The sequence below is a fragment of the Siphateles boraxobius genome, unplaced genomic scaffold, assembly GCF_051911475.1.
Source record: "Siphateles boraxobius isolate OS27281-9 unplaced genomic scaffold, OSU_SipBor_1 1, whole genome shotgun sequence".
Classification (NCBI taxonomy): domain Eukaryota; kingdom Metazoa; phylum Chordata; class Actinopteri; order Cypriniformes; family Leuciscidae; genus Siphateles; species Siphateles boraxobius.
Genome location: NW_027508699.1, coordinates 3,650,261 through 3,769,604, shown reverse-complemented (window position 1 = coordinate 3,769,604; position 119,344 = coordinate 3,650,261). Strand labels below are relative to the sequence as shown.

The 119,344-nt window shown below is 43.0% G+C and overlaps 5 protein-coding genes and 52 non-coding genes across 57 annotated transcripts; 4 read left to right on the top strand and 53 right to left on the bottom strand.

The window, feature by feature from the left end:
* Positions 1-10,152: 10,152 nt before the first annotated feature.
* On the bottom strand, positions 10,153-10,224 carry trnap-cgg (transfer RNA proline (anticodon CGG)). Its single transcript has one exon. It is a non-coding gene; the product is annotated as a tRNA-Pro (tRNA).
* Positions 10,225-10,805: 581 nt separating this feature from the next.
* trnas-uga (transfer RNA serine (anticodon UGA)) lies at positions 10,806-10,881 on the bottom strand. Its single transcript is given in 2 exon segments — positions 10,806-10,841; positions 10,846-10,881. It is a non-coding gene; the product is annotated as a tRNA-Ser (tRNA).
* Positions 10,882-12,630: 1,749 nt separating this feature from the next.
* Positions 12,631-12,702, bottom strand: trnap-cgg (transfer RNA proline (anticodon CGG)). The gene has a single exon. It is a non-coding gene; the product is annotated as a tRNA-Pro (tRNA).
* Positions 12,703-12,902: 200 nt separating this feature from the next.
* trnap-ugg (transfer RNA proline (anticodon UGG)) lies at positions 12,903-12,974 on the bottom strand. Its single transcript has one exon. It is a non-coding gene; the product is annotated as a tRNA-Pro (tRNA).
* Positions 12,975-13,474: 500 nt separating this feature from the next.
* Positions 13,475-13,547, top strand: trnar-ccg (transfer RNA arginine (anticodon CCG)). The gene has a single exon. It is a non-coding gene; the product is annotated as a tRNA-Arg (tRNA).
* Positions 13,548-19,779: 6,232 nt separating this feature from the next.
* LOC143745696 (uncharacterized) lies at positions 19,780-22,373 on the bottom strand. Its single transcript, XM_077237760.1, has 3 exons — positions 22,341-22,373; positions 21,076-21,412; positions 19,780-20,057 (listed from the first exon to the last, which is right to left on the bottom strand). Exons 1-3 carry the CDS (start codon positions 22,371-22,373, stop codon positions 19,780-19,782), a joined length of 648 nt encoding a protein of 215 aa, XP_077093875.1.
* A 2,363-nt stretch (positions 22,374-24,736) lies between these two features.
* On the bottom strand, positions 24,737-24,808 carry trnap-cgg (transfer RNA proline (anticodon CGG)). The gene has a single exon. It is a non-coding gene; the product is annotated as a tRNA-Pro (tRNA).
* A 200-nt stretch (positions 24,809-25,008) lies between these two features.
* On the bottom strand, positions 25,009-25,080 carry trnap-ugg (transfer RNA proline (anticodon UGG)). The gene has a single exon. It is a non-coding gene; the product is annotated as a tRNA-Pro (tRNA).
* Positions 25,081-25,389: 309 nt separating this feature from the next.
* Positions 25,390-25,461, bottom strand: trnap-ugg (transfer RNA proline (anticodon UGG)). Its single transcript has one exon. It is a non-coding gene; the product is annotated as a tRNA-Pro (tRNA).
* Positions 25,462-29,411: 3,950 nt separating this feature from the next.
* On the bottom strand, positions 29,412-29,483 carry trnap-ugg (transfer RNA proline (anticodon UGG)). The gene has a single exon. It is a non-coding gene; the product is annotated as a tRNA-Pro (tRNA).
* A 1,781-nt stretch (positions 29,484-31,264) lies between these two features.
* On the bottom strand, positions 31,265-31,336 carry trnap-cgg (transfer RNA proline (anticodon CGG)). The gene has a single exon. It is a non-coding gene; the product is annotated as a tRNA-Pro (tRNA).
* A 2,120-nt stretch (positions 31,337-33,456) lies between these two features.
* Positions 33,457-33,528, bottom strand: trnap-cgg (transfer RNA proline (anticodon CGG)). The gene has a single exon. It is a non-coding gene; the product is annotated as a tRNA-Pro (tRNA).
* A 200-nt stretch (positions 33,529-33,728) lies between these two features.
* On the bottom strand, positions 33,729-33,800 carry trnap-ugg (transfer RNA proline (anticodon UGG)). The gene has a single exon. It is a non-coding gene; the product is annotated as a tRNA-Pro (tRNA).
* A 5,481-nt stretch (positions 33,801-39,281) lies between these two features.
* LOC143745580 (uncharacterized) lies at positions 39,282-39,887 on the bottom strand. The gene has a single exon (XM_077237732.1). It carries the CDS (start codon positions 39,885-39,887, stop codon positions 39,285-39,287), a length of 603 nt encoding a protein of 200 aa, XP_077093847.1. The 3' UTR covers positions 39,282-39,284.
* A 1,282-nt stretch (positions 39,888-41,169) lies between these two features.
* Positions 41,170-41,241, bottom strand: trnap-cgg (transfer RNA proline (anticodon CGG)). Its single transcript has one exon. It is a non-coding gene; the product is annotated as a tRNA-Pro (tRNA).
* A 200-nt stretch (positions 41,242-41,441) lies between these two features.
* Positions 41,442-41,513, bottom strand: trnap-ugg (transfer RNA proline (anticodon UGG)). Its single transcript has one exon. It is a non-coding gene; the product is annotated as a tRNA-Pro (tRNA).
* Positions 41,514-42,014: 501 nt separating this feature from the next.
* On the top strand, positions 42,015-42,087 carry trnar-ccg (transfer RNA arginine (anticodon CCG)). The gene has a single exon. It is a non-coding gene; the product is annotated as a tRNA-Arg (tRNA).
* Positions 42,088-48,205: 6,118 nt separating this feature from the next.
* LOC143745489 (uncharacterized) lies at positions 48,206-52,006 on the bottom strand. Its single transcript, XM_077237645.1, has 3 exons — positions 51,995-52,006; positions 49,641-49,977; positions 48,206-48,621 (listed from the first exon to the last, which is right to left on the bottom strand). The coding sequence occupies exons 1-3, from the start codon at positions 52,004-52,006 to the stop codon at positions 48,344-48,346; spliced, it is 627 nt and encodes a 208-aa protein (XP_077093760.1). The 3' UTR covers positions 48,206-48,343.
* trnap-ugg (transfer RNA proline (anticodon UGG)) lies at positions 51,147-51,218 on the bottom strand. The gene has a single exon. It is a non-coding gene; the product is annotated as a tRNA-Pro (tRNA).
* A 1,433-nt stretch (positions 52,007-53,439) lies between the features above and the next one.
* On the bottom strand, positions 53,440-53,511 carry trnap-ugg (transfer RNA proline (anticodon UGG)). Its single transcript has one exon. It is a non-coding gene; the product is annotated as a tRNA-Pro (tRNA).
* A 1,778-nt stretch (positions 53,512-55,289) lies between these two features.
* trnap-cgg (transfer RNA proline (anticodon CGG)) lies at positions 55,290-55,361 on the bottom strand. The gene has a single exon. It is a non-coding gene; the product is annotated as a tRNA-Pro (tRNA).
* A 200-nt stretch (positions 55,362-55,561) lies between these two features.
* Positions 55,562-55,633, bottom strand: trnap-ugg (transfer RNA proline (anticodon UGG)). Its single transcript has one exon. It is a non-coding gene; the product is annotated as a tRNA-Pro (tRNA).
* A 309-nt stretch (positions 55,634-55,942) lies between these two features.
* Positions 55,943-56,014, bottom strand: trnap-ugg (transfer RNA proline (anticodon UGG)). The gene has a single exon. It is a non-coding gene; the product is annotated as a tRNA-Pro (tRNA).
* A 1,384-nt stretch (positions 56,015-57,398) lies between these two features.
* On the bottom strand, positions 57,399-57,470 carry trnap-cgg (transfer RNA proline (anticodon CGG)). Its single transcript has one exon. It is a non-coding gene; the product is annotated as a tRNA-Pro (tRNA).
* A 2,392-nt stretch (positions 57,471-59,862) lies between these two features.
* trnap-ugg (transfer RNA proline (anticodon UGG)) lies at positions 59,863-59,934 on the bottom strand. The gene has a single exon. It is a non-coding gene; the product is annotated as a tRNA-Pro (tRNA).
* Positions 59,935-62,139: 2,205 nt separating this feature from the next.
* Positions 62,140-62,211, bottom strand: trnap-cgg (transfer RNA proline (anticodon CGG)). Its single transcript has one exon. It is a non-coding gene; the product is annotated as a tRNA-Pro (tRNA).
* Positions 62,212-62,411: 200 nt separating this feature from the next.
* On the bottom strand, positions 62,412-62,483 carry trnap-ugg (transfer RNA proline (anticodon UGG)). Its single transcript has one exon. It is a non-coding gene; the product is annotated as a tRNA-Pro (tRNA).
* A 1,009-nt stretch (positions 62,484-63,492) lies between these two features.
* Positions 63,493-63,564, bottom strand: trnap-cgg (transfer RNA proline (anticodon CGG)). Its single transcript has one exon. It is a non-coding gene; the product is annotated as a tRNA-Pro (tRNA).
* Positions 63,565-63,764: 200 nt separating this feature from the next.
* trnap-ugg (transfer RNA proline (anticodon UGG)) lies at positions 63,765-63,836 on the bottom strand. The gene has a single exon. It is a non-coding gene; the product is annotated as a tRNA-Pro (tRNA).
* Positions 63,837-66,056: 2,220 nt separating this feature from the next.
* On the bottom strand, positions 66,057-66,128 carry trnap-cgg (transfer RNA proline (anticodon CGG)). The gene has a single exon. It is a non-coding gene; the product is annotated as a tRNA-Pro (tRNA).
* Positions 66,129-66,328: 200 nt separating this feature from the next.
* On the bottom strand, positions 66,329-66,400 carry trnap-ugg (transfer RNA proline (anticodon UGG)). Its single transcript has one exon. It is a non-coding gene; the product is annotated as a tRNA-Pro (tRNA).
* A 3,625-nt stretch (positions 66,401-70,025) lies between these two features.
* Positions 70,026-70,658, bottom strand: LOC143745407 (uncharacterized). Its single transcript, XM_077237534.1, has one exon. The coding sequence runs from the start codon at positions 70,656-70,658 to the stop codon at positions 70,056-70,058; it is 603 nt and encodes a 200-aa protein (XP_077093649.1). The 3' UTR covers positions 70,026-70,055.
* Positions 70,659-71,940: 1,282 nt separating this feature from the next.
* trnap-cgg (transfer RNA proline (anticodon CGG)) lies at positions 71,941-72,012 on the bottom strand. Its single transcript has one exon. It is a non-coding gene; the product is annotated as a tRNA-Pro (tRNA).
* Positions 72,013-72,212: 200 nt separating this feature from the next.
* Positions 72,213-72,284, bottom strand: trnap-ugg (transfer RNA proline (anticodon UGG)). Its single transcript has one exon. It is a non-coding gene; the product is annotated as a tRNA-Pro (tRNA).
* A 500-nt stretch (positions 72,285-72,784) lies between these two features.
* On the top strand, positions 72,785-72,857 carry trnar-ccg (transfer RNA arginine (anticodon CCG)). Its single transcript has one exon. It is a non-coding gene; the product is annotated as a tRNA-Arg (tRNA).
* A 6,124-nt stretch (positions 72,858-78,981) lies between these two features.
* On the bottom strand, positions 78,982-85,194 carry LOC143745335 (uncharacterized). The gene is made up of 3 exons (XM_077237455.1): positions 85,186-85,194; positions 80,417-80,753; positions 78,982-79,397 (listed from the first exon to the last, which is right to left on the bottom strand). Exons 1-3 carry the CDS (start codon positions 85,192-85,194, stop codon positions 79,120-79,122), a joined length of 624 nt encoding a protein of 207 aa, XP_077093570.1. The 3' UTR covers positions 78,982-79,119.
* Positions 81,924-81,995, bottom strand: trnap-ugg (transfer RNA proline (anticodon UGG)). Its single transcript has one exon. It is a non-coding gene; the product is annotated as a tRNA-Pro (tRNA).
* On the bottom strand, positions 84,217-84,288 carry trnap-cgg (transfer RNA proline (anticodon CGG)). The gene has a single exon. It is a non-coding gene; the product is annotated as a tRNA-Pro (tRNA).
* Positions 84,509-84,580, bottom strand: trnap-ugg (transfer RNA proline (anticodon UGG)). The gene has a single exon. It is a non-coding gene; the product is annotated as a tRNA-Pro (tRNA).
* A 3,654-nt stretch (positions 85,195-88,848) lies between the features above and the next one.
* trnap-cgg (transfer RNA proline (anticodon CGG)) lies at positions 88,849-88,920 on the bottom strand. The gene has a single exon. It is a non-coding gene; the product is annotated as a tRNA-Pro (tRNA).
* A 3,028-nt stretch (positions 88,921-91,948) lies between these two features.
* On the bottom strand, positions 91,949-92,020 carry trnap-ugg (transfer RNA proline (anticodon UGG)). The gene has a single exon. It is a non-coding gene; the product is annotated as a tRNA-Pro (tRNA).
* A 309-nt stretch (positions 92,021-92,329) lies between these two features.
* On the bottom strand, positions 92,330-92,401 carry trnap-ugg (transfer RNA proline (anticodon UGG)). Its single transcript has one exon. It is a non-coding gene; the product is annotated as a tRNA-Pro (tRNA).
* Positions 92,402-94,183: 1,782 nt separating this feature from the next.
* Positions 94,184-94,255, bottom strand: trnap-cgg (transfer RNA proline (anticodon CGG)). Its single transcript has one exon. It is a non-coding gene; the product is annotated as a tRNA-Pro (tRNA).
* A 200-nt stretch (positions 94,256-94,455) lies between these two features.
* trnap-ugg (transfer RNA proline (anticodon UGG)) lies at positions 94,456-94,527 on the bottom strand. The gene has a single exon. It is a non-coding gene; the product is annotated as a tRNA-Pro (tRNA).
* Positions 94,528-94,836: 309 nt separating this feature from the next.
* On the bottom strand, positions 94,837-94,908 carry trnap-ugg (transfer RNA proline (anticodon UGG)). Its single transcript has one exon. It is a non-coding gene; the product is annotated as a tRNA-Pro (tRNA).
* Positions 94,909-98,857: 3,949 nt separating this feature from the next.
* trnap-ugg (transfer RNA proline (anticodon UGG)) lies at positions 98,858-98,929 on the bottom strand. Its single transcript has one exon. It is a non-coding gene; the product is annotated as a tRNA-Pro (tRNA).
* A 1,781-nt stretch (positions 98,930-100,710) lies between these two features.
* trnap-cgg (transfer RNA proline (anticodon CGG)) lies at positions 100,711-100,782 on the bottom strand. Its single transcript has one exon. It is a non-coding gene; the product is annotated as a tRNA-Pro (tRNA).
* Positions 100,783-100,982: 200 nt separating this feature from the next.
* On the bottom strand, positions 100,983-101,054 carry trnap-ugg (transfer RNA proline (anticodon UGG)). The gene has a single exon. It is a non-coding gene; the product is annotated as a tRNA-Pro (tRNA).
* A 309-nt stretch (positions 101,055-101,363) lies between these two features.
* On the bottom strand, positions 101,364-101,435 carry trnap-ggg (transfer RNA proline (anticodon GGG)). Its single transcript has one exon. It is a non-coding gene; the product is annotated as a tRNA-Pro (tRNA).
* Positions 101,436-105,383: 3,948 nt separating this feature from the next.
* Positions 105,384-105,455, bottom strand: trnap-ugg (transfer RNA proline (anticodon UGG)). The gene has a single exon. It is a non-coding gene; the product is annotated as a tRNA-Pro (tRNA).
* Positions 105,456-107,236: 1,781 nt separating this feature from the next.
* Positions 107,237-107,308, bottom strand: trnap-cgg (transfer RNA proline (anticodon CGG)). The gene has a single exon. It is a non-coding gene; the product is annotated as a tRNA-Pro (tRNA).
* A 200-nt stretch (positions 107,309-107,508) lies between these two features.
* Positions 107,509-107,580, bottom strand: trnap-ugg (transfer RNA proline (anticodon UGG)). The gene has a single exon. It is a non-coding gene; the product is annotated as a tRNA-Pro (tRNA).
* Positions 107,581-109,722: 2,142 nt separating this feature from the next.
* trnap-cgg (transfer RNA proline (anticodon CGG)) lies at positions 109,723-109,794 on the bottom strand. The gene has a single exon. It is a non-coding gene; the product is annotated as a tRNA-Pro (tRNA).
* Positions 109,795-109,979: 185 nt separating this feature from the next.
* trnap-ugg (transfer RNA proline (anticodon UGG)) lies at positions 109,980-110,051 on the bottom strand. The gene has a single exon. It is a non-coding gene; the product is annotated as a tRNA-Pro (tRNA).
* A 309-nt stretch (positions 110,052-110,360) lies between these two features.
* trnap-ugg (transfer RNA proline (anticodon UGG)) lies at positions 110,361-110,432 on the bottom strand. Its single transcript has one exon. It is a non-coding gene; the product is annotated as a tRNA-Pro (tRNA).
* Positions 110,433-113,542: 3,110 nt separating this feature from the next.
* On the bottom strand, positions 113,543-113,614 carry trnap-ugg (transfer RNA proline (anticodon UGG)). Its single transcript has one exon. It is a non-coding gene; the product is annotated as a tRNA-Pro (tRNA).
* A 499-nt stretch (positions 113,615-114,113) lies between these two features.
* On the top strand, positions 114,114-114,186 carry trnar-ccg (transfer RNA arginine (anticodon CCG)). Its single transcript has one exon. It is a non-coding gene; the product is annotated as a tRNA-Arg (tRNA).
* Positions 114,187-119,344: the final 5,158 nt, after the last annotated feature.

The following is a 119,344-nucleotide window of genomic DNA, read 5'->3' as shown; positions in this document are numbered from 1 at the left end:
GATTTTGCTGTGTAGTCATAGACTTAAATGGCCCTTTAAACCAGATTAACAGAAATCCGCTTTCTCTGTCATGGCTTTAAATAGTCCTAGATTTAGTTTAGTCCAGAGTTTAATAAACTGATTTCCTGGAGGAAGATTGGAGTTACCCCAGGACTAAATTGAGGCTTAAATTAAACCTACCAGGAGGCAGGTTTAACTTCAGATTAACAGTGTGTTTCAAAGAAGACACATATATTACTAGTATATATATTAATGGCACACCTGGTAAATATGATCAAAAATGTTTGTAAAAAATGTATTTACATTTCTTGTCTTTTATTCCATAGCTGATGTGTGCAGTTTATGTAGCTTGCTTGAAAATAATTTTCTCTTGTTTAGTAAAGTTTTTTTGATTGCAGTATTTTTCTGATGCCATTGTTTTCCTTGTATTTGATTCTCTCAGTTCCATGCAATTTTGAGCTTTTCTTGGTTCATTCCATGTTTTATAGGCAACCTCTGTCATGCTAATTCAGATTAGTACAGTTGGTTTTAAATTAATCTGGTTTATTTTAGTTCAGGACTCCATAGTCCAGGTGTAACTAATCTGTACTTAATCTGTGCTACAGAAAGCCATTTTTTAAGTCACGGTTAACTGTTCTAGATTAAGGCCTACTCCTGTCTTAATTTAAACCCTGTCCGGGAAACCGCCCCTGAATGTCACAAAACAAGCTAATAGTCACAAAAAAGCTTTCTTGATTGTCACCATTGTTGGGATTCATATGTTGATTCTTGAGATCTCTGCATGCCTAACATTATAAAAGAACCAAGGATGGTTAGAGCACTGCAGTTCCATTTTTCACCACAGATTTACGAGGATAGTGGAGCGACACAAAGAGAGGACAATGAAAGCAAAGGAAAAGACAACGAGATCGAAAAGACTGAGCTAACACAGGACAGTGAGGAAATGGAGAAACAGATGGAGATAAATGAGACTAGACAAATGGAAATGGAAATGGAAGAACCAGAGGAGAAAGAACAGACTGGTGAGGAGAACGGAAAGGACAAAGACAATAAAAACATTGACAAAGGCGACACTACGGAAACAACCAACAAAAGAAGAAGAAAAGAAAAGGTAATACCAAATTTAGATAAAGCTAGAAGTAAAGTGTGGAAAAAAATTTCTGAGGAGGAACAGGACTGTGGAGGAATTGTAAAGGAAGGAGAGGGCATGGACTGATAAAATGGGGATTTTAAGGTTTTTTATCCTTTATTTCATGGTGCTGAAAATTGTGACTTTTAATGCTAGAGGGTTAATGAATGGTGTGAAATTTGAAAAAGTTAAGGAACTGTGCAGAGATGAAGATGTGATTTTATTGCAAGAGACAAACTGGAAAGAAAGTGCAATGGAGGATTTTAAAGGAAGATGGGAAGGGGAATTCTTTTTTAATAATGGAGAGGGAAAAATGGGAGGAGGAGTGGCGGTGCTAATAGGAAAAGACAGAGGTATCAAAGCAAAACTAATGTATAATGATACAAAAGGGAAATGCATGGCTGTAGAAATTAAGATGGAAGAAGATGATTGTATTTTAGTTAACGTACATGCTCCAAATGAACAAATAGAAAAGAAAATATATTTTAATGTTATAGCTGGAATAATGGAAAAATGGAAGAGGGTAATAATTGCAGGGGATTTCAACACCGTTTTTAGTAAAATGGATATGGAAATGGAATGATTTTTAAATCGGATGTAGGTAGAAAGGAGTTAAGGTTGCTGATGGAGGAGAAAAACATGATTGATGTGTGGAGGGAGAGAAATGGGAAAAAGAAGGAATATACAAGAAGACAGTTGGTGGGGAATTTTATGTGTCAAACTAGAATAGACTACTTTTTAAGTACCAGGAATTTGGAATGTTTTATTGATGGAGTGTTTTATAAAGAAACGACTTTAAGTGATCACAAAATGGTGTTATTGAGAATGGATTTTAAAAAAGAAATGAAAGGACCTGGGGTATGGATTTTAAACACTGAAGTTTTAAAGGAACAGCATTTTAAAAAAGAGACAGAAAACGTATTAGATGAAAGGAAAAAAGACCTGTATGTACATAGAAGATAAAAGACAATGGTGGGAAAACATGAAATATGACATTAAGAAATATACAATGAACTACTGTAAATCATTACAAAAGGTGAAAAAAACAAAGGAGGAAGAAATAAGAAGAACGTTAAGATTGGAGCTAAATAAAAATGAAGTAAACGTGCAAAGAGTAATCGAAGTAGAGGAAAAGTTAAAGAAAATAGAAGAAGAGAAATACAAAGGGGCGATGTTAAGAAGTAAAGCAAAATATATAGTGGAAGGTGAAAAATGTAACATATTCTTTTTTAACCTTGAGAAAAGCAGGGGGAGGGCGGAAATAATTAAAGAACTTAGAAATAAAGAAGGACAAGCGGTTTTAAGCACGGAGGGGATTTTAAAGGAAATAAGCACGTTTTATGAAGAACTTTTTAAATCAGAAGGAGGAGATGAGGAAAAAAGAAATATTTTATTAGAACAGATAACAATAAAAGTCAGTGACAGGGATAAAAAGGATTGTGAAAGGGAAATAACAACAGAAGAAATTATACAGGCCATAAATCAGTTAGGAGTGAAGAAAAGCCCAGGGGCCGTATTCACAAAGAATTTTAAGGCTAAAAGTAGCTCCTAACTGGCGAATTTAGTAGCAACTCCTAAAAATAATGGGCGTGTCACTCCTAACTTTAGGACTCCTAATTTTTTTCACTAAGAGTAATTCACGAAGCATTTTAGCCCTAAAAGTAGCACCTAAGTCTGGGACAGCTTAAAAGAAGTCGAGAGGACTCCTAACTCACTAAGACCTATTCACAAAGGATTGTAGCGCATACACCGCCTCTCGCAGTCGTCCGGGGTCTGCGACACAAGCGGGAATGCTGCATTGATCTGCAAACAAATCTTCTCCTATGTCTCACGCTTAGTTTTACTTGAATCCCAGTGTCGAATTTCCATTTTATTTTTATTTTTTTATTTTTTCAGCACCAACTGGGCCAGCAGCAGTAACTGATCCTGCGTCCAGTTGGGCTTTCTTTTTCGTTTTGGCGAGTTCATAATCCACCGTCATTCAACTATTACATTACTTCAATAGGAGCAACATTTACTTGCTTTAAGTAGTCTATTTAGGCTATGGAAGCTTGTTTCCGCCACAGAATGAAAAATAAAAAAGCTAATTGCGACTTTTTATCTCACAACTGCGACTTTATTTCTCACAATTCTGACTTAGTATCTCGCAATTGTGAGATAAAAAGTCGCAATTATTTTAATTTATTTTTATTCAGTGGCGGAAATAAGCTTCTATATTAATAGGATGTCAATTAACCAAGCAAGTGTTAATGCAAGAGTCGTTTTTCATTATTAGGAAAGTGGCGGTTTCATTAGGGTATTAGGCTACCTTAATTTAATTTAATTGAATTCACCACTTTTCTCTCTCTTTCTGCCTTTTTAGAATTACACTTCACTGGGGCCTGCACAAACATGTCATTATATATGCATTTCGATGACATTACTATTATTATTTTGTGTAGGACACAGACATATTTAGATGTCGTAATTCCATGATTTGTTGTGTCTGTGTTATGTTCCGCATGATGGCCCTGTCATCGAACAACCAATCACCGTGATCATTGCGAGGAAGCTCGTGCATGAGAATTGACGTCATCCATAGCAACGAAGACTCACTCTTAGTTTAGGAGTTGTCATTTTTCCTTACTAAGAGTAGGTCTGAAAGGCGTTGTGAATAACTTTTAAGAGAAAACTCCTAGCTAAAATATTTTAATGGGATTTAGGAGTACTCCTAGTGGTAAAATAAAATTCTTTGTGAATACGGCCCCAGGAATAGATGGTATTGGAAGTGAGTTTTACAAGGTTATTAAAGAAAAAGTAAGCACAATTTTAAAAGAAATCTATGAAGAGGTTTTCAAAAAAGAAAGAGTACACCCAAGAATGGGCCAAGGCTTAATGAAAATAATATATAAGAAAAAAGGAGACAAAACTGAACTGAAGAATTTTAGGCCCATTACAATGTTAAACACAGATTTTAAAATTTTAGCCAAAGTTTTAGCAAACAGATTAAAAAATATAATGCCAAACATAATAGAAACTAACCAGGCTTACGGAGTTAAGGGGAGGGACATAGCAGACAGTACAAGCAGCATAAGAGATATAGTGGGATACATAAAAGAAAAAGGAAAGAGCGCATACGTAATAAGCATGGATTTTGAGAAGGCTTTTGACAGAGTGGAACAGGGGTTTTTATTGGGAGTTTTAAAACAATTTGGTTTCGGAGGGAATTTTATAAAATGGATCTCAGTTTTATACAGCGATATTTTAACAAAAGTAAAATGTAATGTTTTTTTTAACTCAACCTTTTAAAGTTTTAAGATCCATAAGACAAGGGTGTCCACTGTCAGCGCAGTTATATTCTTTGGTGGCGGAACCCCTAGGGCTTTTAACAAACAGAGAAAAAGGAATAAAGGGGATACAATTTGAAGGAAAAGAAGAATTAACTAAAATATTCCAATACGCCGACGATACGACAATTGTGGTAGAAAATAGAGAAAGTGTTAAAGAAGTGATGGAAAAAATTAAATGCTATTGCGAGAGCTCAGGTGCAAAAATAAACGAAGAAAAAACAGTATATATGAAGTTTGGAAGGACGGAGGTTTTAACGGGGGTTGTTAAGTTCATAGAGGTACAAGAGATGACAATTTTAGGAACAATTTTAGCAAAGAATGAGAAAGAAGCTGCTGATAAAATGTGGGAAGAGATGCTGGGAGGGATGGAAAGAAGACAGATTTTTTGGCGAAATAGGTTTTTAAGTCTGAAAGGGAAAATTTTAACTGTTGTTGTGGAAATTTTAATAGTCATTGATCCCAAACAGGTATCATAAGAGAAAGAACCTATTCAATGTATAAAAGTATATGTGTGTACGTGCTTGTGCGTGACTTTTCAGGAACATATGGGACAGGACCTCTGACCTTAGGGACGGTCAGTTTTGGCCAGTTTATTTCAGTGCCAGTTTGTGTCTTTAAGTAGAAACTGAACAGCAGTAAGGACCTTATCTGAGTGGGTGAAAGGTACAGCGGGTGAGGAGGAACCTTGAAAACAGTATAAAGGCTGTCTCATATCTTCCTGTTGGGTGTCACTCTCTTGCACAGCGTAACTTCTGTGTACTAGACTGAACCTATTCTTGCAAGAATAAATACTTTTCTTTTTATTAATTTGACTCTGAGTGTCTCTTACGCAGTGATGATGTTTAACAGAATTTTTGCCACAACACTGTAAACATGTTAATGGTATCAAAGATGTGGTACAAGTTACATGTGATGCCATTACCAAACTGGGTTTTTAAGAGAATAAAAAAGAGTACTTTAGAATTTTTATGGGGAAAAAAGCCTCCAAGGATAGAGTATTATACGCTGATAGGAAAACCAGAGGAGGGAGGGATGGGTTTAGTTGATGTGGAACAAAAGATGAAAAGCATGAGGGTAAAAGTGGTTAGGAAATATTTGGATGACAAGAATAGAGCTGAATGGAAGACAATGATGGGTTTTTATTTAAATAAATGTGGGAATTTTAACCTTGGGGAAAACATTTTATGGATGAAGTTGAAAATTTGGATGATAGAGGGGATTCCACAGTTTTATAAAGAGGTTTTAAATGCTTGGAGGCTTTTTTTAACAGAGGTGGATTTTAATCCAGAGGGGCGGGAAGGGATTTTAAATCAGCCTCTGTTTTTAAATGACAAAATAAAGATACACGAGCGGGATATCTATTTTAAGAAGTGGTTACAAGTGGGGATTGTAAAAGTGAGAGATGTTTTATGGGAGTTGAAAGAGGGATTTTTACCACTCCAAGTGATTATGGATGCGATGGAGGAAGGGAAGGAGGATTTTAATGTGATGGTTTTAAAAAAACAGTATGAAGATGTCAAGAAAGCAATCCCAAGGCAATGGCTAGATGAGATTAGCAAGAAAGTAGAAAAAGAAAACAAAATTACTGTGTTTTTAAAATTTAAAGACAAGAAGGTGGATTTTAATTTGGGCACTGTGAAAATGTTTTATGATTTTTTTATAAACAGAGTTTTTAAAAAACCTGTGGCCAACCAGGTCTGGCTAAGGAATTTTAATGGAATTGAAGAAAAAGACATATGGAAGAATAGAACATGGAAATGGTTGGATGTGAATTTAGAATGTTTAGATTATTTTATTAGACAAAATGTGATTTATACAGAAATGAGATTGTGTGTAATGCAGAAAGAAACAAATGCCCAATGTAAAGTTTGTAAAAAAGAAGATGAAGGGATTTTACATCTGTTTTTATTCTGTGAAAAGCTGAACCCATTTTTTAATGAACTGAAAGAAATTGTTAAAGAATTAAGGGAAAATGAAGAGGTGACTGAATGGAAAAGATTTTTTATGCTGGGAATGACAGAAAACAAAGAAAATAGGAAGCTTGTGAATTTGTTTTTAATCTTGGCGAAAAAAGCAATATGGAAAAGAAGGAATGTAGCAAGAAACCGAGATTTTATTCTAAATCTATGGGTGCTTTTTAAACAGATGGTGGAAGATTATATGAAAATGTTGTACAATTATTTTAAATTGGAGAACAAGATGGGGGAATTTTACAAAATGTTTACCAAAGATGTCAAATGTGTTTTTAAACAAAAGCACTTTTACTTGGCAAAAGGGGACGAACTGGTCTTGTTTTAATTCTTGTTTTAAATCTGTTATGAATGTGTCAAAGAGGAGATGGGGATTTTATGAATATTTTCTGTAATAACAACTTTTAATGTCTTGTAAATCGATTCCTATTACAAAATTAATGTAAATGTATTAAATGTAATTAAAAAAATAAAATAAAATAAAAACTAAAAAAAAAACTAAAAAAAACACGCCCGATCTCGTCCGATCTTGGAAGCTAAGCAGGGTCGGGCCTGGTTAGTACTTGGATGGGAGACCGCCTGGGAATACCAGGTGCTGTAAGCTTTTGCTTTATCAATTCACTAATACACTTCAGGGCTCGGCTCCCACGGTTTTTCCTTTATCCTTTTCAATTCAATTGCTTAATTTATTTGTCTTTCATGCTGCTTTCTCTCTGGCTTCTGTCTGCTTTCTGTGTGGTTAAGGACAGCTCAGCCTTGTCATTCTGTGTTTCTCCTCCAGGGGGCGATCGACAGGCTTTTCTCTCTCAGTCTACAAGCAACACACAACTCTGAGCACTTGTTCTTTTGTAACCCGCTCCTTTCCTCGGCTTCAATTAGACCAGAGGTTCCCAAACTGTTTTTGTCAGTAGAACGCTCAGATTATAGCTTAATATTTCATTAATTCCACACACATTTGTATGTTCAAGGATTTTTAATTAGGCTACTAACCTATAACTGGCCCTGCACTGGGTCTGAATAGGTTTTAGTGTTGGTACTTATTCTCAGTGTTGGTACCAGATCTCTCAAGATCTCAGCATTTTCACTTATTACAATCCAGACTTTATTTCTCTCGTACTAAGGTATTTATTGAGAATTAACAGAGGTTTACATGTTGATGTTTTATTGAAAATAATAAAGTTTGTGGTCATCGTTATGGTGATCACGTGCCAGGGAACCAGTATCATGGTTTAGGTAGTCTCTTGACTCTTTAACTAAAGTTTTTCTTTTGTTGATTTATCTGTATGTTTCCAATATATGTTTATTATAGCAATTCATTGATACCAGAGTCTAATCTCTGATTAAATTATTTAAATACTAAATTGGTTATTTTTTAAGCCAATCATCCTGCAGAAACATCTGTTCTGCTGTGATACTCTGAAAGATTTTATGAAGTCATTATGCAGAAAATAATTTGACACAGTCATGTATACTCACACACACATCAAGAATCAGCATATGAATCTCAACAATGGTGACAATTAAACGAAAAATCAGATCAACTCTGAGGGGCGGTCTCCCAGACAGAGATAAAACCTAGTCCTAGACTTAAATGGCCCTTTAAACCAGATTAACAGAAATCCGCTTTCTCTGTCATGGCTTTAAATAGTCCTAGATTTAGTTTAGTCAAGAGTTTAATAAACTGATTTCCTGGAGGAAGATTGGAGTTACCCCAGGACCAAATTGAGGCTCAAATTAAACCTACCAGGAGGCAGGTTTAACTTCAGATTAACAGTGTGTTTCAAAGAAGACAGATATATTACTAGTATATATATATATATATATATATATATTAATGGCACCCCTGGTAAATATGATCACAAATGTTTGTAAAAAAATGTATTTACATTTTCTTTCTTTTATTCCATAGCTGATATGTGCAGTTTATGTAGCTTGCTTGAAAATAATTTTCTCTTGTCTAGTAAAGTTTTTTGATTGTAGTATTTTTCTGATGCCATTGTTTTCCTTGTATTTGCTTCTCTCAGTTCCATGCAAATTTTAGCTTTTCTTGGTTCATTCCATGTTTTATAGGCAACCTCTGTCATGCTAATTCAGATTAGTACAGTTGGTTTTAAATTAATCTGGTTTATTTTAGTTCAGGACTCCATAGTCCAGGTGTAACTAATCTGTACTTAATCTGTGCTACAGAAAGCCATTTTTTAAGTCACGGTTAACTATTCTAGATTAAGGCCTACTCCTGTCTTAATTTAAACCCTGTCCGGGAAACCGCCCCTGAATGTCACAAAACAAGCTAATAGTCACAAAAAAGCTTTCTTGATCGTCACCATTGTTGGGATTCATATGTTGATTCTTGATGTCTCTGCATGCCTAACATTATAAAAGAACCAAAAGCAGGCTTTGCGTACGAAAGCAGAGAGGCAGACGAAACACAAAACAGGTGGGAAAGAGTCATGAACTATAAATGAATCTAGTCATCGAAAAACATCATTGATATGTTTGTTTTGTCCATACAACCAAAATGGCTGTTTAATTGGAGAAAAACACATGGAACAGAAATGGCGGGCTCTAAATGTAAACAGCCGCATATAGGCTAAGCCGTAGGCTTGACTTTGAACTAAAAGGCATCAGCCTTCCACCTAGGGAGGCTGTTACTAGGGCGTGCTTGTTGCGCTAGCTCTAAGCCAATGCTGCAAAAAGTCAATGAAAAGTTGTTCAAAGAAACTCCACAGAACAACAAGTACACCTGATCTTAGCGTTTCTGCAAAAGAGCCACGGGTAATTCAGTCAAGGGCGATTTAAAATCCTTTGAATCACACTACAGCATCTACAGACCTGCGAAAAAAGTTAAATTTTGCCAAAGCATCAGCCTCTGATGCTGCGGAACGTGACGTCAAGTACTATGTGGGTTGCAGTAAATGGCCGGACTATGAAGTGGTTGATAAAGAAAAGTAAATGGCCAGACTATGAAGTGGTTGAAAACATGATGCTTGGGCAGGGGCTGAGAGGTGGGGAGAACAACATGACTAACTCCTCCAAAATCAGATTGCCCTTCGGGTGATTTTTGGGTAACTCACTGAGTCTCTGCTTTAGAGAGAACTTCAGCAAGTCTCGCTTCTGACTGGACTCATTCAAGCGGGCTTGAGCTTCTGAATGAGCTTTCTTCTCCGTCAGAATGAGCTTTCTTCTCCGTCAACTTCTAAGGGAAAACAATGCCTTTCATACACCAGGAAGAGCACAATTTGTTTTATCACCCAGCTTAAAAAAAGAAAAAAAAATGAAGAATATTTTCCTGTGGTATCACATGCAATTGCATAAAGAAAAGTAAATGGCCAGACTATGAAGTGGTTGAAAACATGATGCTTTGGCAGGGGCTGAGAGGTGGGGAGGACAACATGACTAACTCCTCCATAATCAGATTGCCCTTCGGGTGATTTTTGGGCAACTCACTGAGTCTCTGCTCCAGAGAGAACTTCAGCAAGTCTCGCTTCTGACTGGACTCATTCAAGCGGGCTTGAGCTTCGAATGAGCTTTCTTCTCCGTCAGAATGAGCTTTCTTCTCCGTCAACTTCTAAGGGAAAACAATGCCTTTCATACACCAAGAAGAGCACAATTTGTTTTATCACCCAGCTTAAAAAAAGAAAAAAAAATGAAGAAGATTTCCAGTGGTATCACATGCAATTGCATACAGAGTCAAAGAACCCTTGAACTCATACTAAAGGTGAGAGGGCTCGTCCGGGATTTGAACCCGGGACCTCTCGCACCCGAAGCGAGAATCATACCCCTAGACCAACGAGCCTGACTGACGCTGGGAGTGGCTACTTGCGTACACTTGTACAGTCACCGAACACTGGCCTCAAACAGAATGAGCAGACACTATTTTTAATAAGAGCGTTTGTCCTTAGGGAGCTGCACTCTCTGGCAGGCAGCGATTCAGAGTACTTTCTGTGCAGGAAATAAACGCTTGTCATCGGACTGGCTGCTTGTTCTGAAACTGCTGGGCTCGTCTGGAATTTGAACCCGGGACCTCTCGCACCCAAAGCGAGAATCATACCTCTAGACCAACGAGCCTGACTGACAAGGGATTTGGCTACTTGGGTACACTTTTAGAGTCACTGAATGCTGGCCTCTTACAGAATGGGAAGGCACTAGTTTTAATAGAAAGCGTTTGTCGTTAGGGAGCCACACTCCCTGGCAGGCAGCGATTCTGAGTACGTTCTGTGCAAGGAAATAAGCGCTTGTCATCTGGCTGAATCTTGGCTATGTTGTAGTACAGATGAAAACAAGCAGTAATAAGGGTTTCAAAAACATGACAGTTTTGAGTTTGGCTCAGTGCTGCAAAAGGAAGGATCCAACCTTGCTGCTCGTTCTGAAATTCCCAGGCTCGTCCGGGATTTGAACCCGGGACCTCTCGCATAGAATCAAAGCGAGAATCATACCCCTAGACCAACAAGCCTCTTCTACAATAGGTCTTTCGGGAGGGCGCCACAAATTCAGTGAAACCCATCTCAAAGACGGACCACGCCCTGGCGTCGAGATACGAAAGTGTAGTTGTTCGAGCGTTAGAAACCCCTTGAAGGCATATTACTGATCAAAGGAAAAGCATGCCAGACAAGGCCCAGTGGCCTGTGGATGTTCCACAAATTCAAGGATGGTTTGTTCAAAGCAATAATGACCACAAGATCTAAGTTAGCAGAGTACAGACAAACCTCGGATAGCTGTAGTGGTGGGTTTTTGTGTGCATCAGACTGTCAGTGAATCATTCTTGCCTGCCCGTGCATGTGCCCTTTCAGGCTGAAATTACACAAAGCACTGTGCGCAAGAGGCCCTGTGGCCTAAGGGGAAAAAGCCACTTCTTGCTTTTGCACTGGACCTACGACGAAGGCTTTGCGTACGAAAGCAGAGAGGCAGACTACACACAAAACAGGTGGGAAAGAGTCATCAACTATAAATGAATCTAGTCAACGAAAAACATCATTGATACGTTTGTTTTGTCCATACAACCAAAATGGCTGTGTAATTGGAGAAAAACACATGGAACAGAAATGGCGGGCTCTAAATGTAAACCGCCGCATATAGGCTATGTAGGCTTGACTTTGAACTAAAAGGCATCAGCCTCCTACCTAGGGAGGCTGTTACTAGGGCGTGCTTGTTGCGCTAGCTCTAAGCCGATGCTGCAAAAAGTCAATGAAAAGTTGTTCAAAGAAACTCTACAGAACAACAAGTATACCTGTGCTTAGCGTTTCTGCAAAAGAGCCACGGGTAATTCAGTTAAGAGCGATTTAAAATGCTTTGAATCCCACTACAGCATCTACAGACCTGCGAAAAAAGTTCAATTTTGCCAAAGCATCAGCCTCTGATGCTGCAGAACGTGACGTCAAGTACTATGTGGGTTGCAGTAAATGGCCGGACTATGAAGTGGTTGATAAAGAAAAGTAAATGGCCAGACTATGAAATGGTTGAAAACATGATGCTTGGGCAGGGGCTGAGAGGTGGGGAGGACAACATGACTAACTCCTCCAAAATCAGATTGCCCTTCGGGTGATTTTTGGGCAACTCACTGAGTCTCTGCTCCAGAGAGAACTTCAGCAAGTCTCGCTTCTGACTGGACTCATTCAAGCAGGCTTGAGCTTCTGAATGAGCTTTCTTCTCCGTCAGAATGAGCTTTCTTCTCCGTCAACTTCTAAGGGAAAACAATGCCTTTCATAAACCAGGAAGAGCACAATTTGTTTTATCACCCAGCTTAAAAAAAGAAAAAAAAATGAAGAAGATTTCCTGTGGTATCACATGCAATTGCATAAAGAAAAGTAAATGGCCAGACTATGAAGTGGTTGAAAACATGATGCTTTGGCAGGGGCTGAGAGGTGGGGAGGACAACATGACTCCACCATAATCAGATTGCCCTTCGGTTGATTTTTGGGCAACTCACTGAGTCTCTGCTCCAGAGAGAACTTCAGCAAGTCTCGCTTCTGACTGGACTCATTCAAGGGGGCTTGAGCTTCTGAAAGAGCTTTCTTCTCCGTCAGAATGAGCTTTCTTCTCCGTCAACTTCTAAGCAAAAACAATGCTTTCATACACCAAGAAGAGCACAATTTGTTTTATCACCCAACTTAAAAAAAGAAAAAAAATGAAGAAGAGTTCCTGTGGTATCACATGCAATTGCATACAGAGTCAGAGAACCCTTGAACTCATACTAAAGCTGAGAGGGCTCGTCCGGGATTTGAACCCGGGACCTCTCGCACCCGAAGCGAGAATCATACCCCTAGACCAACGAGCCTGCCTGACGCTGGATGGGGCTACTTGCGTACAGTTGTACAGTCACCGAACACTGGCCTCAAACAGAATGAGCAGACACTAGTTTTAATAAGAGCGTTTGTCCTTAGGGAGCTGCACTCTCTGGCAGGCAGCAATTCAGAGTACATCCTGTGCAGGAAATAAACGCTTGTCATCGGACTGGCTGCTTGTTCTGAAACTTCTGGGCTCGTCCGGGATTTGAACCCGGGACCTCTCGCACCCAAGGCAAGAATCATTCCCCTAGACCAACGAGCCTGACTGAAAACAGTTTCGGCTACTTGCGTAGTTTTAATAGAAAGCGTTTGTCGTTAGGGAGCCACACTCCCTGGCAGGCAGCGATTCTGAGTACGTTCTGTGCAAGGAAATAAGCGCTTGTCATCTGGCTGAATCTTGGCTATGTTGTAGTACAGATGAACACAAGCAGTAATAAGGGTTTCAAAAACATGACAGTTTTGAGTTTGGCTCAGTGCTGCAAAAGGAAGGATCCAACCTTGCTGCTCTCGCTGGTTGTTCTGAAATCCCCGGGCTCGTCCGTGATTTGAACCAGGGATCTCTCGCACCCAAAGCGAGAATCATACCCCTAGACCAACGAGCCTCTTCTTCATTAAGTTTTTTCGGGAGGGCGCCACAAATTCAGTGAAGCCCATCTCCAAGACGGACCACAACCTGGCGTCGAGATACGAAAGTGTAGTTGTTCAAGCATTAGAAACCCCTTGAAGGCATATTACTAATCAAAGGAAAGGCATGCCAGACAAGGCCCAGTGACCTAATGGATAAGGCATCAGCCTCCGGAGCTGGAGATTGTGGGTTCAAGTCCCACCTGGGTCGTCTTCAATGGGCTATGTTTAAGTTGGATGGTTGACCAATTCAAGGATGTTTTTTTCAAAGCAATAATGACTACAAGATCTGAATCAGCGTAGAACGGACAAACTTCGGATAGCTGTGGTGGCCTGGATCCGGCAGTTTGCGGTAAACCTCGGGATAAACAGAGAGACTAATATTAGCGTAGACGCCATCCTTCTTATGATGTACAAAGTACATCAGGATTTATGGGAAATGTTCCTGGTTCCTGCTGATCTAAACTATGCAGCCTAACATTGAATTATAGCAGTCTATAATGTGTTATGTGTATGCTAAGCCAAAGAGATGTGTTTTTAGTCTAGATTTGAACTGACAGACTGTGTCTGCTTCCCGGACAATGTTAGGAAGATTGTTCCAAAGTTTTGGTGCCAATTAGGAAAAGGATCTACCGCCAGCAGTTGATTTTGATATTCTAGGTATTATCAACTGGCCAGAATTTTGAGATCGCAATAGACGTGAAGGACTATAATGGGTTAAGAGCTCGCTCAAGTACTGCGGAGCCAAACCATTTAGTGCTTTGTAAGTAATCAGCAATATTTTAAAATGTATACGATGTTTAATAGGGAGCCAATGCAGTGTTGACAGAACCGGGCTAATATGGTCATACTTCCTGGTTCTGGTAAGAACTCTAGCGGCTGCGTTTTGGACCAGCTGTAGTTTGTTTGTTAAGCATACAGGGCAACCACCCAGTAGAGCATTACAATAATCTAGCCTTGAGGTCATGAACGCATGAACCAAATGTTCCGCATTTGTCAATGAGAGCATATGACGTAATTTAGATGTATTTTTAAGATGGAAAAATGCGCTTTTACAGATACTAGACACGTGACATTCAAATGAGAGATTGGTATCAAAGAGCACACCCAGGTTCCTAACTGACGACGAAGACTTGACAGAGCAGCCATCAAGTGTTAAACAGTATTCTAGGTTATTGCGTGTGGAAGTTTTTTGTCCAATAATTAGAATCTCTGTTTTTTCAGAATTTAGTAGTAGGAAATTACTAGTCATCCAGTTTTTTATATCAGCTATGCATTCCGTTAATTTTTTGAATTGGTAAGTTTCGTTAGGTTTTGAGGAAATATAGAGCTGAGTATCATCAGCATAACAGTGAAAACTAATTCCATGTTTCCTAATGATATCTCCTAACGGTAGCATGTACAGAGTGAACAGCAGCGGTCCTAGTACTGAGCCTTGTGGTACGCCATACTGAACTTTTGACCGATAAGACATCTCTTCATTTACTGCTACAAACTGATAACGGTCAGATAAGTATGATTTAAACCATGCTAGTGCAATTCCACTAATGCCAACATAGTTTTCTAGTCTATTTAATAGAATGTTGTGGTCAATGGTGTCAAATGCAGCACTAAGATCAAGTAACACTAATAGAGAGATACAACCACGATCGGATGATAAAAGCAAATCATTTGTGACTTTAATAAGAACAGTCTCAGTACTATGGTACGGTCTAAATCCGGACTGAAAATCCTCGCAGATAGCATTTCCTTCAAGAAAGGAACACAGTTGTGAGGATACTGCCTTTTCTAATATCTTTGACAGAAAAGGCAAATTCGAGATCGGCCTGTAATTGACTAATTCTGTAGGATCAAGTTGCATTTTTTTAACAAGCGGTTTAATCATAGCCAGCTTAAAGGGATACTCCACCAGTTTTTCTTATTAAACTATGTTATTCCCTTAACTAAGACGAGTTGATACATACCTCTCTCGTGTCAGTGCGTGCACTATATCGCTCTGTATTGCCGCAAAACTATGTTAGCACTTAGCTTAGCCCATGCATTAAATATGGGCCAAGCAGAGAAGCGACCAAACACTTCCACGTTTTCCCTATTTAAACACAGTTACTCGAGTAGTGTAACTTGACCTGGGCTGGTGACACAAAATAAACCGTTGCGCTTTTCTAAGCGTTTAAAATTGATGACTATATTGTATGGCGGAATACCATAACAAGTGCTTTTGAGTACTTCGACTTGGCGCAATAATATCTTCACTCGTGAAAAGTCCTCTTACCGGCACCCGCTTCCTCTCCCTCTGACATTTCCGTCAATACAACCAACGTGACTTTTACTACCTGTGCTATTAGCAAACTGCAGATCATTTGCAATGGCGGACTTTGTAGATGATTATGACTTCTTTGTAGAAGACCCAGAGCCATATCTGTTTGAACCCGAGTACACGGAGGAGGAATTAGCTCTTATGGACCGTGAGAGGCAAGAAAGATATGATCCAGAACAGACCGGAGCTGGCGAAAGACCACGGGCAAACAGCAATTGGTGGTGCAAGTGTGACTGTTGCGAACTTTGTGAAATGTTCGGAGCAAACACGCCACTTCTTCAGAGTCATCAATGGTGTTTTGGGATTCTTGTTCAAAGCAGCTAACCAAGCTCTCCGCTGTATGTGGTGTGTTGGAATTCGGTGAAAAATGACAGCACTATGTACATTCTCCTTATTTTCACAACCCTTTACGATGCACACTTTAACCATTATTGTACACAAACTAGCTTCCAACAACCTGTTACTTCGTCAACTCCGCTCGAACTACTACTACCGGCACATGTCACGTTGGTTGTATTGACGGAAATGTCAGAGGGAGGGGGAGAGGAAGCGGGAGCCGGTAAGAGGACTTTTCACGAGTGAAGATATTATTGCGCCAAGTCGAAGTGCTCAAAAGCACTTGTTATGGTATTCCGCCATACAATATAGCCATCAATTTTAAACGCTTAGAAAAGCGCAACGGTTTATTTTGTGTCACCAGCCCAGGTCAAGTTACACTACTCGAGTAACTGTGTTTACATAGGGAAAACGTGGAAGTGTTTGGTCGCTTCTCTGCTTGGCCCATATTTAATGCATGGGCTAAGCTAAGTGCTAACATAGTTTTGCGGCAATACAGAGCGATATAGCGCACGCACTGAGACGAGAGAGGTATGTATCAACTCGTCTTATTTAAGGGAATAACATAGTTTAATAAGAAAAACTGGTGGAGTATCCCTTTAAAGGGTTTTGGTACGTATCCTAGAGACAAAGATGAATTAATGATGTTAAGAAGAGGATCTATGACTTCTGGAAGCATCTCTTTCAATAGTTTAGTCGGTATAGGGTCTAACATACAAGTTGTTGATTTAGATGAGTTAACGATTTTGCAAAATTCTTCTTCTCCTATAGCAACAAATGAATCAAATTTTTCCTCAGGCAGACTACAATGCACTCCCTGATGCGATACTGTAGTAGACGGTTGCATAGTTATAATTTTGTCTCTGATATTATCAATCTTATAAGTGAAGAAATTCATAAAGTCATTACTGCTGTGTTTCTTGGAAACTTCTGGGCTTGAAGCTTTCTTTTTCGTTAGTTTAATAATAATAATAATAATAATAATAATACATTTATTTTGTATAGTGCCTTTAAAATTTGCTTTCTCAAAGCGCTTTACAGACAAACATAACAACAGAAAAGAAAAGCAACACACTTTAAACACAAAAATAAGCAGGTAAAATAAATAAGCAGGTAAAATAAGTAATCAGATAAAAGCAATCCTAAAATAAAATGTTTTAAGAAGAGATTTAAAAGTCACTAATGTATTTGCTTCCCTAATGTCAGCCGGGAGAGAATTCCAGAGCTTGGGAGCAGCGAAGGAAAATGCTCTATCACCCCTAGAACGAAGCCGCGTCTTGGGAACAACCAACAGACCACTCTGAGAGGAACGCAGATTACGACATGGTGTATAAGGCAATAAAAGATCAGTCAAGTATTGAGGAGCCAGATTATGCAAAGCCTTATATGCCAGCATATGGATTTTAAAATCAACACGGTACCTGACAGGGAGCCAGTGCAAAGACTCCAAGACAGGGGTAATATGATCCCTAGCCCTGACCCCAGTCAATACTCTGGCAGCTGAATTTTTCAGATATTGCAGTTTGTCGATTGATGATTTAGATACACCAGCTAGGAGACCATTACAATAGTCAACACGTGAAAAGATAAAAGAGTTTATCAACCTCTCAGCAACTGTAAAGGACAGCATAGGACGTAAACGTGCTATATTTCTGAGGTGATAAAAGGATGTCTTAACCGTATTCTGCACAAAAGGCTCAAAAGACAGTGTGGCATCAAATATGACACCAAGAGTTTTTAGTTTGCTTTGAAACTCCAGGGCAACACCATCAACTGACAGAGTGAGAGACCCAGCCTTTCGCAGTTGATGAGGAGAGCCAAGGAGCATAATTTCGGTTTTAGAGCCATTTAAAGACAGGAAACTATTAGACATCCAACTCTTGATCTCAGTAATACAATTGGAAAGATGCGCAGCATCCACTTGCTGATCCGGTCTTGAATGGATATAAATCTGCGTATCATCAGCATAAAAGTGATAGTTAAGGTCAAGAGATCTTAATAGTTGACCAAGTGGATAGATATACATACTAAAAAGTAAGGGACCCAATACTGACCCCTGTGGGACACCAGTATGAACAGCACCAACTTTGGACCTATAGCCACCCATAAAAACAAATTGACTGCGGTCAGTAAAATATGACTTGAACCAGCCAAGAACTGTCTCTGACAAACCAAATACTTTTTCAAGACGATAAAGTAATAGTGCATGGTCAATTGTATCAAATTCTGAACTAAGATCCAAGAGAATGAGAAGTGACAGGGAGCCAGAGTCGGAGGCTATAAGTAAGTCATTAGTGACTTTAACTAATGCAGTCTCAGTGCTGTGTAATTTCCGAAACCCAGATTGATGAGGCTCAAATAGATTATTTTCAATTAAGTGTATGTTTAATTGAGACGCAACCACTTTTTCAAATAAATTTTCTTTTTCACTTTTTTGTTTAGCCACTTTTTCAAAAAAATACCTAGGATTATGTTTATTTTCTTCTAATAGGGTTGAAAAATAAGCAGATCTAGCAGCTTTAAAAGCCTCTCTGTAAGCAATCGAGCTCTCCTTCCATGCAATCCGAAATACCTCTAGTTTTGTTTTCTTCCAGTTGCGCTCCATTTTTCTGGCTGCTCTCTTAAGGGCCCGGGTGTGCTCATTGTACCACGGCGTTGGACTATTTTCTTTAATCTTCTTTAAGCGCAGCGGAGCAACTGTGTCTAAAGTGCTGGAAAATAGAGAGTTAAAAGTTTCTGTTGCAATATCGAGTTCTTCTAAGCTATCTGGGATGCTGAGATGATGAAACTGATCAGGAAGATTATTGATAAAGCAATCTTTCTTGGCAGAAGTGATAGGTCTAACATATTTATAACACGGAGTCGGCTTTGCAGCCTTGGCTAAATGTAATTTACATGAGACTAGATAATGATCTGAGATGTCCTCGATCTGCTGCAGTATTTCAATGGCATCAACATCTATTCCATGTGATGATATTAGATCTAGAGTATGATTACGACAATGAGTAGGTCCTGACACGTGTTGTCTAACTCCAATTGAGTTTACAATGTCTTTAAATGCCAATCCCAATCCATCTTTTTCATTATCTACATGTATATTAAAATCACCAACAATTAGTACTTTATCTGCAGCCAATACTAATTCTGATAGAAAGTCAGCAAATTCTTTGATAAAGTCTTTATGGTGCCCTGCGGGCCTGTATACAGTAGCCAGCAGAATTCTCAAACGTCATTTATCGTTTACACTATATATTTTTACATTAAGCACCAACACTTCAAAAGAATTATATTTAAAACTAGATTTATTAGTGGTTTTGAAAATATTACTATAAATTATAGCAAAACACCTCCCCCTTTGCCTTTCGGACGAGTTTCATGTTTATAAACAGTAATCTTGCGGGGTGGACTCATTTAAAGTAATGTAATCGTTTGGTTTTAGCCAGGTTTCTGTCAAACACAGCACATCTAGGTTATTATCTGAAATCATATCATTGACAATAAGTGCTTTTGAAGTAAGGGATCGACTATTCAGCAACCCAAGATTTATCGTTTTCTCATCTGTATTATATCTGTTTTTTACTTGTTGAACATCAATTAAATTTTTAAGCTTAGATAGGTTTGGAAGTTTTTTGTATTTCCAAATTCGGGGAACAGACACAGTCTCTATATGATGATATCTAGGTGAAAGAGCCTCTATGTGATGGGATTTATCTGACCTTGGTGACGGGAGGCCGCTAGCAGACGGTTGGTTTAGCCAGTTTGTCTGCTTCCTGACCTGAGCCCCAGATTGTCATGTTTTATCTCTAAGACTATGAGCCAAATTACTAGAGAGAAGATCAGCACCATCCCAGGAGGGATGAATACCATCTCTTTTCAACAGGCCAGGTTTGCCCCAAAAACTTTTCCAATTGTCTACGAATTCTATATTATTTTGCGGACACAACTTAGACAGCCAGCCATTGAGTGAACACAATCTACTAACTATCTCATCACTCCTTCGAACAGGAAGGGGGCCAGAGCAAATTACAGTGCCTGACATCGTACTTGCGAGTTCAAACACCTCTTTAATGTTAACCCTCTGGGGACTAGCTCTTTTTGGTCCGTTTTCTCTATTTTTATATTTGGGGTTATAAACTATATGTAATGGAGATGGAACACCATGTGTTTGGTATCTATGGATGCAGAAGACCCTAAGCTAACAGAGGCACGCATGTAATATGTTTATAAAGGAAGTATGAGTGAAAATGTACAATAAACTAGAGAATTTCAAAAACGGAAATTCGATTTTTGGCATTTATTTCTGAAAATCACACATCACACAACAATAGTGAACAGTTTTTGAACAAAAAATATATTTGTCAAAGCCTTTGCTTGACAGACATGTGTAATTGTTAAAAAAATGTGTAAAGAACAATGAAAAATTTAACTTTATTTACAAATAGTCCCAGGCGTTTTCCTTAGGAATGCTTAGAATTTTCTAAGCAATGGTTTCTCCTCGTCACTCTCCAGTAATTGTTCCAGAGCTTGTTCCACCGTAAATCGTTTACTGCTTGCCATCATAAAAGTGCTAAAACAATAAATAATGCTATAATTGTATGTGTATATATAAATATATTATAATTGTTCTGTCTCTCTCTCATATCTCTGTGTGCTCGCGCTCCGTAAAGCCTTGTTTATACTCGACGGCCCGTCCGTTCGCTTTCTGTAGTCTCTGCCACTCAACGCTGTTTGCGTAATAGTATATCACCCCTGGCGAGGCTACAGAGTCCTCCGATTTGCTAGAATACGTCATGGTAACCTTCCTCTGATTGGGTAAGAAAAATATTCCTCCATCGGCAATTTTCCATTGGTTGTTGCTCGTGAATCTGCCAAACAACATCGATTTCATTGGCCTTTGACGTAGTGGTATTGCGCAACAAGGAAGTGTGTATACAAGCCGGGTAAGTTTGTTATCACTGTTTTCAGCGGAATCTGAGGAAGACGGCAAAAAAAGACGGCACCTCTCTATCATTAATAGTTTTTAAGTTAATTACACATTTGTAAAAGTATGCCATTTTTGGCGGTACCGCCCAATCCGTCCCCAGAGGGTTAATTTTGGTGATCTCCGACTGGCGAAGTCGAACATCATTAGTGCCGACGTGAATAATAATCTCAGAGAATTTACGATTAGCATTATCCAGCACTTTTAAATTTGCTTTGATGTCAGGCGCTCTGGCTCCTGGCAAACATGTGACTATGTTGGCCGGTGTCCCTATTTTCACGTTCCGTGTAATAGAATCGCCAATTACCAGGGCACAATCAACAGAATTCTCAGTGGGTGTTTCACTGAGTGGGGCAAATCGATTTGTTGTGGTAATCGGAACGGAAGAGTGGTTTTTTGATCCGCGACTCGAGCGATCCCTCACTGTCACCAATCTGCCTGGCTGTACAGGCAATAATTCAGCCGGAACCGAATCATGTAAAGGGTTCACTATGCTAGGCGCATCCAAAATAGTATCTAAAGCTCTAGCACACTTACTATCCTCAATTAAAGTTTGGATTCGTGTTTCTAATTCTGAAATCTTCTCCGTCAGCCTGACTGTCTCCTTGCATTTATCACATATAAACCCTATATTGCCGACGGGGAAGGCTATGCTAAACATGTAACATGAAGTGCAGGTTACAATAACAGGACAAGACATTACTCACTGTATTTGTTGACTGATTCTTACTCACCTGGGCTTTTTATGAACTCAGAAGGCGACGGGCGCGCAAGAGAAAAATAAATAAATAACTGAGCGCACGGGTGGCGCGTTAACAGGCTAGCGATTTACTAGCGTGTTGTGCTAACAATCGTGTTGTGCCTCTGATGTTGGAGAACGTGACGTCAAGTACTATGTGGGTTGCAGTAAATGGCCGGACTATGAAGTGGTTGATAAAGAAAAGTAAATGGCCAGACTATGAAGTGGTTGAAAACATGATGCTTGGGCAGGGGCTGAGAGGTGGGGAGGACAACATGACTAACTCCTCCAAAATCAGATTGCCCTTCGGGTGATTTTTGGGCAACTCACTGAGTCTCTGCTCCAGAGAGAACTTCAGCAAGTCTCGCTTCTGACTGGACTCATTCAAGCGGGCTTGAGCTTCTGAAAGAGCTTTCTTCCCCGTCAGAATGAGCTTTCTTCTCCGTCAACTTCTATGGGAAAACAATGCCTTTCATACACCAAGAAGAGCACAATTTGTTTTATCACCCAGCTTAAAAAAAGAAAAAAAAAATTAAGAAGATTTCCTGTGGTATCACATGCAATTGCATACAGAGTCAGAGAAGAATTTGAACTCATACTAAAGGTGAGAGGGCTCTTCCGGGATTTGAACCTTGGGACCTCTTGCACCCGAAGCGAGAATCATACCCCTAGACCAACGAGCCTGCCTGACGCTGAATGGGGCTACCTGCGTACACTTGTACAGTCACCAAACACTGGCCTCAAACAGAATGAGCAGACACTAGTTTTAATAAGAGCATTTTTCCTTAGGGAGCTGCACGCCCTGGCAGGCAGCGATTCAGAGTACATTCTGTGCAGGAAATAAACGCTTATCATCAGACTGGCTGCTTGTTCTGAAACTGCTGGGCTCGTCCGGGATTTGAAGCCAGGACCTCTCGCACCGAAAGCAAGAATCATACCCCTAGACCAACTAGCCTGACTGACAACAGATTCGGCTACTTGCGTACACTTGTAGAGTCACTGAATGCTGGCCTCTTACAGAATGGGGAGGCACTAGTTTTAATAGAAAGCGTTTTTCGTTAGGGAGCCACACTCCCTGGCAGGCAGCGATTCTGAGTATGTTCTGTGCAAGGAAATAAGCCCTTGTCATCTTGGCTATATTGTTGTACAGATGAACACAAGCAGTAATAAGGGTTTCAAAAACATGACAGTTTTGAGTTTGGCTCAGTGCTGCAACTTCAGCAAGTCTCGCTTCTGACTGGACTCATTCAAGCGGAAATAAGGGGAAAAAGCCACTTCTTGCTTTTGCACTGGACCTACGACGAAGGCTTTGCGTATGAAAGCCGAGGGGCAGACTACACACAAAACAGGTGGGAAAGAGTCATGAACTATAAATGAATCTAGTCATCGAAAAACATCATTGATACGTTTGTTTTGTCCATACAACCAAAATGGCTGTTTAATTGGAGAAAAACACATGGAACAGAAATCGCGGGCTCTAAATGTAAACAGCCGCATATAGGCTATGCCGTAGGCTTGACTTTGAACTAAAAGGCATCAGCCTTCTACCTAGGGATGCTGTTACTAGGGGGGGCTTGTTGCGCTAGCTCTAAGCCGATGCTGCAAAAAGTCAATGAAAAGTTGTTCAAAGAAACTCCACAGAACAACAAGTATACCTGTGCTTAGCGTTTCTGCAAAAGAGCCACGGGTAATTCAGTTAAGAGCGATTTAAAATGCTTTGAATCCCACTACAGCATCTACAGACCTGCGAAAAAAGTTAAATTTTCCCAAAGCATCAGCCTCTGATGCTGCAGAACGTGACGTCAAGTACTATATGGGTTGCAGTAAATGGTCAGACTATGAAGTGGTTGATAAAGAAAAGTAAATGGCCAGATTATGAAGTGGTTGAAAACATGATGCTTGGGCAGGGGCTGAGAGGTGGGGAGGACAACATGACTAACTCCTCCAAAATCAGATTGCCCTTCGGGTGATTTTTGGCAACTCACTGAGTCTCTGCTACAGAGAGAACTTCAGCAAGTCTCGCTTCTGTCTGGACTCATTCAAGATGGCTTGAGCTTCTGAAAGAGCTTTCTTCTCCGTCAGAATGAGCTTTCTTCTCCGCCAACTTCTAAGGGAAAACAATGCCTTTCATACACCAGGAAGAGCACAATTTGTTTTATCACCCAGCTTAAAAAAAGAAAAAAAAATGAAGAAGATTTCCTGTGGTATCACATGCAATTGCATAAAGAAAAGTAAATGGCCAGACTATGAAGTGTTTGAAAACATGATGCTTTGGCAGGGGCTGAGAGGTGGGGAGGACAACATGACTAACTCCTCCATAATCAGATTGCCCTTCGGGTGATTTTTGTCAACTCACTGAGTCTCTGCTACTAGAGAACTTCAGCAAGTCTCGCTTCTGACTGGACTCATTCAAGCGGGCTTGAGCTTCTGAAAGAGCTTTCTTCTCCGTCAGAATGAGCTTTCTTCTCCGTCAACTTCTAAGGGAAAACAATGCCTTTCATACACCAGGAAGAGCACAATTTGTTTTATCACCCAGCTTAAAAAAAGAAAAAAAATGAAGAAGATTTCCTGTGGCATCACATGCAATTGCATAAAGAAAAGTAAATGGCCAGACTATGAAGTGGTTGAAAACATGATGCTTTGGCAGGGGCTGAGAGGTGGGGAGGTCAACATGACTAACTCCACCATAATCAGATTGCCCTTAGGTTGATTGTTGGGCAACTCACTGAGTCTCTGCTCCAGAGAGAACTTCAGCAAGTCTCGCTTCTGACTGGACTCATTCAAGCGGGCTTGAGCTTCTGAAAGAACTTTCTTCTCCGTCAGAATGAGCTGTCTTCCCCGTCAGAATGAGCTTTCTTCTCCGTCAACTTCTAAGGGAAAACAATGCCTTTCATACACCAAGAAGAGCACAATTTGTTTTATCACCCAGCTTAAAAAAAGAAAAAAAAAATTAAGAAGATTTCCTGTGGTATCAGATGCAATTGCATACAGAGTCAGAGAACCCTTGAACTCATACTAAAGGTGAGAGGGCTCGTCCGGGATTTGAACCCGGGACCTCTCGCACCCGAAGCGAGAATCATACCCCTAGACCAACGAGCCTGCCTGACGCTGGGTGTGGCTACTTGCGTACACTTGTACAGTCACCGAACACTGGCCTCAAACAGAATGAGCAGACACTATTTTTAATGAGAGCGTTTGTCCTTAGGGAGCTGCACTCTCTGGCAGGCAGCGATTCAGAGTACTTTCTGTGCAGGAAATAAACGCTTGTCATCGGACTGGTTGCTTGTTCTGAAACTGCTGGGCTCGTCCGGGATTTGAACCCGGGATCTCTCGCACCCAAAGCGAGAATAATACCTCTAGACCAACGAGCCTGACTGACAAGAGATTTGGCTACTTGCGTACACTTTTAGAGTCACTGAATGCTGGTCTCTTACAGAATGGGAAGGCACTAGTTTTAATAGAAAGTGTTTGTCGTTAGGGAGCCACACTCCCTGGCAGGCAGCGATTCTGAGTACGTTCTGTGCAAGGAAATAAGCGCTTGTCATCTGGCTGAATCTTGGCTATGTTGTAGTACAGATGAAAACAAGCAGTAATAAGGGTTTCAAAAACATGACAGTTTTGAGTTTGGCTCAGTGCTGCAAAAGGAAGGATCCAACCTTGCTGCACGTTCTGAAATCCCCGGGCTCGTCCGGGATTTGGACCCGGGACCTCTCGCACCCAAAGCGAGAATCATACCCCTAGACCAACGAGCCTCTTCTACAATAAGTCTTTCGGGAGGGCGCCACAAATTCAGTGAAGCCCATCTCAAAGACGGACCACGACCTGGCGTCGAGATACGAAAGTGTAGTTGTTCGAGCGTTAGAAACCCCTTGAAGTCATATTACTGATCAAAGGAAAAGCATGCCAGACAAGGCCCAGTGGCCTGTGGATGTTCCACAAATTCAAGGATGGTTTGTTCAAAGCAATAATGACCACAAGATCTGAGTTAGCATAGTACGGACAAACCTCGGATAGCTGTAGTGGTGGGTTTTTGTGTGCATCAGACTGTCAGTGAATCATTCTTGCCTGCCCGTGCATGTGCCCTTTCAGGCTGAAATTACACAAAGCACTGTGCGCAAGAGGCCCAGTGGCCTAAGGGGAAAAAGCCACTTCTTGCTTTTGCACTGGACCTACGACGAAGGCTTTGCGTACGAAAGCAGAGAGGCAGACTACACACAAAACAGGTGGGAAAGAGTCATGAACTATAAATGAATCTAGTCAACGAAAAACATCATTGATACGTTTGTTTTGTCCATACAACCAAAATGGCTGTGTAATTGGAGAAAAACACATGGAACAGAAATGGCGGGCTCTAAATGTAAACCGCCGCATATAGGCTATGCCGTAGGCTTGACTTTGAACTAAAAGGCATCAGCCTCCTACCTAGGGAGGCTGTTACTAGGGCGTGCTTGTTGCGCTAGCTCTAAGCCGATGCTGCAAAAAGTCAATGAAAAGTTGTTCAAAGAAACTCTACAGAACAACAAGTATACCTGTGCTTAGTGTTTCTGCAAAAGAGCCACGGGTAATTCAGTTAAGAGCGATTTAAAATGCTTTGAATCCCACTACAGCATCTACAGACCTGCGAAAAAAGTTAAATTTTGCCAAAGCATCAGCCTCTGATGCTGCAGAACGTGACGTCAAGTACTATGTGGGTTGCAGTAAATGGCCGGACTATGAAGTGGTTGATAAAGAAAAGTAAATGGCCAGACTATGAAGTGGTTGAAAACATGATGCTTGGGCAGGGGCTGAGAGGTGGGGAGGACAAAATGTCTAACTCCTCCAAAATCAGATTGCCCTTCGGGTGATTTTTGGGCAACTCACTGAGTCTCTGCTCCAGAGAGAACTTCAGCAAGTCTCGCTTCTGACTGGACTCATTCAAGCGGGCTTGAGCTTCTGAATGAGCTTTCTTCTCCGTCAGAATGAGCTTTCTTCTCCGTCAACTTCTAAGGGAAAACAATGCCTTTCATACACCAGGAAGAGCACAATTTGTTTTATCACCCAGCTTAAAAAAAGAAAAAAAATGAAGAAGATTTCCTGTGGTATCACATGCAATTGCATACAGAGTCAGAGAACCCTTGAACTCATACTAAAGGTGAGAGGGCTCGTCCGGGATTTGAACCAGGGACCTCTCGCACCCGAAGCAAGAATCATACCCCTAGACCAACGAACCTGCCTGACGCTGAATGGGGCTACTTGGGTACACTTCTACAGTCACCGAACACTGGCCTCAAACAGAATGAGCAGACACTATTTTTAATAAGAGCATTTGTCCTTAGGGAGCTGCACTCTCTGGCAGGCAGCGATTCAGAGTACATTCTGTGCAGGAAATAAACGCTTGTCATCGGACTAGCTGCTTGTTCAGAAACTGCCGGGCTCGTCCAGGATATGAACCAGGGACCTCTCGCACCCAAAGCGAGAATCATACCCCTAGACAAACGAGCCTGACTGACTAAAGATTCGGCTACTTGCGTACACTTGTAGAGTCACTGAATCCTGGCCTCTTACAGAATGGGAAGGCACTAGTTTTAATAGAAAGCGTTTGTCGTTAGGGAGCCACACTCCCTGGCAGGCAGCGATTCTGAGTACGTTCTGTGCAAGGAAATAAGCCCTTGTCATCTGGCTGAATCTTGGCTATGTTGTTGTACAGATGAACACAAGCAGTAATAAGGGTTTCAAAAACATGACAGTTTTGAGTTTGGCTCAGTGCTGCAAAAGGAAGGATCCAACCTTGCTGCTCTTTCTGAAATCCCCGGGCTCGTCAGCAATTTGAACACGGGACCTCTCGCACCCAAATCGAGAAACATACCCCCAGACCAACGAGCCTCTTCTACATTAAGACTTTCGGGAGGTCGCCACAAATTCAGTGAAGCCCATCTCAAAGACGGACCACGACCTGGCGTCGAGATACGAAAGTGTAGTTGTTTGAGCGTTAGAAACCCCTTGAAGGCATATTACTGATCAAAGGAAAAGCATGCCAGACAAGGCCCAGTGGCCTAATGGATAAGGCATCAGCATCCGGCGCTGGAGATTTTGGCTTCAAGTCCCACCTGGGTCTTCTTCAATGGGCTATATTTAAGTTGGATGTTCCACAAATTCAAGGATGGTTTGTTCAAAGCAATAATGACCACAAGATCTAAGTTAGTATAGAACGGACAAACTTTGGATAGCTGTGGTTGTGGGTTTTTGTGTGCATCAGACTGTCAGTGAATCATTCTTGCCTGCGCGTGCATGTGACCTTTCAGGCTGAAATTACACAAAGCACTGTGCGCAAGAGGCCGAGTGGCCTAAGGGGAAAAACCCACTTCTTGCTTTTGCACTGGACCTACGACGAAGGCTTTGCGTATGAAAGCCGAGGGGCAGACTACACACAAAACAGGTGGGAAAGAGTCATGAACTATAAATGAATCTAGTCATCGAAAAACATCATTGATACGTTTGTTTTGTCCATACAACCAAAATGGCTGTGTAATTGGAGAAAAACACATGGAACAGAAATGGCGAGCTCTAAATGTAAACAGCCGCATATAGGCTATGCCGTAGGCTTGACTTTGAACTAAAAGGCATCAGCCTTCTACCTAGGGATGCTGTTACTAGGGCGTGCTTGTTGCGCTAGCTCTAAGCCGATGCTGCAAAAAGTCAATGAAAAGTTGTTCAAAGAAACTCCACAGAACAACAAGTATACCTGTGCTTAGCGTTTCTGCAAAAGAGCCACGGGTAATTCAGTTAAGAGCGATTTAAAATGCTTTGAATCCCACTACAGCATCTACAGACCTGCGAAAAAAGTTCTTTTTTCCCAAAGCATCAGCCTCTGATGCTGCAGGACGTGACGTCAAATTCTATGTGGGTTGCAGTAAATGGTCGGACTATGAAGTGGTTGATAAAGAAAAGTAAATGGCCAGACTATGAAGTGGTTGAAAACATGATGCTTGGGCAGGGGCTGAGAGGTGGGGAGGACAACATGACTAACTCCTCCAAAATCAGATTGCCCTTCGGGTGATTTTTGGGCAACTCACTGAGTCTCTGCTCCAGAGAGAACTTCAGCAAGTCTCGCTTCTGACTGGACTCATTCAAGCGGGCTTGAGCTTCTGAATGAGCTTTCTTCTCCGTCAGAATGAGCTTTCTTCTCCGTCAACTTCTAAGGGAAAACAATGCCTTTCATAAACCAGGAAGAGCACAATTTGTTTTATCACCCAGTTTAAAAAAAGAAAAAAAATGAAGAAGATTTCCTGTGGTATCACATGCAATTGCATAAAGAAAAGTAAATGGCCAGACTATGAAGTGGTTGAAAACATGATGCTTTGGCAGGGGCTGAGAGGTGGGGAGGACAACATGACTAACTCCTCCATAATCAGATTGCCCTTCGGGTGATTTTTGGGCAACTCACTGAGTCTCTGCTCCAGAGAGAACTTCAGCAAGTCTCGCTTCTGACTGGACTCATTCAAGCGGGCTTGAGCTTCTGAATGAGCTTTCTTCTCCGTCAGAATGAGCTTTCTTCTCCGTCAACTTCTAAGGGAAAACAATGCCTTTCATACACCAAGAAGAGCACAATTTGTTTTATCACCCAGCTTAAAAAAAGAGAAAAAAAATGAAGAAGATTTCCAGTGGTATCACATGCAATTGCATACAGAGTCAGAGAACCCTTGAACTCATACTAAAGGTGAGAGGGCTCGTCCGGGATTTGAACCCGGGACCTCTCGCACCCAAAGCGAGAATCATACCCCTAGACCAACGAGCCTCTTCTACAATAAGTCTTTCGGGAGGGCGCCACAAATTCAGTGAAGCCCATCTCAAAGACGGACCACGCCCTGGCGTCGAGATACAAAAGTGTAGTTGTTCGAGCGTTAGAAACCCCTTGAAGGCATATTACTGATCAAAGGAAAAGCATGTCAGACAAGGCCCAGTGGCCTGTGGATGTTCCACAAATTCACGGATGGTTTGTTCAAAGCAATAATGACCACAAGATCTGAGTTAGCATAGTACGGACAAACCTCGGATAGCTGTAGTGGTGGGTTTTTGTGTGCATCAGACTGTCAGTGAATCATTCTTGCCTGCCCGTGCATGTGCCCTTTCAGGCTGAAATTACACAAAGCACTGTGCGCAAGAGGCCCAGTGGCCTAAGGGGAAAAAGCCACTTCTTGCTTTTGCACTGGACCTACGACGAAGGCTTTGCGTACGAAAGCAGAGAGGCAGACTACACACAAAACAGGTGCGAAAGAGTCATGAACTATAAATGAATCTAGTCAACGAAAAACATCATTGATACGTTTGATTTTGTCCATACAACCAAAATGGCTGTGTAATTGGAGAAAAACACATGGAACAGAAATGGCGGGCTCTAAATGTAAACCGCCGCATATAGGCTATGCCGTAGGCTTGACTTTGAACTAAAAGGCATCAGCCTCCTACCTAGGGAGGCTGTTACTAGGGCGTGCTTGTTGCGCTAGCTCTAAGCTGATGCTGCAAAAAGTCAATGAAAAGTTGTTCAAAGAAACTCTACAGAACAACAAGTATACCTGTGCTTAGCGTTTCTGCAAAAGAGACACGGGTAATTCAGTTAAGAGCGATTTAAAATGCTTTGAATCCCACTACAGCATCTACAGACCTGCGAAAAAAGTTACATTTTGCCAAAGCATCAGCCTCTGATGCTGCAGAACGTGACGTCAAGTACTATGTGGGTTGCAGTAAATGGCCGGACTATGAAGTGGTTGATAAAGAAAAGTAAATGGCCAGACTATGAAGTGGTTGAAAACATGATGCTTGGGCAGGGGCTGAGAGGTGGGGAGGACAACATGACTAACTCCTCCAAAATCAGATTGCCCTTCGGGTGATTTTTGGGCAACTCACTGAGTCTCTGCTCCAGTGAGAACTTCAGCAAGTCTCGCTTCTGACTGGACTCATTCAAGCGGGCTTGAGCTTCTGAATGAGCTTTCTTCTCCGTCAGAATGAGCTTTCTTCTCCGTCAACTTCTAAGGGAAAACAATGCCTTTCATACACCAGGAAGAGCACAATTTGTTTTATCACCCAGCTTAAAAAAAGAAAAAAATGAAGAATATTTTCCTGTGGTATCACATGCAATTGCATAAAAAAAAGTAAATGGCCAGACTATGAAGTGGTTGAAAACATGATGCTTTGGCAGGGGCTGAGAGGTGGGGAGGTCAACATGACTAACTCCACCATAATCAGATTGCCCTTAGGTTGATTGTTGGGCAACTCACTGAGTCTCTGCTCCAGAGAGAACTTCAGCAAGTCTCGCTTCTGACTGGACTCATTCAAGCGGGCTTGAGCTTCTGAAAGAACTTTCTTCTCCGTCAGAATGAGCTGTCTTCCCCGTCAGAATGAGCTTTCTTCTCCGTCAACTTCTAAGGGAAAACAATGCCTTTCATACACCAAGAAGAGCACAATTTGTTTTATCACCCAGCTTAAAAAAAGAAAAAAAAAATTAAGAAGATTTCCTGTGGTATCAGATGCAATTGCATACAGAGTCAGAGAACCCTTGAACTCATACTAAAGGTGAGAGGGCTCGTCCGGGATTTGAACCCGGGACCTCTCGCACCCGAAGCGAGAATCATACCCCTAGACCAACGAGCCTGCCTGACGCTGGGTGTGGCTACTTGGGTACACTTGTACAGTCACCGAACACTGGCCTCAAACAGAATGAGCAGACACTATTTTTAATAAGAGCATTTGTCCTTAGGGAGCTGCACTCTCTGGCAGGCAGCGATTCAGAGTACATTCTGTGCAGGAAATAAACGCTTGTCATCGGACTGGCTGCTTGTTCTGAAACTGCTGGGCTCGTCTGGAATTTGAACCCGGGACCTCTCGCACCCAAAGCGAGAATCATACCCCTAGACAAACGAGCCTGACTGACTAAAGATTCGGCTACTTGCGTACACTTGTAGAGTCACTGAATCCTGGCCTCTTACAGAATGGGAAGGCACTAGTTTTAATAGAAAGCGTTTGTCGTTAGGGAGCCACACTCCCTGGCAGGCAGCGATTCTGAGTACGTTCTGTGCAAGGAAATAAGCCCTTGTCATCTGGCTGAATCTTGGCTATGTTGTTGTACAGATGAACACAAGCAGTAATAAGGGTTTCAAAAATATGACAGTTTTGAGTTTGGCTCAGTGCTGCAAAAGGAAGGATCCAACCTTGCTGCTCTTTCTGAAATCCCCGGGCTCGTCAGGAATTTGAACACGGGACCTCTCGCACCCAAATCGAGAAACATACCCCCAGACCAACGAGCCTCTTCTACATTAAGACTTTCGGGAGGGCGCCACAAATTCAGTGAAGCCCATCTCAAAGACGGACCACGACCTGGCGTCGAAATACGAAAGTGTAGTTGTTTGAGCGTTAGAAACCCCTTGAAGGCATATTACTGATCAAAGGAAAAGCATGCCAGACAAGGCCCAGTGGCCTAATGGATAAGGCATCAGCATCCGGCGCTGGAGATTTTGGCTTCAAGTCCCACCTGGGTCTTCTTCAATGGGCTATATTTAAGTTGGATGTTCCACAAATTCAAGGATGGTTTGTTCAAAGCAATAATGACCACAAGATCTAAGTTAGTATAGAACGGACAAACTTTGGATAGCTGTGGTTGTGGGTTTTTGTGTGCATCAGACTGTCAGTGAATCATTCTTGCCTGCGCGTGCATGTGACCTTTCAGGCTGAAATTACACAAAGCACTGTGCGCAAGAGGCCCAGTGGCCTAAGGGGAAAAAGCCACTTCTTGCTTTTGCACTGGACCTATGACGAAGGCTTTGCGTACGAAAGCAGAGAGGCAGACTACACACAAAACAGGTGGGAAAGAGTCATGAACTATAAATGAATCTAGTCAACGAAAAACATCATTGATACGTTTGTTTTGTCCATACAACCAAAATGGCTGTGTAATTGGAGAAAAACACATGGAACAGAAATGGCGGGCTCTAAATGTAAACCGCCGCATATAGGCTATGCCGTAGGCTTGACTTTGAACTAAAAGGCATCAGCCTCCTACCTAGGGAGGCTGTTACTAGGGCGTGCTTGTTGCGCTAGCTCTAAGCCGATGCTGCAAAAAGTCAATGAAAAGTTGTTCAAAGAAACTCTACAGAACAACAAGTATACCTGTGCTTAGCGTTTCTGCAAAAGAGCCACGGGTAATTCAGTTAAGAGCGATTTAAAATGCTTTGAATCCCACTACAGCATCTACAGACCTGCGAAAAAAGTTAAATTTTGCCAAAGCATCAGCCTCTGATGCTGCAGAACGTGACGTCAAGTACTATGTGGGTTGCAGTAAATGGCCGGACTATGAAGTGGTTGATAAAGAAAAGTAAATGGCCAGACTATGAAGTGGTTGAAAACATGATGCTTGGGCAGGGGCTGAGAGGTGGGGAGGACAAAATGTCTAACTCCTCCAAAATCAGATTGCCCTTCGGGTGATTTTTGGGCAACTCACTGAGTCTCTGCTCCAGAGAGAACTTCAGCAAGTCTCGCTTCTGACTGGACTCATTCAAGCGGGCTTGAGCTTCTGAATGAGCTTTCTTCTCCGTCAGAATGAGCTTTCTTCTCCGTCAACTTCTAAGGGAAAACAATGCCTTTCATACACCAGGAAGAGCACAATTTGTTTTATCACCCAGCTTAAAAAAAGAAAAAAAATGAAGAAGATTTCCTGTGGTATCACATGCAATTGCATACAGAGTCAGAGAACCCTTGAACTCATACTAAAGGTGAGAGGGCTCGTCCGGGATTTGAACCCGGGACCTCTCGCACCCGAAGCAAGAACCATACCCCTAGACCAACGAACCTGCCTGACGCTGGATGGGGCTACTTGCGTACACTTCTACAGTCACCGAACACTGGCCTCAAACAGAATGAGCAGACACTATTTTTAATAAGAGCATTTGTCCTTAGGGAGCTGCACTCTCTGGCAGGCAGCGATTCAGAGTACATTCTGTGCAGGAAATAAACGCTTGTCATCGGACTAGCTGCTTGTTCAGAAACTGCCGGGCTCGTCCAGGATTTGAACCAGGGACCTCTCGCACCCAAAGCGAGAATCATACCCCTAGACAAACGAGCCTGACTGACTAAAGATTCGGCTACTTGCATACACTTGTAGAGTCACTGAATCCTGGCCTCTTACAGAATGGGAAGGCACTAGTTTTAATAGAAAGCGTTTGTCGTTAGGGAGCCACACTCCCTGGCAGGCAGCGATTCTGAGTACGTTCTGTGCAAGGAAATAAGCCCTTGTCATCTGGCTGAATCTTGGCTATGTTGTTGTACAGATGAACACAAGCAGTAATAAGGGTTTCAAAAACATGACAGTTTTGAGTTTGGCTCAGTGCTGCAAAAGGAAGGATCCAACCTTGCTGCTCTTTCTGAAATCCCCGGGCTCGTCAGGAATTTGAACACGGGACCTCTCGCACCCAAATCGAGAAACATACCCCCAGACCAACGAGCCTCTTCTACATTAAGACTTTCGGGAGGGCGCCACAAATTCAGTGAAGCCCATCTCAAAGACGGACCACGACCTGGCGTCGAGATACGAAAGTGTAGTTGTTTGAGCGTTAGAAACCCCTTGAAGGCATATTACTGATCAAAGGAAAAGCATGCCAGACAAGGCCCAGTGGCCTAATGGATAAGGCATCAGCATCCGGCGCTGGAGATTTTGGCTTCAAGTCCCACCTGGGTCTTCTTCAATGGGCTATATTTAAGTTGGATGTTCCACAAATTCAAGGATGGTTTGTTCAAAGCAATAATGACCACAAGATCTAAGTTAGTATAGAACGGACAAACTTTGGATAGCTGTGGTTGTGGGTTTTTGTGTGCATCAGACTGTCAGTGAATCATTCTTGCCTGCGCGTGCATGTGACCTTTCAGGCTGAAATTACACAAAGCACTGTGCGCAAGAGGCCGAGTGGCCTAAGGGGAAAAAGCCACTTCTTGCTTTTGCACTGGACCTACGACGAAGGCTTTGCGTATGAAAGCAGAGGGGCAGACTACACACAAAACAGGTGGGAAAGAGTCATGAACTATAAATGAATCTAGTCATCGAAAAACATCATTGATACGTTTGTTTTGTCCATACAACCAAAATGGCTGTGTAATTGGAGAAAAACACATGGAACAGAAATGGCGAGCTCAAAATATAAACAGCCGCATATAGGCTATGCCGTAGGCTTGACTTTGAACTAAAAGGCATCAGCCTTCTACCTAGGGATGCTGTTACTAGGGCGTGCTTGTTGCGCTAGCTCTAAGTCGATGCTGCAAAAAGTCAATGAAAAGTTGTTCAAAGAAACTCCACAGAACAACAAGTATACCTGTGCTTAGCGTTTCTGCAAAAGAGCCACGGGTAATTCAGTTAAGAGCGATTTAAAATGCTTTGAATCCCACTACAGCATCTACAGACCTGCGAAAAAAGTTCAATTGTCCCAAAGCATCAGCCTCTGATGCTGCAGGACGTGACGTCAAATTCTATGTGGGTTGCAGTAAATGGTCGGACTATGAAGTGGTTGATAAAGAAAAGTAAATGGCCAGACTATGAAGTGGTTGAAAACATGATGCTTGGGCAGGGGCTGAGAGGTGGGGAGGACAACATGACTAACTCCTCCAAAATCAGATTGCCCTTCGGGTGATTTTTGGGCAACTCACTGAGTCTCTGCTCCAGAGAGAACTTCTGAGAGCCTGACTGACAACAGATTCGGCTACTTGCGTACACTTGTAGAGTCACTGAATCCTGGCCTCTTACAGAATGGGAAGGCCCTAGTTTTGATAGAAAGCGTTTGTCGTTAGGGAGCCACACTCCCTGGCAGGCAGCGATTCTGAGTATGTTCTGTGCAAGGAAATAAGCGCTTGTCATCTTGCTGAATCTTGGCTATGTTGTAGTACAGATGAACACAAGTAGTAATAAGGGTTTCAAAAACATGACAGTTTTGAGTTTGGCTCAGTGCTGCAAAAGGAAGGATCCAACCTTGCTGCTCTCGCTGGTTGTTCTGAAATCCCCGGGGAGAATCCCTTAGGGGAGAATCATACCCCTAGACCAACGAGCCTCTTCTTCATTAAGTCTTTCGGGAGGGCGCCACAAATTCAGTGAAGCCCATCTCCAAGACGGACCACGACCTGGCGTCGAGATACGAAAGTGTAGTTGTTCGAGCGTTAGAAACCCCTTGAAGGCATATTACTAATCAAAGGATTAGTAGTGGCCTAATGGATAAGGCATCAGCCTCCGGAGGTTATATTACACTCTATCTCTGGAGATTGTGGGTTCAAGACCCACCTGGGTCGTCTTCAATGGGCTATGTTTAAGTTGGATGTTTGACCAATTCAAGGATGTTTTTTTCAAAGCAATAATGACTACAAGATCTGAGTCAGCGTAGAATGGACAAACTTCGGATAGGCGTGGTGGTGATCTAGATCTCCTTCCTCAGATCTAGATATGGCCTGGATCCGGCGGTTTGCGGTAAACCTCGGGATAAACAGAGAGACTAATATTAGCGTAGACGCCATCTTTCTTATGGTGTACAAAGTACATCAGGATTTATGGGAAGTGTTCCCGGTTCCGGCTGATCTAAACTATGCAGCCTAACATTGAATTATGGCAATCTATAATGTGTTATGTGTATGCTAAGCCAAAGAGATGTGTTTTTAGTCTAGATTTTAACTGACAGACTGTATCTGCTTCCCGGACAATGTGAGGAAGATTGTTCCAAAGTTTTGGTGCCAAGTAGGAAAAGGATCTACCGCCAGCAGTTGATTTTGATATTCTAGGTATTATCAACTGGCCAGAATTTTGAGATCGCAATAGACGTGAAGGACTATAATGGGTTAAGAGCTCGCTCAAGTACTGCGGAGCCAAACCATTTAGTGCTTTGTAAGTAATCAGCAATATTTTTAAATGTATACGATGTTTAATAGGGAGCCAATGCAGTGTTGACAGAACCGGGCTAATATGGTCATACTTCCTGGTTCTGGTAAGAACCTAGCGGCTGCGTTTTGGACAAGCTGTAGTTTGTTTGTTAAGCGTACAGGGCAACCACCCAGTAGAACATTACAATAATCTAGCCTTGAGGTCATGAACGCATTAACTAATTGTTCCGCATTTGTCAATGAGAGCATATGACGTAATTTAGATATATTTTTAAGATGGAAAACTGCGCTTTTACAGATACTAGACACGTGACTTTCAAATGAGAGATTGGTATCAAAGAGCACACCCAGGTTCCTAACTGACGACGAAGACTTCACAGAGCAGCCATCAAGTGTTAAACAGTATTCTAGGTTATTGCGTGTGGAAGTTTTTTGTCCAATAATTAGAATCTCTGTTTTTTCAGAATTTAGTAGTAGGAAATTACTAGTCATCCAGTTTTTTATATCAGCTATGCATCCCGTTAATTTTGTGAATTGGTACGCCATACTGAACTTTTGACCGATAAGACATCTCTTCATTTAATGCTACAAACTGACAACGGTCAGATAAGTATGATTTAAACCATGCTAGTGCAATTCCACTAATGCCAACATAGTTTTCTAGTCTATTTAATAGAATGTTGTGGTCAATGGTGTCAAATGCAGCACTAAGATCAAGTAACACTAATAGAGAGATACAACCACGATCGGATGATAAAAGCAAATCATTTGTGACTTTAATGAGAGCAGTCTCAGTACTATGGTACGGTCTGAATCCGGACTGAAAATCCTCGCAGATAGCATTTCCTTCAAGAAAGGAACACAGTTGTGAGGATACTGCCTTTTCTAATATCTTTGACAGAAAAGGCAAATTCGAGATCGGCCTGTAAGTGACTAATTCTGTAGGATCAAGTTGCATTTTTTTAACAAGCGGTTTAATCATAGCCAGCTTAAAGGGTTTTGGTACGTATCCTAGAGACAAAGATGAATTAATGATGTTAAGAAGAGGATCTATGACTTCTGGAAGCATCTCTTTCAATAGTTTAGTCGGTATAGAGTCTAACATACAAGTTGTTGATTTAGATGAGTTAACGATTTTGCAAAATTCTTCTTCTCCTATAGCAACAAATGAATCAAATTTTTCCTCAGGGAGACTACAATTCACTCCCTGATGCGATACTGTAGTAGACGGTTGCATAGTTATAATTTTGTCCCTGATATTATCAATCTTATAAGTGAAGAAATTCATAAAGTCATTACTGCTGTGTTTCTTGGAAACTTCTGGGCTTGAAGCTTTCTTTTTCGTTAGTTTAGCCACTTTTTCAAATAAATACCTAGGATTATGTTTATTTTCTTCTAATAGGGTTGAAAAATAAGCAGATCTAGCAGCTTTTAAAGCCTCTCTGTAAGCAATCGAGCTCTCCTTCCATGCAATCCGAAATACCTCTAGTTTTGTTTTCTTCCAGTTGCGCTCCATTTTTCTGGCTGCTCTCTTAAGGGCCCAGGTGTGCACATTGTACCACGGCGTTGGACTATTTTCTTTAATCTTCTTTAAGCGCAGCGGAGCAACTGTGTCTGAAGTGCTGGAAAATAGAGAGTTAAAAGTTTCTGTTGCAATATCGAGTTCTTCTAAGCTATCTGGGATGCTGAGATGATGAAACTGATAAGGAAGATTATTGATAAAGCAATCTTTCTTGGCAGAAGTGATAGGTCTAACATATTTATAACACGGAGTCGGCTTTGCAGCCTTGGCTAAATGTAATTTACATGAGACTAGATAATGATCTGAGAACTCATCGCTCTGCTGCAGTATTTCAATGGCATCAACATCTATTCCATGTGATAATATTAGATCTAGAGTATGATTACGACAATGAGTAGGTCCTGACACGTGTTGTCTAACTCCAATTGAGTTTACAATGTCTTTAAATGCCAATCCCAATCCATCTTTTTCATTATCTACATGTATATTAAAATCACCAACAATTAGTACTTAATCTGCAGCCAATACTAATTCTGATAGATAGTCAGCAAATTCTTTGATAAAGTCTTTATGGTGCCCTGGTGGCCTGTATACAGTAGCCAGCAGAATTCTCAAACGTGATTTATCGTTTACACTATATATTTTTACATTAAGCACCAACACTTCAAAAGAATTATATTTAAAACTAGATTTCTTAGTGGTTTTGAAAATATTACAATAATTTACAGCAACACCTCCCCCTTTGCCTTTCGGACGAGGTTCATGTTAATAACAGTAATCTTGCGGGGTGGACTCATTTAAAGTAATGTAATCGTTTGGTTTTAGCCAGGTTTCTGTCAAACACAGCACATCTAGGTTATAATCTGAAATCATATCATTGACAATAAGTGCTTTTGAAGTAAGGGATCGAATAATCAGCAACCCAAGCTTTATCGTTTGCTCATCTGTTTTATATCTGTTTTTTACTTGTTGAACATCAATTAAATTTTTAACCTTAGATAGGTTTGGAAGTTTTTTGTATTTCCAAATTCGGGGAACAGACACAGTCTCTATATGATGATATCTAGGTGAAAGAGCCTCTATGTGATGGGATTCATCTGACCTTGGTGACGCGAGGGCGCTAGCAGACGGTCGGTTTAGCCAGTTTGTCTGCTTCCTGACCTGAGCCCCAGATTGTCATGTTTTATCTCTAAGACTATGAGCCAAATTACTAGAGAGAAGAGCAGCACCATCCCAGGAGGGATGAATACCATCTCTTTTCAACAGGCCAGGTTTACCCCAAAAACTTTTCATATTGTCTACGAATTCTATATTAATTTGCGGACACCACTTTGACAGCCAGCCATTGAGTGAACACAATCTACTAACTATCTCATCACTCCTTCGAACAGGAAGGGGGCCAGAGCAAATTACAGTGCCTGACATCGTACTTGCGAGTTCAAACACCTCTTTAATGTTAATTTTGGTGATCTCCGACTGGCGAAGTCGAACATCATTAGTGCCGACGTGAATAATAATCTTAGAGAATTTACGATTAGCATTAGCAAGCACTTTTAAATTTGCTTTGATGTCGGGCGCTCTGGCTCCCGGCAAACATGTGACTATGTTGGCTGGTGTCCCTATTTTCACGTTCCGTGTAATATAATCGCCAATTACCAGGGCACAATCAACAGAATTCTCAGTGGGTGTTTCACTGAGTGGGGCAAATCGATTTGTTGTGGTAATCGGAACGGAAGAGTGGTTTTTTGATCCGCGACTTGAGCGATCCCTCACTGTCATCCATCTGCCTGGCTGCACAGGCAATAATTCAGCCGGAACCGAATCATGTAAAGGGTTCACTATAATAGGCGCATCCAAAATAGTATCTAAAGCTCTAGCACACTTACTATCCTCAATTAAAGTTTGGATCCGTGTTTCTAATTCTGAAATCTTCTCCGTCAGCCTGACTGTCTCCTTGCATTTATCACATATAAACCCTATATTGCCGACGGGGAAGGCTATGCTAAACATGTAACATGAAGTGCAGGTTACAATAACAGGACAAGACATTACTCACCGTATTTGTTGACTAATTCTTACTCACCTGGGCTTTTTATGAACTCAGAGGCGCGGGCGCGCGAGAGAAAAATAAATAAATAACTGAGCGCACGGGTGGCGCGTTAACAGGCTAGCGAGTTGCTAGCGTGTTGTGCTAACAATCGTGTTGTGCCTCTGATGCTGCAGAACGTGACGTCAAGTACTATGTGGGTTGCAGTAAATGGCCGGACTATGAAGTGGTTGATAAAGAAAAGTAAATGGCCAGACTATGAAGTGGTTGAAAACATGATGCTTGGGCAGGGGCTGAGCGGTGGGGAGGAAAACATGACTAACTCCTCCAAAATCAGATTGCCCTTCGGGTGATTTTTGGGCAACTCACTGAGTCTCTGCTCCAGAGAGAACTTCAGCAAGTCTCGCTTCTGACGGGACATATTCAAGCGGGCTTGAGCTTCTGAATGAGCTTTCTTCTCCGTCAGAATGAGCTTTTTTCTCCGTCAACTTCTAAGGGAAAACAATGCCTTTCATACACCAGGAAGAGCACAATTTGTTTTATCACCGAGCTTAAAAAAAGAAAAAATGAAGAAGATTTCCTGTGGTATCACATGCAATTGCATAAAGAAAAGTAAATGGCCAGACTATGAAGTGGTTGAAAACTTGATGCTTTGGCAGGGGCTGAGAGGTGGGGAGGACAACATGACTAACTCCTCCATAAACAGATTGGCCTTCGGGTGATTTTTGGGCAACTCACTGAGTCTCTGCTCCAGAGAGAACTTCAGCAAGTCTCTCTTCTGACTGGACTCATTCAAGCGGGCTTGAGCTTCTGAAATAGCTTTCTTCTCCGTCAGAATGAGCTTTCTTCTCCGTCAACTTCTAAGCAAAAACAATGCTTTCATACACCAAGAAGAGCACAATTTGTTTTATCACCCAACTTAAAAAAAGAAAAAAAATTAAGAAGATTTCCTGTGGTATCACATGCAATTGCATACAGAGTCAGAGAACCGTTGAACTCATACTAAAGGTGAGAGGGCACGTCCGGGATTTGAACCCGGGACCTCTCGCACCCGAAGCGAGAATCATACCCCTAGACCAACGAGCCTGTCTGACGCTGTATGGGGCTACTTGCGTACAGTTGTACAGTCACCGAACACTGGCCTCAAACAGAATGAGCAGACACTAGTTTTAATAAGAGCATTTGTCCTTAGGGAGCTGCACTCTCTGGCAGGCAGCAATTCAGAGTACATTCTGTGCAGGAAATAAACGCTTGTCATCGGACTGGCTGCTTGTTCTGAAACTGCTGGGCTCGTCCGGGATTTGAACCCGGGACCTCTCGCACCCAAGGCGAGAATCATACCCCTAGACCAACGAGCCTGACTGACAACAGATTTGGCTACTTGCGTAGTTTTAATAGAAAGCGTTTGTCGTTAGGGAGCCACACTCCCTGGCAGGCAGCGATTCTGAGTACGTTCTGTGCAAGGAAATAAGCGCTTGTCATCTGGCTGAATCTTGGCTATGTTGTAGTACAGATGAACACAAGCAGTAATAAGGGTTTCAAAAACATGACAGTTTTGAGTTTGGCTCAGTGCTGCAAAAGGAAGGATCCAACCTTGCTGCTCTCGCTGGTTGTTCTGAAATCCCCGGGCTCGTCCGTGATTTGAACAAGGGATCTCTCGCACCCAAAGCGAGAATCATACCCCTAGACCAACGAGCCTCTTCTTCATTAAGTTTTTTCGGGAGGGCGCCACAAATTCAGTGAAGCCCATCTCCAAGACGGACCACAACCTGGCGTCGAGATACGAAAGTGTAGTTGTTCAAGCATTAGAAACCCCTTGAAGGCATATTACTAATCTAAAGGAAAGGCATGCCAGACAAGGCCCAGTGGCCTAATGGATAAGGCATCAGCCTCCGGAGCTGGAGATTGTGGGTTCAAGTCCCACCTGGGTCGTCTTCAATGGGCTATGTTTAAGTTGGATGGTTGACCAATTCCAAGGATGTTTTTTTCAAAGCAATAATGACTACAAGATCTGAATCAGCGTAGAACGGACAAACTTCGGATAGCTGTGGTGGTGATCTAGATCTCCTTCCTCAGATCTAGATATGGCCTGGATCCGGCAGTTTGCGGTAAACCTCGGGATAAACAGAGAGACTAATATTAGCGTAGACGCCATCCTTCTTATGATGTACAAAGTACATCAGGATTTATGGGAAGTGTTCCTGGTTCCTGCTGATCTAAACTATGCAGCCTAACATTGAATTATAGCAGTCTATAATGTGTTATGTGTATGCTAAGCCAAAGAGATGTGTTTTTAGTCTAGATTTGAACTGACAGACTGTCTCTGCTTCCCGGACAATGTTAGGAAGATTGTTCCAAAGTTTTGGTGCCAAGTAGGAAAAGGATCTACCGCCAGCAGTTGATTTTGATATTCTAGGTATTATCAACTGGCCAGAATTTTGAGATCGCAATAGACGTGAAGGACTATAATGGGTTAAGAGCTCGCTCAAGTACTGCGGAGCCAAACCATTTAGTGCTTTGTAAGTAATCAGCAATATTTTAAAATGTATACGATGTTTAATAGGGAGCCAATGCAGTGTTGACAGAACCGGGCTAATATGGTCATACTTCCTGGTTCTGGTAAGAACTCTAGCGGCTGCGTTTTGGACCAGCTGTAGTTTGTTTGTTAAGCATACAGGGCAACCACCCAGTAGAGCATTACAATAATCTAGCCTTGAGGTCATGAACGCATGAACCAAATGTTCCGCATTTGTCAATGAGAGCATATGACGTAATTTAGATGTATTTTTAAGATGGAAAAATGCGCTTTTACAGATACTAGACACGTGACATTCAAATGAGAGATTGGTATCAAAGAGCACACCCAGGTTCCTAACTGACGACGAAGACTTGACAGAGCAGCCATCAAGTGTTAAACAGTATTCTAGGTTATTGCGTGTGGAAGTTTTTTGTCCAATAATTAGAATCTCTGTTTTTTCAGAATTTAGTAGTAGGAAATTACTAGTCATCCAGTTTTTTATATCAGCTATGCATTCCATTAATTTTGTGAATTGGTAAGTTTCGTTAGGTTTTGAGGAAATATAGAGCTGAGTATCATCAGCATAACAGTGAAAACTAATTCCATGTTTCCTAATGATATCTCCTAACGGTAGCATGTACAGAGTGAACAGCAGCGGTCCTAGTACTGAGCCTTGTGGTACGCCATACTGAACTTTTGACCGATAAGACATCTCTTCATTTACTGCTACAAACTGATAACGGTCAGATAAGTATGATTTAAACCATGCTAGTGCAATTCCACTAATGCCAACATAGTTTTCTAGTCTATTTAATAGAATGTTGTGGTCAATGGTGTCAAATGCAGCACTAAGATCAAGTAACACTAATAGAGAGATACAACCACGATCGGATGATAAAAGCAAATCATTTGTGACTTTAATAAGAACAGTCTCAGTACTATGGTACGGTCTAAATCCGGACTGAAAATCCTCGCAGATAGCATTTCCTTCAAGAAAGGAACACAGTTGTGAGGATACTGCCTTTTCTAATATCTTTGACAGAAAAGGCAAATTCGAGATCGGCCTGTAATTGACTAATTCTGTAGGATCAAGTTGCATTTTTTTAACAAGCGGTTTAATCATAGCCAGCTTAAAGGGATACTCCACCAGTTTTTCTTATTAAACTATGTTATTCCCTTAACTAAGACGAGTTGATACATACCTCTCTCGTGTCAGTGCGTGCACTATATCGCTCTGTATTGCCGCAAAACTATGTTAGCACTTAGCTTAGCCCATGCATTAAATATGGGCCAAGCAGAGAAGCGACCAAACACTTCCACGTTTTCCCTATTTAAACACAGTTACTCGAGTAGTGTAACTTGACCTGGGCTGGTGACACAAAATAAACCGTTGCGCTTTTCTAAGCGTTTAAAATTGATGACTATATTGTATGGCGGAATACCATAACAAGTGCTTTTGAGTACTTCGACTTGGCGCAATAATATCTTCACTCGTGAAAAGTCCTCTTACCGGCACCCGCTTCCTCTCCCTCTGACATTTCCGTCAATACAACCAACGTGACTTTTACTACCTGTGCTATTAGCAAACTGCAGATCATTTGCAATGGCGGACTTTGTAGATGATTATGACTTCTTTGTAGAAGACCCAGAGCCATATCTGTTTGAACCCGAGTACACGGAGGAGGAATTAGCTCTTATGGACCGTGAGAGGCAAGAAAGATATGATCCAGAACAGACCGGAGCTGGCGAAAGACCACGGGCAAACAGCAATTGGTGGTGCAAGTGTGACTGTTGCGAACTTTGTGAAATGTTCGGAGCAAACACGCCACTTCTTCAGAGTCATCAATGGTGTTTTGGGATTCTTGTTCAAAGCAGCTAACCAAGCTCTCCGCTGTATGTGGTGTGTTGGAATTCGGTGAAAAATGACAGCACTATGTACATTCTCCTTATTTTCACAACCCTTTACGATGCACACTTTAACCATTATTGTACACAAACTAGCTTCCAACAACCTGTTACTTCGTCAACTCCGCTCGAACTACTACTACCGGCACATGTCACGTTGGTTGTATTGACGGAAATGTCAGAGGGAGGGGGAGAGGAAGCGGGAGCCGGTAAGAGGACTTTTCACGAGTGAAGATATTATTGCGCCAAGTCGAAGTGCTCAAAAGCACTTGTTATGGTATTCCGCCATACAATATAGCCATCAATTTTAAACGCTTAGAAAAGCGCAACGGTTTATTTTGTGTCACCAGCCCAGGTCAAGTTACACTACTCGAGTAACTGTGTTTACATAGGGAAAACGTGGAAGTGTTTGGTCGCTTCTCTGCTTGGCCCATATTTAATGCATGGGCTAAGCTAAGTGCTAACATAGTTTTGCGGCAATACAGAGCGATATAGCGCACGCACTGAGACGAGAGAGGTATGTATCAACTCGTCTTATTTAAGGGAATAACATAGTTTAATAAGAAAAACTGGTGGAGTATCCCTTTAAAGGGTTTTGGTACGTATCCTAGAGACAAAGATGAATTAATGATGTTAAGAAGAGGATCTATGACTTCTGGAAGCATCTCTTTCAATAGTTTAGTCGGTATAGGGTCTAACATACAAGTTGTTGATTTAGATGAGTTAACGATTTTGCAAAATTCTTCTTCTCCTATAGCAACAAATGAATCAAATTTTTCCTCAGGCAGACTACAATGCACTCCCTGATGCGATACTGTAGTAGACGGTTGCATAGTTATAATTTTGTCTCTGATATTATCAATCTTATAAGTGAAGAAATTCATAAAGTCATTACTGCTGTGTTTCTTGGAAACTTCTGGGCTTGAAGCTTTCTTTTTCGTTAGTTTAATAATAATAATAATAATAATAATAATACATTTATTTTGTATAGTGCCTTTAAAATTTGCTTTCTCAAAGCGCTTTACAGACAAACATAACAACAGAAAAGAAAAGCAACACACTTTAAACACAAAAATAAGCAGGTAAAATAAATAAGCAGGTAAAATAAGTAATCAGATAAAAGCAATCCTAAAATAAAATGTTTTAAGAAGAGATTTAAAAGTCACTAATGTATTTGCTTCCCTAATGTCAGCCGGGAGAGAATTCCAGAGCTTGGGAGCAGCGAAGGAAAATGCTCTATCACCCCTAGAACGAAGCCGCGTCTTAGGAACAACCAACAGACCACTCTGAGAGGAACGCAGATTACGACATGGTGTATAAGGCAATAAAAGATCAGTCAAGTATTGAGGAGCCAGATTATGCAAAGCCTTATATGCCAGCATATGGATTTTAAAATCAACACGGTACCTGACAGGGAGCCAGTGCAAAGACTCCAAGACAGGGGTAATATGATCCCTAGCCCTGACCCCAGTCAATACTCTGGCAGCTGAATTTAGCAGATATTGCAGTTTGTCGATTGATGATTTAGATACACCAGCTAGGAGACCATTACAATAGTCAACACGTGAAAAGATAAAAGAGTTTATCAACCTCTCAGCAACTGTAAAGGACAGCATAGGACGTAAACGTGCTATATTTCTGAGGTGATAAAAGGATGTCTTAACCGTATTCTGCACAAAAGGCTCAAAAGACAGTGTGGCATCAAATATGACACCAAGAGTTTTTAGTTTGCTTTGAAACTCCAGGGCAACTCCATCAACTGACAGAGTGAGAGACCCAGCCTTTCGCAGTTGATGAGGAGAGCCAAGGAGCATAATTTCGGTTTTAGAGCCATTTAAAGACAGGAAACTATTAGACATCCAACTCTTGATCTCAGTAATACAATTGGAAAGATGCGCAGCATCCACTTGCTGATCCGGTCTTGAATGGATATAAATCTGCGTATCATCAGCATAAAAGTGATAGTTAAGGTCAAGAGATCTTAATAGTTGACCAAGTGGATAGATATACATACTAAAAAGTAAGGGACCCAATACTGACCCCTGTGGGACACCAGTATGAACAGCACCAACTTTGGACCTATAGCCACCCATAAAAACAAATTGACTGCGGTCAGTAAAATATGACTTGAACCAGCCAAGAACTGTCTCTGACAAACCAAATACTTTTTCAAGACGATAAAGTAACAGTGCATGGTCAATTGTATCAAATTCTGAACTAAGATCCAAGAGAATGAGAAGTGACAGGGAGCCAGAGTCGGAGGCTATAAGTAAGTCATTAGTGACTTTAACTAATGCAGTCTCAGTGCTGTGTAATTTCCGAAACCCAGATTGATGAGGCTCAAATAGATTATTTTCAATTAAGTGTATGTTTAATTGAGACGCAACCACTTTTTCAAATAAATTTTCTTTTTCACTTTTTTGTTTAGCCACTTTTTCAAAAAAATACCTAGGATTATGTTTATTTTCTTCTAATAGGGTTGAAAAATAAGCAGATCTAGCAGCTTTAAAAGCCTCTCTGTAAGCAATCGAGCTCTCCTTCCATGCAATCCGAAATACCTCTAGTTTTGTTTTCTTCCAGTTGCGCTCCATTTTCTGGCTGCTCTCTTAAGGGCTCATTGTACCACGGCGTTGGACTATTTTCTTTAATCTTCTTTAAGCGCAGCGGAGCAACTGTGTCTAAAGTGCTGGAAAATAGAGAGTTAAAAGTTTCTGTTGCAATATCGAGTTCTTCTAAGCTATCTGGGATGCTGAGATGATGAAACTGATCAGGAAGATTATTGATAAAGCAATCTTTCTTGGCAGAAGTGATAGGTCTAACATATTTATAACACGGAGTCGGCTTTGCAGCCTTGGCTAAATGTAATTTACATGAGACTAGATAATGATCTGAGATGTCCTCGCTCTGCTGCAGTATTTCAATGGCATCAACATCTATTCCATGTGATGATATTAGATCTAGAGTATGATTACGACAATGAGTAGGTCCTGACACGTGTTGTCTAACTCCAATTGAGTTTACAATGTCTTTAAATGCCAATCCCAATCCATCTTTTTCATTATCTACATGTATATTAAAATCACCAACAATTAGTACTTTATCTGCAGCCAATACTAATTCTGATAGAAAGTCAGCAAATTCTTTGATAAAGTCTTTATGGTGCCCTGCGGGCCTGTATACAGTAGCCAGCAGAATTCTCAAACGTCATTTATCGTTTACACTATATATTTTTACATTAAGCACCAACACTTCAAAAGAATTATATTTAAAACTAGATTTATTAGTGGTTTTGAAAATATTACTATAAATTATAGCAAAACACCTCCCCCTTTGCCTTTCGGACGAGTTTCATGTTTATAAACAGTAATCTTGCGGGGTGGACTCATTTAAAGTAATGTAATCGTTTGGTTTTAGCCAGGTTTCTGTCAAACACAGCACATCTAGGTTATTATCTGAAATCATATCATTGACAATAAGTGCTTTTGAAGTAAGGGATCGACTATTCAGCAACCCAAGATTTATCGTTTTCTCATCTGTATTATATCTGTTTTTTACTTGTTGAACATCAATTAAATTTTTAAGCTTAGATAGGTTTGGAAGTTTTTTGTATTTCCAAATTCGGGGAACAGACACAGTCTCTATATGATGATATCTAGGTGAAAGAGCCTCTATGTGATGGGATTTATCTGACCTTGGTGACGCGAGGCCGCTAGCAGACGGTTGGTTTAGCCAGTTTGTCTGCTTCCTGACCTGAGCCCCAGATTGTCATGTTTTATCTCTAAGACTATGAGCCAAATTACTAGAGAGAAGAGCAGCACCATCCCAGGAGGGATGAATACCATCTCTTTTCAACAGGCCAGGTTTGCCCCAAAAACTTTTCCAATTGTCTACGAATTCTATATTATTTTGCGGACACAACTTAGACAGCCAGCCATTGAGTGAACACAATCTACTAACTATCTCATCACTCCTTCGAACAGGAAGGGGGCCAGAGCAAATTACAGTGCCTGACATCGTACTTGCGAGTTCAAACACCTCTTTAATGTTAACCCTCTGGGGACTAGCTCTTTTTGGTCCGTTTTCTCTATTTTTATATTTGGGGTTATAAACTATATGTAATGGAGATGGAACACCATGTGTTTGGTATCTATGGATGCAGAAGACCCTAAGCTAACAGAGGCACGCATGTAATATGTTTATAAAGGAAGTATGAGTGAAAATGTACAATAAACTAGAGAATTTCAAAAACGGAAATTCGATTTTTGGCATTTATTTCTGAAAATCACACATCACACAACAATAGTGAACAGTTTTTGAACAAAAAATATATTTGTCAAAGCCTTTGCTTGACAGACATGTGTAATTGTTAAATAAAATGTGTAAAGAACAATGAAAAATTTAACTTTATTTACAAATAGTCCCAGGCGTTTTCCTTAGGAATGCTTAGAATTTTCTAAGCAATGGTTTCTCCTCGTCACTCTCCAGTAATTGTTCCAGAGCTTGTTCCACCGTAAATCGTTTACTGCTTGCCATCATAAAAGTGCTAAAACAATAAATAATGCTATAATTGTATGTGTATATATAAATATATTATAATTGTTCTGTCTCTCTCTCATATCTCTGTGTGCTCGCGCTCCGTAAAGCCTTGTTTATACTCGACGGCCCGTCCGTTCGCTTTCTGTAGTCTCTGCCACTCAACGCTGTTTGCGTAATAGTATATCACCCCTGGCGAGGCTACAGAGTCCTCCGATTTGCTAGAATACGTCATGGTAACCTTCCTCTGATTGGGTAAGAAAAATATTCCTCCATCGGCAATTTTCCATTGGTTGTTGCTCGTGAATCTGGCAAACAACATCGATTTCATTGGCCTTTGACGTAGTGGTATTGCGCAACAAGGAAGTGTGTATACAAGCCGGGTAAGTTTGTTATCACTGTTTTCAGCGGAATCTGAGGAAGACGGCAAAAAAAGACGGCACCTCTCTATCATTAATAGTTTTTAAGATAATTACACATTTGTAAAAGTATGCCATTTTTGGCGGTACCGCCCAATCCGTCCCCAGAGGGTTAATTTTGGTGATCTCCGACTGGCGAAGTCGAACATCATTAGTGCCGACGTGAATAATAATCTCAGAGAATTTACGATTAGCATTATCCAGCACTTTTAAATTTGCTTTGATGTCAGGCGCTCTGGCTCCTGGCAAACATGTGACTATGTTGGCCGGTGTCCCTATTTTCACGTTCCGTGTAATAGAATCGCCAATTACCAGGGCACAATCAACAGAATTCTCAGTGGGTGTTTCACTGAGTGGGGCAAATCGATTTGTTGTGGTAATCGGAACGGAAGAGTGGTTTTTTGATCCGCGACTCGAGCGATCCCTCACTGTCACCAATCTGCCTGGCTGTACAGGCAATAATTCAGCCGGAACCGAATCATGTAAAGGGTTCACTATGCTAGGCGCATCCAAAATAGTATCTAAAGCTCTAGCACACTTACTATCCTCAATTAAAGTTTGGATTCGTGTTTCTAATTCTGAAATCTTCTCCGTCAGCCTGACTGTCTCCTTGCATTTATCACATATAAACCCTATATTGCCGACGGGGAAGGCTATGCTAAACATGTAACATGAAGTGCAGGTTACAATAACAGGACAAGACATTACTCACTGTATTTGTTGACTGATTCTTACTCACCTGGGCTTTTTATGATGAGGCGCGGGCGCGCAAGAGAAAAATAAATAAATAACTGAGCGCACGGGTGGCGCGTTAACAGGCTAGCGATTTACTAGCGTGTTGTGCTAACAATCGTGTTGTGCCTCTGATGTTGGAGAACGTGACGTCAAGTACTATGTGGGTTGCAGTAAATGGCCGGACTATGAAGTGGTTGATAAAGAAAAGTAAATGGCCAGACTATGAAGTGGTTGAAAACATGATGCTTGGGCAGGGGCTGAGAGGTGGGGAGGACAAAATGTCTAACTCCTCCAAAATCAGATTGCCCTCGGGTGATTTTTGGGCAACTCACTGAGTCTCTGCTCCAGAGAGAACTTCAGCAAGTCTCGCTTCTGACTGGACTCATTCAAGCGGGCTTGAGCTTCTGAATGAGCTTTCTTCTCCGTCAGAATGAGCTTTCTTCTCCGTCAACTTCTAAGGGAAAACAATGCCTTTCATACACCAGGAAGAGCACAATTTGTTTTATCACCCAGCTTAAAAAAAGAAAAAAAATGAAGAAGATTTCCTGTGGTATCACATGCAATTGCATACAGAGTCAGAGAACCCTTGAACTCATACTAAAGGTGAGAGGGCTCGTCCGGGATTTGAACCAGGGACCTCTCGCACCCGAAGCAAGAATCATACCCCTAGACCAACGAACCTGCCTGACGCTGAATGGGGCTACTTGGGTACACTTCTACAGTCACCGAACACTGGCCTCAAACAGAATGAGCAGACACTATTTTTAATAAGAGCATTTGTCCTTAGGGAGCTGCACTCTCTGGCAGGCAGCGATTCAGAGTACATTCTGTGCAGGAAATAAACGCTTGTCATCGGACTAGCTGCTTGTTCAGAAACTGCCGGGCTCGTCCAGGATTTGAACCAGGGACCTCTCGCACCCAAAGCGAGAATCATACCCCTAGACAAACGAGCCTGACTGACTAAAGATTCGGCTACTTGCGTACACTTGTAGAGTCACTGAATCCTGGCCTCTTACAGAATGGGAAGGCACTAGTTTTAATAGAAAGCGTTTGTCGTTAGGGAGCCACACTCCCTGGCAGGCAGCGATTCTGAGTACGTTCTGTGCAAGGAAATAAGCCCTTGTCATCTGGCTGAATCTTGGCTATGTTGTTGTACAGATGAACACAAGCAGTAATAAGGGTTTCAAAAACATGACAGTTTTGAGTTTGGCTCAGTGCTGCAAAAGGAAGGATCCAACCTTGCTGCTCTTTCTGAAATCCCCGGGCTCGTCAGGAATTTGAACACGGGACCTCTCGCACCCAAATCGAGAAACATACCCCCAGACCAACGAGCCTCTTCTACATTAAGACTTTCGGGAGGTCGCCACAAATTCAGTGAAGCCCATCTCAAAGACGGACCACGACCTGGCGTCGAGATACGAAAGTGTAGTTGTTTGAGCGTTAGAAACCCCTTGAAGGCATCTTACTGATCAAAGGAAAAGCATGCCAGACAAGGCCCAGTGGCCTAATGGATAAGGCATCAGCATCCGGCGCTGGAGATTTTGGCTTCAAGTCCCACCTGGGTCTTCTTCAATGGGCTATATTTAAGTTGGATGTTCCACAAATTCAAGGATGGTTTGTTCAAAGCAATAATGACCACAAGATCTAAGTTAGAATAGAACGGACAAACTTTGGATAGCTGTGGTTGTGGGTTTTTGTGTGCATCAGACTGTCAGTGAATCATTCTTGCCTGCGCGTGCATGTGACCTTTCAGGCTGAAATTACACAAAGCACTGTGCGCAAGAGGCCGAGTGGCCTAAGGGGAAAAAGCCACTTCTTGCTTTTGCACTGGACCTACGACGAAGGCTTTGCGTATGAAAGCCGAGGGGCAGACTACACACAAAACAGGTGGGAAAGAGTCATGAACTATAAATGAATCTAGTCATCGAAAAACATCATTGATACGTTTGTTTTGTCCATACAACCAAAATGGCTGTGTAATTGGAGAAAAACACATGGAACAGAAATGGCGAGCTCTAAATGTAAACAGCCGCATATAGGCTATGCCGTAGGCTTGACTTTGAACTAAAAGGCATCAGCCTTCTACCTAGGGATGCTGTTACTAGGGCGTGCTTGTTGCGCTAGCTCTAAGCCGATGCTGCAAAAAGTCAATGAAAAGTTGTTCAAAGAAACTCCACAGAACAACAAGTATACCTGTGCTTAGCGTTTCTGCAAAAGAGCCACGGGTAATTCAGTTAAGAGCGATTTAAAATGCTTTGAATCCCACTACAGCATCTACAGACCTGCGAAAAAAGTTCAATTTTCCCAAAGCATCAGCCTCTGATGCTGCAGGACGTGACGTCAAATTCTATGCGGGTTGCAGTAAATGGTCGGACTATGAAGTGGTTGATAAAGAAAAGTAAATGGCCAGACTATGAAGTGGTTGAAAACATGATGCTTGGGCAGAGGCTGAGAGGTGGGGAGGACAACATGACTAACTCCTCCAAAATCAGATTGCCCTTCGGGTGATTTTTGGGCAACTCACTGAGTCTCTGCTCCAGAGAGAACTTCAGCAAGTCTCGCTTCTGACTGGACTCATTCAAGCGGGCTTGAGCTTCTGAATGAGCTTTCTTCTCCGTCAGAATGAGCTTTCTTCTCCGTCAACTTCTAAGGGAAAACAATGCCTTTCATAAACCAGGAAGAGCACAATTTGTTTTATCACCCAGTTTAAAAAAAGAAAAAAAATGAAGAAGATTTCCTGTGGTATCACATGCAATTGCATAAAGAAAAGTAAATGGCCAGACTATGAAGTGGTTGAAAACATGATGCTTTGGCAGGGGCTGAGAGGTGGGGAGGACAACATGACTAACTCCTCCATAATCAGATTGCCCTTCGGGTGATTTTTGGGCAACTCACTGAGTCTCTGCTCCAGAGAGAACTTCAGCAAGTCTCGCTTCTGACTGGACTCATTCAAGCGGGCTTGAGCTTCTGAATGAGCTTTCTTCTCCGTCAGAATGAGCTTTCTTCTCCGTCAACTTCTAAGGGAAAACAATGCCTTTCATACACCAAGAAGAGCACAATTTGTTTTATCACCCAGCTTAAAAAAAGAGAAAAAAAATGAAGAAGATTTCCAGTGGTATCACATGCAATTGCATACAGAGTCAGAGAACCCTTGAACTCATACTAAAGGTGAGAGGGCTCGTCCGGGATTTGAACCCGGGACCTCTCGCACCCAAAGCGAGAATCATACCCCTAGACCAACGAGCCTCTTCTACAATAAGTCTTTCGGGAGGGCGCCACAAATTCAGTGAAGCCCATCTCCAAGACGGACCACGACCTGGCGTCGAGATACGAAAGTGTAGTTGTTCGAGCGTTAGAAACCCCTTGAAGTCATATTACTGATCAAAGGAAAAGCATGCCAGACAAGGCCCAGTGGCCTGTGGATGTTCCACAAATTCAAGGATGGTTTGTTCAAAGCAATAATGACCACAAGATCTGAGTTAGCATAGTACGGACAAACCTCGGATAGCTGTAGTGGTGGGTTTTTGTGTGCATCAGACTGTCAGTGAATCATTCTTGCCTGCCCGTGCATGTGCCCTTTCAGGCTGAAATTACACAAAGCACTGTGCGCAAGAGGCCCAGTAGCCTAAGGGGAAAAAGCCACTTCTTGCTTTTGCACTGGACCTACGACGAAGGCTTTGCGTACGAAAGCAGAGAGGCAGACTACACACAAAACAGGTGGGAAAGAGTCATGAACTATAATGAATCTAGTCAACGAAAAACATCATTGATACGTTTGTTTTGTCCATACAACCAAAATGGCTGTGTAATTGGAGAAAAACACATGGAACAGAAATGGCGGGCTCTAAATGTAAACCGCCGCATATAGGCTATGCCGTAGGCTTGACTTTGAACTAAAAGGCATCAGCCTCCTACCTAGGGAGGCTGTTACTAGGGCGTGCTTGTTGCGCTAGCTCTAAGCCGATGCTGCAAAAAGTCAATGAAAAGTTGTTCAAAGAAACTCTACAGAACAACAAGTATACCTGTGCTTAGCGTTTCTGCAAAAGAGCCACGGGTAATTCAGTTAAGAGCGATTTAAAATGCTTTGAATCCCACTACAGCATCTACAGACCTGCGAAAAAAGTTCAATTTTGCCAAAGCATCAGCCTCTGATGCTGCAGAACGTGACGTCAAGTACTATGTGGGTTGCAGTAAATGGCCGGACTATGAAGTGGTTGATAAAGAAAAGTAAATGGCCAGACTATGAAGTGGTTGAAAACATGATGCTTGGGCAGGGGCTGAGAGGTGGGGAGGACAACATGACTAACTCCTCCAAAATCAGATTGCCCTTCGGGTGATTTTTGGGCAACTCACTGAGTCTCTGCTCCAGAGAGAACTTCAGCAAGTCTCGCTTCTGACTGGACTCATTCAAGCGGGCTTGAGCTTCTGAATGAGCTTTCTTCTCCGTCAGAATGAGCTTTCTTCTCCGTCAACTTCTAAGGGAAAACAATGCCTTTCATACACCAGGAAGAGCACAATTTGTTTTATCACCCAGCTTAAAAAAAGAAAAAAATGAAGAATATTTTCCTGTGGTATCACATGCAATTGCATAAAAAAAAGTAAATGGCCAGACTATGAAGTGGTTGAAAACATGATGCTTTGGCAGGGGCTGAGAGGTGGGGAGGTCAACATGACTAACTCCACCATAATCAGATTGCCCTTAGGTTGATTGTTGGGCAACTCACTGAGTCTCTGCTCCAGAGAGAACTTCAGCAAGTCTCGCTTCTGAGTGGACTCATTCAAGCGGGCTTGAGCTTCTGAAAGAACTTTCTTCTCCGTCAGAATGAGCTGTCTTCCCCGTCAGAATGAGCTTTCTTCTCCGTCAACTTCTAAGGGAAAACAATGCCTTTCATACACCAAGAAGAGCACAATTTGTTTTATCACCCAGCTTAAAAAAAGAAAAAAAAATTAAGAAGATTTCCTGTGGTATCAGATGCAATTGCATACAGAGTCAGAGAACCCTTGAACTCATACTAAAGGTGAGAGAGCTCGTCTGGGATTTGAACCCGGGACCTCTCGCACCCGAAGCGAGAATCATACCCCTAGACCAACGAGCCTGCCTGACGCTGGGTGTGGCTACTTGCGTACACTTGTACAGTCACCGAACACTGGCCTCAAACAGAATGAGCAGACACTATTTTTAATGAGAGCGTTTGTCCTTAGGGAGCTGCACTCTCTGGCAGGCAGCGATTCAGAGTACTTTCTGTGCAGGAAATAAACGCTTGTCATCGGACTGGTTGCTTGTTCTGAAACTGCTGGGCTCGTCCGGGATTTGAACCCGGGATCTCTCGCACCCAAAGCGAGAATCATACCTCTAGACCAACGAGCCTGACTGACAAGAGATTTGGCTACTTGCGTACACTTTTAGAGTCAATGAATGCTGGTCTCTTACAGAATGGGAAGGCACTAGTTTTAATAGAAAGCGTTTGTCGTTAGGGAGCCACACTCCCTGGCAGGCAGCGATTCTGAGTACGTTCTGTGCAAGGAAATAAGCGCTTGTCATCTGGCTGAATCTTGGCTATGTTGTAGTACAGATGAAAACAAGCAGTAATAAGGGTTTCAAAAACATGACAGTTTTGAGTTTGGCTCAGTGCTGCAAAAGGAAGGATCCAACCTTGCTGCACGTTCTGAAATCCCCGGGCTCGTCCGGGATTTGAACCCGGGACCTCTCGCACCCAAAGCGAGAATCATACCCCTAGACCAACGAACCTCTTCTACAATAAGTCTTTCGGGAGGGCGGCACAAATTCAGTGAAGCCCATCTCAAAGACGGACCACGACCTGGCATCGAGATACGAAAGTGTAGTTGTTCGAGCGTTAGAAACCCCTTGAAGTCATATTACTGATCAAAGGAAAAGCATGCCAGACAAGGCCCAGTGGCCTGTGGATGTTCCACAAATTCAAGGATGGTTTGTTCAAAGCAATAATGACCACAAGATCTGAGTTAGCATAGTACGGACAAACCTCGGATAGCTGTAGTGGTGGGTTTTTGTGTGCATCAGACTGTCAGTGAATCATTCTTGCCTGCCCGTGCATGTGCCCTTTCAGGCTGAAATTACACAAAGCACTGTGCGCAAGAGGCCCAGTGGCCTAAGGGGAAAAAGCCACTTCTTGCTTTTGCACTGGACCTACGACGAAGGCTTTGCGTACGAAAGCAGAGAGGCAGACTACACACAAAACAGGTGGGAAAGAGTCATGAACTATAATGAATCTAGTCAACGAAAAACATCATTGATACGTTTGTTTTGTCCATACAACCAAAATGGCTGTGTAATTGGAGAAAAACACATGGAACAGAAATGGCGGGCTCTAAATGTAAACCGCCGCATATAGGCTATGCCGTAGGCTTGACTTTGCACTAAAAGGCATCAGCCTCCTACCTAGGGAGGCTGTTACTAGGGCGTGCTTGTTGCGCTAGCTCTAAGCCGATGCTGCAAAAAGTCAATGAAAAGTTGTTCAAAGAAACTCTACAGAACAACAAGTATACCTGTGCTTAGCGTTTCTGCAAAAGAGCCACGGGTAATTCAGTTAAGAGCGATTTAAAATGCTTTGAATCCCACTACAGCATCTACAGACCTGCGAAAAAAGTTCAATTTTGCCAAAGCATCAGCCTCTGATGCTGCAGAACGTGACGTCAAGTACTATGTGGGTTGCAGTAAATGGCCGGACTATGAAGTGGTTGATAAAGAAAAGTAAATGGCCAGACTATGAAGTGGTTGAAAACATGATGCTTGGGCAGGGGCTGAGAGGTGGGGAGGACAAAATGTCTAACTCCTCCAAAATCAGATTGCCCTTCGGGTGATTTTTGGGCAACTCACTGAGTCTCTGCTCCAGAGAGAACTTCAGCAAGTCTCGCTTCTGACTGGACTCATTCAAGCGGGCTTGAGCTTCTGAATGAGCTTTCTTCTCCGTCAGAATGAGCTTTCTTCTCCGTCAACTTCTAAGGGAAAACAATGCCTTTCATACACCAGGAAGAGCACAATTTGTTTTATCACCCAGCTTAAAAAAAGAAAAAAAATGAAGAAGATTTCCTGTGGTATCACATGCAATTGCATACAGAGTCAGAGAACCCTTGAACTCATACTAAAGGTGAGAGGGCTCGTCCGGGATTTGAACCCGGGACCTCTCGCACCCGAAGCAAGAACCATACCCCTAGACCAACGAACCTGCCTGACGCTGGATGGGGCTACTTGCGTACACTTCTACAGTCACCGAACACTGGCCTCAAACAGAATGAGCAGACACTATTTTTAATAAGACCATTTGTCCTTAGGGAGCTGCACTCTCTGTCAGGCAGCGATTCAGAGTACATTCTGTGCAGGAAATAAACGCTTGTCATCGGACTGGCTGCTTGTTCTGAAACTGCTGGACTCGTCTGGAATTTGAACCCGGGACCTCTCGCACCCAAAGCGAGAATCATACCCCTAGACAAACGAGCCTGACTGACTAAAGATTCGGCTACTTGCGTACACTTGTAGAGTCACTGAATCCTGGCCTCTTACAGAATGGGAAGGCACTAGTTTTAATAGAAAGCGTTTGTCGTTAGGGAGCCACACTCCCTGGCAGGCAGCGATTCTGAGTACGTTCTGTGCAAGGAAATAAGCCCTTGTCATCTGGCTGAATCTTGGCTATGTTGTTGTACAGATGAACACAAGCAGTAATAAGGGTTTCAAAAATATGACAGTTTTGAGTTTGGCTCAGTGCTGCAAAAGGAAGGATCCAACCTTGCTGCTCTTTCTGAAATCCCCGGGCTCGTCAGGAATTTGAACACGGGACCTCTCGCACCCAAATCGAGAAACATACCCCCAGACCAACGAGCCTCTTCTACATTAAGACTTTCGGGAGGGCGCCACAAATTCAGTGAAGCCCATCTCAAAGACGGACCACGACCTGGCGTCGAGATACGAAAGTGTAGTTGTTTGAGCGTTAGAAACCCCTTGAAGGCATATTACTGATCAAAGGAAAAGCATGCCAGACAAGGCCCAGTGGCCTAATGGATAAGGCATCAGCATCCGGCGCTGGAGATTTTGGCTTCAAGTCCCACCTGGGTCTTCTTCAATGGGCTATATTTAAGTTGGATGTTCCACAAATTCAAGGATGGTTTGTTCAAAGCAATAATGACCACAAGATCTAAGTTAGTATAGAACGGACAAACTTTGGATAGCTGTGGTTGTGGGTTTTTGTGTGCATCAGACTGTCAGTGAATCATTCTTGCCTGCGCGTGCATGTGACCTTTCAGGCTGAAATTACACAAAGCACTGTGCGCAAGAGGCCCAGTGGCCTAAGGGGAAAAAGCCACTTCTTGCTTTTGCACTGGACCTACGACGAAGGCTTTGCGTACGAAAGCAGAGAGGCAGACTACACACAAAACAGGTGGGAAAGAGTCATGAACTATAAATGAATCTAGTCAACGAAAAACATCATTGATACGTTTGTTTTGTCCATACAACCAAAATGGCTGTGTAATTGGAGAAAAACACATGGAACAGAAATGGCGGGCTCTAAATGTAAACCGCCGCATATAGGCTATGCCGTAGGCTTGACTTTGAACTAAAAGGGATCAGCCTCCTACCTAGGGAGGCTGTTACTAGGGCGTGCTTGTTGCGCTAGCTCTAAGCCGATGCTGCAAAAAGTCAATGAAAAGTTGTTCAAAGAAACTCTACAGAACAACAAGTATACCTGTGCTTAGCGTTTCTGCAAAAGAGCCACGGGTAATTCAGTTAAGAGCGATTTAAAATGCTTTGAATCCCACTACAGCATCTACAGACCTGCGAAAAAAGTTAAATTTTGCCAAAGCATCAGCCTCTGATGCTGCAGAACGTGACGTCAAGTACTATGTGGGTTGCATTAAATGGCCGGACTATGAAGTGGTTGATAAAGAAAAGTAAATGGCCAGACTATGAAGTGGTTGAAAACATGATGCTTGGGCAGGGGCTGAGAGGTGGGGAGGACAAAATGTCTAACTCCTCCAAAATCAGATTGCCCTTCGGGTGATTTTTGGGCAACTCACTGAGTCTCTGCTCCAGAGAGAACTTCAGCAAGTCTCGCTTCTGACTGGACTCATTCAAGCGGGCTTGAGCTTCTGAATGAGCTTTCTTCTCCGTCAGAATGAGCTTTCTTCTCCGTCAACTTCTAAGGGAAAACAATGCCTTTCATACACCAGGAAGAGCACAATTTGTTTTATCACCCAGCTTAAAAAAAGAAAAAAAATGAAGAAGATTTCCTGTGGTATCACATGCAATTGCATACTGAGTCAGAGAACCCTTGAACTCATACTAAAGGTGAGAGGGCTCGTCCGGGATTTGAACCCGTGACCTCTCGCACCCGAAGCAAGAACCATACCCCTAGACCAACGAACCTGCCTGACGCTGGATGGGGCTACTTGCGTACACTTCTACAGTCACCGAACACTGGCCTCAAACAGAATGAGCAGACACTATTTTTAATAAGAGCATTTGTCCTTAGGGAGCTGCACTCTCTGGCAGGCAGCGATTCAGAGTACATTCTGTGCAGGAAATAAACGCTTGTCATCGGACTAGCTGCTTGTTCAGAAACTGCCGGGCTCGTCCAGGATTTGAACCAGGGACCTCTCGCACCCAAAGCGAGAATCATACCCCTAGACAAACGAGCCTGACTGACTAAAGATTCGGCTACTTGCATACACTTGTAGAGTCACTGAAGAATGGCAAGGCACTAGTTTTAATAGAAAGCGTTTGTCGTTAGGGAGCCACACTCCCTGGCAGGCAGCGATTCTGAGTACGTTCTGTGCAAGGAAATAAGCCCTTGTCATCTGGCTGAATCTTGGCTATGTTGTTGTACAGATGAACACAAGCAGTAATAAGGGTTTCAAAAACATGACAGTTTTGAGTTTGGCTCAGTGCTGCAAAAGGAAGGATCCAACCTTGCTGCTCTTTCTGAAATCCCCGGGCTCGTCAGGAATTTGAACACGGGACCTCTCGCACCCAAATCGAGAAACATACCCCCAGACCAACGAGCCTCTTCTACATTAAGACTTTCGGGAGGGCGCCACAAATTCAGTGAAGCCCATCTCAAAGACGGACCACGACCTGGCGTCGAGATACGAAAGTGTAGTTGTTTGAGCGTTAGAAACCCCTTGAAGGCATATTACTGATCAAAGGAAAAGCATGCCAGACAAGGCCCAGTGGCCTAATGGATAAGGCATCAGCATCCGGCGCTGGAGATTTTGGCTTCAAGTCCCACCTGGGTCTTCTTCAATGGGCTATATTTAAGTTGGATGTTCCACAAATTCAAGGATGGTTTGTTCAAAGCAATAATGACCACAAGATCTAAGTTAGTATAGAACGGACAAACTTTGGATAGCTGTGGTTGTGGGTTTTTGTGTGCATCAGACTGTCAGTGAATCATTCTTGCCTGCGCGTGCATGTGACCTTTCAGGCTGAAATTACACAAAGCACTGTGCGCAAGAGGCCGAGTGGCCTAAGGGGAAAAAGCCACTTCTTGCTTTTGCACTGGACCTACGACGAAGGCTTTGCGTATGAAAGCAGAGGGGCAGACTACACACAAAACAGGTGGGAAAGAGTCATGAACTATAAATGAATCTAGTCATCGAAAAACATCATTGATACGTTTGTTTTGTCCATACAACCAAAATGGCTGTGTAATTGGAGAAAAACACATGGAACAGAAATGGCGAGCTCTAAATGTAAACAGCCGCATATAGGCTATGCCGTAGGCTTGACTTTGAACTAAAAGGCATCAGCCTTCTACCTAGGGATGCTGTTACTAGGGCGTGCTTGTTGCGCTAGCTCTAAGTCGATGCTGCAAAAAGTCAATGAAAAGTTGTTCAAAGAAACTCCACAGAACAACAAGTATACCTGTGCTTAGCGTTTCTGCAAAAGAGCCACGGGTTATTCAGTTAAGAGCGATTTAAAATGCTTTGAATCCCACTACAGCATCTACAGACCTGCGAAAAAAGTTCAATTGTCCCAAAGCATCAGCCTCTGATGCTGCAGGACGTGACGTCAAATTCTATGTGGGTTGCAGTAAATGGTCGGACTATGAAGTGGTTGATAAAGAAAAGTAAATGGCCAGACTATGAAGTGGTTGAAAACATGATGCTTGGGCAGGGGCTGAGAGGTGGGGAGGACAACATGACTAACTCCTCCAAAATCAGATTGCCCTTCGGGTGATTTTTGGGCAACTCACTGAGTCTCTGCTCCAGAGAGAACTTCAGCAAGTCTCGCTTCTGACTGGACTCATTCAAGCGGGCTTGAGCTTCTGAATGAGCTTTCTTCTCCGTCAGAATGAGCTTTCTTCTCCGTCAACTTCTAAGGGAAAACAATGCCTTTCATACACCAGGAAGAGCACAATTTGTTTTATCACCCAGCTTAAAAAAATAAAATAAAAATGAAGAAGATTTCCTGTGGTATCTTATGCAATTGCATAAAGAAAAGTAAATGGCCAGACTTTGAAGTGGTTGAAAACATGATGCTTTTGCAGGGGCTGAGAGGTGGGGAGGACAACATGACTAACTCCACCATAATCAGATTGCCCTTCGGTTGATTTTTGGGCAACTCACTGAGTCTCTGCTCCAGAGAGAACTTCAGCAAGTCTCGCTTCTGACTGGACTCATTCAAGCGGGCTTGAGCTTCTGAAAGAGCTTTCTTCTCCGTCAGAATGAGTTTTCTTCTCCGTCAACTTCTAAGGGAAAACAATGCTTTCATACACCAAGAAGAGCACAATTTGTTTTATCACCCAGCTTAAAAAAAGAAAAAAAATGAAGAAGATTTCCTGTGGTATCACATGCAGTTGCATACAGAGTCAGAGAACCCTTGGACTCATACTAAAGGTGAGAGGGCTCGTCCGGGATTTGAACCCGGGACCTCTCGCACCCGAAGCGAGAATCATACCCCTAGACCAACGAGCCTGCCTGACACTGGATGGGTCTACTTGCGTACAGTTGTACAGTTATCGAACACTGGCCTCAAACAAAATGAGCAGACACTAGTTTTAATAAGAGCGTTTGTCCTTAGGTAGCTGCACTCTCTGGCAGGCAGCGATTCAGAGTACATTCTGTGCAGGAAATAAACGCTTGTCATCAGACTGGCTGCTTGTTCTGAAACTGCTGGGCTCGTCCGGGATTTGAACTCGGGACCTCTCGCACCCAAAGCGAGAATCATACCCCTAGACAAACGAGCCTGACTGACAACAGATTCGGCTACTTGCGTACACTTGTAGAGTCACTGAATCCTGGCCTCTTACAGAATGGGAAGGCCCTAGTTTTGATAGAAAGCGTTTGTCGTTAGGGAGCCACACTCCCTGGCAGGCAGCGATTCTGAGTATGTTCTGTGCAAGGAAATAAGCGCTTGTCATCTTGCTGAATCTTGGCTATGTTGTAGTACAGATGAACACAAGTAGTAATAAGGGTTTCAAAAACATGACAGTTTTGAGTTTGGCTCAGTGCTGCAAAAGGAAGGATCCAACCTTGCTGCTCTCGCTGGTTGTTCTGAAATCCCCGGGGAGAATCCCTTAGGGGAGAATCATACCCCTAGACCAACGAGCCTCTTCTTCATTAAGTCTTTCGGGAGGGCTAGTGCATGATTTAAACCATGATAGTGCAAAAGAGCCACGGGTAATTCAGTTAAGAGCGATTTAAAATGCTTTGAATCCCACTACAGCATCTACAGACCTGCGAAAAAAGTTAAATTTTGCCAAAGCATCAGCCTCTGATGCTGCAGAACGTGACGTCAAGTACTATGTGGGTTGCAGTAAATGGCCGGACTATGAAGTGGTTGATAAAGAAAAGTAAATGGCCAGACTATGAAGTGGTTGAAAACATGATGCTTGGGCAGGGGCTGAGAGGTGGGGAGGACAAAATGTCTAACTCCTCCAAAATCAGATTGCCCTTCGGGTGATTTTTGGGCAACTCACTGAGTCTCTGCTCCAGAGAGAACTTCAGCAAGTCTCGCTTCTGACTGGACTCATTCAAGCGGGCTTGAGCTTCTGAATGAGCTTTCTTCTCCGTCAGAATGAGCTTTCTTCTCCGTCAACTTCTAAGGGAAAACAATGCCTTTCATACACCAGGAAGAGCACAATTTGTTTTATCACCCAGCTTAAAAAAAGAAAAAAAATGAAGAAGATTTCCTGTGGTATCACATGCAATTGCATACAGAGTCAGAGAACCCTTGAACTCATACTAAAGGTGAGAGGGCTCGTCCGGGATTTGAACCCGGGACCTCTCGCACCCGAAGCAAGAACCATACCCCTAGACCAACGAACCTGCCTGACGCTGGATGGGGCTACTTGCGTACACTTCTACAGTCACCGAACACTGGCCTCAAACAGAATGAGCAGACACTATTTTTAATAAGAGCATTTGTCCTTAGGGAGCTGCACTCTCTGGCAGGCAGCGATTCAGAGTACATTCTGTGCAGGAAATAAACGCTTGTCATCGGACTAGCTGCTTGTTCAGAAACTGCCGGGCTCGTCCAGGATTTGAACCAGGGACCTCTCGCACCCAAAGCGAGAATCATACCCCTAGACAAACGAGCCTGACTGACTAAAGATTCGGCTACTTGCATACACTTGTAGAGTCACTGAATCCTGGCCTCTTACAGAATGGGAAGGCACTAGTTTTAATAGAAAGCGTTTGTCGTTAGGGAGCCACACTCCCTGGCAGGCAGCGATTCTGAGTACGTTCTGTGCAAGGAAATAAGCCCTTGTCATCTGGCTGAATCTTGGCTATGTTGTTGTACAGATGAACACAAGCAGTAATAAGGGTTTCAAAAACATGACAGTTTTGAGTTTGGCTCAGTGCTGCAAAAGGAAGGATCCAACCTTGCTGCTCTTTCTGAAATCCCCGGGCTCGTCAGGAATTTGAACACGGGACCTCTCGCACCCAAATCGAGAAACATACCCCCAGACCAACGAGCCTCTTCTACATTAAGACTTTCGGGAGGGCGCCACAAATTCAGTGAAGCCCATCTCAAAGACGGACCACGACCTGGCGTCGAGATACGAAAGTGTAGTTGTTTGAGCGTTAGAAACCCCTTGAAGGCATATTACTGATCAAAGGAAAAGCATGCCAGACAAGGCCCAGTGGCCTAATGGATAAGGCATCAGCATCCGGCGCTGGAGATTTTGGCTTCAAGTCCCACCTGGGTCTTCTTCAATGGGCTATATTTAAGTTGGATGTTCCACAAATTCAAGGATGGTTTGTTCAAAGCAATAATGACCACAAGATCTAAGTTAGTATAGAACGGACAAACTTTGGATAGCTGTGGTTGTGGGTTTTTGTGTGCATCAGACTGTCAGTGAATCATTCTTGCCTGCGCGTGCATGTGACCTTTCAGGCTGAAATTACACAAAGCACTGTGCGCAAGAGGCCGAGTGGCCTAAGGGGAAAAAGCCACTTCTTGCTTTTGCACTGGACCTACGACGAAGGCTTTGCGTATGAAAGCAGAGGGGCAGACTACACACAAAACAGGTGGGAAAGAGTCATGAACTATAAATGAATCTAGTCATCGAAAAACATCATTGATACGTTTGTTTTGTCCATACAACCAAAATGGCTGTGTAATTGGAGAAAAACACATGGAACAGAAATGGCGAGCTCTAAATGTAAACAGCCGCATATAGGCTATGCCGTAGGCTTGACTTTGAACTAAAAGGCATCAGCCTTCTACCTAGGGATGCTGTTACTAGGGCGTGCTTGTTGCGCTAGCTCTAAGTCGATGCTGCAAAAAGTCAATGAAAAGTTGTTCAAAGAAACTCCACAGAACAACAAGTATACCTGTGCTTAGCGTTTCTGCAAAAGAGCCACGGGTTATTCAGTTAAGAGCGATTTAAAATGCTTTGAATCCCACTACAGCATCTACAGACCTGCGAAAAAAGTTCAATTGTCCCAAAGCATCAGCCTCTGATGCTGCAGGACGTGACGTCAAATTCTATGTGGGTTGCAGTAAATGGTCGGACTATGAAGTGGTTGATAAAGAAAAGTAAATGGCCAGACTATGAAGTGGTTGAAAACATGATGCTTGGGCAGGGGCTGAGAGGTGGGGAGGACAACATGACTAACTCCTCCAAAATCAGATTGCCCTTCGGGTGATTTTTGGGCAACTCACTGAGTCTCTGCTCCAGAGAGAACTTCAGCAAGTCTCGCTTCTGACTGGACTCATTCAAGCGGGCTTGAGCTTCTGAATGAGCTTTCTTCTCCGTCAGAATGAGCTTTCTTCTCCGTCAACTTCTAAGGGAAAACAATGCCTTTCATACACCAGGAAGAGCACAATTTGTTTTATCACCCAGCTTAAAAAAATAAAATAAAAATGAAGAAGATTTCCTGTGGTATCTTATGCAATTGCATAAAGAAAAGTAAATGGCCAGACTTTGAAGTGGTTGAAAACATGATGCTTTTGCAGGGGCTGAGAGGTGGGGAGGACAACATGACTAACTCCACCATAATCAGATTGCCCTTCGGTTGATTTTTGGGCAACTCACTGAGTCTCTGCTCCAGAGAGAACTTCAGCAAGTCTCGCTTCTGACTGGACTCATTCAAGCGGGCTTGAGCTTCTGAAAGAGCTTTCTTCTCCGTCAGAATGAGTTTTCTTCTCCGTCAACTTCTAAGGGAAAACAATGCTTTCATACACCAAGAAGAGCACAATTTGTTTTATCACCCAGCTTAAAAAAAGAAAAAAAATGAAGAAAATTTCCTGTGGTATCACATGCAGTTGCATACAGAGTCAGAGAACCCTTGGACTCATACTAAAGGTGAGAGGGCTCGTCCGGGATTTGAACCCGGGACCTCTCGCACCCGAAGCGAGAATCATACCCCTAGACCAACGAGCCTGCCTGACGCTGGATGGGGCTACTTGCGTACAGTTGTACAGTTATCGAACACTGGCCTCAAACAAAATGAGCAGACACTAGTTTTAATAAGAGCGTTTGTCCTTAGGTAGCTGCACTCTCTGGCAGGCAGCGATTCAGAGTACATTCTGTGCAGGAAATAAACGCTTGTCATCAGACTGGCTGCTTGTTCTGAAACTGCTGGGCTCGTCCGGGATTTGAACTCGGGACCTCTCGCACCCAAAGCGAGAATCATACCCCTAGACAAACGAGCCTGACTGACAACAGATTCGGCTACTTGCGTACACTTGTAGAGTCACTGAATCCTGGCCTCTTACAGAATGGGAAGGCCCTAGTTTTGATAGAAAGCGTTTGTCGTTAGGGAGCCACACTCCCTGGCAGGCAGCGATTCTGAGTATGTTCTGTGCAAGGAAATAAGCGCTTGTCATCTTGCTGAATCTTGGCTATGTTGTAGTACAGATGAACACAAGTAGTAATAAGGGTTTCAAAAACATGACAGTTTTGAGTTTGGCTCAGTGCTGCAAAAGGAAGGATCCAACCTTGCTGCTCTCGCTGGTTGTTCTGAAATCCCCGGGGAGAATCCCTTAGGGGAGAATCATACCCCTAGACCAACGAGCCTCTTCTTCATTAAGTCTTTCGGGAGGGCGCCACAAATTCAGTGAAGCCCATCTCCAAGACGGACCACGACCTGGCGTCGAGATACGAAAGTGTAGTTGTTCGAGCGTTAGAAACCCCTTGAAGGCATATTACTAATCAAAGGATTAGTAGTGGCCTAATGGATAAGGCATCAGCCTCCGGAGGTTATATTACACTCTATCTCTGGAGATTGTGGGTTAAAGTCCCACCTGGGTCGTCTTCAATGGGCTATGTTTAAGTTGGATGTTTGACCAATTCAAGGATGTTTTTTTCAAAGCAATAATGACTACAAGATCTGAGTCAGCGTAGAATGGACAAACTTCGGATAGGCGTGGTGGTGATCTAGATCTCCTTCCTCAGATCTAGATATGGCCTGGATCCGGCGGTTTGCGGTAAACCTCGGGATAAACAGAGAGACTAATATTAGCGTAGACGCCATCTTTCTTATGGTGTACAAAGTACATCAGGATTTATGGGAAGTGTTCCCGGTTCCGGCTGATCTAAACTATGCAGCCTAACATTGAATTATGGCAATCTATAATGTGTTATGTGTATGCTAAGCCAAAGAGATGTGTTTTTAGTCTAGATTTTAACTGACAGACTGTATCTGCTTCCCGGACAATGTGAGGAAGATTGTTCCAAAGTTTTGGTGCCAAGTAGGAAAAGGATCTACTGCCAGCAGTTGATTTTGATATTCTAGGTATTATCAACTGGCCAGAATTTTGAGATCGCAATAGACGTGAAGGACTATAATGGGTTAAGAGCTCGCTCAAGTACTGCGGAGCCAAACCATTTAGTGCTTTGTAAGTAATCAGCAATATTTTTAAATGTATACGATGTTTAATAGGGAGCCAATGCAGTGTTGACAGAACCGGGCTAATATGGTCATACTTCCTGGTTCTGGTAAGAACCTAGCGGCTGCGTTTTGGACAAGCTGTAGTTTGTTTGTTAAGCGTACAGGGCAACCACCCAGTAGAACATTACAATAATCTAGCCTTGAGGTCATGAACGCATGAACTAATTGTTCCGCATTTGTCAATGAGAGCATATGACGTAATTTAGATATATTTTTAAGATGGAAAACTGCGCTTTTACAGATACTAGACACGTGACTTTCAAACGAGAGATTGGTATCAAAGAGCACACCCAGGTTCCTAACTGACGACGAAGACTTCACAGAGCAGCCATCAAGTGTTAAACAGTATTCTAGGTTATTGCGTGTGGAAGTTTTTTGTCCAATAATTAGAATCTCTGTTTTTTCAGAATTTAGTAGTAGGAAATTACTAGTCATCCAGTTTTTTATATCAGCTATGCATCCCGTTAATTTTGTGAATTGGTACGCCATACTGAACTTTTGACCGATAAGACATCTCTTCATTTAATGCTACAAACTGACAACGGTCAGATAAGTATGATTTAAACCATGCTAGTGCAATTCCACTAATGCCAACATAGTTTTCTAGTCTATTTAATAGAATGTTGTGGTCAATGGTGTCAAATGCAGCACTAAGATCAAGTAACACTAATAGAGAGATACAACCACGATCGGATGATAAAAGCAAATCATTTGTGACTTTAATGAGAGCAGTCTCAGTACTATGGTACGGTCTGAATCCGGACTGAAAATCCTCGCAGATAGCATTTCCTTCAAGAAAGGAACACAGTTGTGAGGATACTGCCTTTTCTAATATCTTTGACAGAAAAGGCAAATTCGAGATCGGCCTGTAAGTGACTAATTCTGTAGGATCAAGTTGCATTTTTTTAACAAGCGGTTTAATCATAGCCAGCTTAAAGGGTTTTGGTACGTATCCTAGAGACAAAGATGAATTAATGATGTTAAGAAGAGGATCTATGACTTCTGGAAGCATCTCTTTCAATAGTTTAGTCGGTATAGAGTCTAACATACAAGTTGTTGATTTAGATGAGTTAACGATTTTGCAAAATTCTTCTTCTCCTATAGCAACAAATGAATCAAATTTTTCCTCAGGGAGACTACAATTCACTCCCTGATGCGATACTGTAGTAGACGGAGCTCTCCTTCCATGCAATCCGAAATACCTCTAGTTTTGTTTTCTTCCAGTTGCGCTCCATTTTTCTGGCTGCTCTCTTAAGGGCCCAGGTGTGCTCATTGTACCACGGCGTTGGACTATTTTCTTTAATCTTCTTTAAGCGCAGCGGAGCAACTGTGTCTGAAGTGCTGGAAAATAGAGAGTTAAAAGTTTCTGTTGCAATATCGAGTTCTTCTAAGCTATCTGGGATGCTGAGATGATGAAACTGATAAGGAAGATTATTGATAAAGCAATCTTTCTTGGCAGAAGTGATAGGTCTAACATATATATAACACGGAGTCGGCTTTGCAGCCTTGGCTAAATGTAATTTACATGAGACTAGATAATGATCTGAGAACTCATCGCTCTGCTGCAGTATTTCAATGGCATCAACATCTATTCCATGTGATAATATTAGATCTAGAGTATGATTACGACAATGAGTAGGTCCTGACACGTGTTGTCTAACTCCAATTGAGTTTACAATGTCTTTAAATGCCAATCCCAATCCATCTTTTTCATTATCTACATGTATATTAAAATCACCAACAATTAGTACTTAATCTGCAGCCAATACTAATTCTGATAGATAGTCAGCAAATTCTTTGATAAAGTCTTTATGGTGCCCTGGTGGCCTGTATACAGTAGCCAGCAGAATTCTCAAACGTGATTTATCGTTTACACTATATATTTTTACATTAAGCACCAACACTTCAAAAGAATTATATTTAAAACTAGATTTCTTAGTGGTTTTGAAAATATTACAATAATTTACAGCAACACCTCCCCCTTTGCCTTTCGGACGAGGTTCATGTTAATAACAGTAATCTTGCGGGGTGGACTCATTTAAAGTAATGTAATCGTTTGGTTTTAGCCAGGTTTCTGTCAAACACAGCACATCTAGGTTATAATCTGAAATCATATCATTGACAATAAGTGCTTTTGAAGTAAGGGATCGAATAATCAGCAACCCAAGCTTTATCGTTTGCTCATCTGTTTTATATCTGTTTTTTACTTGTTGAACATCAATTAAATTTTTAACCTTAGATAGGTTTGGAAGTTTTTTGTATTTCCAAATTCGGGGAACAGACACAGTCTCTATATGATGATATCTAGGTGAAAGAGCCTCTATGTGATGGGATTCATCTGACCTTGGTGACGCGAGGGCGCTAGCAGACGGTCGGTTTAGCCAGTTTGTCTGCTTCCTGACCTGAGCCCCAGATTGTCATGTTTTATCTCTAAGACTATGAGCCAAATTACTAGAGAGAAGAGCAGCACCATCCCAGGAGGGATGAATACCATCTCTTTTCAACAGGCCAGGTTTACCCCAAAAACTTTTCCAATTGTCTACGAATTCTATATTAATTTGCGGACACCACTTTGACAGCCAGCCATTGAGTGAACACAATCTACTAACTATCTCATCACTCCTTCGAACAGGAAGGGGGCCAGAGCAAATTACAGTGCCTGACATCGTACTTGCGAGTTCAAACACCTCTTTAATGTTAAGTTTGGTGATCTCCGACTGGCGAAGTCGAACATCATTAGTGCCGACGTGAATAATAATCTTAGAGAATTTACGATTAGCATTAGCCAGCACTTTTAAATTTGCTTTGATGTCAGGCGCTCTGGCTCCCGGCAAACATGTGACTATGTTGGCTGGTGTCCCTATTTTCACGTTCCGTGTAATATAATCGCCAATTACCAGGGCACAATCAACAGAATTCTCAGTGGGTGTTTCACTGAGTGGGGCAAATCGATTTGTTGTGGTAATCGGAACGGAAGAGTGGTTTTTTGATCCGCGACTTGAGCGATCCCTCACTGTCATCCATCTGCCTGGCTGCACAGGCAATAATTCAGCCGGAACCGAATCATGTAAAGGGTTCACTATAATAGGCGCATCCAAAATAGTATCTAAAGCTCTAGCACACTTACTATCCTCAATTAAAGTTTGGATCCGTGTTTCTAATTCTGAAATCTTCTCCGTCAGCCTGACTGTCTCCTTGCATTTATCACATATAAACCCTATATTGCCGACGGGGAAGGCTATGCTAAACATGTAACATGAAGTGCAGGTTACAATAACAGGACAAGACATTACTCACCGTATTTGTTGACTAATTCTTACTCACCTGGGCTTTTTATGAACTCAGAGGCGCGGGCGCGCGAGAGAAAAATAAATAAATAACTGAGCGCACGGGTGGCGCGTTAACAGGCTAGCGAGTTGCTAGCGTGTTGTGCTAACAATCGTGTTGTGCCTCTGATGCTGCAGAACGTGACGTCAAGTACTATGTGGGTTGCAGTAAATGGCCGGACTATGAAGTGGTTGATAAAGAAAAGTAAATGGCCAGACTATGAAGTGGTTGAAAACATGATGCTTGGGCAGGGGCTGAGCGGTGGGGAGGAAAACATGACTAACTCCTCCAAAATCAGATTGCCCCTCGGGTGATTTTTGGGCAACTCACTGAGTCTCTGCTCCAGAGAGAACTTCAGCAAGTCTCGCTTCTGACGGGACTCATTCAAGCGGGCTTGAGCTTCTGAATGAGCTTTCTTCTCCGTCAGAATGAGCTTTTTTCTCCGTCAACTTCTAAGGGAAAACAATGCCTTTCATACACCAGGAAAGGCACAATTGGTTTTATCACCGAGCTTAAAAAAAGAAAAAATGAAGAAGATTTCCTGTGGTATCACATGCAATTGCATAAAGAAAAGTAAATGGCCAGACTATGAAGTGGTTGAAAACATGATGCTTTGGCAGGGGCTGAGAGGTGGGGAGGACAACATGACTAACCCCACCATAATCAGATTGCCCTTCGGTTGATTTTTGGGCAACTCACTGAGTCTCTGCTCCAGAGAGAACTTCAGCAAGTCTCGCTTCTGACTGGACTCATTCAAGCGGGCTTGAGCTTCTGAAAGAGCTTTCTTCTCCATCAGAATGATCTTTCTTCTCCGTCAACTTCTAAGCAAAAACAATGCTTTCATACACCAAGAAGAGCACAATTTGTTTTATCACCCAACTTAAAAAAAGAAAAAAAATTAAGAAGATTTCCTGTGGTATCACATGCAATTGCATACAGAGTCAGAGAACCCTTGAACTCATACTAAAGGTGAGAGGGCACGTCCGGGATTTGAACCCGGGACCTCTCGCACCCGAAGCGAGAATCATACCCCTAGACCAACGAGCCTGTCTGACGCTGTATGGGGCTACTTGCGTACAGTTGTACAGTCACCGAACACTGGCCTCAAACAGAATGAGCAGACACTAGTTTTAATAAGAGCATTTGTCCTTAGGGAGCTGCACTCTCTGGCAGGCAGCAATTCAGAGTACATTCTGTGCAGGAAATAAACGCTTGTCATCGGACTGGCTGCTTGTTCTGAAACTGCTGGGCTCGTCCGGGATTTGAACCCGGGACCTCTCGCACCCAAGGCGAGAATCATACCCCTAGACCAACGAGCCTGACTGACAACAGATTTGGCTACTTGCGTAGTTTTAATAGAAAGCGTTTGTCGTTAGGGAGCCACACTCCCTGGCAGGCAGCGATTCTGAGTACGTTCTGTGCAAGGAAATAAGCGCTTGTCATCTGGCTGAATCTTGGCTATGTTGTAGTACAGATGAACACAAGCAGTAATAAGGGTTTCAAAAACATGACAGTTTCGAGTTTGGCTCAGTGCTGCAAAAGGAAGGATCCAACCTTGCTGCTCTCGCTGGTTGTTCTGAAATCCCCGGGCTCGTCCGTGATTTGAACAAGGGATCTCTCGCACCCAAAGCGAGAATCATACCCCTAGACCAACGAGCCTCTTCTTCATTAAGTTTTTTCGGGAGGGCGCCACAAATTCAGTGAAGCCCATCTCCAAGACGGACCACAACCTGGCGTCGAGATACGAAAGTGTAGTTGTTCAAGCATTAGAAACCCCTTGAAGGCATATTACTAATCAAAGGAAAGGCATGCCAGACAAGGCCCAGTGGCCTAATGGATAAGGCATCAGCCTCCGGAGCTGGAGATTGTGGGTTCAAGTCCCACCTGGGTCGTCTTCAATGGGCTATGTTTAAGTTGGATGGTTGACCAATTCCAAGGATGTTTTTTTCAAAGCAATAATGACTACAAGATCTGAATCAGCGTAGAACGGACAAACTTCGGATAGCTGTGGTGGTGATCTAGATCTCCTTCCTCAGATCTAGATATGGCCTGGATCCGGCAGTTTGCGGTAAACCTCGGGATAAACAGAGAGACTAATATTAGCGTAGACGCCATCCTTCTTATGATGTACAAAGTACATCAGGATTTATGGGAAGTGTTCCTGGTTCCTGCTGATCTAAACTATGCAGCCTAACATTGAATTATAGCAGTCTATAATGTGTTATGTGTATGCTAAGCCAAAGAGATGTGTTTTTAGTCTAGATTTGAACTGACAGACTGTGTCTGCTTCCCGGACAATGTTAGGAAGATTGTTCCAAAGTTTTGGTGCCAAGTAGGAAAAGGATCTACTGCCAGCAGTTGATTTTGATATTCTAGGTATTATCAACTGGCCAGAATTTTGAGATCGCAATAGACGTGAAGGACTATAATGGGTTAAGAGCTCGCTCAAGTACTGCGGAGCCAAACCATTTAGTGCTTTGTAAGTAATCAGCAATATTTTTAAATGTATACGATGTTTAATAGGGAGCCAATGCAGTGTTGACAGAACCGGGCTAATATGGTCATACTTCCTGGTTCTGGTAAGAACTCTAGCGGCTGCGTTTTGGACCAGCTGTAGTTTGTTTGTTAAGCATACAGGGCAACCACCCAGTAGAGCATTACAATAATCTAGCCTTGAGGTCATGAACGCATGAACCAAATGTTCCGCATTTGTCAATGAGAGCATATGACGTAATTTAGATGTATTTTTAAGATGGAAAAATGCGCTTTTACAGATACTAGACACGTGACATTCAAATGAGAGATTGGTATCAAAGAGCACACCCAGGTTCCTAACTGACGACGAAGACTTGACAGAGCAGCCATCAAGTGTTAAACAGTATTCTAGGTTATTGCGTGTGGAAGTTTTTTGTCCAATAATTAGAATCTCTGTTTTTTCAGAATTTAGTAGTAGGAAATTACTAGTCATCCAGTTTTTTATATCAGCTATGCATTCCATTAATTTTGTGAATTGGTAAGTTTCGTTAGGTTTTGAGGAAATATAGAGCTGAGTATCATCAGCATAACAGTGAAAACTAATTCCATGTTTCCTAATGATATCTCCTAACGGTAGCATGTACAGAGTGAACAGCAGCGGTCCTAGTACTGAGCCTTGTGGTACGCCATACTGAACTTTTGACCGATAAGACATCTCTTCATTTACTGCTACAAACTGATAACGGTCAGATAAGTATGATTTAAACCATGCTAGTGCAATTCCACTAATGCCAACATAGTTTTCTAGTCTATTTAATAGAATGTTGTGGTCAATGGTGTCAAATGCAGCACTAAGATCAAGTAACACTAATAGAGAGATACAACCACGATCGGATGATAAAAGCAAATCATTTGTGACTTTAATAAGAACAGTCTCAGTACTATGGTACGGTCTAAATCCGGACTGAAAATCCTCGCAGATAGCATTTCCTTCAAGAAAGGAACACAGTTGTGAGGATACTGCCTTTTCTAATATCTTTGACAGAAAAGGCAAATTCGAGATCGGCCTGTAATTGACTAATTCTGTAGGATCAAGTTGCATTTTTTTAACAAGCGGTTTAATCATAGCCAGCTTAAAGGGATACTCCACCAGTTTTTCTTATTAAACTATGTTATTCCCTTAACTAAGACGAGTTGATACATACCTCTCTCGTGTCAGTGCGTGCACTATATCGCTCTGTTTTGCCGCAAAACTATGTTAGCACTTAGCTTAGCCCATGCATTAAATATGGGCCAAGCAGAGAAGCGACCAAACACTTCCACGTTTTCCCTATTTAAACACAGTTACTCGAGTAGTGTAACTTGACCTGGGCTGGTGACACAAAATAAACCGTTGCGCTTTTCTAAGCGTTTAAAATTGATGACTATATTGTATGGCGGAATACCATAACAAGTGCTTTTGAGTACTTCGACTTGGCGCAATAATATCTTCACTCGTGAAAAGTCCTCTTACCGGCACCCGCTTCCTCTCCCTCTGACATTTCCGTCAATACAACCAACGTGACTTTTACTACCTGTGCTATTAGCAAACTGCAGATCATTTGCAATGGCGGACTTTGTAGATGATTATGACTTCTTTGTAGAAGACCCAGAGCCATATCTGTTTGAACCCGAGTACACGGAGGAGGAATTAGCTCTTATGGACCGTGAGAGGCAAGAAAGATATGATCCAGAACAGACCGGAGCTGGCGAAAGACCACGGGCAAACAGCAATTGGTGGTGCAAGTGTGACTGTTGCGAACTTTGTGAAATGTTCGGAGCAAACACGCCACTTCTTCAGAGTCATCAATGGTGTTTTGGGATTCTTGTTCAAAGCAGCTAACCAAGCTCTCCGCTGTATGTGGTGTGTTGGAATTCGGTGAAAAATGACAGCACTATGTACATTCTCCTTATTTTCACAACCCTTTACGATGCACACTTTAACCATTATTGTACACAAACTAGCTTCCAACAACCTGTTACTTCGTCAACTCCGCTCGAACTACTACTACCGGCACATGTCACGTTGGTTGTATTGACGGAAATGTCAGAGGGAGGGGGAGAGGAAGCGGGAGCCGGTAAGAGGACTTTTCACGAGTGAAGATATTATTGCGCCAAGTCGAAGTGCTCAAAAGCACTTGTTATGGTATTCCGCCATACAATATAGCCATCAATTTTAAACGCTTAGAAAAGCGCAACGGTTTATTTTGTGTCACCAGCCCAGGTCAAGTTACACTACTCGAGTAACTGTGTTTACATAGGGAAAACGTGGAAGTGTTTGGTCGCTTCTCTGCTTGGCCCATATTTAATGCATGGGCTAAGCTAAGTGCTAACATAGTTTTGCGGCAATACAGAGCGATATAGCGCACGCACTGAGACGAGAGAGGTATGTATCAACTCGTCTTATTTAAGGGAATAACATAGTTTAATAAGAAAAACTGGTGGAGTATCCCTTTAAAGGGTTTTGGTACGTATCCTAGAGACAAAGATGAATTAATGATGTTAAGAAGAGGATCTATGACTTCTGGAAGCATCTCTTTCAATAGTTTAGTCGGTATAGGGTCTAACATACAAGTTGTTGATTTAGATGAGTTAACGATTTTGCAAAATTCTTCTTCTCCTATAGCAACAAATGAATCAAATTTTTCCTCAGGCAGACTACAATGCACTCCCTGATGCGATACTGTAGTAGACGGTTGCATAGTTATAATTTTGTCTCTGATATTATCAATCTTATAAGTGAAGAAATTTATAAAGTCATTACTGCTGTGTTTCTTGGAAACTTCTGGGCTTGAAGCTTTCTTTTTCGTTAGTTTAATAATAATAATAATAATAATAATAATAATAATACATTTATTTTGTATAGTGCCTTTAAAATTTGCTTTCTCAAAGCGCTTTACAGACAAACATAACAACAGAAAAGAAAAGCAACACACTTTAAACACAAAAATAAGCAGGTAAAATAAATAAGCAGGTAAAATAAGTAATCAGATAAAAGCAATCCTAAAATAAAATGTTTTAAGAAGAGATTTAAAAGTCACTAATGTATTTGCTTCCCTAATGTCAGCCGGGAGAGAATTCCAGAGCTTGGGAGCAGCGAAGGAAAATGCTCTATCACCCCTAGAACGAAGCCGCGTCTTAGGAACAACCAACAGACCACTCTGAGAGGAACGCAGATTACGACATGGTGTATAAGGCAATAAAAGATCAGTCAAGTATTGAGGAGCCAGATTATGCAAAGCCTTATATGCCAGCATATGGATTTTAAAATCAACACGGTACCTGACAGGGAGCCAGTGCAAAGACTCCAAGACAGGGGTAATATGATCCCTAGCCCTGACCCCAGTCAATACTCTGGCAGCTGAATTTAGCAGATATTGCAGTTTGTCGATTGATGATTTAGATACACCAGCTAGGAGACCATTACAATAGTCAACACGTGAAAAGATAAAAGAGTTTATCAACCTCTCAGCAACTGTAAAGGACAGCATAGGACGTAAACGTGCTATATTTCTGAGGTGATAAAAGGATGTCTTAACCGTATTCTGCACAAAAGGCTCAAAAGACAGTGTGGCATCAAATATGACACCAAGAGTTTTTAGTTTGCTTTGAAACTCCAGGGCAACTCCATCAACTGACAGAGTGAGAGACCCAGCCTTTCGCAGTTGATGAGGAGAGCCAAGGAGCATAATTTCGGTTTTAGAGCCATTTAAAGAAAGGAAACTATTAGACATCCAACTCTTGATCTCAGTAATACAATTGGAAAGATGCGCAGCATCCACTTGCTGATCCGGTCTTGAATGGATATAAATCTGCGTATCATCAGCATAAAAGTGATAGTTAAGGTCAAGAGATCTTAATAGTTGACCAAGTGGATAGATATACATACTAAAAAGTAAGGGACCCAATACTGACCCCTGTGGGACACCAGTATGAACAGCACCAACTTTGGACCTATAGCCACCCATAAAAACAAATTGACTGCGGTCAGTAAAATATGACTTGAACCAGCCAAGAACTGTCTCTGACAAACCAAATACTTTTTCAAGACGATAAAGTAACAGTGCATGGTCAATTGTATCAAATTCTGAACTAAGATCCAAGAGAATGAGAAGTGACAGGGAGCCAGAGTCGGAGGCTATAAGTAAGTCATTAGTGACTTTAACTAATGCAGTCTCAGTGCTGTGTAATTTCCGAAACCCAGATTGATGAGGCTCAAATAGATTATTTTCAATTAAGTGTATGTTTAATTGAGACGCAACCACTTTTTCAAATAAATTTTCTTTTTCACTTTTTTGTTTAGCCACTTTTTCAAAAAAATACCTAGGATTATGTTTATTTTCTTCTAATAGGGTTGAAAAATAAGCAGATCTAGCAGCTTTAAAAGCCTCTCTGTAAGCAATCGAGCTCTCCTTCCATGCAATCCGAAATACCTCTAGTTTTGTTTTCTTCCAGTTGCGCTCCATTTTCTGGCTGCTCTCTTAAGGGCTCATTGTACCACGGCGTTGGACTATTTTCTTTAATCTTCTTTAAGCGCAGCGGAGCAACTGTGTCTAAAGTGCTGGAAAATAGAGAGTTAAAAGTTTCTGTTGCAATATCGAGTTCTTCTAAGCTATCTGGGATGCTGAGATGATGAAACTGATCAGGAAGATTATTGATAAAGCAATCTTTCTTGGCAGAAGTGATAGGTCTAACATATTTATAACACGGAGTCGGCTTTGCAGCCTTGGCTAAATGTAATTTACATGAGACTAGATAATGATCTGAGATGTCCTCGCTCTGCTGCAGTATTTCAATGGCATCAACATCTATTCCATGTGATGATATTAGATCTAGAGTATGATTACGACAATGAGTAGGTCCTGACACGTGTTGTCTAACTCCAATTGAGTTTACAATGTCTTTAAATGCCAATCCCAATCCATCTTTTTCATTATCTACATGTATATTAAAATCACCAACAATTAGTACTTTATCTGCAGCCAATACTAATTCTGATAGAAAGTCAGCAAATTCTTTGATAAAGTCTTTATGGTGCCCTGCGGGCCTGTATACAGTAGCCAGCAGAATTCTCAAACGTCATTTATCGTTTACACTATATATTTTTACATTAAGCACCAACACTTCAAAAGAATTATATTTAAAACTAGATTTATTAGTGGTTTTGAAAATATTACTATAAATTATAGCAAAACACCTCCCCCTTTGCCTTTCGGACGAGTTTCATGTTTATAAACAGTAATCTTGCGGGGTGGACTCATTTAAAGTAATGTAATCGTTTGGTTTTAGCCAGGTTTCTGTCAAACACAGCACATCTAGGTTATTATCTGAAATCATATCATTGACAATAAGTGCTTTTGAAGTAAGGGATCGACTATTCAGCAACCCAAGATTTATCGTTTTCTCATCTGTATTATATCTGTTTTTTACTTGTTGAACATCAATTAAATTTTTAAGCTTAGATAGGTTTGGAAGTTTTTTGTATTTCCAAATTCGGGGAACAGACACAGTCTCTATATGATGATATCTAGGTGAAAGAGCCTCTATGTGATGGGATTTATCTGACCTTGGTGACGCGAGGCCGCTAGCAGACGGTTGGTTTAGCCAGTTTGTCTGCTTCCTGACCTGAGCCCCAGATTGTCATGTTTTATCTCTAAGACTATGAGCCAAATTACTAGAGAGAAGAGCAGCACCATCCCAGGAGGGATGAATACCATCTCTTTTCAACAGGCCAGGTTTGCCCCAAAAACTTTTCCAATTGTCTACGAATTCTATATTATTTTGCGGACACAACTTAGACAGCCAGCCATTGAGTGAACACAATCTACTAACTATCTCATCACTCCTTCGAACAGGAAGGGGGCCAGAGCAAATTACAGTGCCTGACATCGTACTTGCGAGTTCAAACACCTCTTTAATGTTAACCCTCTGGGGACTAGCTCTTTTTGGTCCGTTTTCTCTATTTTTATATTTGGGGTTATAAACTATATGTAATGGAGATGGAACACCATGTGTTTGGTATCTATGGATGCAGAAGACCCTAAGCTAACAGAGGCACGCATGTAATATGTTTATAAAGGAAGTATGAGTGAAAATGTACAATAAACTAGAGAATTTCAAAAACGGAAATTCGATTTTTGGCATTTATTTCTGAAAATCACACATCACACAACAATAGTGAACAGTTTTTGAACAAAAAATATATTTGTCAAAGCCTTTGCTTGACAGACATGTGTAATTGTTAAATAAAATGTGTAAAGAACAATGAAAAATTTAACTTTATTTACAAATAGTCCCAGGCGTTTTCCTTAGGAATGCTTAGAATTTTCTAAGCAATGGTTTCTCCTCGTCACTCTCCAGTAATTGTTCCAGAGCTTGTTCCACCGTAAATCGTTTACTGCTTGCCATCATAAAAGTGCTAAAACAATAAATAATGCTATAATTGTATGTGTATATATAAATATATTATAATTGTTCTGTCTCTCTCTCATATCTCTGTGTGCTCGCGCTCCGTAAAGCCTTGTTTATACTCGACGGCCCGTCCGTTCGCTTTCTGTAGTCTCTGCCACTCAACGCTGTTTGCGTAATAGTATATCACCCCTGGCGAGGCTACAGAGTCCTCCGATTTGCTAGAATACGTCATGGTAACCTTCCTCTGATTGGGTAAGAAAAATATTCCTCCATCGGCAATTTTCCATTGGTTGTTGCTCGTGAATCTGGCAAACAACATCGATTTCATTGGCCTTTGACGTAGTGGTATTGCGCAACAAGGAAGTGTGTATACAAGCCGGGTAAGTTTGTTATCACTGTTTTCAGCGGAATCTGAGGAAGACGGCAAAAAAAGACGGCACCTCTCTATCATTAATAGTTTTTAAGATAATTACACATTTGTAAAAGTATGCCATTTTTGGCGGTACCGCCCAATCCGTCCCCAGAGGGTTAATTTTGGTGATCTCCGACTGGCGAAGTCGAACATCATTAGTGCCGACGTGAATAATAATCTCAGAGAATTTACGATTAGCATTATCCAGCACTTTTAAATTTGCTTTGATGTCAGGCGCTCTGGCTCCTGGCAAACATGTGACTATGTTGGCCGGTGTCCCTATTTTCACGTTCCGTGTAATAGAATCGCCAATTACCAGGGCACAATCAACAGAATTCTCAGTGGGTGTTTCACTGAGTGGGGCAAATCGATTTGTTGTGGTAATCGGAACGGAAGAGTGGTTTTTTGATCCGCGACTCGAGCGATCCCTCACTGTCACCAATCTGCCTGGCTGTACAGGCAATAATTCAGCCGGAACCGAATCATGTAAAGGGTTCACTATGCTAGGCGCATCCAAAATAGTATCTAAAGCTCTAGCACACTTACTATCCTCAATTAAAGTTTGGATTCGTGTTTCTAATTCTGAAATCTTCTCCGTCAGCCTGACTGTCTCCTTGCATTTATCACATATAAACCCTATATTGCCGACGGGGAAGGCTATGCTAAACATGTAACATGAAGTGCAGGTTACAATAACAGGACAAGACATTACTCACTGTATTTGTTGACTGATTCTTACTCACCTGGGCTTTTTATGATGAGGCGCGGGCGCGCAAGAGAAAAATAAATAAATAACTGAGCGCACGGGTGGCGCGTTAACAGGCTAGCGATTTACTAGCGTGTTGTGCTAACAATCGTGTTGTGCCTCTGATGTTGGAGAACGTGACGTCAAGTACTATGTGGGTTGCAGTAAATGGCCGGACTATGAAGTGGTTGATAAAGAAAAGTAAATGGCCAGACTATGAAGTGGTTGAAAACATGATGCTTGGGCAGGGGCTGAGAGGTGGGGAGGACAAAATGTCTAACTCCTCCAAAATCAGATTGCCCTTCGGGTGATTTTTGGGCAACTCACTGAGTCTCTGCTCCAGAGAGAACTTCAGCAAGTCTTGCTTCTGACTGGACTCATTCAAGCGGGCTTGAGCTTCTGAATGAGCTTTCTTCTCCGTCAGAATGAGCTTTCTTCTCCGTCAACTTCTAAGGGAAAACAATGCCTTTCATACACCAGGAAGAGCACAATTTGTTTTATCACCCAGCTTAAAAAAAGAAAAAAAATGAAGAAGATTTCCTGTGGTATCACATGCAATTGCATACAGAGTCAGAGAACCCTTGAACTCATACTAAAGGTGAGAGGGCTCGTCCGGGATTTGAACCAGGGACCTCTCGCACCCGAAGCAAGAATCATACCCCTAGACCAACGAACCTGCCTGACGCCGAATGGGGCTACTTGGGTACACTTCTACAGTCACCGAACACTGGCCTCAAACAGAATGAGCAGACACTATTTTTAATAAGAGCATTTGTCCTTAGGGAGCTGCACTCTCTGGCAGGCAGCGATTCAGAGTACATTCTGTGCAGGAAATAAACGCTTGTCATCGGACTAGCTGCTTGTTCAGAAACTGCCGGGCTCGTCCAGGATTTGAACCAGGGACCTCTCGCACCCAAAGCGAGAATCATACCCCTAGACAAACGAGCCTGACTGACTAAAGATTCGGCTACTTGCGTACACTTGTAGAGTCACTGAATCCTGGCCTCTTACAGAATGGGAAGGCACTAGTTTTAATAGAAAGCGTTTGTCGTTAGGGAGCCACACTCCCTGGCAGGCAGCGATTCTGAGTACGTTCTGTGCAAGGAAATAAGCCCTTGTCATCTGGCTGAATCTTGGCTATGTTGTTGTACAGATGAACACAAGCAGTAATAAGGGTTTCAAAAACATGACAGTTTTGAGTTTGGCTCAGTGCTGCAAAAGGAAGGATCCAACCTTGCTGCTCTTTCTGAAATCCCCGGGCTCGTCAGGAATTTGAACACGGGACCTCTCGCACCCAAATCGAGAAACATACCCCCAGACCAACGAGCCTCTTCTACATTAAGACTTTCGGGAGGTCGCCACAAATTCAGTGAAGCCCATCTCAAAGACGGACCACGACCTGGCGTCGAGATACGAAAGTGTAGTTGTTTGAGCGTTAGAAACCCCTTGAAGGCATATTACTGATCAAAGGAAAAGCATGCCAGACAAGGCCCAGTGGCCTAATGGATAAGGCATCAGCATCCGGCGCTGGAGATTTTGGCTTCAAGTCCCACCTGGGTCTTCTTCAATGGGCTATATTTAAGTTGGATGTTCCACAAATTCAAGGATGGTTTGTTCAAAGCAATAATGACCACAAGATCTAAGTTAGTATAGAACGGACAAACTTTGGATAGCTGTGGTTGTGGGTTTTTGTGTGCATCAGACTGTCAGTGAATCATTCTTGCCTGCGCGTGCATGTGACCTTTCAGGCTGAAATTACACAAAGCACTGTGCGCAAGAGGCCGAGTGGCCTAAGGGGAAAAAGCCACTTCTTGCTTTTGCACTGGACCTACGACGAAGGCTTTGCGTATGAAAGCCGAGGGGCAGACTACACACAAAACAGGTGGGAAAGAGTCATGAACTATAAATGAATCTAGTCATCGAAAAACATCATTGATACGTTTGTTTTGTCCATACAACCAAAATGGCTGTGTAATTGGAGAAAAACACATGGAACAGAAATGGCGAGCTCTAAATGTAAACAGTCGCATATAGGCTATGCCGTAGGCTTGACTTTGAACTAAAAGGCATCAGCCTTCTACCTAGGGATGCTGTTACTAGGGCGTGCTTGTTGCGCTAGCTCTAAGCCGATGCTGCAAAAAGTCAATGAAAAGTTGTTCAAAGAAACTCCACAGAACAACAAGTATACCTGTGCTTAGCGTTTCTGCAAAAGAGCCACGGGTAATTCAGTTAAGAGCGATTTAAAATGCTTTGAATCCCACTACAGCATCTACAGACCTGCGAAAAAAGTTCAATTTTCCCAAAGCATCAGCCTCTGATGCTGCAGGACGTGACGTCAAATTCTATGTGGGTTGCAGTAAATGGTCGGACTATGAAGTGGTTGATAAAGAAAAGTAAATGGTCAGACTATGAAGTGGTTGAAAACATGATGCTTGGGCAGAGGCTGAGAGGTGGGGAGGACAACATGACTAACTCCTCCAAAATCAGATTGCCCTTCGGGTGATTTTTGGGCAACTCACTGAGTCTCTGCTCCAGAGAGAACTTCAGCAAGTCTCGCTTCTGACTGGACTCATTCAAGCGGGCTTGAGCTTCTGAATGAGCTTTCTTCTCCGTCAGAATGAGCTTTCTTCTCCGTCAACTTCTAAGGGAAAACAATGCCTTTCATAAACCAGGAAGAGCACAATTTGTTTTATCACCCAGTTTAAAAAAAGAAAAAAAATGAAGAAGATTTCCTGTGGTATCACATGCAATTGCATAAAGAAAAGTAAATGGCCAGACTATGAAGTGGTTGAAAACATGATGCTTTGGCAGGGGCTGAGAGGTGGGGAGGACAACATGACTAACTCCTCCATAATCAGATTGCCCTTCGGGTGATTTTTGGGCAACTCACTGAGTCTCTGCTCCAGAGAGAACTTCAGCAAGTCTCGCTTCTGACTGGACTCATTCAAGCGGGCTTGAGCTTCTGAATGAGCTTTCTTCTCCGTCAGAATGAGCTTTCTTCTCCGTCAACTTCTAAGGGAAAACAATGCCTTTCATACACCAAGAAGAGCACAATTTGTTTTATCACCCAGCTTAAAAAAAGAGAAAAAAAATGAAGAAGATTTCCAGTGGTATCACATGCAATTGCATACAGAGTCAGAGAACCCTTGAACTCATACTAAAGGTGAGAGAGCTCGTCCGGGATTTGAACCCGGGACCTCTTGCACCCGAAGCAAAAATCCTACCCCTAGACCAACCAGCCTGCCTGACGCTGGATGGGGCTTCTTGCGTACACTTGTACAGTCACCGAACACTGGCCTCAAACAGAATGAGCAGACGCTATTTTTAATAAGAGCATTCTTCTCTCCGCACCCAGCATTGTCCTTAGGGAGCTGCACTCTCTGGCAGGCAGCGATTCAGAGTACATTCTGTGCAGGAAATAAACGCTCGGCATCGGACTGGCTGCTTGTTCTGAAACTGCTGGGCTCGTCCGGGATTTGAACCCGGGACCTCTCACACCCAAAGCGAGAATCATACCCCTAGACAAACGAGCCTGACTGACAACAGATTCGGCTACTTGCGTACACTTGTAGAATCACTGAATCCTGGCCTCTTACAGAATGGGAAGGCACTAGTTTTAATAGAAAACGTTTGTCGTTAGGGAGCCACACTCCCTGGCAGGCAGCGATTCTGAGTACGTTCTGTGCAAGGAAATAAGCCCTTGTCATCTGGCTGAATCTTGGCTATGTTGTTGTACAGATGAACACAAGCAGTAATAAGGGTTTCAAAAACATGACAGTTTTGAGTTTGGCTCAGTGCTGCAGAAGGAAGGATCCAACATTGCTGCTCTTTCTGAAATCCCCGGGCTCGTCAAGAATTTGAACATGGGACCTCTCGCACCCAAAGCGAGAAACATACCCCTAGACCAACGAGCCTCTTCTACATTAATTCTTTCGGGATGGCGCCACAAATTCAGTGAAGCCCATCTCAAAGACGGAGCACGACCTGGCGTCGAGATACGAAAGTGTAGTTGTTTGAGCGTTAGCAACCCCTTGAAGGCATATTACTGATCAAAGGAAAAGCATGCCAGACAAGGCCCAGTGGCCTAATGGATAAGGCATCAGCATCCGGCGTTGGAGATTGTGGCTTCAAGTCCCACCTGGGTCATCTTCAATGGGCTATGTTTAAGTTGGATGTTCCAGAAATTCAAGGATGGTTTGTTCAAAGCAATAATGACCACAAGATCTGACTTAGTATAGAACGGACAAACTTTGGATAGCTGTGGTGGTGGGTTTTTGTGTGCATCAGACTGTCAGTGAATCATTCTTGCCTGCCCGTGCATGTGCCCTTTCAGGCTGAAATTACACAAAGCACTGTGCGCAAGAGGCCCAGTGGCCTAAGGGGAAAAAGCCACTTCTTGCTTTTGCACTGGACCTACGACGAAGGCTTTGCGTACGAAAGCAGAGAGGCAGACTACACACAAAACAGGTGGGAAAGAGTCATGAACTATAAATGAATCTAGTCAACGAAAAACATCATTGATACGTTTGTTTTGTCCATACAACCAAAATGGCTGTGTAATTGGAGAAAAACACATGGAACAGAAATGGCGGGCTCTAAATGTAAACCGCCGCATATAGGCTATGACGTAGGCTTGACTTTGAACTAAAAGGCATCAGCCTTCTACCTAGGGAGGCTGTTACTAGGGCGTGCTTGTTGCGCTAGCTCTAAGCCGATGCTGCAAAAAGTCAATGAAAAGTTGTTCAAAGAAACTCTACAGAACAACAAGTATACCTGTGCTTAGCGTTTCTGCAAAAGAGCCACGGGTAATTCAGTTAAGAGCGATTTAAAATGCTTTGAATCCCACTACAGCATCTACAGACCTGCGAAAAAAGTTCAATTTTCCCAAAGCATCAGCCTCTGATGATGCAGAACGTGACGTCAAGTACTATGTGGGTTGCAGTAAATGGCCAGACTATGAAGTGGTTGATAAAGAAAAGTAAATGGCCAGACTATGAAGTGGTTGAAAACATCATGCTTTGGCAGGGGCTGAGAGGTGGGGAGGACAACATGACTAACTCCTCCATAATCAGATTACCCTTCGGGTGATTTTTGGGCAACTCACTGAGTCTCTGCTCCAGAGAGAACTTCAGCAAGTCTCGCTTCTGACTGGACTCATTCAAGCGGGCTTGAGCTTCTGAAAGAGCTTTCTTCCCCGTCAGAATGAGCTTTCTTCTCCGTCAACTTCTATGGGAAAACAATGCCTTTCATACACCAAGAAGAGCACAATTTGTTTTATCACCCAGCTTAAAAAAAGAAAAAAAAATTAAGAAGATTTCCTGTGGTATCACATGCAATTGCATACAGAGTCAGAGAAGCCTTGAACTCATACTAAAGGTGAGAGGGCTCTTCCGGGATTTGAACCTTGGGACCTCTTGCACCCGAAGCGAGAATCATACCCCTAGACCAACGAGCCTGCCTGACGCTGAATGGGGCTACCTGCGTACACTTGTACAGTCACCAAACACTGGCCTCAAACAGAATGAGCAGACACTAGTTTTAATAAGAGCATTTTTCCTTAGGGAGCTGCACGCCCTGGCAGGCAGCGATTCAGAGTACATTCTGTGCAGGAAATAAACGCTTATCATCAGAGTGGCTGCTTGTTCTGAAACTGCTGGGCTCGTCCGGGATTTGAAGCCAGGACCTCTCGCACCGAAAGCAAGAATCATACCCCTAGACCAACTAGCCTGACTGACAACAGATTCGGCTACTTGCGTACACTTGTAGAGTCACTGAATGCTGGCCTCTTACAGAATGGGGAGGCACTAGTTTTAATAGAAAGCGTTTTTCGTTAGGGAGCCACATTCCCTGGCAGGCAGCGATTCTGAGTATGTTCTGTGCAAGGAAATAAGCCCTTGTCATCTTGGCTATATTGTTGTACAGATGAACACAAGCAGTAATAAGGGTTTCAAAAACATGACAGTTTTGAGTTTGGCTCAGTGCTGCAACTTCAGCAAGTCTCGCTTCTGACTGGACTCATTCAAGCGGAAATAAGGGGAAAAAGCCACTTCTTGCTTTTGCACTGGACCTACGACGAAGGCTTTAAATATGAAAGCAGAGGGGCAGACTACACACAAAACAGGTGGGAAAGAGTCATGAACTATAAATGAATCTAGTCATCGAAAAACATCATTGATACGTTTGTTTTGTCCATACAACCAAAATGGCTGTTTAATTGGAGAAAAACACATGGAACAGAAATGGCGGGCTCTAAATGTAAACAGCCGCATATAGGCTATGCCGTAGGGTTGACTTTGAACTAAAAGGCATCAGCCTTCTACCTAGGGATGCTGTTACTAGGGGGGGCTTGTTGCGCTAGCTCTAAGCCGATGCTGCAAAAAGTCAATGAAAAGTTGTTCAAAGAAACTCCACAGAACAACAAGTATACCTGTGCTTAGCGTTTCTGCAAAAGAGCCACGGGTAATTCAGTTAAGAGCGATTTAAAATGCTTTGAATCCCACTACAGCATCTACAGACCTGCGAAAAAAGTTAAATTTTCCCAAAGCATCAGCCTCTGATGCTGCAGAACGTGACGTCAAGTACTATATGGGCTGCAGTAAATGGTCAGACTATGAAGTGGTTGATAAAGAAAAGTAAATGGCCAGATTATGAAGTGGTTGAAAACATGATGCTTGGGCAGGGGCTGAGAGGTGGGGAGGACAACATGACTAAGTCCTCCAAAATCAGATTGCCCTTCGGGTGATTTTTGGCAACTCACTGAGTCTCTGCTACAGAGAGAACTTCAGCAAGTCTCGCTTCTGTCTGGACTCATTCAAGATGGCTTGAGCTTCTGAAAGAGCTTTCTTCTCCGTCAGAATGAGCTTTCTTCTCCGCCAACTTCTAAGGGAAAACAATGCCTTTCATACACCAGGAAGAGCACAATTTGTTTTATCACCCAGCTTAAAAAAAGAAAAAAAAAATGAAGAAGATTTCCTGTGGTATCACATGCAATTGCATAAAGAAAAGTAAATGGCCAGACTATGAAGTGTTTGAAAACATGATGCTTTGGCAGGGGCTGAGAGGTGGGGAGGACAACATGACTAACTCCTCCATAATCAGATTGCCCTTCGGGTGATTTTTGGCAACTCACTGAGTCTCTGTTACTAGAGAACTTCAGCAAGTCTCGCTTCTGACTGGACTCATTCAAGCGGGCTTGAGCTTCTGAAAGAGCTTTCTTCTCCGTCAGAATGAGCTTTCTTCTCCGTCAACTTCTAAGGGAAAACAATGCCTTTCATACACCAGGAAGAGCACAATTTGTTTTATCACCCAGCTTAAAAAAAGAAAAAAAAATGAAGAAGATTTCCTGTGGTATCACATGCAATTGCATAAAGAAAAGTAAATGGCCAGACTATGAAGTGGTTGAAAACATGATGCTTTGGCAGGGGCTGAGAGGTGGGGAGGTCAACATGACTAACTCCACCATAATCAGATTGCCCTTAGGTTGATTGTTGGGCAACTCACTGAGTCTCTGCTCCAGAGAGAACTTCAGCAAGTCACGCTTCTGACTGGACTCATTCAAGCGGGCTTCAGCTTCTGAAAGAACTTTCTTCTCCGTCAGAATGAGCTGTCTTCCCCGTCAGAATGAGCTTTCTTCTCCGTCAACTTCTAAGGGAAAACAATGCCTTTCATACACCAAGAAGACCACAATTTGTTTTATCACCCAGCTTAAAAAAAGAAAAAAAAAATTAAGAAGATTTCCTGTGGTATCAGATGCAATTGCATACAGAGTCAGAGAACCCTTGAACTCATACTAAAGGTGAGAGGGCTCGTCCGGGATTTGAACCCGGGACCTCTCGCACCCGAAGCGAGAATCATACCCCTAGACCAACGAGCCTGCCTGACGCTGGGTGTGGCTACTTGCGTACACTTGTACAGTCACCGAACACTGGCCTCAAACAGAATGAGCAGACACTATTTTTAATGAGAGCGTTTGTCCTTAGGGAGCTGCACTCTCTGGCAGGCAGCGATTCAGAGTACTTTCTGTGCAGGAAATAAGCTGTTCCGAGCGGATCGCATCGCGGAGCTAACGGGGAAAACGAGAGGTGGTGGATTGTGTTTCTACATTAACGAAAGTTGGTGTTCAGATGTAACAACACTGAAGAAGATGTGCTCTCCTAATTTAGAGGCACATTTCATAAACTGTAAACCCTTCTACTCGCCTCGGGAATTTTCGTCTTTCATTCTCGTGAATGTTTACATCCCTCCAGACGCGTGCGTGAGCGCGGCGCTACAACAGCTGGCTGAACAAATATCTGAAACGGAACAAAGGTACCCAGACTCTCTTTTAATCATTCTTGGGGATTTTAACAAAGCAAATCTTTCCCGTGAACTACCAAAATACAGACAGCACGTTACATGTCCCACCAGAGACAGTAATATACTGGACCACTGTTACACCACAATAAGAAATGCATATCACTCCGTCCCACGGGCAGCTTTGGGGCTCTCTGATCACTGTTTGGTTCATCTCATACCGACCTACAGGCAGAAACTGAAATCAGCTAAACCTGGAATAAGGACTGTGAAAAGATGGACTAATGAAGCAGAGCAGAATCTACAGGCCTGCTTTGATTGCACTGATTGGACTGTTTTTGAAGCTGCTACCAATGATCTGGATGAGCTCACAGATACTGTAACATCATATATAAGTTTCTGTGAGGATACATGCATTCCTACCAGGACATTCTTATCATTCACTAATGATAAACCATGGTTTACTGGGAAACTCAAACACCTTCGTCATGCCAAAGAGGATGCTTACAGAAGTGGGGATAAAATCTTGTATAACCAGGCCAGAAACAGATTGACAAAGGAGATCAGAGTTGCTAAAAGGAACTACTCTGATAAACTGAAAAACCAGTTTTCATCCAACGACCCATCATCAGTCTGGAATGGCCTGAGGAACATTGCCAACTACAAGTCACCATCCCCTCGATCTGTGGACAATCAACACCTGGCTGACGATTTAAATTCATTTTACTGCCGGTTTGAAAAGCCCTCATTCACACCACACACCCGGTCTGATCTGCACTTCACACATTCAGCATCACCTCCTGTTCTCCAATTATCACTCCCCCCTCCTGCCATCCAACCTGAGCTTAAGGTCTGTGTGGAGGACGTGAGCCGAGTCTTCAAAAAACAGAAGACTAGGAAAGCCTCAGGCCCAGACGGCATCTCATCTGCTTGTTTAAAAGCCTGCGCTGACCAACTGGCCCCGGTCTTCACGCAGATCTTCAACAGATCATTGGAGCAGTGTGAAGTTCCCTGCTGCTTCAAACGCTCCACTATCATTCCTGTCCCCAAAAAACCCCAAATCACTGGACTTAATAACTACAGACCTGTCGCTCTCACGTCTGTGGTCATGAAGTCGTTTGAAAGACTGGTGCTGGCCCACCTGAAGGACATCACTGGACCCCTGCTGGATCCCTTTCAGTTTGCTTACAGAGCAAACAGGTCTGTGGATGATGCAGTCAACATGGGACTGCATTATATCCTGCAACATCTCGACAGACCAGGGACTTATGCAAGGATCCTCTTTGTGGACTTCAGTTCGGCCTTCAATACCATCATGCCTGGTCTTCTCACAGCCAAACTGACCCAGCTCTCCATACCATCCTCGATCTGTCAGTGGATCACCAGCTTTCTGACGGACCGGCAGCAGCGAGTGAGACTGGGGAAACACACATCCAAGACACTCACAATCAGCACTGGTGCTCCCCAAGGGTGCGTTCTCTCCCCACTGCTCTTCTCCCTGTACACTAATGACTGCACTTCTAAAGACCCCACTGTCAAGCTCCTGAAATTTGCAGACGACACCACTGTCATCGGTCTCATCCGAAACGGTGACGAGTCTGCTTACAGACTGGAGGTTGAACAGCTGGCTGCCTGGTGCAGTTATAACAACCTTGAGCTGAACACGCTCAAAACAGTGGAGATGATCGTGGACTTCAGGAGGAACAGCTCACCACTCCTCCCACTCACCATCATGAACAGCACTGTGGAAGCAGTGGAGTCATTCAGGTTCCTGGGCACTATCATCTCTCAGGACCTGAAGTGGGACAATCACATTGACTCCACTGTGAAAAAGGCCCAGCAGAGACTGTACTTCCTTCGCCAGCTGAGGAAGTTCAACCTGCCTCAGGATCTGCTGATCCAGTTCTACTCAGCCGTCATTGAGTCTGTCTTGTGCGCTTCCATCACTGTCTGGTTTGGTTCAGCTACCAAATCAGACATCAGGAGACTACAACGGACAGTCCGGACTGCGGAGAGGATTATTGGTGCCCCCCTGCCAAACCTCCAGGACCTGTACTCTTCCAGAGTGAGGAAGAGAGCAGGTAAAATCATCACAGACTCCACTCACCCTGGACACCACCTGTTTGAACTGTTACCGTCAAGACGGAGACTCAGATCACTGGCCACAAGAACATCTCGGCACAGGAACAGTTTCTTCCCACAGACCATTTCCCTCCTGAACAGTTAACACTCCTCCCAAGGCATATGCCTGTAAGTGCAATACTCCCACTGTTTAGTGCAATATCCCACAACTCAGGTGATACTTATATGTAGATTTATTTATTTATAATATTCAAAACACTGTAAATAGGTTCATAATCTGTAAATCTGAAAATGTCTATTCTGACTAAACCCAACTGTGATAGTTTTATTCTCATATATTTATATTTTTATTTTTTATTCTTATAATTTGTAGTATTATGTTTCATGTTGTATTTGTATATGTCCACTGGAAGCCTCAGTACCAAAACAAATTCCTTGTGTGTGCAAGCACACTTGGCAATAAAGCTCTTTCTGATTCTGATTCTGAAACGCTTGTCATCAGACTGGTTGCTTGTTCTGAAACTGCTGGGCTCGTCCGGGATTTGAACCCGGGATCTCTCGCACCCAAAGCGAGAATCATACCTCTAGACCAACGAGCCTGACTGACAAGAGATTTGGCTACTTGCGTACAATTTTAGAGTCACTGAATGCTGGTCTCTTACAGAATGGGAAGGCACTAGTTTTAATAGAAAGCGTTTGTCGTTAGGGAGCCACACTCCCTGGCAGGCAGCGATTCTGAGTACGTTCTGTGCAAGGAAATAAGCGCTTGTCATCTGGCTGAATCTTGGCTATGTTGTAGTACAGATGAAAACAAGCAGTAATAAGGGTTTCAAAAACATGACAGTTTTGAGTTTGGCTCAGTGCTGCAAAAGGAAGGATCCAACCTTGCTGCACGTTCTGAAATCCCCGGGCTCGTCCGGGATTTGAACCCGGGACCTCTCGCACCCAAAGCGAGAATCATACCCCTAGACCAACGAGCCTCTTCTACAATAAGTCTTTCGGGAGGGCGCCACAAATTCAGTGAAGCCCATCTCAAAGACGGACCACGCCCTGGCGTCGAGATACGAAAGTGTAGTTGTTCGAGCGTTAGAAACCCCTTGAAGGCATATTACTGATCAAAGGAAAAGCATGTCAGACAAGGCCCAGTGGCCTGTGGATGTTCCACAAATTCACGGATGGTTTGTTCAAAGCAATAATGACCACAAGATCTGAGTTAGCATAGTACGGACAAACCTCGGATAGCTGTAGTGGTGGGTTTTTGTGTGCATCAGACTGTCAGTGAATCATTCTTGCCTGCCCGTGCATGTGCCCTTTCAGGCTGAAATTACACAAAGCACTGTGCGCAAGAGGCCCAGTGGCCTAAGGGGAAAAAGCCACTTCTTGCTTTTGCACTGGACCTACGACGAAGGCTTTGCGTACGAAAGCAGAGAGGCAGACTACACACAAAACAGGTGAGAAAGAGTCATGAACTATAAATGAATCTAGTCAACGAAAAACATCATTGATACGTTTGATTTTGTCCATACAACCAAAATGGCTGTGTAATTGGAGAAAAACACATGGAACAGAAATGGCGGGCTCTAAATGTAAACCGCCGCATATAGGCTATGCCGTAGGCTTGACTTTGAACTAAAAGGCATCAGCCTCCTACCTAGGGAGGCTGTTACTAGGGCGTGCTTGTTGCGCTAGCTCTAAGCTGATGCTGCAAAAAGTCAATGAAAAGTTGTTCAAAGAAACTCTACAGAACAACAAGTATACCTGTGCTTAGCGTTTCTGCAAAAGAGCCACGGGTAATTCAGTTAAGAGCGATTTAAAATGCTTTGAATCCCACTACAGCATCTACAGACCTGCGAAAAAAGTTACATTTTGCCAAAGCATCAGCCTCTGATGCTGCAGAACGTGACGTCAAGTACTATGTGGGTTGCAGTAAATGGCCGGACTATGAAGTGGTTGATAAAGAAAAGTAAATGGCCAGACTATGAAGTGGTTGAAAACATGATGCTTGGGCAGGGGCTGAGAGGTGGGGAGGACAACATGACTAACTCCTCCAAAATCAGATTGCCCTTCGGGTGATTTTTGGGCAACTCACTGAGTCTCTGCTCCAGAGAGAACTTCAGCAAGTCTCGCTTCTGACTGGACTCATTCAAGCGGGCTTGAGCTTCTGAATGAGCTTTCTTCTCCGTCAGAATGAGCTTTCTTCTCCGTCAACTTCTAAGGGAAAACAATGCCTTTCATACACCAGGAAGAGCACAATTTGTTTTATCACCCAGCTTAAAAAAAGAAAAAAAATGAAGAATATTTTCCTGTGGTATCACATGCAATTGCATAAAAAAAAGTAAATGGCCAGACTATGAAGTGGTTGAAAACATGATGCTTTGGCAGGGGCTGAGAGGTGGGGAGCTCAACATGACTAACTCCACCATAATCAGATTGCCCTTAGGTTGATTGTTGGGCAACTCACTGAGTCTCTGCTCCAGAGAGAACTTCAGCAAGTCTCGCTTCTGACTGGACTCATTCAAGCGGGCTTGAGCTTCTGAAAGAACTTTCTTCTCCGTCAGAATGAGCTGTCTTCCCCGTCAGAATGAGCTTTCTTCTCCGTCAACTTCTAAGGGAAAACAATGCCTTTCATACACCAAGAAGAGCACAATTTGTTTTATCACCCAGCTTAAAAAAAGAAAAAAAAAATTAAGAAGATTTCCTGTGGTATCAGATGCAATTGCATACAGAGTCAGAGAACCCTTGAACTCATACTAAAGGTGAGAGGGCTCGTCCGGGATTTGAACCCGGGACCTCTCGCACCCGAAGCGAGAATCATACCCCTAGACCAACGAGCCTGCCTGACGCTGGGTGTGGCTACTTGCGTACACTTGTACAGTCACCGAACACTGGCCTCAAACAGAATGAGCAGACACTATTTTTAATGAGAGCGTTTGTCCTTAGGGAGCTGCCCTCTCTGGCAGGCAGCGATTCAGAGTACTTTCTGTGCAGGAAATAAACGCTTGTCATCGGACTGGTTGCTTGTTCTGAAACTGCTGGGCTCGTCCGGGATTTGAACCCGGGATCTCTCGCACCCAAAGCGAGAATCATACCTCTAGACCAACGAGCCTGACTGACAAGAGATTTGGCTACTTGCGTAGACTTTTAGAGTCACTGAATGCTGGTCTCTTACAGAATGGGAAGGCACTAGTTTTAATAGAAAGCGTTTGTCGTTAGGGAGCCACACTCCCTGGCAGGCAGCGATTCTGAGTACGTTCTGTGCAAGGAAATAAGCGCTTGTCATCTGGCTGAATCTTGGCTATGTTGTAGTACAGATGAAAACAAGCAGTAATAAGGGGTTCAAAAACATGACAGTTTTGAGTTTGGCTCAGTGCTGCAAAAGGAAGGATACAACCATGCTGCACGTTCTGAGATCCCCGGGCTCGTCCGGGATTTGAACCCGGGACCTCTCGCACCCAAAGCGAGAATCATACCCCTAGACCAACGAGCCTCTTCTACAATAAGTCTTTCGGGAGGGCGCCAAAAATTCAGTGAAGCCCATCTCAAAGACGGACCACGACCTGGCGTCGAGATACGAAAGTGTAGTTGTTCGAGCGTTAGAAACCCCTTGAAGTCATATTACTGATCAAAGGAAAAGCATGCCAGACAAGGCCCAGTGGCATGTGGATGTTCCACAAATTCAAGGATGGTTTGTTCAAAGCAATAATGACCACAAGATCTGAGTTAGCATAGTACGGACAAACCTCGGATAGCTGTAGTGGTGGGTTTTTGTGTGCATCAGACTGTCAGTGAATCATTCTTGCCTGCCCGTGCATGTGCCCTTTCAGGCTGAAATTACACAAAGCACTGTGCGCAAGAGGCCCAGTGGCCTAAGGGGAAAAAGCCACTTCTTGCTTTTGCACTGGACCTACGACGAAGGCTTTGCGTACGAAAGCAGAGAGGCAGACTACACACAAAACAGGTGGGAAAGAGTCATGAACTATAAATGAATCTAGTCTACGAAAAACATCATTGATACGTTTGTTTTGTCCATACAACCAAAATGGCTGTGTAATTGGAGAAAAACACATGGAACAGAAATGGCGGGCTCTAAATGTAAACCGCCGCATATAGGCTATGCCGTAGGCTTGACTTTGAACTAAAAGGCATCAGCCTCCTACCTAGGGAGGCTGTTACTAGGGCGTGCTTGTTGCGCTAGCTCTAAGCCGATGCTGCAAAAAGTCAATGAAAAGTTGTTCAAAGAAACTCTACAGAACAACAAGTATACCTGTGCTTAGCGTTTCTGCAAAAGAGCCACGGGTAATTCAGTTAAGAGCGATTTAAAATGCTTTGAATCCCACTACAGCATCTACAGACCTGCGAAAAAAGTTAAATTTTGCCAAAGCATCAGCCTCTGATGCTGCAGAACGTGACGTCAAGTACTATGTGGGTTGCAGTAAATGGCCGGACTATGAAGTGGTTGATAAAGAAAAGTAAATGGCCAGACTATGAAGTGGTTGAAAACATGATGCTTGGGCAGGGGCTGAGAGGTGGGGAGGACAAAATGTCTAACTCCTCCAAAATCAGATTGCCCTTCGGGTGATTTTTGGGCAACTCACTGAGTCTCTGCTCCAGAGAGAACTTCAGCAAGTCTCGCTTCTGACTGGACTCATTCAAGCGGGCTTGAGCTTCTGAATGAGCTTTCTTCTCCGTCAGAATGAGCTTTCTTCTCCGTCAACTTCTAAGGGAAAACAATGCCTTTCATACACCAGGAAGAGCACAATTTGTTTTATCACCCAGCTTAAAAAAAGAAAAAAAATGAAGAAGATTTCCTGTGGTATCACATGCAATTGCATACAGAGTCAGAGAACCCTTGAACTCATACTAAAGGTGAGAGGGCTCCACCGGGAGTTGAACCCGGGACCTCTCGCACCCGAAGCGAGAATCATACCCCTGGACCAACGAACCTGCCTGACGCTGAATGGGGCTACTTGCGTACACTTCTACAGTCACCGAACACTGGCCTCAAACAGAATGAGCAGACACTATTTTTAATAAGAGCATTTGTCCTTAGGGAGCTGCACTCTCTGGCAGGCAGCGATTCAGAGTACATTCTGTGCAGGAAATAAACGCTTGTCATCGGACTGGCTGCTTGTTCTGAAACTGCTGGGCTCGTCTGGAATTTGAACCCGGGACCTCTCGCACCCAAAGCGAGAATCATACCCCTAGACAAACGAGCCTGACTGACTAAAGATTCGGCTACTTGCGTACACTTGTAGAGTCACTGAATCCTGGCCTCTTACAGAATGGGAAGGCACTAGTTTTAATAGAAAGCGTTTGTCGTTAGGGAGCCACACTCCCTGGCAGGCAGCGATTCTGAGTACGTTCTGTGCAAGGAAATAAGCCCTTGTCATCTGGCTGAATCTTGGCTATGTTGTTGTACAGATGAACACAAGCAGTAATAAGGGTTTCAAAAACATGACAGTTTTGAGTTTGGCTCAGTGCTGCAAAAGGAAGGATCCAACCTTGCTGCTCTTTCTGAAATCCCCGGGCTCGTCAGGAATTTGAACACGGGACCTCTCGCACCCAAATCGAGAAACATACCCCCAGACCAACGAGCCTCTTCTACATTAAGACTTTCGGGAGGGCGCCACAAATTCAGTGAAACCCATCTCAAAGACGGACCACGACCTGGCGTCGAGATACGAAAGTGTAGTTGTTTGAGCGTTAGAAACCCCTTGAAGGCATATTACTGATCAAAGGAAAAGCATGCCAGACAAGGCCCAGTGGCCTAATGGATAAGGCATCAGCATCCGGCGCTGGAGATTTTGGCTTCAAGTCCCACCTGGGTCTTCTTCAATGGGCTATATTTAAGTTGGATGTTCCACAAATTCAAGGATGGTTTGTTCAAAGCAATAATGACCACAAGATCTAAGTTAGTATAGAACGGACAAACTTTGGATAGCTGTGGTTGTGGGTTTTTGTGTGCATCAGACTGTCAGTGAATCATTCTTGCCTGCGCGTGCATGTGACCTTTCAGGCTGAAATTACACAAAGCACTGTGCGCAAGAGGCCGAGTGGCCTAAGGGGAAAAAGCCACTTCTTGCTTTTGCACTGGACCTACGACGAAGGCTTTGCGTATGAAAGCAGAGGGGCAGACTACACACAAAACAGGTGGGAAAGAGTCATGAACTATAAATGAATCTAGTCATCGAAAAACATCATTGATACGTTTGTTTTGTCCATACAACCAAAATGGCTGTGTAATTGGAGAAAAACACATGGAACAGAAATGGCGAGCTCTAAATGTAAACAGCCGCATATAGGCTATGCCGTAGGCTTGACTTTGAACTAAAAGGCATCAGCCTTCTACCTAGGGATGCTGTTACTAGGGCGTGCTTGTTGCGCTAGCTCTAAGCCGATGCTGCAAAAAGTCAATGAAAAGTTGTTCAAAGAAACTCCACAGAACAACAAGTATACCTGTGCTTAGCGTTTCTGCAAAAGAGCCACGGGTAATTCAGTTAAGAGCGATTTAAAATGCTTTGAATCCCACTACAGCATCTACAGACCTGCGAAAAAAGTTCAATTTTCCCAAAGCATCAGCCTCTGATGCTGCAGGACGTTACGTCAAATTCTATGTGGGTTGCAGTAAATGGTCGGACTATGAAGTGGTTGATAAAGAAAAGTAAATGGCCAGACTATGAAGTGGTTGAAAACATGATGCTTGGGCAGGGGCTGAGAGGTGGGGAGGACAACATGACTAACTCCTCCAAAATCAGATTGCCCTTCGGGTGATTTTTGGGCAACTCACTGAGTCTCTGCTCCAGAGAGAACTTCAGCAAGTCTCGCTTCTGACTGGACTCATTCAAGCGGGCTTGAGCTTCTGAATGAGCTTTCTTCTCCGTCAGAATGAGCTTTCTTCTCCGTCAACTTCTAAGGGAAAACAATGCCTTTCATAAACCAGGGAGAGCACAATTTGTTTTATCACCCAGTTTAAAAAAAGAAAAAAAATGAAGAAGATTTCCTGTGGTATCACATGCAATTGCATAAAGAAAAGTAAATGGCCAGACTATGAAGTGGTTGAAAACATGATGCTTTGGCAGGGGCTGAGAGGTGGGGAGGACAACATGACTAACTCCTCCATAATCAGATTGCCCTTCGGGTGATTTTTGGGCAACTCACTGAGTCTCTGCTCCAGAGAGAACTTCAGCAAGTCTCGCTTCTGACTGGACTCATTCAAGCGGGCTTTAGCTTCTGAATGAGCTTTCTTCTCCGTCAGAATGAGCTTTCTTCTCCGTCAACTTCTAAGGGAAAACAATGCCTTTCATACACCAAGAAGAGCACAATTTGTTTTATCACCCAGCTTAAAAAAAGAGAAAAAAATGAAGAAGATTTCCAGTGGTATCACATGCAATTGCATACAGAGTCAGAGAACCCTTGAACTCATACTAAAGGTGAGAGGACTCGTCCGGGATTTGAACCCGTGACCTCTCGCACCCAAAGCGAGAATCATACCCCTAGACCAACGAGCCTCTTCTACAATAAGTATTTCGGGAGGGCGCCACAAATTCAGTGAAGCCCATCTCAAAGACGGACCACGCCCTGGCGTCGAGATACGAAAGTGTAGTTGTTCGAGCGTTAGAAACCCCTTGAAGGCATATTACTGATCAAAGGAAAAGCATGTCAGACAAGGCCCAGTGGCCTGTGGATGTTCCACAAATTCACGGATGGTTTGTTCAAAGCAATAATGACCACAAGATCTGAGTTAGCATAGTACGGACAAACCTCGGATAGCTGTAGTGGTGGGTTTTTGTGTGCATCAGACTGTCAGTGAATCATTCTTGCCTGCCCGTGCATGTGCCTTTTCAGGCTGAAATTACACAAAGCACTGTGCGCAAGAGGCCCAGTGGCCTAAGGGGAAAAAGCCACTTCTTGCTTTTGCACTGGACCTACGACGAAGGCTTTGCGTACGAAAGCAGAGAGGCAGACTACACACAAAACAGGTGCGAAAGAGTCATGAACTATAAATGAATCTAGTCAACGAAAAACATCATTGATACGTTTGTTTTGTCCATACAACCAAAATGGCTGTGTAATTGGAGAAAAACACATGGAACAGAAATGGCGGGCTCTAAATGTAAACCGCCGCATATAGGCTATGCCGTAGGCTTGACTTTGAACTAAAAGGCATCAGCCTCCTACCTAGGGAGGCTGTTACTAGGGCGTGCTTGTTGCGCTAGCTCTAAGCTGATGCTGCAAAAAGTCAATGAAAAGTTGTTCAAAGAAACTCTACAGAACAACAAGTATACCTGTGCTTAGCGTTTCTGCAAAAGAGCCACGGGTAATTCAGTTAAGAGCGATTTAAAATGCTTTGAATCCCACTACAGCATCTACAGACCTGCGAAAAAAGTTACATTTTGCCAAAGCATCAGCCTCTGATGCTGCAGAACGTGACGTCAAGTACTATGTGGGTTGCAGTAAATGGCCGGACTATGAAGTGGTTGATAAAGAAAAGTAAATGGCCAGACTATGAAGTGGTTGAAAACATGATGCTTGGGCAGGGGCTGAGAGGTGGGGAGGACAACATGACTAACTCCTCCAAAATCAGATTGCCCTTCGGGTGATTTTTGGGTAACTCACTGAGTCTCTGCTCCAGAGAGAACTTCAGCAAGTCTCGCTTCTGACTGGACTCATTCAAGCGGGCTTGAGCTTCTGAATGAGCTTTCTTCTCCGTCAGAAGGAGCTTTCTTCTCCGTCAACTTCTAAGGGAAAACAATGCCTTTCATACACCAGGAAGAGCACAATTTGTTTTATCACCCAGCTTAAAAAAAGAAAAAAAATGAAGAATATTTTCCTGTGGTATCACATGCAATTGCATAAAAAAAAGTAAATGGCCAGACTATGAAGTGGTTGAAAACATGATGCTTTGGCAGGGGCTGAGAGGTGGGGAGGTCAACATGACTAACTCCACCATAATCAGATTGCCCTTAGGTTGATTGTTGGGCAACTCACTGAGTCTCTGCTCCAGAGAGAACTTCAGCAAGTCTCGCTTCTGACTGGACTCATTCAAGCGGGCTTGAGCTTCTGAAAGAACTTTCTTCTCCGTCAGAATGAGCTGTCTTCCCCGTCAGAATGAGCTTTCTTCTCCGTCAACTTCTAAGGGAAAACAATGCCTTTCATACACCAAGAAGAGCACAATTTGTTTTATCACCCAGCTTAAAAAAAGAAAAAAAAAATTAAGAAGATTTCCTGTGGTATCAGATGCAATTGCATACAGAGTCAGAGAACCCTTGAACTCATACTAAAGGTGAGAGGGCTCGTCCGGGATTTGAACCCGGGACCTCTCGCACCCGAAGCGAGAATCATACCCCTAGACCAACGAGCCTGCCTGACGCTGGGTGTGGCTACTTGCGTACACTTGTACAGTCACCGAACACTGGCCTCAAACAGAATGAGCAGACACTATTTTTAATGAGAGCGTTTGTCCTTAGGGAGCTGCCCTCTCTGGCAGGCAGCGATTCAGAGTACTTTCTGTGCAGGAAATAAACGCTTGTCATCGGACTGGTTGCTTGTTCTGAAACTGCTGGGCTCGTCCGGGATTTGAACCCGGGATCTCTCGCACCCAAAGCGAGAATCATACCTCTAGACCAACGAGCCTGACTGACAAGAGATTTGGCTACTTGCGTACACTTTTAGAGTCACTGAATGCTGGTCTCTTACAGAATGGGAAGGCACTAGTTTTAATAGAAAGCGTTTGTCGTTAGGGAGCCACACTCCCTGGCAGGCAGCGATTCTGAGTACGTTCTGTGCAAGGAAATAAGCGCTTGTCATCTGGCTGAATCTTGGCTATGTTGTAGTACAGATGAAAACAAGCAGTAATAAGGGGTTCAAAAACATGACAGTTTTGAGTTTGGCTCAGTGCTGCAAAAGGAAGGATCCAACCTTGCTGCACGTTCTGAGATCCCCGGGCTCGTCCGGGATTTGAACCCGGGACCTCTCGCACCCCAAGCGAGAATCATACCCCTAGACCAACGAGCCTCTTCTACAATAAGTCTTTCGGGAGGGCGCCAAAAATTCAGTGAAGCCCATCTCAAAGACGGACCACGACCTGGCGTCGAGATACGAAAGTGTAGTTGTTCGAGCGTTAGAAACCCCTTGAAGTCATATTACTGATCAAAGGAAAAGCATGCCAGACAAGGCCCAGTGGCATGTGGATGTTCCACAAATTCAAGGATGGTTTGTTCAAAGCAATAATGACCACAAGATCTGAGTTAGCATAGTACGGACAAACCTCGGATAGCTGTAGTGGTGGGTTTTTGTGTGCATCAGACTGTCAGTGAATCATTCTTGCCTGCCCGTGCATGTGCCCTTTCAGGCTGAAATTACACAAAGCCTTTGCGCAAGAGGCCCAGTGGCCTAAGGGGAAAAAGCCACTTCTTGCTTTTGCACTGGACCTACGACGAAGGCTTTGCGTACGAAAGCAGAGAGGCAGACTACACACAAAACAGGTGGGAAAGAGTCATGAACTATAAATGAATCTAGTCAACGAAAAACATCATTGATACGTTTGTTTTGTCCATACAACCAAAATGGCTGTGTAATTGGAGAAAAACACATGGAACAGAAATGGCGGGCTCTAAATGTAAACCGCCGCATATAGGCTATGCCGTAGGCTTGACTTTGAACTAAAAGGCATCAGCCTCCTACCTAGGGAGGCTGTTACTAGGGCGTGCTTGTTGCGCTAGCTCTAAGCCGATGCTGCAAAAAGTCAATGAAAAGTTGTTCAAAGAAACTCTACAGAACAACAAGTATACCTGTGCTTAGCGTTTCTGCAAAAGAGCCACGGGTAATTCAGTTAAGAGCGATTTAAAATGCTTTGAATCCCACTACAGCATCTACAGACCTGCGAAAAAAGTTAAATTTTGCCAAAGCATCAGCCTCTGATGCTGCAGAACGTGACGTCAAGTACTATGTGGGTTGCAGTAAATGGCCGGACTATGAAGTGGTTGATAAAGAAAAGTAAATGGCCAGACTATGAAGTGGTTGAAAACATGATGCTTGGGCAGGGGCTGAGAGGTGGGGAGGACAAAATGTCTAACTCCTCCAAAATCAGATTGCCCTTCGGGTGATTTTTGGGCAACTCACTGAGTCTCTGCTCCAGAGAGAACTTCAGCAAGTCTCGCTTCTGACTGGACTCATTCAAGCGGGCTTGAGCTTCTGAATGAGCTTTCTTCTCCGTCAGAATGAGCTTTCTTCTCCGTCAACTTCTAAGGGAAAACAATGCCTTTCATACACCAGGAAGAGCACAATTTGTTTTATCACCCAGCTTAAAAAAAGAAAAAAAATGAAGAAGATTTCCTGTGGTATCACATGCAATTGCATACAGAGTCAGAGAACCCTTGAACTCATACTAAAGGTGAGAGGGCTCCACCGGGAGTTGAACCCGGGACCTCTCGCACCCGAAGCGAGAATCATACCCCTGGACCAACGAACCTGCCTGACGCTGAATGGGGCTACTTGCGTACACTTCTACAGTCACCGAACACTGGACTCAAACAGAATGAGCAGACACTATTTTTAATAAGAGCATTTGTCCTTAGGGAGCTGCACTCTCTGGCAGGCAGCGATTCAGAGTACATTCTGTGCAGGAAATAAACGCTTGTCATCGGACTGGCTGCTTGTTCTGAAACTGCTGGGCTCGTCTGGAATTTGAACCCGGGACCTCTCGCACCCAAAGCGAGAATCATACCCCTAGACAAACGAGCCTGACTGACTAAAGATTCGGCTACTTGCGTACACTTGTAGAGTCACTGAATCCTGGCCTCTTACAGAATGGGAAGGCACTAGTTTTAATAGAAAGCGTTTGTCGTTAGGGAGCCACACTCCCTGGCAGGCAGCGATTCTGAGTACGTTCTGTGCAAGAAAATAAGCCCTTGTCATCTGGCTGAATCTTGGCTATGTTGTTGTACAGATGAACACAAGCAGTAATAAGGGTTTCAAAAACATGACAGTTTTGAGTTTGGCTCAGTGCTGCAAAAGGAAGGATCCAACCTTGCTGCTCTTTCTGAAATCCCCGGGCTCGTCAGGAATTTGAACACGGGACCTCTCGCACCCAAATCGAGAAACATACCCCCAGACCAACGAGCCTCTTCTACATTAAGACTTTCGGGAGGGCGCCACAAATTCAGTGAAACCCATCTCAAAGACGGACCACGACCTGGCGTCGAGATACGAAAGTGTAGTTGTTTGAGCGTTAGAAACCCCTTGAAGGCATATTACTGATCAAAGGAAAAGCATGCCAGACAAGGCCCAGTGGCCTAATGGATAAGGCATCAGCATCCGGCGCTGGAGATTTTGGCTTCAAGTCCCACCTGGGTCTTCTTCAATGGGCTATATTTAAGTTGGATGTTCCACAAATTCAAGGATGGTTTGTTCAAAGCAATAATGACCACAAGATCTAAGTTAGTATAGAACGGACAAACTTTGGATAGCTGTGGTTGTGGGTTTTTGTGTGCATCAGACTGTCAGTGAATCATTCTTGCCTGCGCGTGCATGTGACCTTTCAGGCTGAAATTACACAAAGCACTGTGCGCAAGAGGCCGAGTGGCCTAAGGGGAAAAAGCCACTTCTTGCTTTTGCACTGGACCTACGACGAAGGCTTTGCGTATGAAAGCAGAGGGGCAGACTACACACAAAACAGGTGGGAAAGAGTCATGAACTATAAATGAATCTAGTCATCGAAAAACATCATTGATACGTTTGTTTTGTCCATACAACCAAAATGGCTGTGTAATTGGAGAAAAACACATGGAACAGAAATGGCGAGCTCTAAATGTAAACAGCCGCATATAGGCTATGCCGTAGGCTTGACTTTGAACTAAAAGGCATCAGCCTTCTACCTAGGGATGCTGTTACTAGGGCGTGCTTGTTGCGCTAGCTCTAAGCCGATGCTGCAAAAAGTCAATGAAAAGTTGTTCAAAGAAACTCCACAGAACAACAAGTATACCTGTGCTTAGCGTTTCTGCAAAAGAGCCACGGGTAATTCAGTTAAGAGCGATTTAAAATGCTTTGAATCCCACTACAGCATCTACAGACCTGCGAAAAAAGTTCAATTTTCCCAAAGCATCAGCCTCTGATGCTGCAGGACGTGACGTCAAATTCTATGTGGGTTGCAGTAAATGGTCGGACTAGGAAGTGGTTGATAAAGAAAAGTAAATGGCCAGACTATGAAGTGGTTGAAAACATGATGGTTGGGCAGGGGCTGAGAGGTGGGGAGGACAACATGACTAACTCCTCCAAAATCAGATTGCCCTTCGGGTGATTTTTGGGCAACTCACTGAGTCTCTGCTCCAGAGAGAACTTCAGCAAGTCTCGCTTCTGACTGGACTCATTCAAGCGGGCTTGAGCTTCTGAATGAGCTTTCTTCTCCGTCAGAATGAGCTTTCTTCTCCGTCAACTTCTAAGGGAAAACAATGCCTTTCATAAACCAGGGAGAGCACAATTTGTTTTATCACCCAGTTTAAAAAAAGAAAAAAAATGAAGAAGATTTCCTGTGGTATCACATGCAATTGCATAAAGAAAAGTAAATGGCCAGACTATGAAGTGGTTGAAAACATGATGCTTTGGCAGGGGCTGAGAGGTGGGGAGGACAACATGACTAACTCCTCCATAATCAGATTGCCCTTCGGGTGATTTTTGGGCAACTCACTGAGTCTCTGCTCCAGAGAGAACTTCAGCAAGTCTCGCTTCTGACTGGACTCATTCAAGCGGGCTTTAGCTTCTGAATGAGCTTTCTTCTCCGTCAGAATGAGCTTTCTTCTCCGTCAACTTCTAAGGGAAAACAATGCCTTTCATACACCAAGAAGAGCACAATTTGTTTTATCACCCAGCTTAAAAAAAGAGAAAAAAATGAAGAAGATTTCCAGTGGTATCACATGCAATTGCATACAGAGTCAGAGAACCCTTGAACTCATACTAAAGGTGAGAGGGCTCGTCCGGGATTTGAACCCGGGACCTCTCGCACCCAAAGCGAGAATCATACCCCTAGACCAACGAGCCTCTTCTACAATAAGTCTTTCGGGAGGGCGCCACAAATTCAGTGAAGCCCATCTCAAAGACGGACCACGCCCTGGCGTCGAGATACGAAAGTGTAGTTGTTCGAGCGTTAGAAACCCCTTGAAGGCATATTACTGATCAAAGGAAAAGCATGTCAGACAAGGCCCAGTGGCCTGTGGATGTTCCACAAATTCACGGATGGTTTGTTCAAAGCAATAATGACCACAAGATCTGAGTTAGCATAGTACGGACAAACCTCGGATAGCTGTAGTGGTGGGTTTTTGTGTGCATCAGACTGTCAGTGAATCATTCTTGCCTGCCCGTGCATGTGCCTTTTCAGGCTGAAATTACACAAAGCACTGTGCGCAAGAGGCCCAGTGGCCTAAGGGGAAAAAGCCACTTCTTGCTTTTGCACTGGACCTACGACGAAGGCTTTGCGTACGAAAGCAGAGAGGCAGACTACACACAAAACAGGTGCGAAAGAGTCATGAACTGTAAATGAATCTAGTCAACGAAAAACATCATTGATACGTTTGTTTTGTCCATACAACCAAAATGGCTGTGTAATTGGAGAAAAACACATGGAACAGAAATGGCGGGCTCTAAATGTAAACCGCCGCATATAGGCTATGCCGTAGGCTTGACTTTGAACTAAAAGGCATCAGCCTCCTACCTAGGGAGGCTGTTACTAGGGCGTGCTTGTTGCGCTAGCTCTAAGCTGATGCTGCAAAAAGTCAATGAAAAGTTGTTCAAAGAAACTCTACAGAACAACAAGTATACCTGTGCTTAGCGTTTCTGCAAAAGAGCCACGGGTAATTCAGTTAAGAGCGATTTAAAATGCTTTGAATCCCACTACAGCATCTACAGACCTGCGAAAAAAGTTACATTTTGCCAAAGCATCAGCCTCTGATGCTGCAGAACGTGACGTCAAGTACTATGTGGGTTGCAGTAAATGGCCGGACTATGAAGTGGTTGATAAAGAAAAGTAAATGGCCAGACTATGAAGTGGTTGAAAACATGATGCTTGGGCAGGGGCTGAGAGGTGGGGAGGACAACATGACTAACTCCTCCAAAATCAGATTGCCCTTCGGGTGATTTTTGGGCAACTCACTGAGTCTCTGCTCCAGAGAGAACTTCAGCAAGTCTCGCTTCTGACTGGACTCATTCAAGCGGGCTTGAGCTTCTGAATGAGCTTTCTTCTCCGTCAGAATGAGCTTTCTTCTCCGTCAACTTCTAAGGGAAAACAATGCCTTTCATACACCAGGAAGAGCACAATTTGTTTTATCACCCAGCTTAAAAAAAGAAAAAAAATGAAGAATATTTTCCTGTGGTATCACATGCAATTGCATAAAAAAAAGTAAATGGCCAGACTATGAAGTGGTTGAAAACATGATGCTTTGGCAGGGGCTGAGAGGTGGGGAGGTCAACATGACTAACTCCACCATAATCAGATTGCCCTTAGGTTGATTGTTGGGCAACTCACTGAGTCTCTGCTCCAGAGAGAACTTCAGCAAGTCTCGCTTCTGACTGGACTCATTCAAGCGGGCTTGAGCTTCTGAAAGAACTTTCTTCTCCGTCAGAATGAGCTGTCTTCCCCGTCAGAATGAGCTTTCTTCTCCGTCAACTTCTAAGGGAAAACAATGCCTTTCATACACCAAGAAGAGCACAATTTGTTTTATCACCCAGCTTAAAAAAAGAAAAAAAAAATTAAGAAGATTTCCTGTGGTATCAGATGCAATTGCATACAGAGTCAGAGAACCCTTGAACTCATACTAAAGGTGAGAGGGCTCGTCCGGGATTTGAACCCGGGACCTCTCGCACCCGAAGCGAGAATCATACCCCTAGACCAACGAGCCTGCCTGACGCTGGGTGTGGCTACTTGCGTACACTTGTACAGTCACCGAACACTGGCCTCAAACAGAATGAGCAGACACTATTTTTAATGAGAGCGTTTGTCCTTAGGGAGCTGCCCTCTCTGGCAGGCAGCGATTCAGAGTACTTTCTGTGCAGGAAATAAACGCTTGTCATCGGACTGGTTGCTTGTTCTGAAACTGCTGGGCTCGTCCGGGATTTGAACCCGGGATCTCTCGCACCCAAAGCGAGAATCATACCTCTAGACCAACGAGCCTGACTGACAAGAGATTTGGCTACTTGCGTACACTTTTAGAGTCACTGAATGCTGGTCTCTTACAGAATGGGAAGGCACTAGTTTTAATAGAAAGCGTTTGTCGTTAGGGAGCCACACTCCCTGGCAGGCAGCGATTCTGAGTACGTTCTGTGCAAGGAAATAAGCGCTTGTCATCTGGCTGAATCTTGGCTATGTTGTAGTACAGATGAAAACAAGCAGTAATAAGGGGTTCAAAAACATGACAGTTTTGAGTTTGGCTCAGTGCTGCAAAAGGAAGGATCCAACCTTGCTGCACGTTCTGAGATCTGAACCCGGGACCTCTCGCACCCAAAGCGAGAATCATACCCCTAGACCAACGAGCCTCTTCTACAATAAGTCTTTCGGGAGGGCGCCACAAATTCAGTGAAGCCCATCTCAAAGACGGACCACGCCCTGGCGTCGAGATACGAAAGTGTAGTTGTTCGAGCGTTAGAAACCCCTTGAAGGCATATTACTGATCAAAGGAAAAGCATGTCAGACAAGGCCCAGTGGCCTGTGGATGTTCCACAAATTCACGGATGGTTTGTTCAAAGCAATAATGACCACAAGATCTGAGTTAGCATAGTACGGACAAACCTCGGATAGCTGTAGTGGTGGGTTTTTGTGTGCATCAGACTGTCAGTGAATCATTCTTGCCTGCCCGTGCATGTGCCTTTTCAGGCTGAAATTACACAAAGCACTGTGCGCAAGAGGCCCAGTGGCCTAAGGGGAAAAAGCCACTTCTTGCTTTTGCACTGGACCTACGACGAAGGCTTTGCGTACGAAAGCAGAGAGGCAGACTACACACAAAACAGGTGCGAAAGAGTCATGAACTATAAATGAATCTAGTCAACGAAAAACATCATTGATACGTTTGTTTTGTCCATACAACCAAAATGGCTGTGTAATTGGAGAAAAACACATGGAACAGAAATGGCGGGCTCTAAATGTAAACCGCCGCATATAGGCTATGCCGTAGGCTTGACTTTGAACTAAAAGGCATCAGCCTCCTACCTAGGGAGGCTGTTACTAGGGCGTGCTTGTTGCGCTAGCTCTAAGCTGATGCTGCAAAAAGTCAATGAAAAGTTGTTCAAAGAAACTCTACAGAACAACAAGTATACCTGTGCTTAGCGTTTCTGCAAAAGAGCCACGGGTAATTCAGTTAAGAGCGATTTAAAATGCTTTGAATCCCACTACAGCATCTACAGACCTGCGAAAAAAGTTACATTTTGCCAAAGCATCAGCCTCTGATGCTGCAGAACGTGACGTCAAGTACTATGTGGGTTGCAGTAAATGGCCGGACTATGAAGTGGTTGATAAAGAAAAGTAAATGGCCAGACTATGAAGTGGTTGAAAACATGATGCTTGGGCAGGGGCTGAGAGGTGGGGAGGACAACATGACTAACTCCTCCAAAATCAGATTGCCCTTCGGGTGATTTTTGGGCAACTCACTGAGTCTCTGCTCGAGAGAGAACTTCAGCAAGTCTCGCTTCTGACTGGACTCATTCAAGCGGGCTTGAGCTTCTGAATGAGCTTTCTTCTCCGTCAGAATGAGCTTTCTTCTCCGTCAACTTCTAAGGGAAAACAATGCCTTTCATACACCAGGAAGAGCACAATTTGTTTTATCACCCAGCTTAAAAAAAGAAAAAAAATGAAGAATATTTTCCTGTGGTATCACATGCAATTGCATAAAAAAAAGTAAATGGCCAGACTATGAAGTGGTTGAAAACATGATGCTTTGGCAGGGGCTGAGAGGTGGGGAGGTCAACATGACTAACTCCACCATAATCAGATTGCCCTTAAGTTGATTGTTGGGCAACTCACTGAGTCTCTGCTCCAGAGAGAACTTCAGCAAGTCTCGCTTCTGACTGGACTCATTCAAGCGGGCTTGAGCTTCTGAAAGAACTTTCTTCTCCGTCAGAATGAGCTGTCTTCCCCGTCAGAATGAGCTTTCTTCTCCGTCAACTTCTAAGGGAAAACAATGCCTTTCATACACCAAGAAGAGCACAATTTGTTTTATCACCCAGCTTAAAAAAAGAAAAAAAAATTAAGAAGATTTCCTGTGGTATCAGATGCAATTGCATACAGAGTCAGAGAACCCTTGAACTCATACTAAAGGTGAGAGGGCTCGTCCGGGATTTGAACCCGGGACCTCTCACACCCGAAGCGAGAATCATACCCCTAGACCAACGAGCCTGCCTGACGCTGGGTGTGGCTACTTGCGTACACTTGTACAGTCACCGAAGTGTGAGCAGACACTATTTTTAATGAGAGCGTTTGTCCTTAGGGAGCTGCCCTCTCTGGCAGGCAGCGATTCAGAGTACTTTCTGTGCAGGAAATAAACGCTTGTCATCGGACTGGTTGCTTGTTCTGAAACTGCTGGGCTCGTCCGGGATTTGAACCCGGGATCTCTCGCACCCAAAGCGAGAATCATACCTCTAGACCAACGAGCCTGACTGACAAGAGATTTGGCTACTTGCGTACACTTTTAGAGTCACTGAATGCTGGTCTCTTACAGAATGGGAAGGCACTAGTTTTAATAGAAAGCGTTTGTCGTTAGGGAGCCACACTCCCTGGCAGGCAGCGATTCTGAGTACGTTCTGTGCAAGGAAATAAGCGCTTGTCATCTGGCTGAATCTTGGCTATGTTGTAGTACAGACGAAAACAAGCAGTAATAAGGGGTTCAAAAACATGACAGTTTTGAGTTTGGCTCAGTGCTGCAAAAGGAAGGATCCAACCTTGCTGCACGTTCTGAGATCCCCGGGCTCGTCCGGGATTTGAACCCGGGACCTCTCGCACCCAAAGCGAGAATCATACCCCTAGACCAACGAGCCTCTTCTACAATAAGTCTTTCGGGAGGGCGCCAAAAATTCAGTGAAGCCCATCTCAAAGACGGACCACGACCTGGCGTCGAGATACGAAAGTGTAGTTGTTCGAGCGTTAGAAACCCCTTGAAGTCATATTACTGATCAAAGGAAAAGCATGCCAGACAAGGCCCAGTGGCATGTGGATGTTCCACAAATTCAAGGATGGTTTGTTCAAAGCAATAATGACCACAAGATCTGAGTTAGCATAGTACGGACAAACCTCGGATAGCTGTAGTGGTGGGTTTTTGTGTGCATCAGACTGTCAGTGAATCATTCTTGCCTGCCCGTGCATGTGCCCTTTCAGGCTGAAATTACACAAAGCACTGTGCGCAAGAGGCCCAGTGGCCTAAGGGGAAAAAGCCACTTCTTGCTTTTGCACTGGACCTACGACGAAGGCTTTGCGTACGAAAGCAGAGAGGCAGACTACACACAAAACAGGTGGGAAAGAGTCATGAACTATAAATGAATCTAGTCAACGAAAAACATCATTGATACGTTTGTTTTGTCCATACAACCAAAATGGCTGTGTAATTGGAGAAAAACACATGGAACAGAAATGGCGGGCTCTAAATGTAAACCGCCGCATATAGGCTATGCCGTAGGCTTGACTTTGAACTAAAAGGCATCAGCCTCCTACCTAGGGAGGCTGTTACTAGGGCGTGCTTGTTGCGCTAGTTCTAAGCCGATGCTGCAAAAAGTCAATGAAAAGTTGTTCAAAGAAACTCTACAGAACAACAAGTATACCTGTGCTTAGCGTTTCTGCAAAAGAGCCACGGGTAATTCAGTTAAGAGCGATTTAAAATGCTTTGAATCCCACTACAGCATCTACAGACCTGCGAAAAAAGTTAAATTTTGCCAAAGCATCAGCCTCTGATGCTGCAGAACGTGACGTCAAGTACTATGTGGGTTGCAGTAAATGGCCGGACTATGAAGTGGTTGATAAAGAAAAGTAAATGGCCAGACTATGAAGTGGTTGAAAACATGATGCTTGGGCAGGGGCTGAGAGGTGGGGAGGACAAAATGTCTAACTCCTCCAAAATCAGATTGCCCTTCGGGTGATTTTTGGGCAACTCACTGAGTCTCTGCTCCAGAGAGAACTTCAGCAAGTCTCGCTTCTGACTGGACTCATTCAAGCGGGCTTGAGCTTCTGAATGAGCTTTCTTCTCCGTCAGAATGAGCTTTCTTCTCCGTCAACTTCTAAGGGAAAACTATGCCTTTCATACACCAGGAAGAGCACAATTTGTTTTATCACCGAGCTTAAAAAAAGAAAAAATGAAGAAGATTTCCTGTGGTATCACATGCAATTGCATAAAGAAAAGTAAATGGCCAGACTATGAAGTGGTTGAAAACTTGATGCTTTGGCAGGGGCTGAGAGGTGGGGAGGACAACATGACTAACTCCTCCATAAACAGATTGGCCTTCGGGTGATTTTTGGGCAACTCACTGAGTCTCTGCTCCAGAGAGAACTTCAGCAAGTCTCTCTTCTGACTGGACTCATTCAAGCGGGCTTGAGCTTCTGAAAGAGCTTTCTTCTCCGTCAGAATGAGCTTTCTTCTCCGTCAACTTCTAAGGGAAAACAATGCCTTTCATACACCAAGAAGAGCACAATTTGTTTTATCACCCAGCTTAAAAAAAGAAAAAAATATGAAGAAGATTTCCTGTGGTATCACATGCAATTGCATAAAGAAAAGTAAATGGCCAGACTATGAAGTGGTTGAAAACATGATGCTTTGGCAGGGGCTGAGAGGTGGGGAGGACAACATGACTAACCCCACCATAATCAGATTGCCCTTCGGTTGATTTTTGGGCAACTCACTGAGTCTCTGCTCCAGAGAGAACTTCAGCAAGTCTCGCTTCTGACTGGACTCATTCAAGCGGGCTTGAGCTTCTGAAAGAGCTTTCTTCTCCGTCAGAATGAGCTTTCTTCTCCGTCAACTTCTAAGGGAAAACTATGCCTTTCATACACCAGGAAGAGCACAATTTGTTTTATCACCGAGCTTAAAAAAAGAAAAAATGAAGAAGATTTCCTGTGGTATCACATGCAATTGCATAAAGAAAAGTAAATGGCCAGACTATGAAGTGGTTGAAAACTTGATGCTTTGGCAGGGGCTGAGAGGTGGGGAGGACAACATGACTAACTCCTCCATAAACAGATTGGCCTTCGGGTGATTTTTGGGCAACTCACTGAGTCTCTGCTCCAGAGAGAACTTCAGCAAGTCTCTCTTCTGACTGGACTCATTCAAGCGGGCTTGAGCTTCTGAAAGAGCTTTCTTCTCCGTCAGAATGAGCTTTCTTCTCCGTCAACTTCTAAGGGAAAACAATGCCTTTCATACACCAAGAAGAGCACAATTTGTTTTATCACCCAGCTTAAAAAAAGAAAAAAATATGAAGAAGATTTCCTGTGGTATCACATGCAATTGCATAAAGAAAAGTAAATGGCCAGACTATGAAGTGGTTGAAAACATGATGCTTTGGCAGGGGCTGAGAGGTGGGGAGGACAACATGACTAACCCCACCATAATCAGATTGCCCTTCGGTTGATTTTTGGGCAACTCACTGAGTCTCTGCTCCAGAGAGAACTTCAGCAAGTCTCGCTTCTGACTGGACTCATTCAAGCGGGCTTGAGCTTCTGAAAGAGCTTTCTTCTCCGTCAGAATGATCTTTCTTCTCCGTCAACTTCTAAGCAAAAACAATGCTTTCATACACCAAGAAGAGCACAATTTGTTTTATCACCCAACTTAAAAAAAGAAAAAAAATTAAGAAGATTTCCTGTGGTATCACATGCAATTGCATACAGAGTCAGAGAACCCTTGAACTCATACTAAAGGTGTGAAGGTGTCTCGCACCCGAAGCGAGAATCATACCCCTAGACCAACGAGCCTGTCTGACGCTGTATGGGGCTACTTGCGTACAGTTGTACAGTCACCGAACACTGGCCTCAAACAGAATGAGCAGACACTAGTTTTAATAAGAGCATCCTTAGGGAGCTGCACTCTCTGGCAGGCAGCAATTCAGAGTACATTCTGTGCAGGAAATAAACGCTTGTCATCGGACTGGCTGCTTGTTCTGAAACTGCTGGGCTCGTCCGGGATTTGAACCCGGGACCTCTCGCACCCAAGGCGAGAATCATACCCCTAGACCAACGAACCTGACTGACAACAGATTTGGCTACTTGCGTAGTTTTAATAGAAAGCGTTTGTCGTTAGGGAGCCACACTCCCTGGCAGGCAGCGATTCTGAGTACGTTCTGTGCAAGGAAATAAGCGCTTGTCATCTGGCTGAATCTTGGCTATGTTGTAGTACAGATGAACACAAGCAGTAATAAGGGTTTCAAAAACATGACAGTTTTGAGTTTGGCTCAGTGCTGCAAAAGGAAGGATCCAACCTTGCTGCTCTCGCTGGTTGTTCTGAAATCCCCGGGTTCGTCCGTGATTTGAACAAGGGATCTCTCGCGCCCAAAGCGAGAATCATACCCCCAGACCAACGAGCCTCTTCTTCATTAAGTCTTTCGGGAGGGCGCCACAAATTCAGTGAAGCCCATCTCCAAGACGGACCACAACCTGGCGTCGAGATACGAAAGTGTAGTTGTTCAAGCATTAGAAACCCCTTGAAGGCATATTACTAATCAAAGGAAAGGCATGCCAGACAAGGCCCAGTGGCCTAATGGATAAGGCATCAGCCTCCGGAGCTGGAGATTGTGGGTTCAAGTCCCACCTGGGTCGTCTTCAATGGGCTATGTTTAAGTTGGATGGTTGACCAATTCAAAGGATGTTTTTTTCAAAGCAATAATGACTACAAGATCTGAATCAGCGTAGAACGGACAAACTTCGGATAGCTGTGGTGGTGATCTAGATCTCCTTCCTCAGATCTAGATATGGCCTGGATCCGGCAGTTTGCGGTAAACCTCGGGATAAACAGAGAGACTAATATTAGCGTAGACGCCATCCTTCTTATGATGTACAAAGTACATCAGGATTTATGGGAAGTGTTCCTGGTTCCTGCTGATCTAAACTATGCAGCCTAACATTGAATTATAGCAGTCTATAATGTGTTATGTGTATGCTAAGCCAAAGAGATGTGTTTTTAGTCTAGATTTGAACTGACAGACTGTGTCTGCTTCCCGGACAATGTTAGGAAGATTGTTCCAAAGTTTTGGTGCCAAGTAGGAAAAGGATCTACCGCCAGCAGTTGATTTTGATATTCTAGGTATTATCAACTGGCCAGAATTTTGAGATCGCAATAGACGTGAAGGACTATAATGGGTTAAGAGCTCGCTCAAGTACTGCGGAGCCAAACCATTTAGTGCTTTGTAAGTAATCAGCAATATTTTAAAATGTATACGATGTTTAATAGGGAGCCAATGCAGTGTTGACAGAACCGGGCTAATATGGTCATACTTCCTGGTTCTGGTAAGAACTCTAGCGGCTGCGTTTTGGACCAGCTGTAGTTTGTTTGTTAAGTATACAGGGCAACAACCCAGTAGAGCATTACAATAATCTAGCCTTGAGGTCATGAACGCATGAACCAAATGTTCCGCATTTGTCAATGAGAGCATATGACGTAATTTAGATGTATTTTTAAGATGGAAAAATGCGCTTTTACAGATACTAGACACGTGACATTCAAATGAGAGATTGGTATCAAAGAGCACACCCAGGTTCCTAACTGACGACGAAGACTTGACAGAGCAGCCATCAAGTGTTAAACAGTATTCTAGGTTATTGCGTGTGGAAGTTTTTTGTCCAATAATTAGAATCTCTGTTTTTTCAGAATTTAGTAGTAGGAAATTACTAGTCATCCAGTTTTTTATATCAGCTATGCATTCCGTTAATTTTGTGAATTGGTAAGTTTCGTTAGGTTTTGAGGAAATATAGAGCTGAGTATCATCAGCATGATAGCCTAATGATATCTCCTAACGGTAGCATGTACAGAGTGAACAGCAGCGGTCCTAGTACTGAGCCTTGTGGTACACCATACTGAACTTTTGACCGATAAGACATCTCTTCATTTACTGCTACAAACTGATAACGGTCAGATAAGTATGATTTAAACCATGCTAGTGCAATTCCACTAATGCCAACATAGTTTTCTAGTCTATTTAATAGAATGTTGTGGTCAATGGTGTCAAATGCAGCACTAAGATCAAGTAACACTAATAGAGAGATACAACCACGATCGGATGATAAAAGCAAATCATTTGTGACTTTAATAAGAACAGTCTCAGTACTATGGTACGGTCTAAATCCGGACTGAAAATCCTCGCAGATAGCATTTCCTTCAAGAAAGGAACACAGTTGTGAGGATACTGCCTTTTCTAATATCTTTGACAGAAAAGGCAAATTCGAGATCGGCCTGTAATTGACTAATTCTGTAGGATCAAGTTGCATTTTTTTAACAAGCGGTTTAATCATAGCCAGCTTAAAGGGATACTCCACCAGTTTTTCTTATTAAACTATGTTATTCCCTTAACTAAGACGAGTTGATACATACCTCTCTCGTGTCAGTGCGTGCACTATATCGCTCTGTATTGCCGCAAAACTATGTTAGCACTTAGCTTAGCCCATGCATTAAATATGGGCCAAGCAGAGAAGCGACCAAACACTTCCACGTTTTCCCTATTTAAACACAGTTACTCGAGTAGTGTAACTTGACCTGGGCTGGTGACACAAAATAAACCGTTGCGCTTTTCTAAGCGTTTAAAATTGATGACTATATTGTATGGCGGAATACCATAACAAGTGCTTTTGAGTACTTCGACTTGGCGCAATAATATCTTCACTCGTGAAAAGTCCTCTTACCGGCACCCGCTTCCTCTCCCTCTGACATTTCCGTCAATACAACCAACGTGACTTTTACTACCTGTGCTATTAGCAAACTGCAGATCATTTGCAATGGCGGACTTTGTAGATGATTATGACTTCTTTGTAGAAGACCCAGAGGCATATCTGTTTGAACCCGAGTACACGGAGGAGGAATTAGCTCTTATGGACCGTGAGAGGCAAGAAAGATATGATCCAGAACAGACCGGAGCTGGCGAAAGACCACGGGCAAACAGCAATTGGTGGTGCAAGTGTGACTGTTGCGAACTTTGTGAAATGTTCGGAGCAAACACGCCACTTCTTCAGAGTCATCAATGGTGTTTTGGGATTCTTGTTCAAAGCAGCTAACCAAGCTCTCCGCTGTATGTGGTGTGTTGGAATTCGGTGAAAAATGACAGCACTATGTACATTCTCCTTATTTTCACAACCCTTTACGATGCACGCTTTAACCATTATTGTACACAAACTAGCTTCCAACAACCTGTTACTTCGTCAACTCCGCTCGAACTACTACTACCGGCACATGTCACGTTGGTTGTATTGACGGAAATGTCAGAGGGAGGGGGAGAGGAAGCGGGAGCCGGTAAGAGGACTTTTCACGAGTGAAGATATTATTGCGCCAAGTCGAAGTGCTCAAAAGCACTTGTTATGGTATTCCGCCATACAATATAGCCATCAATTTTAAACGCTTAGAAAAGCGCAACGGTTTATTTTGTGTCACCAGCCCAGGTCAAGTTACACTACTCGAGTAACTGTGTTTACATAGGGAAAACGTGGAAGTGTTTGGTCGCTTCTCTGCTTGGCCCATATTTAATGCATGGGCTAAGCTAAGTGCTAACATAGTTTTGCGGCAATACAGAGCGATATAGCGCACGCACTGAGACGAGAGAGGTATGTATCAACTCGTCTTATTTAAGGGAATAACATAGTTTAATAAGAAAAACTGGTGGAGTATCCCTTTAAAGGGTTTTGGTACGTATCCTAGAGACAAAGATGAATTAATGATGTTAAGAAGAGGATCTATGACTTCTGGAAGCATCTCTTTCAATAGTTTAGTCGGTATAGGGTCTAACATACAAGTTGTTGATTTAGATGAGTTAACGATTTTGCAAAATTCTTCTTCTCCTATAGCAATAAATGAATCAAATTTTTCCTCAGGCAGACTACAATGCACTCCCTGATGCGATACTGTAGTAGACGGTTGCATAGTTATAATTTTGTCCCTGATATTATCAATCTTATAAGTGAAGAAATTCATAAAGTCATTACTGCTGTGTTTCTTGGAAACTTCTGGGCTTGAAGCTTTCTTTTTCGTTAGTTTAATAATAATAATAATAAAAATAATAATAATACATTTATTTTGTATAGTGCCTTTAAAATTTGCTTTCTCAAAGCGCTTTACAGACAAACATAACAACAGAAAAGAGAAGCAACACACTTTAAACACAAAAATAAGCAGGTAAAATAAATAAGCAGGTAAAATAAGTAATCAGATAAAAGCAATCCTAAAATAAAATGTTTTAAGAAGAGATTTAAAAGTCACTAATGTATTTGCTTCCCTATTGTCAGCCGGGAGAGAATTCCAGAGCTTGGGAGCAGCGAAGGAAAATGCTCTATCACCCCTAGAACGAAGCCGCGTCTTGGGAACAACCAACAGACCACTCTGAGAGGAACGCAGATTACGACATGGTGTATAAGGCAATAAAAGATCAGTCAAGTATTGAGGAGCCAGATTATGCAAAGCCTTATATGCCAGCATATGGATTTTAAAATCAACACGGTACCTGACAGGGAGCCAGTGCAAAGACTCCAAGACAGGGGTAATATGATCCCTAGCCCTGACCCCAGTCAATACTCTGGCAGCTGAATTTAGCAGATATTGCAGTTTGTCGATTGATGATTTAGATACACCAGCTAGGAGACCATTACAATAGTCAACACGTGAAAAGATAAAAGAGTTTATCAACCTCTCAGCAACTGTAAAGGACAGCATAGGACGTAAACGTGCTATATTTCTGAGGTGATAAAAGGATGTCTTAACTGTATTCTGCACAAAAGGCTCAAAAGACAGTGTGGCATCAAATATGACACCAAGATTTTTTAGTTTGCTTTGAAACTCCAGGGCAACACCATCAACTGACAGAGTGAGAGACCCAGCCTTTCGCAGTTGATGAGGAGAGCCAAGGAGCATAATTTCGGTTTTAGAGCCATTTAAAGACAGGAAACTATTAGACATCCAACTCTTGATCTCAGTAATACAATTGGAAAGATGCGCAGCATCCACTTGCTGATCCGGTCTTGAATGGATATAAATCTGCGTATCATCAGCATAAAAGTGATAGTTAAGGTCAAGAGATCTTAATAGTTGACCAAGTGGATAGATATACATACTAAAAAGTAAGGGACCCAATACTGACCCCTGTGGGACACCAGTATGAACAGCACCAACTTTGGACCTATAGCCACCCATAAAAACAAATTGACTGCGGTCAGTAAAATATGACTTGAACCAGCCAAGAACTGTCTCTGACAAACCAAATACTTTTTCAAGACGATAAAGTAACAGTGCATGGTCAATTGTATCAAATGCTGAACTAAGATCCAAGAGAATGAGAAGGGACAGGGAGCCAGAGTCGGAGGCTATAAGTAAGTCATTAGTGACTTTAACTAATGCAGTCTCAGTGCTGTGTAATTTCCGAAACCCAGATTGATGAGGCTCAAATAGATTATTTTCAATTAAGTGTATGTTTAATTGAGACGCAACCACTTTTTCAAATAAATTTTCTTTTTCACTTTTTTGTTTAGCCACTTTTTCAAAAAAATACCTAGGATTATGTTTATTTTCTTCTAATAGGGTTGAAAAATAAGCAGATCTAGCAGCTTTTAAAGCCTCTCTTTGTAAGCAATCGAGCTCTCCTTCCATGCAATCCGAAATACCTCTAGTTTTGTTTTCTTCCAGTTGCGCTCCTTTTTCTGGCTGCTCTCTTAAGGGCCCGGGTGTGCTCATTGTACCACGGCGTTGGACTATTTTCTTTAATCTTCTTTAAGCGCAGCGGAGCAA

What these genes read in the sequence shown, in the direction of transcription:
- LOC143745696 (XM_077237760.1), bottom strand. Translation starts at nt 22,373, where the DNA reads ATGATTCTCGCTTCGGGTGCAAGAGGTCCCAAG. An exon ending in CGGGTGCAAGAGGTCCCAAG is followed by an intron (nt 21,413 to 22,340) that starts GTTCAAATCCCG and finishes TTGCCTGTACAG; the next exon opens with CCAGGCAGATTGGTGACAGT. An exon ending in GGAGATCACCAAAATTAACC is followed by an intron (nt 20,058 to 21,075) that starts CTCTGGGGACGG and finishes AGAGGGTTAACA; the next exon opens with TTAAAGAGGTGTTTGAACTC.
- LOC143745580 (XM_077237732.1), bottom strand. Translation starts at nt 39,887, where the DNA reads ATGACAGTGAGGGATCGCTCAAGTCGCGGATCAAAAAACCACTCTTCC.
- LOC143745489 (XM_077237645.1), bottom strand. An exon ending in GGAGATCACCAAAATTAACC is followed by an intron (nt 48,622 to 49,640) that starts CTCTGGGGACGG and finishes AGAGGGTTAACA; the next exon opens with TTAAAGAGGTGTTTGAACTC.
- LOC143745407 (XM_077237534.1), bottom strand. Translation starts at nt 70,658, where the DNA reads ATGACAGTGAGGGATCGCTCAAGTCGCGGATCAAAAAACCACTCTTCC.
- LOC143745335 (XM_077237455.1), bottom strand. An exon ending in GGAGATCACCAAAATTAACC is followed by an intron (nt 79,398 to 80,416) that starts CTCTGGGGACGG and finishes AGAGGGTTAACA; the next exon opens with TTAAAGAGGTGTTTGAACTC.